This window comes from Ovis canadensis, chromosome 16 (assembly GCF_042477335.2).
Source record: "Ovis canadensis isolate MfBH-ARS-UI-01 breed Bighorn chromosome 16, ARS-UI_OviCan_v2, whole genome shotgun sequence".
NCBI classification, from domain to species: domain Eukaryota; kingdom Metazoa; phylum Chordata; class Mammalia; order Artiodactyla; family Bovidae; genus Ovis; species Ovis canadensis.
In genome coordinates this window covers 73,461,317-73,605,495 of record NC_091260.1, presented here as the reverse complement: position 1 = coordinate 73,605,495, position 144,179 = coordinate 73,461,317, and positions in this window count along the sequence as shown.

Genomic DNA, 144,179 nt, shown 5'->3' with positions numbered 1-144,179 from the left:
ATTCAGGAGATGTGTTAGATTCCTGCATCAGAGAGTTCCCCTGGAAAAGAAAATGGCAACCCACTCCAGTGTTCTTGCCTGGGAAATCCCAAGGACAGAAGAGCCTGGTGGGCTACAATCCCTGGGATCCCAAAGAGTTGAGCACCACTGAGTGACTGAACACACACACATCCCTGCCTTATCAGAGAGGCAAGCCCTTAATTCCCAAATACTAGTTTATTAGAAGGAACACATTTGATCTTTCTTTCTCTTATACTCAGTCTTTTTGTGTCCCCCTTAAATTATGCACATTAAATGTAGGGCCAGGTGTGAAGTTTGGTAAGAGTCTGATACACGTTGAGGAAATTTGCTTTTTAAGTGGGTGATGTTATGCACCTTTAAGTTCAGAAAATTCCCCATATCTTTTTTTAAGAAGGTATCTGTAGCTTCTTGCTGCCATGGAGATGACTAATTCAGAATGATGGGAGCATCTTCTCCATTCTTTGCTTCCAGCTGATAACGAAACCTGAGTGGAGCAGAAGCGCCTGTGCTGTAGAACCAGGTTGGAAATTCTTCCCTCCTCCTATTTCTTCCAATAATTAACACGTCTCCTAGGTTTAAGGTCCTTGAGTCTCTCTTGAGCTTCAGTTTTTTTTTTCTGTTAAGCTGAAAGAGCTGGACCAGCACGGTGGGATAACCATTCCTGAAGTTCAGTTTTGTCAATAAAATGGGGGGATAAAATTCATGTCTTTATGACCTCTGCTTAAGCTACCTTATCTATCATACTTTTAAACTGCTTTAACATTATAAAATTGACTAGAGAGACTCCTAACTTTGGATATAAACTGGAGAATTTTCAATTACTTGCTTACTTCTTAAAATTCCAATTAAGCTTGTTGTGTAGTTCTCTGGTCCAGGTGCTTGTGTGTTGTTGCTGTTTAGTGGCTAAGTCATTTGTGGCCCCAAGGACTGTAGCTCACCAGGCTCATCTGTCCTTGGGATTTTTCAGGCAAGAACACTAAAGTAGGTTGTCATTTCCTTTTCCACAGGATCTTCCTGAACGAGGGATCAAACCTGTGTCTTCTGCTCGGCAGGCGAATTCTTTGCCATTGAGCCACCAGGTGTCTGTCCCACTCTTAGGTACATTTTAGCATGCTAAATCGTTCTGATTTTTTTTTTTTTTTTTTGTAAAATGACGTATAGTACAGAGGATTATTTGTAGTAACTTATATTTTAAAAATCATATTTTCAAGTTTCCAACATGTCACCATGGGATTGGATAGTAATAATTAGTAGTAACACTCATGCATTTGTGGTTGATCTCTTTCAACATTTGTATTCCTGCATGATTTTACATTGTTACATTGGGCTCATCAGCAATTTATCTAATAAATACTTGGTTTTTAAAAGTAATGGGTTATTACTTGTCTAGTCTACCATTTTGTGGGGATTCATTAATTTCACTATTACTTCTAGTAATTCCTTCATCTTAATTTCCTTTCCATTGTTCTGATTTTTCTAGATTCCTAACACAAGCCCTCCTTTTTAGTTCTCATAATAAGCCACTTCTTATGCAGTAAGATGAGACTGACATACTCGAATTAAATTTAATTTTCTGTAGTATTCTAGTAAGATTGGGAATTGGATGAAATAAGCTATGTGGCATCTTAAAAAAAAATATTAAAGAAAAGAGACCATAGGTAGCATCCAATGCCAGGTTTAGAAGTCAGCATGAGTTTGCTTTCATAAAAATACAGCTGAATTTTGAGAGAGAATACAGAGAATTTTGAGGCTTTTCAGCCCAAGAGCCGTTGTCTTTTTTTCCCCCCAAGACTATGAAAAACAACATTGGAAACCATAACATCAGTCATTCAAGGTGCCAGAAATAGGTGTTTACAGTGGAGAATTTAAAGAGAAAATTCTGGTAGCATGCATATCACAGAAGAACACCACAGATTTTGAGCAGATAGCTTTCATAAATCTCTTAATATTATATGAATTATGCACATTAGTGAGACCCTATGGCCCAGCAGAATATGTAGGAAGAGACTGGAAGCTTGAAAGACAGAGCCATATGGGGTGAGATCAGAGAAATTTTGCTTCTCTGAATGCATTCCCAAAGTCTGTAGCTCAGAAAGCAGAAGCCCTCTGGTTTTATACTATAAGATGACAGTCTGAAGCTCATAGAATGGTGTAAATAACACAGAAAGGGGGGAGAAACCCAGAGTATTAGGATAAATAGCAGTAATGGGAAACCATAAGAACAGCATATAGATCTGTTTCTGTGAAATGAAGGGAAGAAAAATTTTACTATTAGAGTCCAGAAAAATGATAACTTCCATCTAGAAGAGCAGTTGCTAAACTGATGTTCAGTAATGTCCAGTTTTCAACTGAAAATTATTAGCCAGGCAAAGAAATAGAAACATGAGTCATACATTGACAAAAAAAGAGAAAAAGAAAACAGATCATATAGGTCCAGACATTGGATTTAGCAAAGACTTCAAAACAGCTACTATGCATATATTTAAATAATTAAAGGAAAATATATTTTAAAATAAAGGAAAATCAGTTCAGTCCAGTTCAGTCACTTAGTCATGTCAAGCTCTTTGAGATCCCATAGACTGCAGCACTACAGGCTTCCCTGTCTGTCACCAACTCGCAGAGCCTACTCAAACTCATGTCCATGGAATCAGTGATGCCATCCAACCATCTCATCCTCTGTCATCCCCTTCTCCACCTGCCTTTAATCTTTCCCAGAATTAGGGTCTTTTTGGATGAATCAGTTCTTCATATCAGGTGGCCAAAGTATTGGGGTTTCAGTTTCAACATCAGTCTTTCCAGTGAATTTTCAGAACTCATTTCCTTTAAGATGAACTGATTGGATCTCCTTGTTATCCAAGGGACTCTCAAGAGTCTTCTCCAACACCACAGTTCAAAAGCATCAGCTCTTTGGTGCTCAGCTTTCATTATAGTTTACCTCTCACATCCATACATGACTACTGGAAAAACCATAACTTTGACTAGATGGACATTTGTTGGCAAAAAATGCCTTTGCTTTTTAATATGCTGCTTAGGTTGGTCATAGCTTTTCTTCCAAGGTGCAAGTGTCTTTTAATTTCATGGCTGCAGTCACCATCTGTGGTGACTTTGGAGCCCATGAAAAGAAAGTCTATCACTGTGTCCATTGTTTCCCCATGTATTTGCCATGAAGTGATGGAAACAAATGCCATGATCTTAGTTTTCTGAATGTTTTAAGCCAAAATTTTCACTCTCCTCTTTCACTTTCAACAAGAGGCTCTTTAGTTCTTCACTTTCTGCCATAAGGGTAGTGTCCTCTGCGTATGTGAGGTTATTGATATGTCTCCCAGCAAACTTGATTACAGCTTGTGCTTCATCCAACCCAACATTTTGGATGGTTGTACTCTGCATACGATTTAAATAAGCAGGGTGACAATATACAGCATTGACGTACTCCTTTCCTGATTTGGAACTAGTCTCTTGTTCCATGTCCGGTTCTGAATGTTGCTTCTTAATCTGCATACAGACATTTTTAAAATTTATTTATTTTAATTGGAGGTTAATGACTTTACAATACTGTATTGGTTTTGCCATACATCAACATGAATCTGCCACAGGTATATACATGTTCCCCATCCTGAACCCCCCTCCCTCCTCCCTCCCCGTGGCATTGAAACATGTACAGTATCATATATGCATACAGACTTTTCAGGAGGCAGAAGAGGTGGTCTGATATTCCCATCTTTTTAAGAATTTTCCACAGTTTTTTGTGATCCACACAAAGTCTTATGCATAGTCAATGAAGCAGAAGTAGATATATATTTTTTTAATTATCTTGCTTTTTCTATGATCCAATGGATGTTGGCAATTTGATCTCTGGTTCCTCTGCCTTTTCTAAATCCAACTTGAGCATCTGGAAGTTTTGGTTTATGCCTTGGGGAATTTTAAGCATTACTTTGCTAGTGTGTTCAGTTCAGTTCAGTGGCTCAGTGGTGTCTGACTCTTTGCGACCCCATGAACACACCAGGCCTCCTTGTCCATCACCAACTCCTGGAGTGCACCCAAAGCCATGTCCATCTAGTTGGTGATGCCATCCAATCATCTCATCCTCTGTCGTCCCCTTGCCCTCCTGTCCTCAATCTTTCCCAGCATGAGGGTCTTTTCAAATGAGTCAGCTCTTCACATCAGGTGGTCAAAGTATTGGAGCTTCAACAGCTTCAACATCAGTCCTTCCAGTGAACACCCAGGACTGATCTCCTTTAGGATGGACTGGATCTCCAGTCCAAGGATCTCCTTGCAGTCCAAGGGACTCTCAAAAGTCTTCTCCAACACCACAGTACAAAAGCATCAATTTTTCAATGCTCAGCTTTCTTTATAGTCCAACTCTCACATCCATACATGACCACTGGAAAAACTATAGCCTTGACACTATGGACCTTTATTGGCAAAGTAATGTCTCTGCTTTTTCATATCCTATCTAGGTTGATCATAACTTTCTTTCCAAGGTGTAAGTGTCTTTTAATTTCATGGCTGCAATCACCATCTGCAGTGAATTTGGAGCCCACAAAAATAAAGTCAGCCACTGGTGAGTGCAATTTTGTGGTAGTTTTAACATTAAAGGAAAACAAAGTAGAACAAATAATTTTTTTTAAAAAAAAGCTATTTATGCTTATAGTAGATAAGGGATTTTTTTAAGTGTAAATTTGAAGACTGGTTGAAAGAAACTATCTTCTGTGAAGAACAAGAGGACAAAAATTGAAGAAATTTGGACAAATTTCCTTTTCTATCAACAAAGTGATGGTAGATACTAGATTTACCCTTTTTTCAGACAACTAGGAAACCAAATAAAATCTGAAAAATGATGGTTTTCAGACATTGCACTAACAAAAGCACAGGATGGTGATTGCTGATAGGGCTGTTTGAGACTGTTACTTAAAGATAACTTCCTTATGTCAATGCAGAGAGAAAATCAAAATAACCTTGTGGTCTTGCTGATTTGAATAGAGTTCATAGTCCAAGTCCAGAAAGGTCAGATTGTCTTAGTTTTCAGCTCAGAATAGAGAGGATCAAGCCATAGAGATAAAAGCAACAGAGATTTCTACAGGAGACCCCTAGACTCTTTGACTGAGAACTGATCTATATTATGGAAAAGTGAAGTGAAAGTGTGAACGTGTTAGTTGCTCGGTCATGTCTGACTCTTTAGGACCCCATGGACTGTTGCCCACCAAGTTCCTCTGTCTTTGGGATTTCCCAGGCAACAATACTTGAGTGGGTTGCCATGCCTTGCTCCAGAGGATCTTCCCAAACCAGGGATTAAACCCAGCTCTCCTGCATTGCAGATGGATTATTTATTGTCTGAGCCACCAGGGAAGCCCATATTATGGGGAGCAGTTACCAAATCTGGAGAAAGAGCCACAAGATAAAATCCTGTGATGAACTGTGATATGTTCATTTGGCTTGGTATCCAGGTAATACTGGCTTCATTGAATGAGTTTTAAAGTACTGTCTGCATTTCAATTTTTCAGAACAACTTCTAAAACATTGATGTTAATTCATGTTTAAACACTTGGCATAATTCACCAGTGAAGCCACCTGGCTGGGAATTTCTCTGTTGCAGTAAAAAATAATAATAGTAATGTGTTCCCTTTACTTGTTATATACCATATACATCATCTTAGATTTCTAGTTTGTCTTCTGTAAATTTCACAGAGTTCAATTACATCAGGCAAACAAATGTATAAACTTTTCAGGACAGTCCTGCAGACATATTATAGCTCATCAATTTCAGTGTCTCTCTTCCCCAGAACCCTCAAAGCATTGTTAAAATCATACCAGATCCTTAGATAGACTAGCTATAAAACAGCAAATGTAAATGTTTTTCACATTGAAGGACTTCCCTTGGTTCCACAGAACTAAAACTCTGTCTCCTTTCATCTCAATATCTGAGCATTTGCTATCAATTTTCTGTGTGACCTTGGCATCTTGACAAGTTTTATTCTTATTCTGCATCATTGAATGCCATACATTGCACTTCAGCTTCTGAGAGAACTGAAATACCCACTGTTTGAGAAATTATAATGTTTAGAGTATTTGATTTCTTATTTTGTGATGCGATTGTATGGAGATACAACCATATATTCAGGTCTTAAGAACGTAAAACTGGCCAATCTCACAGAGATATTTCTGTGAAGGAATGTTGTTTGTTAAGTAAATTTTATGACTACAGAGATGGATGAATCTGTTCTTATCCCATGTATATAAATTTTAATGTGTTATCTCTGGTAATGGAACAATGAACTGAGGCTTCTCACCACTGACCCATTAGTATCCTCAGATCTGATTACAAAATACTAAAGTTTTGAAAATATATTATAGTTGTGACTTTATATTAGCTGAAACTAGTGCTCAGACAACCTTGCCAAATTACTTATAGACATTAATGCAAAATTATTGCTGGGTCATTGACAATTTCATGTTCTCACTGCTTGGGCTTAGAGGAAACTCGATTTAATGACTTCCTTATGTGGAAGTCAAATTCTGTTTTAAAAAAATGCCATATTATTTCCCTTTACTTATTACACTCTGTGATCAGTAATTGTGGAGAGCTCTGTTTATCTTATCTATTTTACATTTGCAGACCAAATGAGTATCCAGAATGCATAATTAATTTTATATCAACTAGCTGTGCTTGTTTCAGAATGGTTTAATTTCTCCAGTCAAACTCAGATTTATTTACTTGCTAAAAGGACAGAAGACTTCTACAGTTTCCTGAATGTATTTATACATGGCCCTCTTTGAGTCTCAATCATATCTCCTTGCCTTGAGAAAGCAGGGATTTTCATGTTCCCATTACTTTGATTGCCAAAGGTCAACATCTATCATTTAGAAAATTGATACATGCATTTCAGCTCTAAGAATAATATTTTCATGAGGCATGCCATGCATTAATTAAAAATTAATATTTTAGCCAGTACACCTTCCTCTTTCAAGTATTGCCACCTGGTTGGCTATGATCTAACAGTGATCAGCAGAGTGAAGTCAAGGAGACTAACTCACTAATTTGATGAAGCAGTGACACAAAGCTTAATATTTACTTATTCCTGCAACTCCATTTATTTTTATTGTTTGTGATTTTTGTTTGGAGTTAGATTTCTAAGTTGCATAAGAAAGTAGAGCTAGCCCTCAAAATTACTTGTAGTCATTTAGGATTTGGTCAGTAAAGATATTTCATTCATTTGGTATTCCAGACTTAACTAAAACAAGAGTCTGTAATGGGCATATGCCATTGTCACTTTTGCTGGCATCATAAATAAGCATGGGAACTAGTGAACTGAAATTCTTAAGAGCAACAGGGTGGACTGTAATTTAGTGATTCTTAATGAACAATGACATTGAAATTCTAAAACTTCTACCTTTTACATGGACACTGACCTTAGTCTTATGATTGGCTTTGAGCAATGAAAAATAAACATGGTATATGTGGAAACTTGGTAAGAATTTCACACTTGTATTTACATTGGGACTTTTTCCCCTCTAGAATGTTCTTAGGATTGAACTATTTTAAAAACTAAGCCAAATAAACCACAGGACAGGACCAAGAGGGACAGAGAGTCACTTCAGGCTTCCAGTCATTCCCACTAAGGTACAGACTCATCAGTGAGACCATATTACATGTTCCAGGACAAGTCTTTATCTGACCACAGAGGCACAAAAGACACCAAAGAGTCTGGCAGGAGGACCAGTCAATGCAAAATAAATAAACTCCAGTGACACTGTAATGGATAAAAGAAGATGAGGTGTGTATATGTATGTGTGTATGTGTGTGTGTGTGTGTGTGTGTGTGTGTGTGATGGAATATTACTCAATAATAAAAAGGAATGAAATAGTGCCATTGCAGAGACATGGATAGACCTAGAGACTGTCATACAAAGTGAAGTGAGTCAGAAAGAGAAAAGCAAATATGGTATAATATCACTTATATGTGGAATCTACAAAATTTATAGAGATGAACTTATCTGCAAAGCAGAAATAGAGTCTCAGATGTGGAGAACAAACATGGTCACCAAGGGGCTGAGGGAAGAGAGTGAATTGACCTCAGAAATTGGGACCGACAGATACACACTGCTATGTACAAAATAAATGAAAACCTACTGTATAACACAGGGAAACATACTCCATACTTAGTAATGACATATATGGGAAATAATCTAAAAAAGAGTGGACGTATGTATATATATGACTGAATCACTTTGCTATAGAGTAAGAAACTAATATAACATTGTAAAGTAACTATACTCCAATAAAATTACTAATAAAAAGAACATAAGGAGTAATGCAATTTATCTTAGATTAAGATATTAATCATTGGAATGATTTATTACACCAACCACTGGCAACTGAAATGAATGGTTCTTTTGAAACTTCAATTTGCATTTGAGTCACCTGGCTATATTGACAAATTCCAGATTATGTTTCAGTGGTATGGGGCCAGGGCTGGAGATTTTACATTTTATACAAGCTTCCAGTTGATGTCAATGATTCTGTTTTACAGACCACACTTTAAGTCACAAGGTTCCAGAGGAGCAATAATTAATTGTTCCTAGACTGGAGAAAGCAAGGGAGCTCCAGGAAAAACATCTACTTCAGCTTCACCCTTTGACTGTGTGGATCATAACAAGTTGCGGAAAATTCTTAAAGAGATGGAAGTACCAGACCACCTTACCTGTCATCTGGGAACATTGTATGCAGGTCAAGAAGCAACAGTTAGAACTGGACATGGAACAACTGACTCCAAGTTGGGTAACAGAAGGCTGTATATTATCACCCTATTTATTTAACTTATATGAAGAGGACGCCATATGAAATACCAGGCTGGATGAATCACAAGCTGGATAAAGTTGCCAGGAGGAATATCAACAACCTCAGATAAACAAAGGATACCATGCTCATGGTTGAAAATGAAGAGGAATTGAAGAAGGTGGATGAGGAGAGTGAAAAACCTGGCTTAAAACTCAACATTCAAAAAGCTAAGATCAGGTTATCTGGTCCCATCACTTCATGTCAAATAGAAGGGAAAAAAGTGAAAACAGTGACAGATTTTATTTTCTTTGACTTCAAAAATCACACTTAAAGACACTTAAAAGACACTTACTCCTTGAAAGGAAAACTATGACAACCCTAGACAGCATCACTTTGCTGACAAAGGTCCATGTAGTTAAAGATTCAATTTTTCCAGTAGTCATGTATAGATGTGATTGTGGGCCCATAAAGAAGGCTGAGTGGAGAAGAACAGATGCTTTTGAATCGTGGTGCTGGAGAAGACTCTTGAGAGTCCCCTGGACAACAAGGAGATCAAACCAGTCAATCTATAAGAAATCAACCCTGAATATTCATTGGAAAGACTGATGCTAAGGACCAACTGTTTGGAAAAGACCCTGATGCTGAGAAAGATTGAAGGCAAAAGAGAAGAGGGTGGCAGAGGACGAGATGGTTATGTAGAATCACTGACTCAATGAATCTGACATGAACCTGAGCAAACTCTGGGAGATAGTGGAGGACAGAGGAGCCTCATGCGCTGCAGTCCATGAGATCACAAATAGTCAGACAGGACATAGTGATTGCATAGCAACTACATTCTTTCCTAAGACCATCTTTTTGTATTAAAGACTCAGGTACATCTTTTTTAAAGTCTTTTTTACTATGGCAGTGAGTGTGGTAGATATGTTATTCAATAACATATATGGAAATACGCCATTATGTATGTGTGTACATACATTACCCAAGATTTTGGTGCCTAAATAACTCTGTTTTAGTGAAATATTCCTTTTAATGTCCAAATATAATAAGTCCATGTTTAATCATTTGTTGTTTAAAAGCCTCCTCAGAAGAATTACACTCACTATTATTACTATAATTTTTCTTGGCATTGAATTCTGGTACAGGATTGACCTGTGCAGTGCTTCTACTATCCCTATAGTTTTGTGGAAATACTACTTATTTATGCAAAGAACTTTTATTAAGCTTTTGAAGTGACATAGCATTCAGGGTATGTCATGATACAATCAGCAACCTAAAATTAAGTTTATATTTTTTTTCACTCAGAACGCCTTTTTCTTTTTTTTTTGCAACCACTTGCCTCTATCAAGCCCTCGATTAACAACATCTCCACTCACTTACCCCGCATATACATCCATCAGGCTTAACCCCTAATATTGCTGTTAATTTTTTCAGAAAACTATTTTTTCTTTCATCATTTATCCAAATTAGTCTTCTGATCTAAATATATTGGTTCTAAATTTTTGAAGGTGTTTTACTGAATTTACTGTAGTCCAACATTTGAAAGTCCTTCATATGATAACAAAACTGTACCAAAAGATTTCTATGTTGAATAAGCTTATTTTTATTAAAACAACTGAAAATGTGTATTTTTGAAAAGCTAAGTGGAATGACTGGAGGATTAGAGAGGGGGCAATTGTCAAAAGAAAAGACCCCTACATTTAAACTTTCTCTTTTCTTTTGTTTCTAGAATCTGAATGTGTACCCAGTGTCTGACTTTATCTTGAATAAAAAAATTCCTCCTCCTTTTACAATAACTGATCACCTGATCTTTTTTATTTTTTTGCAAGTTTATTTCTGTCCATTCTTTCAGATCATTATTCTGTAGTAATTGAAAGGAAGAGTTTAAAAAGTTCTTATACAAACCCAGAATCTTTCTTTATAGAGATAATTTTTTTTTTGAAAATTAACATCATATTTATTTATTTATTTATTTATTTTTTTGTTTGTTTTTTGTTTTTTGTTTTTTTTTTAGTTTTTTATTTTTTAAATTTTAAAATCTTTAATTCTTACATGCATTCCCAAACATGAACCCCCCCTCCCACCTCCCTCCCCATAACATCTTTCTGGGTCATTCCCATGCACCAGCCCCAAGCATGCTGCATCCTGCGTCAGACATAGACTGGGGATTCAATTCACATGATAGTATACATGTTAGAATGTCATTCTCCCAAATCATCCCACCCTCTCCCTCTCCCTCTGAGTCCAAAAGTCCGTTATACACATCTGTGTCTCTTTCCCTGTCTTGCATACAGGGTCGTCATTGCCATCTTCCTAAATTCCATATATATGTGTTAGTATACTGTATTGGTGTTTTTCTTTCTGGCTTACTTCACTCTGTATAATCGGCTCCAGTTTCATCCATCTCATCAGAACTGATTCAAATGAATTCTTTTTAACGGCTGAGTAATACTCCATTGTGTATATGTACCACAGCTTTCTTATCCATTCATCTGCTGATGGACATCTAGGTTGTTTCCATGTCCTGGCTATTATAAACAGTGCTGCGATGAACATTGGGGTACATGTGTCTCTTTCAATTCTGGTTTCCTCGGTGTGTATGCCCAGCAGTGGGATTGCTGGGTCATAAGGTAGTTCTATTTGCAATTTTTTAAGGAATCTCCATACTGTTCTCCATAGTGGCTGTACTAGTTTGCATTCCCACCAACAGTGTAGGAGGGTTCCCTTTTCTCCACACCCTCTCCAGCATTTATTGCTTGCAGATTTTTGGATCGCAGCCATTCTGACTGGTGTGAAGTGGTACCTCATTGTGGTTTTGATTTGCATTTCTCTAATAATGAGTGATGTTGAACATCTTTTCATGTGTTTGTTAGCCATCCGTATGTCTTCTTTGGAGAAATGTCTATTTAGTTCTTTGGCCCATTTTTTGATTGGGTCATTTATTTTTCTGGAGTTGAGCTGCATAAGTTGCTTGTATATTTTTGAGATTAGTTGTTTGTCAGTTGCTTCATTTGCTATTATTTTCTCCCATTCAGAAGGCTGTCTTTTCACCTTGCTTATATTTTCCTTTGTTGTGCAGAAGCTTTTAATTTTAATTAGATCCCATTTGTTTATTTTTCCCTATCAAGCTACCAGCCACATTTTTCACAGAACTAGAACAAATAATTTCAAGATTTGTATGGAAATACAAAAAACCTCGAATAGCCAAAGCAATCTTGAGAAAGAAGAATGGAACTGGAGGAATCAACTTGCCTGACTTCAGGCTCTACTACAAAGCCACAGTCATCAAGACAGCATGGTACTGGCACAAAGACAGACATATAGATCAATGGAACAAAATAGAAAGCCCAGAGATAAATCCACACACATATGGACACCTTATCTTTGACAAAGGAGGCAAGAATATACAATGGAGTAAAGACAATCTCTTTAACAAGTGGTGCTGGGAAAACTGGTCAACCACTTGTAAAAGAATGAAACTAGATCACTTTCTAACACCGCATACAAAAATAAACTCAAAATGGATTAAAGATCTAAATGTAAGATCAGAAACTATAAAACTCCTAGAGGAGAACATAGGCAAAACACTCTCCGACATAAATCACAGCAGGATCCTCTATGATCCACCTCCCAGAATTCTGGAAATAAAAACCCAGAATCTTTCTATCTTAACTAATATATTACCAAATATAAAGTTTCTTTTGGGGGCATCTTCCCAGGTGGTGTACTGGTAAATAAACTGCCTACCAATGCAGGAGACACAAGAAACACAAGTTTCATCCCTGGGCTGGGAAGATCCCCTGGAGAAGGAAATGGCAACCTATTTCAGTATTCTTGCTTGGGAAATTCCACATACAGAGGAGCCCAGTGGGCTACAGTCCATGGGGCTGTAAAGAGTCAGCTATGACTGAGCCAGTGAGCCACACACACACACACACAAGGTCCATTTTTTATTCCTGGTGGCCAAATCCAAACTTTCAAACACATTTTGGTGACAGACTCTGCCACCGTAGCTGAGTGGTTGCCTGATGCACTGAAGCACATTTGTGACCGTTCTCCTACCTGGTTAAAGCCTGATAAAATGTTCCTTGAACTGATTTAGTTGCTATTGTCATGACAACTGTTATCAATCAGCCTCAACTCTGTATTTTAGTTTGCTTGTCAAAACCATGAAACCAAGTTTTGATGTATGTGTGTGCTCAGTCATGTCTAGTTCTTTGAGACCCCATGGACTATAGCCTGCCAGGCTCCTCTGTCCATGGAATTTTTTAGGCAAGAATACTGGAATGGGTTACAATTTCCTCCTCTAGGGGATCTTCCCAAACCAGGAATCGAAGCCATATCTCTTGAGTCTCCAACATTGGCGGGCAGATTTTTTACCACTTGTGCCACCTGGGAAGCCTAATAGACATGTGTAAAAACAGTGGAAATTCATATATCTTGATCTTATTCAGAATATGTATCAATTCATCTATAAGCTTGGCTTAAAGGTGCATTGATGAAATATACAAATAAAAGTTAAAGTATTTAGATTTATGTAAAATTTAAATTCTTTCCACATTCAAAATGTTTTGAGGCATTACAATCCTCCACAGTAACATAAAATCATCATACATAATCTTCATTAAGAGGGATCATGAAATGATAAAGGTGTAAAACCATAGATTGTGAAAGGCAGGTCATTTGTTTCAAATAAAATTTTTATGAAACTTCTCTGAGCAAAAAATTGGGGCTCATAGCCTTACCTGAGGGCATATTTTCCCATCAAAATTTAAGTTTAATTTACTTACTCTGTCTTTGAAGCCAAAGCAGAATAACAAATGTAACTTGTCATTAAAAAAATTCTTAAAGATGAGTAGAGCTCATTCATAGAAAATACTAATATAAAAATTATTCTAACACAGGCAAATAAATAACTAATCCATTCAAAGATTCAGATTTAATGATATAAAAAGCACATTATAATTTCATGTGTTTCTTAATAATGAGCTTTTAGATATTTCATTGATAACCACATATACCATCTTATAAGAAACAAAGAGCACCCAGTTGTATATAATCTTAGTACTAATATAACAACTTTAAACACATTTCTGCATCTTAAGTTTTGTCTTGTTTATTTTTTTATTTATTTTTTTATTTTATTTTTTTTTTACATTTTGTACCTTATTTACTTTTTTTTTTTTAATTTTAAAATCTTTAATTCTTACATGCATTCCCAAACATGAACCTCCCTCCCATCTCCCTCCCCATAACATTAGAAATGCATGCTTAAAATCCTGACTAGTTGAAATCCAAATGTGTGTAAATCACAAAGCAAATGATCCTGGTTTTGCATTTCCAAACAAAACTGTAAAATAATCAAAAGGCTTGGGAAGACTATTAACCCTACAGAAGCAAGTCTTTTATAGCTATATATACATTATATGTAAATATAGCAAAATTTCATATGAAAATATTTATCTTAATACTGAATTCAATGTAGTCTAATTTATTATTATGCTTCAGTGAAATTCTTTATTTTAATTCAAAGAATGAGATAAAAAGGAAAGTTATAAGTGAGTTTATATTTTATGATGAAATGCCCTAGTTCATATTTTATGTTAAAATAGCTACAAGTTCTAAACATATAAAGATGTGTGCTGAATTTTTAATCTCAATACAATGGATGTAATCAGTGAATTAAGCAATTAAAGGTAAACCAATAAGTTTTACCTGAACTCTGTGACTAGTGTACAAAGTATGAAATGTCATTATAATATACTATAGACCAGCTATAGGGCTTAAAAAGATTATATAAATCTAATATTACAACCAACACTATTTTTCCAGTAAAAGAAAATTGAATTTACTATTGTAAGAATGTACTTTATTCTGAGATCAGGCTGTATAAGGGCTAATATCTAACTATAATGCATCCTGTAACTTTTTTGTTGTTTTCTTTATTATAGAATGTCCTTCATTTCCTTCATCAGTTAGAAAGAAGATGTGTGTTTGTGCTCAGTCATGTCAACTTTTTGCAACTCCATGGAGCAGGCTCCTTGTCCACTGGATTTTCCCAGTAATAATACTGGAGTGTTTTACCATTTCCTCTTCTAGAGGATCTTCCCAATCCAGGAACTGAATATCTTATTCTTTGGCAGGCAGACTGTTTACCATGGAACCGCCTGGGAAACCAACAAGCAGATGGTGGTGGTGGTGGTGGTTTAGTAGCTCAGTCATGTCCGACTCTTATAGCCCCATGGACTGTAGCTTGCCAGGCTCCTCAGTCTGTGGGATTTTCCAGACAAGAATACTGGAGTGGGTTGCCATTTCCTTCTCCAGGGCAAAAAGCAGATAACAGCATACAATTAGGGAATGACTTAGCATTCTTCTTCTAAATACTACCTAAGGAATCAGTTATCTGAGAGCTATCTTTGGTCATAGTCTTATATCTGATTAGATTTTTGGTTGAGAAAAATAAACATTAAATATGCACTAACAGACATATAGAATAATTAAGTAGTGTTACTAGCTTGTTAAACTAATGTAAGTCAGTTCAAATAGTTTAAGCTTGAAATACAAATAGCAAGTTAGAAATGCATTTCACTTACTTTTTTTTTTTCTAAAATGAGCCTTTCTTAGTCAAACATAGCAATCATGCATGAAAATACACGTCATAAATAATACATTTTTCTCAAAATAAACTTATCTGTGTTACAGATCAAAAGATAGACATCTTCAGTATCTGAAGACATTGCAGTGACTAATCTCAGACTTCCTCAAAGAAACAACTACCCTACTCTCTAATGGTCTAATATTTTACTTAATTTTAACCATCCTTGCAGATGGTGGCTGCAGCCATGAAAGTAAAAGACACTTGCTCCTTGGAAGAAAAGCTATGACCAACCTAGGCAGCGTATTTAAAAGCAAAGACATTACTTTGCCAACAAAAGTCCGTCTAGTCAAAGCTATGGTTTTTCCAGTAGTCATGTATGAATGTGAGAGTTTGACTATAAAGAAAGCTGAGCCCTGAAAAATTGATGCTTTTGATCTGTGGTGTTGGAGAAGACTCTTGAGAGTCCCTTGGATTGCAAAGAGATTCAACCAGTCCTTCCTAAAGGAAATCCATCCTGAATATTCATTGGAAGGACTGATGCTGAAGCTGAAACTCCAATACTTTGGCCATCTGATGCGAAGAATTAACTCATTGCAAAAGATCCTGATGCTGGGAAATATTGAAGCCAAAAGGAGAAGGGGATAACAGAAGATGAGCCACTTGGATGGCAACACCAACTCGAGGAATAAGAGTTTGAGCAAGCTCCAGGAGTTGGTGATGGACAGGGAAGCCTGGCAAGCTGCAGTCCATGGGGTTGCAAAGAGTCGTACATGACTGAGTAACTGAAATGAACTGAACTGAACTGCATTTAAATTTTATAGTATTATCTTGTCTCGCTTTTGTTTTTTTTACTCTCAGCATATATTTGAGAGACTTACACAGGTTGTTTTGTGTAGCAGTTGTTGTTCATTTTAATTCTGTATATTACTCCATAGTGCATGCTAAGCTGCTTCAGTCATGGCCAATTCTTTGCAACCCTGTGAACTATAGCCCACCAGGCTCCTCAGTCCATGGGATCCTTCAGTCAGTAAAGGACTGGGCTGCCATGCCCTCCTTCACAGGATGTTCCCAACCAAGGGATCAAACCCAGATCTCCCACATTGCAGGTGGATTCTTTACTGTCTGAGCCACCAGGAAAGTCCAAGAATATTGGAGTTGGTGGCCTATCCCTTCTCCAGCAGATCTTCCTGACCCAGGAATTAAACTGGGGTCTCCTGCATTGCAGGAGAATTATTGACCAGCTGAGCTACAGAGAAGCTGAGTGACTAAGCACAGCACAGCAGAGCATTTTAATGACAATTCCTAGTCATGGATTTTAATTTATGATAATACTATAAACTCATCTTTTGTACAAATGTGCTACCATTTTTTTACATTTATATCAAAGATTAGAATTTGTAGATAGTAGACTGTAACTATACATATGCATTTTTGCTTTATTCAGTCACTAGGTTGTATCCAACTGTTTGTGGCCCCATGGGCCATGGCCCTCCAAGCTCCTCTGTTCAGGGGATTCTCCAGGCAAGAATACTGGAGTGGGTTACCATGCCCTCCTCCAGGGTATCTTCCTGACCCAGGGATCAAATCTGCCTCTCTTGCATGAATATACATAATTATAATGGATATGCCCAATCATTTTACAATGTATCTGTACTAAATCTTATTCCCAGCAGCAGTGTATGAGATGTCCAGTTGCTTCACATCCTCACCAACACTGGTATTTGTCAGGATTTCTCTAAATCAACTAATTTAAGCATAATTTACTTAAAATGCACAAATTTTAAGCACATAATTCAGATTTTCGACAAACATATGCATCCATGTAATTACCGTACCAATTAGTATACAGAACATTTCAATCACCAATCATGTCTCCTCACTTTGCAATCAATCATTCCCATTGCCAACCACAGGTAACCAATATTTGATTTCTATACTAATTTATTACTTTTGCCCATTATCAAATTTCATATAAATGAAGCTATACTGTATGTACTCTTTTGTGACTGCCTTATTTACTGAAGCAAAAAATCATTCATTTTTATTCATAAGTAAGACCTCATTGTATGGATATACTACAAGTTATTTTATCTATTCTTGTGTAAACAGATATTTGAGCTGTTTTGAGTTCTAGGTTATTATGAAAAAAGTGATAAATTTCCATACATAGTTGTGTATATACTTTATGTAGATTTGCTTTGGTTTTTATTAAATAAAGAGTAGGATTAATCTAAGTCATATGGTAAGCAGATGCTTATATATGTATCTGCCAAACTGTTTTACAAAGTGGTTGCACTCTCACCAGGAATGTGTGAATTTCAATTGCAGGAATTCTTCATCAACTTAATCAGAATTTATATTTTAGCTACTTTATGGATATAAAGTGGTATTCCTGAGTGATTTTAATTTTTACTTAACTAAAGATACTGATCATTTAAAGAACATTACATGCCCATGATAGTCATTCATGTCTCATTTTATAAAATATTTTTCCTATTAAAAAATATATACACATATATGAATTCTTGATAAAAGTCCTTTGTTAGAAATGTGTTTCATAATATTTTCCCCAGTCTCTGGTTTACATTTCCCTTTCTTATGAGCATTTTCTGAAAAACAGTGTTTAACTTTGTATGAAAATTCAATTCATTATGTTTTGTTCATTTAGAATTTAGTGCTTTTTTTGGTATTAGTAAAATTTGCCTACTTTAAAGCTATGAAGACTTAGTCACTATTTTTCCTGAAGATCTTATTGTTTTCATTTTATCTTTAGGTCTATAATCCATTTAAAGTTAACTTGTGCATTATTTGTGTCCCAGAGTAAGATTGCTTTTTTTTTTCCCCCAGTAAAAACATTTTTCAGCATTTTTTTAAAAATATAACATTTTCTTCACAGAATTTCCATGATTTTATATAAGTTTGAGAGCAAGGTATAAAATAATGTTTTCCTATTCATTTTGTAACTCCACTTAAATATCCTTTAATTTCTCTCCACAATATTTCTTCAGTGAGTATAATCTTCTCATATTTAAATATGATCCTAAACATTTTATGTTTTTGATGCCATTGAAAGTGTTGAGTTTTTAATTTCGATTCTAGATGGGAGTTGATAGTATATAGAAATAGAGTTATTTTTGTATGTTAGCCTCTTAACTTTATTTATTCTAATTGAGTTTTGAACACAACTCCTCCTCCTAAGATTTCTTAAACAAATGATCATGTTAAGTTTAAGAAAGAAAATTTGATTATTTCCCCATATTTGTATGCAGTATTTTTTTTTTGCTGTCTCTTTATGTTAATAGATAAAACTTTCAGTATATGGGATGATTTCTCTGACCTTCTTTGTTCTTGATGCATTTAATTTACAACTAAGTGTTATATGAACTTTAAGATTTTTATAGATATCCTTTATTAGACTGAAAAAACATCCTTATATGTCTAACATGCTGAGAGGTTATATTATGTGTAATTGTAACATTTAGTAAAATGCTTACGTTATATCTATTGCAAAGGCTTTATTGTTTTCTCTTTATTATAATAAGTATAAACTTATACTCAAGTGTAAGCTTGATTTTCAAATGTTAAACCAAATTAATATTCTTCAGATAAAATCTAATTAGTCACAATGAACTATTCTACTTATATGTTTTTGGAAATGCTTTGCTAATACAAGTATATTTTGCTAAGAAATTTTGTGTAAATAATCTAGAAGGACATTTATCTATGTCTTTAATTTTTTAATATCTAAGTATATTTTTGGTGCTGTGGTATAAAAGGTCTCATATGAATTTAGAACTATTTGTCCCTTAATGATACTTTCAAAACATTCATGGAAGGTTGGCACTATTTTGTACTCAAGGAATTCACCTGGGAATGTTTATCAGCCTGAATCTATTTTGAAGGACTATTTAAGTTTGAATATAACATCACTGATACATAGAAAGCAATTCAAAATTTTGTATTTCTTCTGTCTTCATTTTAGCAAGTTGTGCTTTTTGTCCATCTCATCAGTGTTGCTGTTTTGTTTTGTTTTTTTTTAATCACAATGTTGTTCACTACATTTCCTTGTGTGTGTGCAGTTGCTCACTTGTGGCTGAATCTTTGTGGTCCCATGAACTGCAGTCTGCCAGGCTCCTCTGTTGGTGCAATTTTCCAGGCAAGAGTATAGAGAGGATTGTCATACCTACTCCAGAGCATCCTTCCACCTCAAGAATTGAATATTTCCTTATTCTATGAATGCCTGAAGGTTCTGTAGTGTTGCTTCATCTTTAACTCCTGTTCACAGTAATTTGTGCCTTCTTTCTCATTTGCAGAGAGAAATGTAAATTATTGGACAGGTATATCCTCCTTTCAAGTTAATAAGCCTCAAGGAACGATTTCAGTTACATTCATTTTTTATTCCCCCTCTAATATCTTGGAAAGAATTCTGCTGCTAATTTGTGACCAATCTTTTATACTTTAGATGGCATATTTGGCTTTCTTAGGAGATTCAGTTCAGTTCAGTTGCTCAGTCATGTTCGACAATTCGCGACCCCACGAATCACAGGACACCAGGCCTCCTTGTCCATCACCAACTCCCAGAGTTCACTCAAACTCACGTCCATGGAGTCGGTGATGCCATCCAGCCATCTCATCCTCTGTCATCCCCTTCTCCTCTTTCCCCCAATCCCTCCCAGCATCAGAGTCTTTTCCAATGAGTCAACTCTTCGCATGAGGTGGTCAAAGTACTGGAGTTTCAGCTTCAACATCAGTCCTTCCAATGAACACCCAGGATTGATCTCCTTTAGGATGGACTGGTTGGATCTTCTTGCAGTCCAAGGGACTCTCAAGAGTCTTCTCCCACACCACAGTTCAAAAGCATCAATTCTTCGGTGCTCAGCTTTCTTCACCGTCCAACTCTCACATTCATACATGACTACTGGAAAAACCATAGCCTTGACTAGATGGACCTTTGTTGGCAAAGTAATGTCTTTGCTTTTTTTTTTTTTCAGTTTCTTTTTTTTTTTAATTTTAAAATCTTTAATTCTTACATGCGTTCCCAAACATGAACCCCCCTCCCTCCTCCCTCCCCATAACATCTCTGTGGGTCCGTCCCCATGCACCAGCCCCAAGCATGCTGTATCCTGCATCAGACATAGACTGGCGATTCTATTCTTACATGATAGTATACATGTTAGAATGCCATTCTCCCAAATCATCCCACCCTCTCCCTCTCCCTCTGAGTCCAAAAGTCCATTATACACATCTGTGTCTTTTTTCCTGTCTTGCATACAGGGTCGTCATTGCCATCTTTCTAAATTCCATATATATGTGTTAGTATACTGTATTGGTGTTTTTCTTTCTGGCTTACTCTTTGCTTTTAAATATGGTATCTCGGTTGGTCATAACTTTCCTTCCAAGGTGTAAGCATCTTCTAATTTCATGGCTGCAGTCACCATCTGCAGTGATTTTGGAGCCCAGAAAAATAAAGTCTGACACTGTTTACACTGTTTCCCCATTAGGACCCCAATTACATCATGACCTCAGGATATTTAAAACTCTAAACTAGATCATTCTCAAGAACATCTGAATACCCTCCATACCCTTGAATCTTAAAAAGCATTAGTTTTTAAACCACCATTTAAACCTACCATTATTGATGCCAGTCTGTAACTCTTTTACTCTGAACAAATCCTTGCATTTCTATTGAGTTGAGAAAGCAATTTTAATGAACTTATAAACAACCAAATATTACAAAGTGAAAGTGTTTTCTCTTGACTATATTTTTACTAGGAGTCAAGTTCACTGAGAGAAATTGAAAGGTAGTAACCTATTTTTGGAGAAGGCAATGGCACCCAACTGCAGTACTCTTGCCTAGAAAATCCTATGGATGGAGGCGCCTCATAGGCTGCAGTCCATGGGGTCGCTAAAAGTCGAATACGACTGAGTGACTTCACTTTCACTTTTCACTTTCATGCATTGGAGAAGGAAATGGCAACCCACTCCAGTGTTCTTGCCTGGAGAATCCCAGGGACTGGGGAGCCTGGTGGGCTGCCGTTTATGGGGTCACACAGAGTCGGACACAACTGAAGCGACTTAGCAGCAGTAGCAGTATCAGCAACCTATTTTTTAAAATGTTTTAGCCCTCAGAAAAAATACAAACTATTCCAAGGAAATATGGAAATCTATCTGGAGGGAAGAGGAGAGCCTAGGAAAGCTGAATAAAGTAATTAAAAAGAAGCTCTTTCAAAGAAATCTCCAGTAATTTCCCCAAAATACAGTATAAAAGACTCTTACAAATGTTTGAGAGATTGAATAGAAGTTCAGTTCTGAGCATTTAGGCATCATTATGGTGTTATTATCGTTAGAAAGATAAAAAATTGATAGTAATTGTGGACCCCAAAACAGAATTGTCACGCATTTTGAGGAAACATGCCAATAAATATATGGGGTCAGGTACATGAGGGAAAGAATTGGAGGATATGCTGTTGTCAAGGCTTGGGATAGGTGTTGAATCTATAGTGGCATGTATCCTGAGTAGAATTGTGTAATTCAGAAAGAAGTTGGTAATGCCACTGATAAATAGATGACTTTTTATAGACTCCTACTCACTTTGAAAAATGTAGAGCCATATTCTTTGATGTACCTTCACATAGGATATTGAAATAGAGAAGAATTTAAGGGAATACATTACTTGGAAATGTACTTGGAAAAGTGTGGCACTGTGTCAAAAAAACAAGTATGTCGCTAGATAAACTTGCACTAGATTCAGCTCTGAAATAGCAGAAGGTCAGATATCAAATTATTAATGGAAATTTGGACATTTAATTCCCTGAGGGGAAACAAAAGGGTTTAAGGCCTGAATGATGTATTCTTATTAATTGCCTAAATCATCTGAGTAGAGGCATGTCTTCAATTTTAATGGAAGGAGAAATATTCGTATGATGAGAGACTCTTTCCAGCATCATCTGTGTTGTGAGTATTTGGATTTCTGACCTACATACTACTGAAATGGAAATCAAGCAGAATTTTTTTCTTTTCTCCTGTTATTTTCTGTTTACCTACCTTCTTTCAAATAGAAATAAGTTGTTCTTATATACTTGGCAACTTCAAGAAATAGGTATTTTGATTGAATTCTTTTCTGAATTTGTGAAACATAATTTTGATTCAGAAAATTATTTCAGAGATTGATGATTTTCCATGGCATTTTTTGTCTGATATTCCAGTAATCATTCTCATGAAAATTGTGTTTCTTCAAAATAATAGGACACATGGCAGCCACAGAGTATATTAATTTAGCTTTGCAAATGCTGAAAGAAGTATACAGTTGTGAATAAAAAATACCAATATATAGCTGGTAAAAACATGGCTCCATTTAGATTATATGAATAAAAGCTTGTGGTTTATATTTTTTAAAATAGAAGTTAAGGCTAAGAAGGGTGGAACACTAAAATCAACTTATTTTGGTAATTATTGTTAACTATAACTGTTCCTAGAAATTTTCTACCAGAAGGAAGGTGGTGGTATAATTTTCATACTCAATATTGTCATTTGTATTTATTATATAACAGCTACCTAAAAACTCGGATATTATGGCCAAAATTTAACTAAGAGGTACAGTAGGAAATGAATCGTTGGCCTGTCTTAAAATGTGGCTTTAATATTTCTTTAATTAATGTCTCATTTTCATTCATTTCTTTGTTTTGAAGGAATGGTTTACAGTACCAGGAAGAGGTAGTGGCTGCTAGTGGATTGGTCACCTAAAAAAGAGACACAAGTTGTGCCCCCCAAATTTTGATCTTTCTCTCATGAGGCTACTATTCAAGTAACTGAAAATAGGCTTAGGTTGCATTGTAATTGATTTAGAGCAAAAAAAAAAAGTGGATAGATGTCATCTTACTATTGCTAATATTTCAAAGGGGGGAGAGTATAATAATAAGTTGTATTTTTACACTAAACATCCATTATACTTTTTCCAGAAAAAAGACTTCATCAATTTTGCTGATAAAATTGCAAGAAGTCTGATATCCACTTGGTCACACTGTGCGTGGAGAGAGATTTTTCATTTGGATTCCTCATGCTGTGGATCCATGTGTTTCTTGGCTTCTCAAATTATCTAAGCTTGCCCTAATTTAACACCCATCTATTGTATAACAAATGTTTATTTACATAACTGCCTTTATTAGTTTGGAAGAATTATTTATGGTTATTCACATGTATGTATATATATATATATATGTGTGTGTGTATATATATATAGATAGATAGATATATGGCAATTAAAGTGATGTACTACAAACTTAATGAAATAATGAAGATAAGAACTGATGTGTGGACAGTAGATGATTCTTATAACAATATTTGAAAATAAGCAATAATATTTTCCCCCTGTTCTGAAGAAACAAAAAGTAATTGCATAATTTACATATAATTAAATGCATAGTAATGGTAACATTGATGGAGGTTTCAGATATTCTGGTGGTTAATATGGCATCAGTTCATTCAGTTGCTTTACCTTTCCTAGTTCCCTGTCATGGTTTCGTTAACTAAGCTTTTGTAAAACATGATACAGAAAGTCTGATATATATAGTTCCTAAGTGGATAGAAACCCTCTTAATATGCTCTTGACATGCTGAAAAGTGTCCAACCTTAAACATGTCTTGCCTCCATTGCTTTTTCATTCCCAGCAATATTAATATAAGTAACTGACTCAATGGACATGAGTTTGAACTCCAAGAGGACAGAGGAGCTTGACACACTACAGTCCATGGGATCACAAAGAGTCAGACATGACTGAACAACAAAACAAACTACAATTCTACAATTAATAGGAAGGTAATTTAATTTAAAATTATAAAAGCTCTCCAGAAAGCAGGCATAGAAGGAACATACGTCAACATAATTAAGGCCATATATGATAAACCCACAGCAAACATTATCTTCAATGGTTAAAAATTGAAAGCATTTCCCCTAAAGTCAGGAACTGCAGGGGGGGCGGGGGAGGGTGCTCCACAGAAAAAGAGAAGCAGTGGAACTTCCCTCAGCAAAACCGAGGGGTTCTGAGGAGAGGTGAGCCCGCTGTCCGCCAACGCAGCCCCTCAGCAAGCGAGAGACAATCAGAGGCCACAGGGATTCCGTCTAAGCAGTTCCGCTTTATTGCCACAAACTCTTGGTTTATATAGGCAAGCAAGGGGGTTTTGCCATGGACTTTCCATAGTTGTACCAATCACGTTAAAGGTCAAATCGTAATATGCCATAGTTGCACCAATCATGTTAAAGGTCAAATCTTAATATACCATAGTTACACCAATCACGTTAAAGGTCAAGTCGTCATGCGCTTCATTGCAACAGGTGTCTATGGTGATCATGCGCTGTCCAAGTGCACGGAAATCAAGAGAGCCAATCAAAAGTTTTAACAAACAACTTAGGCCACACCCTCATCTCTTCCACCAGGCGCCATCTTAGCTCTAAACCACAAAGCTAGCCCTTCTTTTTTCAAGGTTTCCCATTTAGGGCCCCACAAGGAACAAGATAAGGATGTTCACTCTCACCACTACTATTCAACATAGTTTCGGAAATTTTAGCCACAGCGAACAGAGGAGTAAAAGAAATAAAAAGAATCCAGATTGGAAAAGAAGTAAAACTCTCACCGTTTGTAGATGACATGATCCTCTATAGAAGACAGGAAGAATAAAAGAAAAGCAGGCCGTGGCAAGGGCTGCAAGAGAAATTTATAATTATTGATAAACTGGATGCTATACGGCGTGAGACTCTTGGAACAAGTCCAGAGGGAACAGTCCATAATCTTGAAAACAAGATATGATGCTGGGGTTGGAAAACTGACCCCAGACCGTTTCTCAACTGGCATCTCAGAGTCACATGTTTTATGTATCTAGTAGAAAATCTATAGATAAGAATATTAGTCTTAGTTACTGATTTGTTATTGATTACTGTTTCCTAATTACTTAATGGTTAATGATCATTTTGTTCTTTGGCCCTGAAGGCCACATGAGTCATAGTTTAACTCCCCACATATTCTTTCACTGATGGCTAAAAATATAATAAAGCTGGCTTGGATTCAGTTTCCACACCTTCACCTTGGAGTGGTGTTGGTCCCCTAATCCTCGCTTTTCTCTGAATTCTTGTGTCTCATTTCTCATTCTCCTGCCATATTGCACTTTTGGAAACCCTGCTTGTTGAAGTGTTCTCGACAATCCTCTACATAGAAACCCTAAACACACCAACAGAAAATTCATAGAGCTAATCAATGAATATAGTAAAGTTGCAGGATATAAAATTAACATGCAGAAACCACTTGCATTCCTATACACTAGCAATGAGAAAACAGAAAGAGAAATTAAGGAAACAATTTCATTCACCATTGCAATAAAAAGAATAAAATACTTAGGAATAAATCTACCTAAAGAAACAAAAGACCTATATATAGAAAACTATAAAACACTGATGAAAGAAATCAAAGATGACACAAACAGATGGAGAAATATACCATGTTGATGGATTGGAAGAATCAATATAGTGAAAATAAGTATACTAGCCAAAGTAATCTACAGATTCAATGAAATCCCTATCAAGCTACCAATGGTATTTTTCAAAGAACTAGAATAAATAATTTCACAATTTGTATGGAAATACAAAAAACCTCCAATAGCCAAAGAAATCTTGAGAAAGAAAAACATAACTGCAGGAATCAACCTGCCTGACTTCAGACTATATTACAAAGCTACAGTCATCAAGACAGTATGGTACTGGCAGAAGGACAGAAATGTAGGTGGATGTAACAAAATAGAAAGCCCAGAGATAAATCCACGCAACTATGGACAACTTATCTTTGACAAATGAGGCAAGAACATACAATGGAGAAAAGACAAGCTCTTTAACAAGTAATGCTGGGAAAACTGATCAACCACTTGTGAAAGAATGAAACTAGAACACTTTTCTAACACCACAAAAAAAAAAAAACTCAAAATGGATTAAAGATCTAAATGTAAGATCAGAAACTATAAACTCTTAGAGGAAAACATAGGCAAAACACTCTCTGACATAAATCACAGCAGGATCCTCTATGGCCCACCTCCCAGAGTAATGGAAATAAAAGCAAAATAAACAAATGGGACCTAATTAAACTTAAAAGCTTTTGCACAATGAAGGAAACTATAAGCAAGGTGAAAAGACAGCATCAGAAAGGAAGAAAATAATAGCAGATGAAGCAACTGACAAAGGATTAATATCAAAAAATATACAAGCAGCTCATGCAGCTCAATGCCAGAAAAATAAACAACCCAATCAAAAAAATGTGCCAAAGAACTAAACAGACCTTTCTCCAAAGAAAACATACAGATGGCTAACAACCACATGAAAAGATGCTCAGCATCACTCATTATCAGGGAAATGCAAATCAAAACCACAATGAGGTACTATCTCACACCAGTCGGAATGGCTGCTATCAAAATGTCTACAAATAATAAATGCTGGAGAGGATGTAGAAAAAAAGGAACCCTCTTACACTGTTGGTGGTAGTGCAAACTAGTACTGCCACTATGGAGAACAGTGTGGAGATTCCTTTAAAAACTGGAAATAAAGCTTCCATACTACCCAGCAATCCCACTGCTGCACATACACGTGGAGGAAAACAGAACTGAAAGAGATACATGTACCCCAACGTTCATTGCAGCACTGTTTACAATAGCCAGGATATGGAAGCAACCTAGATGTCCATTGGCAGATGCATGGATAAGAAAGTTGTGGTACATATACACAATGGAATATTACTCAGCTATTAAAAACAATGCATTTGAATCAGCTTTAATGAGGTGGATGAAACTGGAGTGTATTATACAGAGTAAAGTAAGTCAGAAAGAAAAACACCAATACAGTATATTAACACATATAATATGGAATTTAAAAAGATGGTAACAATGACCCTAAATTTGAGACAGCGAAAGAGACACAGATGTATTGAACAGTCTTTTGGACTCTGTGAGAGAAGGTGAGGGTGGGATGATTTGAGAAAATAGCATTGAAACATGTATATTATCATATATGAAATAGATAGCCAGTCCAGGTTTGATGCATGAGACAGGGAGACAGGGTGCTCAGGGCCAGTGCACTGGAATGTCCCTGAGGGATGGGATGGGGAGGGAGGGGGATACAGGATGGGAGACATATGTACACCCATGGCTGATTCATGTCAATGTATGGCAAAAACCCACTATAATATATGTAAAGCAATTAGCCTCCAATTAAAATAAATAAACATTAAAATATATAATTCAAATCACTCACTTTCTCAGCCATCTCTACAGATTGCCACATAAACAAATTCTGCATAGTGTGTTATTTTTAATTTCAGGATGTTTGACAGTATTGAAAGCAGTTGTAACTAGATCGGCACGTTGCAAATTGGACTAGTTTCAGTCTGTGGTCTATGAAGGGTACAAATCTGACATCGATTATAATTATAGGATTAATGCTCTCTTAAAGATTCAAGAGTAATGAAGTATTACTTAGGTGTGATTTACCATAATGTGAAAAGCTGGATGGATTAATTTACTTCCTTTTGTAAGAGATGATATTCTGCTTATAAGAAGGGACTTCAATTTTTAATCAATTTGCCTTTGAGGAGGTCCCCAGTTTGTATATGTGAAGTAGGTGGGCAGCCACTGCTGCATTTTCTGAGGACTGAGGCCAGTACTCTACCAAGGTATTTGTCCAGTGTCCAGTGTCCAATTTTGCCTCCTGTGTGAATTCTGCCAGCTAAAACACTCCCTCTCTAGATGTTGCCTGTCGAGTGATTAAGTATGTGGTCTTGGTTCTCAGCATGTCTTGACAAGTGCTTGTTTTCCAAACTGGTTCTCCAGCCATCCCAGTTATTCCTTGAGCTATTGTATAGTAGTAGTGAAGGTCACTCAGTTGTACAAGAGTGGGTTGCCATTCCCTTCTCCAAGGGATCTTCCTAACCCAGGGATTGAACACTGGTCTCCTGCACTGCAGGCAGATTCTTTACCATCTGAGCCACCAGGGAAGAACTGTTTACCTTTTTCATTATTTCCTTTCCCTGTTTAATCAAAGCAGAGTTGGTTTTGAAGGGTATACTATCTCCAATGGCTGCCACAGTAAATTGTTACATACTGGGTATCTTAAAACAATAGAAATTTATTTCCTCACAGCTCTGGATGATGGAAGTCTGAACTCAAGGTGTCAGCAGGGCCATAGTCCCTCTGCTCCTCTCAGAGAGGGTCCTTCCTGCTTCTTCCAGCTCCTGGGGACTCCAGACTTTACCTGACTTTTCTAGCTCAATACTTGAACCACTATGGCCTCATTGCCTCTTCCTAGTAATGTGTCTCTATCTTTTCTTTTCTTTGTCTCTCTTTTAATCCCGTTCTTTATGAAAAATGTAATTAATTATGATAATAAGTATGCTATAAAATTTAACATCTTAAATATTTTTGTGTGTATATTAGTGTTAAGTTCACTTTCCCTTTCAGTTTTACTTTCATTGTTGTGTAACCAGTCTCATCGGCTGTATTTTATTTGCTGTTGTGTTCAGTTGCCAAGTTGTGTAAAACTCTTTGCAACCCCATGGACTGCAGCAGGCCAAGCACCTCTGTCCTCCACTAGCTCCCAGAGTTTGTTCAGATTCAGGTCCCTTGAGTCAGTGATGCTATCTAAATATCTCATCCTCTGTCACCCCTTCTCCTTTTGTCTTCAGTCTTTCCCAGCATCAGGGTCTTTTCCTACGAGTTGGCTCTTTGCATCAGGTAGCCAGAATATCAGAGCTTCAGCTTCAGCATCAGTCCTTCCAGTGAGTATTCAGGGTTGATTTCTTTATTTTTTTTATTTTTTATTTTTTTATGTTGTCATATAATGCTTTATTTTCAGTGCAACAAAATATATTGGAAATATTTATATTCCAATTGCAAAATTATTCCTTTAGTTAGTGTTTCTTTTCTTAAAAGCATAGTCCTTGCAAACAAAATTATATACATATTGTATCTTTTATCACACTTTGCTAACTATAGCAAAAAATGGTTTAAAATTATGTATTAAGATTTACTTACACTCACCGCTGTATTTACACAGACTTGAAAATAGCAAAATAGCACAGTGTAAATCACACAAGGGGTTTTGAAAATCTGGATAAAACATTCAATTGTAAAATTTTAACTAGCAGATCTGGACTTCGAGAGTCTCTTCTTAATATTAAGTTGTTATCTGCTGCAACTGCCCAATTTATGTATTCTGCATGTTGGAGAACCAGGTATGTAGGATTTTAATATTAATGTCAGTTCTGAGTTTCTGAAGAAAAAGGCAGCCACTCCAGATACACCAGATGCTTCTCTCTGTGTTTTAAACTCTCAGTGTAATGGTATTCTGTACTAATGTAGCTTTTGTCAGATCAGAGTGTGAATATGAAGGGTTATGTTCCTGCTAAACATATGATGCTTTTTCTTACATGCCTCCCTGAGAAGTGATTATCAGAATTCTAACTTTCAAGAGACAAGTTTATCAGTTCAGTTCAGTTCAGTCGCTCAGTCGTGTCCAACTCTTTGCGACCCCATGAATCGCAGCACGCCAGGCCTCCCTGTCCATCACCATCTTTAGATTAACTGGTTTGAACTCCTTGCAGTCCAAGGGACTGAAATTGGCCTTTTAAAATTTCTTTCATCATGTGAATTTTATTTCACTAATGCCATTTAAAAAATAATTCAAATTGTGTTATGTACTTACTTGACACTTAATACTAAATAAAAAATGAATGTTTTCAGAAATTTATTTTTAAATATTAATACTTGTAAAATTCACAAAGCATTTTTTGTGAACAATGTTTGTTAATGCTGCTTTGACCTGTGGAAGAAGGATTATTTTATACACAAATGAAACCTGAATGTTTTACTTTCATTAATAACATATTTTTCTGATATTTTGCAATATTTGAAAATGCACAAGTATAATTTGTTTAATGTGAATGACATCACGGACTAGATGGACCCGAGTCTGAGTGAACTCCGGGAGATGGTGATGAACAGGGAGGCCTGGCGTGCTGCGATTCATGGGGTCACAAAGAGTCGGACACGACTGAGCGACTGAACTGAACTGAACTGAATGTGAATTGTGAGTTTTATGTCAAATATTCAATTGCAACTGATTGATATACTCAAAGTATTTCCCCATATGTGTGTGTGTGTATATGTGTGTATACGTTGTTGTTGCTTAGTTGTTAAGTGATATCCAACTCTTTGCAACCCAATGAACTGTAGTCTGCTAGGCTCCTCTGTCTGCGGGATTTCCCAGGCAAGAAAACTAGAATATTCTTGACTCAGGGATTGAACCCACATCTCCTGCATTGGCATGGCGACTCTTTACTGCTGAGCCACCAGGGAAGTCCATATGTGTGAACGTGTGTGTGTGTGTGTGTGTGTGTGTGTGTGTGTGTGCTGTGTTCCATTGCTTCAGTCATGTCTGACTGCTTGCAAATCCTTGGACTGCCACCCACCCACCAGGCTCCTTGACCCATGGGATTCTCCAGGCAAGAATACTGGAGTGGGTTGTCACTTCCTTCTCGTATGTTTATATATATACATAAACTTCATAAAAGCCACTCTCCTCAATCATCCATTAGCCTACGTTAGCCTTAGCTAGTGTATGCAAGTGAACTTTTAACACAGTATGGTCTTACAAAGACATTACCCAACTTGCGGTAAAAATGGGTTCATCAACTGTCACCTTCATGACAAGTCAGAAAAGTTCAAGTATTTCCTTTTCATTATGATCTTGCAAAAATGAGGCTTGATAATTGGAAGGCCAGGCCACTGTGACATGCAATTCTGGAAGACTGTTGAACATTTTTTGAGATAGCAAAGTTGGCAAATAGGGGCATTTATTATGGCAGACAGTCTTGGGGTACATATTCATTTTCCCCTGACATGTTGTATATAGATGCAAAGGTTTAATTTATTAGTGCTTTTCTTTTTTACAAAACATTATGCTATGCTTAAAACTGAGATAAATGTAAGTACATCATAAAGATAGAAAGATTTCATTACTTCAATTACTTCCTAATTTAGAAAGTGATTTTAGATAAAGTCTGCAGATGTGTAATTTGCTTTCTATATTCAAAGATTTAAAATTGTTTGGATGGCTTCAATGGGAAGATATTTTTATCAGTACTTGTTTGGTTTAAAGTGTATGCATCTGTTTAAAAGAAAAACTTAAATTGTTAGTTGCTCAGTCATGTCTGAGTCTTTGCAACCTCATGAATTGCAGCCTACCAGGCTCCTCTGTCCATGGGATGGAACCAAGTCCTGCATTGCAGATGGATTCTTTACTGTCTGAGCCACCAGGGACGCCCATATATCTGTTTAGAGCTTAATAAATAAATGTTTGAACTTTATGGAAGTGAATTGCAATTCTCTCATGAAAAAACATCCAAAGACTAATTTTACTAGAGAGTTAATATTGTTTTTCTGCAGCTAATTTAGTATTATATCATTTAATATTAAAAAACAACTCAGTAACTTTTGTGTTTAAAAGACCCATTTGGATCATTACTTTTCAAATCTGCTTCCATATACTCGCTATTTACTCAACTGATTTATAAAATAAAAAAAAATTTGAAAACAGAGTCATTCATGAATATAACAGTATGCTATATCACTATAATTATAGCTTTCTATTTATGCTTATTTGATCAACAAATCAATCATGTATTTTTTAATATAACTAGATTAGGAAAGGTCATCTTTCAAAGTGCTATATCAACTGCTCTGAGTTTTAAAAAGCTAATATCCCCTATTCTCATGTAACTTAAATTATAGAGTTAAAGACAAGTGATAAGTTCCAAGTGATAAAACCATATCCTATGTTAGCAGAGAAGAAAATGGCAACCCACTCCAATATTCTTGCCTGGAGAATTCCATGGATAGAGGAGGCTGATGGGCTATAGTCCGTGGGGTTGCAAAGAGTCAGACACGACTGAATGACTAAGTGTGCATACATACTGTGTTACATGACAATAAATGCTATGGTGAGAGGAAAAAGGACAATAAAAAGAGGTCCAGGAGGGGAGTGCAATTTCAAATTTAAATATCCTGGACTGTGTTGGTCTAACTGGGAAGGTATATTTGAGCAAAGATTTTAAAAATATAAAGATAATCATTAGATATGGATATCTGGGGAAGAGTGTGCCAGACAAGGGATGTGCAGGTATGAAAGTCCTGAAGGAAAAGCATTGCTTAGCATGTCAGAGGAAAGACATGAAGAGGCTATGATGGTCAGAGCTAGATGAGAGAGTGGTGGGGACAGAGAGAGTATAATGAGGAAGGTCAAAGATTGTTACATGGAGAGTGATTTAACTCAGTACAATCAAGTGGAAAAACATTGCAGCATTTTGAGTGGACAGACCTGATGTGTCTTCATTTTTACAGGAGTATTCTGGCTGCTGTGTAGACAGTAGACTGGGATTGAGGTGTGGGTGGGAATTGAAACAGAAAGATAAAGTTATTTCAATTTGTCAAATGAGGAATGATGGTTATATTGACCTGGGTAAAAATTCAAGTGGTTAGAAGGGGCTGAAGTCTGAGTATATTTTGAAACTATCATATTGTCAGGAAGTTTTATGAGGCAGAAAGGGAAAAGATTAGTTGAAATCACTGATATATTTAGTCATATAATTCCATTCACTAATCATGAAAAGCCTACAAGAGGAGGAGGACTGGGAATAAGTTCATGAGGGCAATTTAGTAATAAAACATATACGTGTATATATATATATATATATATATATATATATATAATAGATATACTTTGTTTTTATGTCTACTTGTATATCTAATTTTATATCTACTTATACCTTTAATGCTCTATATATTTGCACTTATAGGTCCAAATTTTAAAACAGTGCCTGGATTTTGAGACAGTGCCTCAACTATAATTGTTGTTGAGCAAATGCTGAATGTGTATGTATCATTGATTAGTATTGCAATTCCTATATATAGAAATATACAGCTTAAGTATGTGTGACCTCAAGAAGAACATCCAATTGGGTCCAGCCAATACCTCTGACCTAAAAACCTGGAGGTGTTTGAAGATGCTAAGTTTGAGGTGTTTCATTGCATAGCAATTGAACTTTAATACCATATTCTGATAGACTTGACTTTATCTTAAAATGGAAGAAAGCTTACCCTGTGATAAATTCCTATGATAGAACACCAGCATGATGTCTATAACCTTGTTGGTTACCAGGGAATAATTATATCCAGTAGCCTAAGAGATGTTCCATAATTTTAAGTGATCAGGCTTACTGCTAGCTTAGATGGCAGCTCTGGTCCAGCTGGAAAAAGACGCTGTTGTCTCAAGTTACTGTATTTCTGTCTTTGGAGAAAATGTTCAGTTCAGTTTCAGTTTAGTCGCTCAGTCGTGTCCGACTCCTTGCGACTCCATGAATCACAGCACGCTAGGCCTCCCTGTTTATCACCTTCTCCCAGAGTTCACTCAGACTCATGTCCATCGAGTCAGTGATGCCATCCAGCCATCGCATCCTCGGTTGTCCCTTTCTCCTACTGCCCCCAATCCCTCCCAGCATCAGAGTCTTTTCCAGTGAGTCAACTCTTCCCATGAGGTGGCCAAAGTACTGGAGTTTCAGCTTCAGCATCATTCCCTTCAAAGAAATCCCAGGGTTGATCTCCTTCAGAATGGACTGGTTGGATCTCCTTGCAGTCCAAGGGACTCTCAAGAGTCTTCTCCAACACCACAGTTCAAAAGCATCAATTCTTCGGTGCTCTGCCTTCTTCACAGTCCAACTCTCACATCCATACATGACCACAGAAAAAATCATAGCCTTGACTAGACGGACCTTAGTCGGCAAAGTAATGTACCTGCTTTTGAATATGCTATCTAGCTTGGTCATAATTTTTCTTCCAAGGAGTAAGCATCTTTTAATTTCATGGCTGCAGTCACCATCTGTGGTGATTTTGGAGCCCAAAAAAATAAAGTCTGACCCTGTTTCTACTGTTTCCCCATCTATTTCCCTTGAAGTGATGGGACCAGATGCCATGATCTTCGTTTTCTGAATGTTGAGCTTTAAGCCAACTTTTTCACTCTCCTCTTTCACTTTCATCAAGAGGCTTCTTAGCTCCTCTTCACTTTCTACCATAAGGGTGGTGTCATCTGCATATCTGAGGTTATTGATGTTTCTTCCAGCAATCTTGATTCCAGCTTGTGTTTCTTCCAGCCCAGCGTTTCTCATGATGTACTCTGCATATAAGTTAAATAAGCAGGGTGACAAAACACAGCCTTGACATACACCTTTTCCTCTTTCGAACCAGTCTGTTGTTCCATGTCCAGTTCTAACTGTTGCTTCCTGACCTGGAGAAAATGTTAAAACAAATAATTTATTTTCAATGTTTGAGATTTGAATGACTTCCTAGAAGGTTATGGAATACCAGCTTGCAGAGTTTTGTGCAAGTTAACTGAAGGTTGGCAAAAATAACAAAATAGATGCCTGATGCTTTCTAGAACTATCACTTATTGAAGTGTTGCGTGTGTTAGTTGCTCAGTCATGTCCAACTCTGCAACCCCATGGACTTTAACCTTTCAGGCTCCTCTGTCAGTGGAATTTTCCAGGTAAGAATACAGGAGTGGATTGCCATTTCCTTCTCCAGAGGATCTTCCCAACCCAGATATTGAACCCAGGTCTCCTGCATTGCGTGTAGACAATTTACCGTCTAAGCCAGCAGGGAAGTCCCCTCAGTTAATATTATTTCAGTAGTAATTATTGGGCTTACCTGATGGCTCAGAGGGTAAAGAATTTGCCTGAAATTCAGGAGACACAGGAGATACAGGTTCAATCTGTGGGTTGGAAAGTTCCCTCAGAGGAGGAAATTGCAACCCAGTTCAGTATTCTGGAAAATTCCATGGACAGAGGAGACTGGCAGGCTATAGTCTATAGGGTCACAAAGAGTTGGACACTGCTGAGTACACAGCACCAAAATTATTATTATATCATTGGATCATTATATCAATATTATATAATATTAGTATATCAATACTAAAAGTTCACTTAGTATTGAAGGGTGCTTTGAAATATTTTTAAATATAAACACATCCTCTGGTGGGTGCTATTTGTGTCTTGCCAGGTTCATCCCCTAGCTACTGTGAGTGTTGGCTATAAACAGCTCAGAACTGCCATTTTTATGGAGACTTGCCTATAAGAAACAGAAGACTTCACAGAGGGAATATGGTTTTTCCCCTCCAGCAGCTCATAGACAGTGACGACTTATCTGGGGAACTAAGACGTGTTCCCTGACCTTGAAATGAGACCAGTTCTGTGTGTTGCCTTTGGGATTGGGCTGGTCTCTGGGCAAGACTGCATTCTTGCTTGTTAGTCCCCTGATCTGTCCTGTATGTTTTCCATCCTTTCTTCCTCGATAAATCACTTGAACAAGAATCTTCCTCTCATGTTCTATACAATCCACTACACACTATGTTCTTAGTACAGGTCCATTTGTACAAAGAATTCAGAGATAAACTTGGTATGAAGCTAATAAATCCTAAAGACATATTCTCTTTACACATGTGACTTAGTCCAAAGCCTTAAAGTTATCTTGGAATTATCCTTGGAGAAGGAAATAACCTTCTCCAGTGTTCTTCTCCAGGAGTTTCCATGGACAGAGAAGCCTGGAAGGCTACAGTCCATGGGGATGCAAAAGAGGTGGACACGACTTAGTCACTAAACAAGCAGAAGTTATCTTAGAAGTGTTCAGTTCAGTTCAGTTCAGTTCAGTCGCTCAGTCGTGTCCGACTCTTTGCGACCCCATGAATCGCAGCATGCCAGGCCTCCCTGTTCATCACCATCTCCCGGAATTCACTCACACTCATGTCCATCGAGTCAGTGATGCCATCCAGCCATCGCATCCTTGGTCGTCCCTTTCTCCTACTGCCCCCAATCCCTCCCAGCATCAGGGTCTTTTCCAAGGAGTCAACTCTTCACGTGAGGTGGCCAAAGTACTAGAGTATCAGCTTCAGCATCATTCCCTCCAAAGAAATCCCAGGGTTGATCTCCTTCAGAATGGACTGGTTGGATCTCCTTGCAGTCCAGGGGACTCTCAAGAGTCTTCTCCAACACCACAGTTCAAAAGCATCAATTCTTCGGCGCTCAGCCTTCTGCACAGTCCAACTCTCGCATCCATACATGACCACAGGAAAAACCATAGCCTTGACTAGATGGAACTTAGTCAGCAAAGTAATGTCCCTGCTTTTGAATATGCTATCTAGGTTGGTCATAACTTTTCTTCCTAGGAGTAAGTGTCTTTTAATTTCATGGCTGCAGTCACCATCTGTAGTGATTTTGGAGCCCCCAAAAATAAAGTCTGACACTGTTTCCACTGTTTCCCCATCTATTTCCCTTGAAGTGATGGGACCAGATGCCATGATCTTCGTTTTCTGAATGTTGAGCTTTAAGCCAACTTTTTCACTCCCCTCTTTCACTTTCATCAAGAGGCTTCTTAGCTCCTCTTCACTTTCTACCATAAGGGTGGTGTCATCTGCATATCTGAGGTTATTGATATTTCTCCCAGCAATCTTGATTCCAGCTTGTGTTTCTTCCAGTCCAGCGTTTCTTATGATGTACTCTGCACAGAAGTTAAATAAGCAGAGTGACAATATACAGCCTTGACAGACCCCTTTTTTTATTTGGAACCAGTCTGTTGTTCCGTGTCCAGTTCTAACTGTTGCTTCCTGACCTGCATACAGATTTCTCAAGAGGCAGGTCAGGTGGTCTGGTATTCCCATCTCTTTCAGAATTTTCCACAGTTTATTGTGACCCACACAGTCAAAGGCTTTGGCATAGTCAATAAAGCAGAAATAGATGTTTTTCTGGAGCTCTCTTGCTTTTTCCATGATCCAGCGGATTTCAGCAATTTGATCTATGGTTTCTCTGCCTTTTCGAAAACCAGCTTGAACATCTGGACATTCATGGTTCACGTATTGCTGAAGCCTGGTTTGGAGAATTTTGAGCATTACTTTACTAGCATGTGAGATGAGTGCAATTGTGCAGTAGTTTGAGCATTCTTTGGCATTGCCTTTCTTTGGGATTGGAATGAAAACTGACCTTTTACAGTCATGTGGCCACTGCTGAGTTTTCCAAATTTGTTGGCATATAGAGTGCAGCACTTTCACAGCATCATCTTTCATGATTTGAAATAGCTCAACTGGAATGCCATCACCTCCACTAGCTTTGTTCATAGTGATGCTTTCTAAGGCCCACTTGACTTCACATTCCAGGATGTCTGGCTCTAGATGAGTGATCATATCATCATGACTATCTGGGTCATGAAGATCTTTTTTGTACAGTTCTTCCATGTATTTTTGCCACCTCTTCTTAATATCTTCTGCTTCTGTTAGGTTCAGACCATTTCTGTCCTTTTTGAGCCCATCTTTGCATGAAATGTTCCCTTGGTATCTTTAATTTTCTTGAAGAGATCTCTAGTCTTTCCCATTCTGTTGTTTTCCTCGATTTTTTTGCATTGATCGCTGAAGAAGGCTTTCTTATCTCTTCTTGCTATTCTTTGGAACTCTGCATTCAGATGCTTATATCTTTCCTTTTCTCCTCTGCTTTTTGCCTCTCTCCTTTTCACAGCTATTTGTAAGGCCTTCCCAGACAGCCATTTTGCTCTTTCACATTTCTTTTCCATGCGGATGGTCTTGATCCCTGTCTCCTGTACAATGTCACGAACCTCATTCCATAGTTCATCAGGCACTCTATCTATCAGATCTAGGCCCTTAAATCTACTTCTCACTTCCACTGTATAATCATAAGGGATTTGATTTAGGTCATACCTGAATGGTCTAGCGGTTTTCCCTACTTTCTTCAATTTAAGTCTGAATTTGGTAATAAGGAGTTCATGATCTGAGCCACAGTCAGCTCCTGGTCTTGTTTTTGTTGACTGTATACAGCTTCTCCATCTTTGGCTGCAGAGAATATAATCAATCTGATTTCGGTGTTGACCATCTGGTGATGTCCATGTGTAGAGTCTTCTCTTGTGTTGTTGGAAGAGGGTGTTTGCTATGACCAGTGCGTTTTCTTGGCAAAACTCTATTAGTCTTTGCCCTGCTTCATTCTGCATTCCAAGGCCAAATTTGCCTGTTACTCCAGGTGTTTCTTGACTTCCTACTTTTGCATTCCAGTCCCCTATAATGAAAAGGACATCTTTTTTGGGTGTTAGTTCTAAAAGGTCTTGTAGGTCTTCATAAAACCGTTCAACTTCAGCTTCTTCAGCATTACTGGTTGGGGCATAGACTTGGATAACTGTGATATTGAATGGTTTGCCTTGGAGATGAACAGAGATCATTCTGTCATTTTTTAGATTGCATCCAAATACTGCATTTTGGACTCTTTTTCCTGCCCGCAGTAATAGATATAATGGTCATCTGAGTTAAATTCACCCATTCCACAAGTGTTCAGTCAGCACAAAATTTGTAAAATTTGCCACAGTGAAATATTTTGTATTCTTTTCTTAAAGGAGGACTCCTAAAACTAGAATTCAGGCCCCACAAAAGCAGCATGCCCTTTTGGAAAAAGATTCATATATTTTATTCTTCTAATTGTGAATATTATTCCAGTCTAACTTTTAGAATTACATCAATATAAGCTATAAAGTAACGTGGTGCTGAGTTGCCTCAGTTGTGTCTAGTTCTTTGAGATTCATGGACCGTAGGCCCACCAGGCTCTTCTGTCCATGGGATTCTCCAGATAAGAATACTGGAGAGGATTGTCATGCCCTCCTCCAGGGGATCTTCCTCACCCAGGGATTGAACCTGCATCTTTTATGTCTCCTGCATTGGTGGATGGGTTCTTTACCACTAGAGTGGCCTGGGAAGCCCATATAAGGTACAAATTTAAACAAAAAAGAAAAATCAGTATATAGGTAGAAAGATAACCCTTACATTCACTTTTCCCTAAATGAGGGAAACCTGAGTCCATTATTTTCAATAAGCAAAGATTTAAATAGAATTTTTTGTAAAAGGATAAGCACTAATTGTCTCATTCTGGTGTTTCTGTATTCTTCAGTATGGAGAAGGGAATATTGCTGACAAAAGTCCATGTTATCAGGAATAATAAAGGTGGCAGGTTGTGGGTAAGCCATTTTCAAGGCCATGGTGAAATTCCTGTTGCCAGGATTTAATGACTCTCTCAACAGGAAGATTACAGTCCAATGTTAAATAAAGATCCATACGTTCTGCACTCACTTGAAATAGCGCTAGTTGCTTTAAATGTTGGTTTCAGAAATAAATGGCTTGCAAATGTGCTGATTACTACATTTGGGGTAAAAATGTATTCATACTGTAGAAATTTTTAACATTACTTTTAAAACTTTCTATGTGGTTTAGTACATTTTATTTGTAAAACTAGAGATACTTTAAAGCTCAAGTAAAATTTTGAAAATAAAAAGGAATAAAAAGAAAATAGACATCTTTATGTAGCTACATTTTCCTTGTAAAGAACAAAAAAATATATCACCACGTGCACACACATAAATATACACATACATACACAAATCCCTTGATTAGCTTATCATTTTAAGTATTATTCCAACTCATTGGAGAAATTATATTTCCCCATATATTTATCCCATATATTTTTTAAAGTATAAAGTATACTTTATTTATACTGTTTTCTTGATTTCATGTTTGATCAGGTATGCTGCTGCTGCTAAGTCACTTCAGTCCTGTCTGACTCTGCATGACCCCATAGACGGCAGCCCATCAAGCTCCACCATCCCTGAGATTCTCCAGGCAAGAACACTGGAGTGGGTTGCCATTTCCTTCGCCAATGTGTGAAAGTGAAAAGTGAAAGTGAAGTCGCACAGTCGTGTCCGACCCTCAGCGACCCTATGGACTGCAGCCTCCCAGGCTCCTCTGTCCATTGGATTTTCCAGGCAGGAGTACTGGAGTGGGGTGCCATTGCGGAATCTATTAAAATAGATTCTTTTCCTAAGTTTCAGCATAGGTAATAGTGCAATACTAGTTTACTTTAAACAGAACTAGCTTTAGCAGTAACACACACTTGGAAACTTTGTTTTGCCCTACCGTAACATTTTAAATAATAGTGTCTTCTATGTTAATAGATTTTATGAAAGAAAAATTTTACAAACTTTCAGCTAATGAATTTTGAAAATTTGGGAATATGAAAGTTCTTATAATTTGTTATATGACATCTTTATGACTCAATCTTGATTATATAACAACAAAAGTTACCTTATGTCATATTCCATCACCTTGGGACTATCTAATAGGCCTATCCTTTGCAATATTTTTCTACACTTTATATGTTATTCACATGCAATTTTGGCAATATGATTATAGTATTGGGGAGTAAAAAATGCCAACTTTTTGAGTATCATTTTATAAGTTCAATGTTTATATTGAATATATTATATTATATAGCTCCCTTTGAGCTATACTTTTAATTTTATAAACCTATTGTAAAATTTCAGAAATAAACTGCTCATACCCACTGTTTACTGTTTTATGCCAGGCACAACACTCACCCCTGAGTAAAATATAAACTTTGTGCTGCATTAGTGCCCACAGTTAGCATTTTGATTCTCTACCTTTGTTCTGATTCTTGCAGTTGGATGCTCTTTACTCATACTGTACCTAAATTGCTAATGCTAATTTTGAGACTGCCATGAAATGATTGGCAGAAGGCCTCAGTCTATCAAGATGGAAATGAACATAAATGAAGCAGCACATTAAGCAGTATTCCACGAAAAAAGGAATACAAGACACTGGACAATAGAAAACATGGAGGGAAAAAGATAATTCTGTGCAGAGAATAGAACGATGGTAGCTTATATACTTATGAAGCAGCAAATCATTTTTAGATTAAAAGGAAGAGCATCCAATGGCACAGTCAGTGCACTAAGACCAGTATTATGGAATGGCCATTTTAGGAACTAAAGCAAAGCTGGTTGTTTTAGTTTGCATATATTCAATGTATTGTAACTACATTATAATGAGCATTTTTTTAGAATGATTATTTCAACACAAACACCATTAGGAGAAAATATTTTTGTGTCATGAACAAGGAATATAAGGTTATTACATAACTACATGGTATATCAATATCCTCAGATATGCAGATGACATCACCCATATGACAGAAAAGGAAGAGGAACTAAAGAGCCTCTTGGTGAAAGTGAAAGAAGAGAGTGAAAAAGTCGGCTTAAAGCTCAAGATTCAAAAAATAAATATCATGGTACCCAGTCCCATCACTTCATGGCAAATAGATGGAAAAACAATGGAAACAGTGAGATACTTTATTTTGGGGGAGATCCGAAATCACTGCACTCATCTCATACGCTAGTAAAGTAATGCTCAAGATTCTCCAAGTCAGGCTTCAGCAATACATGAACCGTGAATGTCCAGATGTTCAAGCTGGTTTTAGAAAAGGCAGAGGAACCAGGGATCAAATTACCAACATCCGCTGGATCATCAAAAAATCAAGCGAGTTCCAGAAAAACATCTACTTTTGCTTTATTGACTATGCCAAAGCCTTTGACTGTATGGATCGCAGTAAACTGTGGAAAATTCTGAAAGAGATGGGCATACCAGATCGCCTGACCTGCCTCTTGAGAAACCTGTATGCAGGTCAGGAAGCAACAGTTAGAACTGGACATGGAAGAACAGACTGGTTCCAAATAGGAAAAGGAGTATGTCAAGGCTGTATATTGTCATCCTGCTTATTTAACTTATATGGAGAGTATATCATGAGAAATGCTGGGCTAGAAGAAGCACAAGCTGAAATTAAGATTGTCAGGAGAAATATCAATAACCTCAGATATGCAGATGACACCACCCTTATGGCAGAAAGTGAAGAGAAACTAAAAAGTCTCTTGATGAAAGTGAAAGAGGAGAGTGAAAAAGTTGGCTTAAATCTCAACATTCAGAAAATGAAGATCATGGCATCCAGTCCCATCACTTCATGGCAAATAAATGGAGAAACAGTGGGCGACTTTATTTTTCTGGGCTCCAAAATCACTACAGATGGTGACTGCAGCCATGAAATTAAAAGACACTTACTCCTTGGTAGGAAAGTTATGAACAACCTAGCCAGCATATTAAAAAGCAGAGACATTACTTTTTCAACAAAGGTCCATCTAGTCAGGGCTATGGTTTTTACAGTGGTCATGTATGGATGTGAGAGTTGGACTATAAAGAAAGCTGAGCACTGAAGAATTGATGCTCTTGAACTGTGGTGTTGGAGAAGACTCCTGAGAGTCCCTTGGACTGCAAGGAGATCCAACAAGTCCATCTAAAGGAGATCAGTCCTGGATGTTCATTGGAAGGACTGATGTTGGAGCTGAAACTTCAATACTTTGGCCACCTGATGCGAAGAGTTAACTTATTGGAAAAGACCCTGATGCTGGGAAAGATTGAGGGCAGGAGGAGAAGGGGAATACAGAGGATGAGATGGTTGGATGACATCACTGACTCAATGGACATGGGGTTGGGTAGATTCCAGGAGTTGGTGATGGACAGGGAAGCCTGGCCTGCTGTGGTTCATGGTGTCTCAAAGTCGGACATGACTGAGGGACTGATCTGAACTTAACTGAAAATCACTGCAGATGGTGATTGCAGCCATGAAATTAAAAGACACTTGCTCTTTGGACGAAAAGCTATGACTAACCTAGACAGCATATTAAAAAGGGGGAACACTATTTTGCCGACAAATGTCCACTTAGTCAAAGCTATGGTTTTTCCGACATCCATGTATGAATGTGAGAGTTGGAATATAAAGAAACCTGAGTGCTGAGAAATTGATGCTTTTTAACTATGATGTTGGAGAAGACTTTCAAGAGTCCCTTGGACTGCAAGGAGATCAAACCAGTCCATCCTAAAGGAGATAAATTCTGAGTATTCATTGGAAGAACTGATGCCAAAGCTGAAATATCAATCCCTCGGCCACCTGATGCGAAGAACTGATTCATTGGAAAAGACACTGATGCTTGGAAAGACTGAAGGCAGGAGGAGAAGGGAATAAGGGATGAGATGGTTAGATGGCAATACTGACTCAATGGATATATGTTTGAGCACGCTCTAGGAGTTGGTGATGGACAGGGAAACCTGGTGTGCTGCAGTCCATGAGGTCGCAAAGAGTCAGACATGACAGAGCGACTGAACTGAGCTGATGTGCATATAGGTGTTTCTGAAAGGTGTGGGATCTTGCAAATCACCTTTTAAAAGCCAGTGAACAGGCCAGGTTGGTGGAAAGGAAATTTTGCTTAATTTCAGATGCTGGCAACTGGAGTGATGCCATGATCTTCATTTTTTGAATGCTGAATTTTAAGCTAGCTTTTTTGCTCTCCTCTTTCACATTATCAACAGGCTCTTTAATTCCTCTTCACTTTCTGCCATAAGGATTGTGTCATCTGCATATCTGAGATTATTGATATTTCTTCCTGCAATTTTGATACAACCTTGTGCTTTATCCAGCCTAGCATTTTACTTGATGTACTTGGCATATAAGTTAAATAAGCAGGGTGACAATATATAGCCTTGAAGTACTCCTTTCCCAATTTGGAACCAGCTCATTGTTCCATGTCCAGTTCTAACTATTGCTTCTTGACCTGCATAAAAGCTTCTCAGGAGGCAGGTAAGATGGTCTGGTATTTCTATCTCTTTAAGAATTTTCCATAGGATGAGAGGGTTGGATGGCCTCACCGATTCGATGGACATGAGTTTGAACAAGCTCTGGGAGTTGGCGATGGACAGGGAAGCCTGGCGTGCTGCAGTCCATGGGGTTGCAAAGAGTTGGACATAAATGAGTGACTGGATTAAACTGACTGTGATCCACACGGTCAAAAGCTTTGGCATAGTCAATAAAGTAGAAATATTTGTTTTTCTGGAACTCTCGTGCTTTTCCTATGATCCAGTGAATGTTGGCAATTTGATCTCAGGTTCTTCTGCCTTTTCTAAACCTAGCTTGAACATCTGGAACTTCTCGGTTCACATACTGTTGAAGGCTGGCTTGGAGAATTTTGAGAATTACTTTGCTAGCATGTGAGATGAGTGCAATTGTGCTGTCGTTTGAATATTCTTTGGCATTGCTTTTCTTTGGGATTGGTGGGAAAGTTCAGTTTCATTCCAATCCCAAAGAAGACATAAAGCTATTATCAAAACCAGAATTATATATGACAAAGATTTTGGAATTATCAGATATTGTGTTGAAAATAGCTATGATTAATATGTACAGGACCCTAAATAAAAAATTAGACAACATGAAAGCACAGATGGATGATCTAAGCAGAGAGAAATCCTGGAAATTAAGAAGAGTAATAAAAATTAATAACGTCTTCCATTGATTCATCACGAGATTGCGTGTGACTGAGAATCAGACACAGGCTTCCCTGGTAGCTCTGATGGCAAACAATCTGCCTACAGTGCAATAGACCTGGGTTTGATTCCTGGGTCAGGAAGGTCCCCTGGAGAAGGGAATGGCTACCCACTCCGGTGTTCCTGCCTAGAGAATTCCATGAACAGAGAAGTCTGAGGGGCTACAGTCCATGGGGTTGCAAAGAATAGGACACGACTAGTGACTTATCACCCACACACACATAAGAATCAGACGTAGTTAAGATCATCAATGATACTAAAGCTGAAACTCCAGTACTTTGGCCACCTCATACAAAGAGTTGACTCATTGGAAAAAACTCTGATGCTGGGAGGGATTGGGAGCAGGAGGAGAAGGGGACAATTGAGGATGAGATGGCTGGATGGTATCACGGACTTGATGGACATGAGTCTGAACTCCAGGAGATGGTGATGGACAGGGAGGCCTGGCATGCTGCGATTCATGGTGTCACAAAGAGTGAGACACGACTGAGCGACTGAACTGAACTGAACTGACTGAGGATCATCAAAAAGGATCTTAAAAATAGAAACATTTAGCTGATATCTTAACTATTTCATCTTGATTGCCTTATATTCTAATATCAAATATAAGGCAAAGCAACATTAAAGAAGCTTCTTTGCTAAAACATGTTGCAACTTATATAACAATTAACATATATTTGATATTTTAGATTGATAACAGGTCAGATTCTTCCATTTATATATTTTTCTTTGTATAATACATAATGCTATAGGTGCATGGGATCTCAGTGATTAAAGAATTACATAAGTAGGGGGGAATGAAAAATTTAGTAAGCAGTGCAAATAGTGCTTTCTAGAAAAATATATACAGAAGTATTTTCTTCCAATTTTAAGGAACTATTTTGTGTTACATAGAACTAAATCCCTTTCTCATGCATTGTTTTGATATTGGAAGTATTATTGCATGTATGTATTTGTATGGTCTTCCTAGGTGGTGTTAGTAGTAAAGAACTTGCCTGCCAATGCAGGACACATAACACACACAGTTTAGATCCCTGGGTCAGGAAGATCCCCTGGAGGAGGTCATGGAAACTCACTCAGTCACTCAGTCAGGCATGACTGAAGTGATTGAGTATGCAGATATATACATATATATATATATATATATATATTTATCTTAGTATATAATATGTGTACATTCTTCATATGAATATATGAAAAATCTTATTAGCAAAACTTGCATATAAACCAAGAAGACATTTTTAACAGCAGAATAGAATATTTTGAATTTTTACATTATATCCAGCAAAGGTGAAGAGAATATCATTATTATTTTTGAAATATAAGAGTATTAAATTCTCAAGGGCTTCCCTGGTGGCTCAGACAGTAAAGAATCTGTCTGCAATCCTAGAGACCAAGGTTTGACCCCTAGATCAGGAAGATTGCCTGTAGAAGGGGACTGAAAAATATTCTTCAAAAAATGTGTTTAGAATTAAGCACTAAGTCTGAAGTGAAGCAAATTAATAAAGAGACTGTTTCTGTCCACTAAATCTTACAGGAATTTTTTTTTTTTTAAGTTAGCACCCATCTTCCATGTAGAAGTCAAACAAAGAAGGAAAACAAGAGAAAAACATTAACACATACACATGACATTTATAATAATATTTTTTAAAACTAATATCCATTATGGATGTGAAAGTTGAACCATAAAGAAAGCTGGCCAATGAGTAATTGATGCTTTTGATCTGTGGTGTTGGAGAATACCCTTGAGAGTCCCTTGGACAGCAAGGAGATCAAACCATTCAGTCCTAAAGGAAATCAGTCCTGAATATTCATCAGAAGGAGTGATGTTGAAGTTCCAATACTTTGGCCACCTGATGCGAACAGTCAACTCATTGGAAAAGACCCTGATGCTGGGAAAGATGGAAGGCAGGAGGAGAAAGGGACAACAGAGGAAGAGATGGTTGGATGGCATCACCGCGTCAATGGACATGCATTTGAGCAAACTCACGGAGATGGTGAAGGACAGGAAAGCCTCATGTGCTGCCGTCCATGGGGTCACAAAGAGTAGGACATGACTGAGTGACTGATCAACAAAGCAGTGCCATACTTGACCTGAGATATTTTTCCTTAAAAAAAAAAAACTTAAATTGTTGGGGTTTGTTGTTGTTGTTGTTATTTTTGTTTGTTTGCTTTTATTTTGGCTTAACTGGGTCTTCATTGCAGTGTGTGCAGGCTTTTGTTGCTGTTATATTTTGCGGACTTTCTCTAGTTAAGGCAGACAGGTTTAGTTGCCCTGTGGCATGTGGGATCTTAGTTCCCTGACCAGGGATCTAACCTCCATCCCTTGCACTAGAAAGCAGATTTTTAATGGCTAGACCAACAGGCAAGTCCCTGAGATAAGGTATTATATTTGAGTCACATTATAAAGTAAGAGTTTTTAATGATAAAGAGGGTTGTATCAAAAGTATTAATAAGGATTTATAAACACATTAGTAATTTAATTGAGTAATTTTAATAATGCTCCATTATCTTGCAGTCTTTGTAGGTAATATTGTAGCAAATTATAAAGTGAAAAAAAGTTACAGAGACGCCTGCTCTAGAATACAGCATAGCGTTAATGGAAAGAGATTTATTTAAAATGGAAATTGTCATTTCTTTTGACACAATGCTTATTTAAAATTTTTGAAATTATGAAAAATAAGCATAAGAAAAAGAAGAAACAGAAATAATAGAGACACACTACTGATTTCATAAAATATGTGGAAACAATGAAGTAAAGAAAATATGGAGCCAAAGTCACATCAAACTCTGTGGGTTTGTATTATCATGGACATGAGTTTAATCCTCACATTATAGTAATAGAGTTTCCCTTTTTGAGACTATCTGCAGGCTAATTAAAAAAATACCATTTTAAGTCTATGAATGAAGTGTTAGTGGGTACTACAGGAAATGGGCTTTGATTATTGTGTTTTCTTTGGCCCTGGAAATAATAAACACAAATGCATGAAAAACCATAGATTATTACAGCTAATCTTTGTCACCTGGACTGAGCTACAGGGTGTCCAGATATTGGGCCAAATATATTATGGTGTTTCTTTGAGGATGTTGTTTTTCAGATGATTTAACATTTAAATCAGTAAAGCAAAGCTGACTGCTCCTCCTACTGTAGGTGGGCCACATTCAATTATTTTAAGTCCTGAATAGAACAAAAAGACTGACCCTCCTCTGAATAAAATTACCTGCCTCTGGACTCAAGCTCAAACACTGGCTCATATTAGCTTGGTTGGTAAAGAATCCTCTTGCAATGCAAGAGACACTGATTCAATTCCTGGGTGAGAAAGATCCCCAGGAGAAGGGATAGGCTACCCACCCCAGTATTCTTGGGCTTCCCTTGTGACTCAGATGGTAAAAATCTGCCTGCAATGTGGGAGATGTGGATTGGACTCCTGGGTTGGGAAAATTCCCTGGAGAAGGGAAAGGCTACCCACTCCAGTATTCTGGTCTGGAAAACTCCACAGACTGTACAGTCCATGGGGTTGCAAAGGGTTGGTCGTGACTGAGCAACTTTCACTTTCACTCTCGCTTTGGTCTTGAGCCTGACACCCTTTGTACTGGAGCTTCCTCCTGATCCTCAGCCTTGCAATGCTCACTGGAACTACACCTTCAGCCCTCCTGGGTCTCCAACTTGCTGAGTACATCTTATGAGTTTTAAGTCTCAATAACTAACTGTGTGAACCAATTTACTGTAATAGATCCTCTTTTTATTGTAAGGAATGTTTGTTCGGTTGATCTGTACAATGCTGACTAGAACAGAGATATCCAAAAACCTGTTGAATATAGTATTTATCACAGCATTTCGTATTTGAAAGTTTCTAGCTTATATCGATAGTTCAAGGTATATTTTAAACTTCAATTCACAGTCTCTCAAATCAGCCTATCAAATATGGATTTAAAAATTCTTTTTAGTAGTCCCTGTGCTGTTTCTCAGGCTTCCAGGTGGAGCTAGTCGTAAATAACCCATGTGCCAATGCAGGAGATATAAGAGACTGGGATTGCCCTGGGACAGGAAGGTCCCCTTGAGGAGGGCATGGTAATCCACTCCAGTATTGTTGCCTGGAGAATCCCATGGACAGAGGAGCCTGGTAGGCTACAGTCGATAGGGTCACAAAGAGTGGGATAAGACTGAAGTGACTTAGCAGGCATGCACGTGCTATTTCTCATAAATTTATCTTCAGTGTGCCCATTAAATAATTACTCTATAAGTATTCATATATTTCAAAGCTGGTAAGTAATATGAAGTGTCCACTTCATAGTAATGAGTTATGTATTGGTCATGTATATTGAACATCCATTATATTCAATTAGTAATAGTTATCTATCAACAAGCTATATTTTTCTCTTTTAATGGCTATATTATGGATTATAGAAAGAAAAGATTTTAATGACTTCTTTAGATATTCCATTGTTAAATAATCATATTGTTCTCTACTTTAGAAATATATTTTAAAACTTCAATTTCATTATTCAAAATTATGCAATATCAAGCATATCAAATATAGTATTTGATTAATTTTCTTTTCTAAAACAAGTATTACCTCCTATTTATCATCATCTTCTTCTGATTCTTAGTAATTCCTAAATAACAGCAAAAGCAACATTACTACTATTGCTAAATCCAACACCAATAATGATATTTTAGTACATCATATATACATAAATGTTTTTATTTATATATGTGACCTTTAGGGGTCAATATGTGTAGGTACACCTTTAACTGTATAAGAATTATGGGCATACATAAGTATATGCATATGACGTGTGTCTTTATATACTTTTCTGAGGTTTATAAATATAAGGGTACATCAATATATTTTATATTTATAAATATATTATATTTTATATTAGATCATCTTGTTTACCCCCTAAGAAACAGTAGACAATAACTAGAGATATATTTTGCTGTCATATCTAGCATCTAATGGGTAGAGGCTAGAAATGCTGCTAAGCATCCAGTAATGCCCAGCCCTCCCCCTACACATACACACAACAAAGAATCATGAGGATTAAAATGTCAGTGGTTGGTGAGGCTGAAAAACTTTGCTCCAAAATGATCTTGAGCATCCCCAAATCCTGGTGAAAATATATTGGCAATAGAGCCTATTTACATAAAGAGATACTGAAAAGCAGAATATAGACAAAAACCGCTGTGCATGTTTTTATTTGAAATCACTGGTTTGCTCAATTTAAAGTCCGCTTCATGAGAATCGTGTTGTGTGTGTATATATATATATATATATATATATATATATATATATATATATGCTTTATGAGGCTGTCATCCTTTGTTTTTCTTGCAATTCTTTTTAGTACTGAAATCCAATTTCCTACATGCCCTCAGGCATCCACATATTACTCTGTGTTACACTAACCCAGTTCTTCTCTCAAAATTCTAAAATTTCATACCCTGAACTATGTGGCATATTGAATCTCTTATTTTCATTCCCTATGCCTTTCCTGTACTGGAAGTACATATGCCCCCTTTGTCCATGTGACTTTACAATCCTTCCCACTTAGAGGTGAACTGTGTAGCTCTGTTCCATTGATGAAGTCATTGTCCCTGTGGCCTATTTGACCAATAGGCTGTGAGAAGTGGCAGCATGGCAGCTCCCAGGGAAGCCTCCAAGAGGCATCCTGGGTTTCCACTTGCCCTTTTGCACTCGTCATTCTCTGCTAGAGGCACATGTGTGTGTTTCTGTGTGTGTTCAGTCACTCAGTCATGTTTGACTCTTTGAGAATATATGGACTGTAGCTCACCAGGTTCCTCTGTCCATGGGATTTCCCAGGCAAGAATACTGGAGTGGGTTGCCATGTCCTTCCCCAGGAAATCTTCCTGACCCAGGGATTGAACCCAGGTCTCCTATAGCACAGGCTGATTCTTTACTACTGAGCCACTGGGGAAGCACTTAATACTTTATGTAACTAATCGCTTGTTCAGGGAGGGTGAAGGCTCTGTGGAGCACACTTGAATCAGATCCCAGAACTAGGAGCTCAGAGCCCGAAATCTAGGCTAGCCAAGGAATCCACAGCCCATGACTGAAGGTTAAACACATGCTGTATTTTGAGCACTAAGAGGGTTTGCTTTTCAGTAGTCATGGCTGAATAATAGAACACTATTAAAAGTGAGTATTTACTTTTTTCCTATGAAAACAAAACATGCAGTATTGGCTTTGGAAACATGTGGCATGTGTCCAAGAAAACTCATAGAGCAGAGTGTAAGATGATAGCTTGTGTTAATCAACAGCAAATAAAGGTTAGAAAAATGTCACTTCAGGAAACTTGGAAAACCATAAAAATATGGTACCTAAAAATTATTTCAACAAATAAACCACATTTTCCTGCTGGAACCAGGGACACCTTATCTTTTTGTTACTACAAAGCTTGCCCCCTCCAAACACTTCTTGTTTGCTGAGTACCTCACTGTAACACCTTGTGGACCTGTGTGGTAAGCAGCATCCAGCTACCTGGGCTGGGAGTATATGTGATGGTAAGCTGCTACCGTTATCTGTCCAGTGCCGAATGGCATGTGTTAGAACATCTTTTGCTACTGGGGGTGACGAATCCCTCTCTCACCAGTGGGATGGATAGGAGGCAATCAGAACAGTGACCTGACATATGGCAGAAGCTGTGAAAGATGATTAGACTGATTCTCGTGCCAGTCACTTGCAACTCCCTACTGTTCCTGGAATCAAGCTTTCTTTGAGTTACAGCTGAGGATTCCTTTTCTCATACACTTTTTCCCTCAGTCCTGCAGCTCTTACTCTAGCTAGGTTAACTACTACCCCTTCCCTCTCACTGTCAAGGAGAAAAGCATGCTGTGTGATGTCTGCTAAAATTAAGGAAGCATTGCTGTCTTTATGGACTTACATCCCCCCAAGCTCTTGGCCGAATACTCTAACATGATTATTTAATCCCAGTATTATAGGTTGTGAATCTTTTTTTTTTTTTTTTTTTTTCCTTTTACCATGTCTCTTCACACCTACTCTTAGAGACATTTGCTTCCAGGGTTCTTCAAGGCCCAGAAATCAAAACTCAATTCCTGAAGTCATCCTATAATAAATCCACTGTAACTGACACATGCTGACCCAGCAGGAAGTCCAGCTAGGACCGTTCATTTTAAGGTGTATTCCATTCTCTTGGTATCTTTCCTCGCACACTGTTCTGACCTACTATCTCCCTAACTGAACATGTGCGCTGAACAATATCTCTATATTATTTGCAGAAAACGGTTCAAACATTGTAATATTAATGCTTCTCTTAGTTTTCTTCTCAATGGGTTTCAAGTCTCAGGTTATGGCAAGGACACTCAAAGTCTGCCAAACCACAATCCAACCCTAGATTTTTAAATGCCATGGAAATTTCATATAAGTCATAAGAATTAGTGCCAATGCCTTATCTAAGCCCATGCTTCTTCCACATAGCAACACTGATGAATTAGTAGAATATGCAAGCACAAGTGCACATTTTTGTTAATTTCATTGACCCAGGTCAGCTAAAGAACACAGCATTTCAAAATCCCAGAAATTCTCCAGTTTGCATCACTTGGATGAACATATCTGTACATGAATGGTTCTCCAGTTTTACCTATATATACATTTGTCAAAATTTGGATTTTTTTTTTTTGGTCAACTATTTCTGTATTAGAAAGCTGGCCATGCACTAATATCATTCCCCAGTTATACTGCAAAGGAATCCTAATTCTTTAAGAAGACATTTGGCCAGCTGAAATACTGAAAACCTGTTTCTCACATACTGATTATTCCATGATTAAGTCATTTTAATGCCTTGGTGGTTGGGTTTCTACTGCAGCCAAGAAATAACCAAAAAAAAAAAAAAAGTTATACGTTTGTGTCCCCCAAACAAGGTAAGTGGCCATGAAGTCAAACATAGATTGGCAATTGGATTAATATAATTGTGATTAGTTTATTGAACTAGAAAATGGTACAGAACAGTTTTAATGCAATTTTCTGAGTGCGTGCTAAGTCACTACAGTAGTGTCTGACTCTGTGTGCCCCCATGGACTGTAGCCCTCGAGGCTCCTCTGTCCATGGGGATTTTCCAGGCAAGAATAGTGGAGTGGGTTGCCATGCCCTTCTCCAGGGGATCTTCTAACCCGGGATCCATCATGCATCCCCTGTGTTTCCTGCATTGTCAGGCAGGTTCCTTACCACTAGCACAAACTAGGAAGACTCACAGATTTATAGTGTCTGTTAAATATCAAATTCCTAGCACAAATCTTGGTACATAGCATATATAAGTAATATTTGACTTGTTTTCCATTTTCATCAAAGATTGCATTCATTCAAAATTCCTGAATGTATGATTATACCACAGGTGAGACTGGAACTATAGGGACACTCTTGTATCATCTTGAGTAATGGGTATGAACAACATGTACAATGTTCAGAATTCAGAGAAATGTTTCATTGAAGATTTGGAAATAGTAAAATATTTGGTCTGCACCTAGAGATAAAATAAGCATCCTAAATTAAATTTTGGTAATAGATATGACATCATTTGATAATATGCTGATGACAACATATGACTGATGCTAAAGCTTAAGCTCCAATACTTTGGCCACCTGATGGGAAGGGCTGACTCATTGGAAAAGATTCTGATGCTGGGAAAAATTGAAGACAAAAGGAGAAGAGGGCTGCAGAGGATGACATGATTGGAGAACATCATTGACCCAAAGGACATGAACTTGAACACACTGCAGGAGATTATAGAGGACAGTGAAGCCTGTCATGCTGCAGTTCATGGAGTTGGAAAGAGCTGGACATGACTTAGCAACTGAACAACAACATGAGTCATATTAGCCATCAGGGTTAAATGGTTATTTCAGAAATTAGAAGTGCAAGGCATATGATTACAAGTAAGAAAAATAAAGCAAGAAAAACCCTGAAGCCATTTGTTTGCACATAATACACAGACCATAAAGAAGGCCGAGCACTGAAGAATTGATGCTTTCAAACTGTGGTGCTGGAGAAGACTCATAAGTCCCTTGGACAGCAAGGAGATCAAACCACTCAATCCTAAAGGAAATCAGTCCTGAATATTCATTGGAAGGACTGATGCTGAAGCTGAAACTCCAGTACTTGACCATCTGATGTGAAGAGCTGACTCACTGGAAAAGACCTGATGCTAGGAAAGATTGAGGGCAGGAGAAGGGGGTGATAGAAGATGAGATGGTTGGGTGGCATCACTGTCTCAATGAATGTGAGTTTGAGCAAACTCCAGGAGCTAGTCAAGGACAGGGACACATGCTGTACTATCATTCATGGTCTCAGAAAGAGTTACACATGACGGAGTGACTGAATCACACAGGCACACGCAAGTACACTTATATGCATGTACACTATTTGAAACTCATTTTTAGGTTCTAGCATGGAGTAGAGCAACTTGGACATTGTTGACTAAAAATACCCCAACTGTTTTAATGGTGTGTCACCCACTTTGACCAATGCTAAATGTTGGAGCACTGTTCATGGAGTCTAAGAAACGAAGGGGACATATGGTTTGTTAGGCAGATAAACTAAAGTAACTGTGATTAAATGGTTATAAGGGTCAAAACAATGTGAACATTAAGAAAATTAGATCTGAATTGTCTAATACTCAAAAGTTAAAATGCAAAACCTCGTTAGAAGTTCTTGAAAAAATAGATATTGAAAAGTGAAAGTAAAAGTCACTCAGTCATGTCTGACTCTTTGTGACCCCATTGATACACAGTCCTTGCATTCTGCAGGCCAGAATACTGGAATGGGTAGCTGCTCCCTTCTCCAAGGGATCTTGCCAACCCAGAATTTGAACACAGGTCTCCCGCACTGCAGATGATTTATCAGTTGTGCCACCAGGGAAGCCCAGTCCCGGAAAGTTGACTTAATTTTGTCACAATAGTCAAGTCAAAAGTGTCTTATGAAATACGTTCAGTTCAGTGCAGTCACTCAGTCACGTCCAACTCTGTGACACCATGGACTGCAACATGCCAGTTTTCCCTGCCCATCACCAACCCCTGGAGCCTACTAGAACTCATGCCCATTGAGTCAGTGATACCATCCAACCATCTCAGCCTCTGTCATCACTTTCTCCTCCTATCTTCAATCTTTCCCATCATCAGGGTCTTTTCAAATGAGTCAGTTATTCGTATCAGGTGGCCAAAGTATTCAGCCTCAACATCAGTCTTTCCAGTGAATATTCAGGATGGAATTCCTTTAGGATTGACTGATTGGATCTCCTTGCAGTCCAAGGGACTCTCAAGAGTCTTCTCCGATACCACAGTTCAAAAGCATCAATGCTTCAACAGTCAGCTTTCTTTGTAGTCCAACTCTCACATCCATCCATGACTACTGGAAAAATGTATGTGGTGCTAAAAGAAATGGCCACAGGTTATTTCTGTGAATGATCTCCATCTTAATGATTGTCTGCATTCTCTGTCTTTTGACCCTATGACACCTTTGACAAATATCAATAGAGTAACCACAATCAACCACTCCGCTCTTTCACCTGAGCCCTTACTTATGAAACACAACTGCTCCACTGCTGAGGCTATGTAAAGAATACTAAATATTACATAGACAAAAATAGAGTTCTTATAAAAATAAAATAAAATAGAAAAAAAATAGAGTTCTAGAGGACTCGCATTTACAACTATCCCTGCCAAGATGCCAGGATTGTGAGCATAGCCAGGAGTGACTTTCCAGCACAGATCAGTTGTTGACATCATACTATTGGGTGACTCAATCCATACCATAGACCTAAAAAGTAGTCCAGCCAAGCCCTCATGAAACCCTCAGTAAATAATATGTTGGATGGGTCCTTTGCTAAGCTAATAAGTTTTAAGACAGCTTGATTTAAAACTACATATAACAAATTGACAAAGTAAGGCATAATGGTTTGACAAATTTTGGAGTTAATATGGTACAATGTACACTTGCCTAGAAAATCGCATGGGCGGAGGTGCTTGGTAGGCTACAGGCCATGGGGTCGCGAAGAGTTAGACATGACTGAGCAACTTCCCTTTCACTTTTCACTTTCATGTCTTGGAGAAGGAAATGGCAACCCACTCCAGTGTTCTTGCCTGGAGATTCCCAGGGACAGGGGAGCCTGGTGGGCCGCCATCTCTGGGGTAGCACAGAGTCAGACATGACTGAAGCAACTTAGCAGCAGCAGCAGCAGCAGCATGGTACAGTGACTAATAAGTATACATACTTTTTGAGAAGTAGGGTAACTTATGGAATCAAAGGCTCTTCCCTTGTGGCTCAGTGGTGCAGAATTCACCTGCAATGCAGGAGACCGAGGTGCAATCCCTTTGTCAGGAAGATCCCTTACAGAAGGAAATGGCAACCCACTCCAGTATTTTTGCTGGAAAATCCTATGGACAGAGGAGGCTGGCAGGCCACAGTCCTTATGGTGACAAAGAGTAGGACATGACTAAGCTACTGAAAACATACGATGGATCAAAAAAACCAAATTCATAATTTTAGTCTGTCCTACTAAAGACCCCAGAATAGCCTTCAGTTCATTTCAGTTCAGTCGCTCAGTGGTGTCGGACTCTGACCCTATGAATTGCAACACACCAGGCCTCCCTGTCCAGCACCAACTCCCAGAGCTCACTCAAACTCATGTTCATCGAGTCAGTGATGCCATCCAGCCATCTCATCCTCTGTCATTCCCTTCTTCTCCTGCCCCCAGTCCCTCCCCAGCATCACAGTCTTTTCTAATGAGTCAACACTTCACATGAGGTGGCCAAAGTATTGCAGTTTCAGCTTTAGCATCAGTCCTTCCAAAGAACACCCAGGACTGATCTCCTTTAAAATGGACTATTTGGATCTCCTTGCAGTCCAAGAGACTCTCAAGAGTCTTCTCCACCACAGTTCAAAAGCATCAATCCTTTGGCACTCAGCTTTCTTCACAGTCCAACTCTCACATCCATACATGACCTCTGGAAAAACCATACCCTTGACTAGACAGACCTTTGTTGGCAAAGTAATGTCTCTGTTTTTCAATATGCTATCTAGGTTGGTCATAACTTTCCCTCTAAGGAGTAAGCATCTTTTAATTTCATGGCTGCAATCACCATTTGCCGTGATTTTGGAGCTCCCCCCAAAATAAAGTCTGACACTGTTGTCACTGTTTCCCCATCTATTTGCCATGAAGTGATGGGACCATATGCCATGATCTTCATTTTCTGAATGTTGAGCTTTAAGCCAGCTTTTTCACTCTCCCCTTTCACTTTCATCAAGAGGCTCTTTACTTTCTGCCATAAGGGTGGTGTCATCTGCATATCTGAGGTTATTGATATTTCTCCTGACAATCTTGATTCCAGCTTGTGTTTCTTCCAGCCCAGGGTTTCTCATGATGTGCTCTGCATAGAAGTTAAATAAGCAGAGTGACAATATATAACCTTGACATACTCCTTTTCCTATTTGGAACCAGTCTGTTGTTCCGTGTCCAGTTCTAACTATTGCTTCCTGACCTGCATATAGGTTTCTCAAGAGGCAGGTCAGGTGGTCTGGTATTCCCATCTCTTTCAGAAGTTTCCACAGTTTATTGTGATCCATACAGTCAAAGGCTTTGGCATAGTCAATAAAGCAGATACAGATGTTTTTTTCTGGAACTCTCTTGCTTTTTCCATGATCCAGGGGATGTCGACAATTTGATCTCTGGTTCCTCTGCCTTTTCCAAAACCAGCTTGAACATCTGGACGTTCACGGTTCACATATTGCTGAAGCCTGGCTTGGAGAATTTTGAGCATTACTTTACTAGCATGTGAGATGAGTGCAGTTGTGCAGTAGTTTGAGCATTCTTTGGCATTGCCTTTCTTTGGGATTGGAATGAAAACTGACCTTTTCCAGTCGTGTGGCCACTGCTGAGTTTTCCAGATTTGTGGCATATTGAGTGCAGCACTTTCACAGCATCATCTTCCAGAATTTGAAATAGCTCAACTGGAATTCTATCACCTCCACTAGCTTTGTTCGTAGTGATTTTTTCTAAGGCCCACTTGACTTCACATTCCTGGATGTCTGGCTCTAGGTGAGTGATCACACCATCGTGATTATCTTGGTCGTGAAGGTCTTTTTTGCACAGTTCTTCTGTGTATTCTTGCCATCTCTTCTTACTACCTTCTGCTTCTGTTAGGTCCATACCATTTCTGTCCTTTATTGAGCCCATCTTTGTGTGAAATGTTCCCTTGGTATCTCTAATTTTCTTGAGGAGATCTCTAGTCTTTCCCATTCTGTTGTTTTCCTGTATTTCTTTGCATTGATCACTGAAGAAGGCTTTCTTATCTCTCCTTATAGCCTTACTATAATGAAATACAACATTTAATCTTCTAAGATCTAGAATTGTGTCTTTGTAGTGATTTCATCATTATATAGTAGAAATAATAAATAAAAATTCAACAATTAATCATGCATCTGCTCTGATCCAGCATGGGATGAGAGAGGGGAATAAGATGTAGAACCTATAATGAAGCTTCCAATCCTATTCTTCTGTTTCAGTGTTTTACTCATTTCTGTTTATGTGGATGGTTTAAATGGAACATCTGAGATGAGTTAGGTGACAGTCCTCAGACCACACAACTAAGGATGGTGCTAAATTCATCTATCAGTTTCCGACTCAGAGGCCACTGCTGTGATAATCTTGCTGTGTCCTGGGGACTCCTTCAGGGACTTGAGAGTCCTTGAGTGCCAAGTCAGTGATGTCAGTGGTAGAGGCCTTAGTGAATTGCAGTCAGAGGGACTGGAAAAGCTAAGAAAGGAGATTTGCAGTACACATGAGAATGAAACAGCTTGTCAGCTCACAGAATTAGCAACAGCTGTGAAAGGTCAGCAAGTGAAAGTGAAAGTCGCTCAGTCCGACTCTTTGTGAGTCTTTGTGACCCCACGGACTATACAGTCCATGGAATTCTCCAGGCCAGGACACTGGAGTGGGTAGCCTTTCCCTTCTCCAGGGGATCTTCCCAACCCAGGAATTGAACTGGGGTCTCCTACATTGCAGGTGGATTCTTTACCAACTGAGCTATCAGGAAAGCTATCAGGTCAGCAAGAGTCTGAAGTAAACTTTCAGATCATGGTAAAGAGGATATGATAACTGAGTGAAAAATAAGGCCACTCCTTTTCACTTGATGTCTCCTGATGGGAACCAAAAATTTGTCTTGATATATGATATATGATATATTTTATATATCCAAGAGAGCCAACTTCTCAGAAGCTGTGTTCTTGCCTAATATTTCTTCACAGTTAGAAGTTATTTTCAGACTCTTCAGTAATTGCTATAAATACACAATGCAGAATTAAAGATGATCACAGAGCATGAAATTTAAGAAGGGAAAAACCAACATGTTGGCATCATCCCTTGAAAACCCAGGTTATTCCAAAAGCATTAATAATTACAGATTTCCCACATTCATTTATCACTTATTTGTTTTAGTTTCAGTGATATTCACAATAAAAGAATGATTTTCAGTAGCAGTTATAATAATCAGATACTGTTCTATAATTATGTACTCATATTCAATCAGACCATGTAAGTTAATACGGTAATAATATTCATGTTGATACTTGTTATCTGAAACATTTTAAAGCTACTACTGTTTTTTCCCTTCAGAAAATTACATGAAATAACTAAAAAATACTTCCTGATGAGTGTGTGTGTGTGTGTGTGTTCATTCAGTCAGTCATGTCTGACTCTGCAGCCCCATGGACTGTAACCCACCAGGCTCTTCTGTCCATGGAATTTTCCAGGCAAGAGTACTGGAGTGTGTTGTCATTTCCTCCTTCAGGGGATCTTCCAGACTCAGGGACTGAACCAGAGTCTCTTTAAGTTTCCTGTATTGGCAGGTGAATTCTTTACCACTTACACCACCTGGGAAGCCCTTTCTGATGAATAGCCACATCCATATAGCCTAGAATATTGGAGATAACTAACGCATTATGTTTTCTTTTAATTCAAAATTAATATATAAAAGATGATATATTCAAAAATTAAAATTAATAATATATTCCAGAAAAGTAATATATTCCCAAAGTGATATATTCAACTAGCTTTTTGTTGTTTGTTTGCTTTGGTCTTCCTCAATAAATAGCAGAATATGTTTATTTGCTAACCATGGCAATCTTAATGGTATTTATTATGTAACTTACTTAATCAATCATCTCTCATCCAGTCTTAATTCCAAGTATCATCTATATATTAACAACCTAATAAATATACATATGATCTGCTTGAATTTCTCTGAACTCCAAAGCATGTACGTCCACTTATTATTTATATTGTGAATAGAAAATGCCTAAGAACTGAAGCTTAGACACTTTGAAACTCATGGTCATGAGAAAGAGAAATGCCAGTAAAAGAGGCCATACAGAGCTCTCTAACATGGGCTGGAAATGAGATTTGTGGTAACCTGCAAGCCACAGGAAGAAGGCATTTTGGTTGGAGGCAACAATCAACTGTTTCAAATATGTGGCTAGTTAAGTGAGACTGGAAGACTGAGAATTAACCATTGGTTTACCAACCCAGAGGTCACTGGTGGCCTATATAGGAGTAGTTTTGATTATATGGTATGCTTGCATGTGTGTGTGTGTGTGTGTGTGTGTGTGTAGCCAGTCATGTCCGACCGTTTGCAACCCTATGGAAAATAGCACACAAGCCCCTCTGTCCGTGGGATTTTCCAGGTAAGAATACAGGAGTGGGTTGTCATTTCCTCCTCCAGGAGCTCTCCTCAATCCAGGGGTGGAACCCGCATCTTCTGCATCTCCTGCATTGGCAGCCAGTTTCTTTATCACTAAGCTACCTGAGAAGGCTGTTTATATGGTAGGGTCGAAGCTTAATTAGATAGGATGATTAAGTCAATAAGCAATAAGCAGTTGTATACTACAATTACAGACAATTATTATGAGAAGACATTATTAAAAAGAGAAAAAAATAAGAGTCATAGCTAAAAGGTGAAATTAGAGTCAGGAATTTTCTGAAAACTTTTAGAGAAGAGTTAAATAACAGAATGTTTGTAGGCTTAGGTGGAAAGGTAAATATGCAAGAGATAGAGTGAGAATATAATTCTGAGAATTCAATTTACAGTCATATTTCTCCACCTTGGTCTCCCTGCTGCTTTTCCAATCTTTTTGAAATGTGTCACCAATAGAGTTCTGTCTTCTTCCTATTTGTTGTTTCCTAAACTTAAACTTCACCCCTCCTTGAATAAACAACTGAGGGAGACTAACTCAATATTTTAAAATACGCTTCTACCAGTATATCTGCCACTGGAGTTTCTCAGTCACAGGCACTGGCTGATTTATGTGTGATTTTAATCATCCATCTACTCTGCTTATGACCATCTTATTTCAGTTTCCTATGAAACCTGTCCTTGACTTTTTTTATTTCTGCGCAAATTTAGTGCAGCAGCATATTATTTGAAAATTTCCCATCATCAAACATGTGGATGGTGTAAATCAATAGAGAGCAGTTGGAAAAGAACCGTCTTACACAGAACATTAATGGAATATTTTCTTGCATACTAATTTAGCTGACTATGTTGGACCTTGAAGTAGTGTATAACATCTTCCTAGATAAATATTAATCTGAATGTTTTGCCCCAAAATAAATTATTTTCCTCAGCTACATTCTTATAAAGTGACTTGACATGAATGGAAGTTTACCTAGCTTGGACATTACTACAAATTTTTGTTTTTTAACTTTGTGTGTTTGAGCTTGTTTTCATGTTTGTGGATGTTTATAGTGGCTATATCATGTTAGACTCTTTTGCAACCCCATGGACTGTAGCCTTCCAGGCTTTTCTGTCCATGGGCTTTCTGAAGCAAGAATACTGGAGTGGGTTGCCATTTTCTTCTACACAGGATCTTCCTGACCCACGAATTGAACCTGCATCTCCTGCTTGGCAGGGAGTTCTTCTGGAAAGCCCATTCATGTGTGCATTTAATTATAATTAAAACAACATGTAGATGCACTCATTGGTGATAAACTATAATCTTTGATGAAAATTGGATTCTTGTTAAAACAAAAAACAGAAAAGCACAGCTTGGCTTGCATATGATTAATCTATAGGTTTTTGAAGAAATTGGAATGAGTTGGTTGTATCATCAGTGGTACAAAGTACAGTTTTTGGGTTTTTTTTTTAGGTTTGTGACATCTGGCTTGGCACTTTTATTTATACGTGAGCACAGTGACAACCAATAAATGCAATGCTTTTATTTGCAAGTAAAAGTCACAGACATTATCCTACGCATGCTACACATATTAAATTATTTAATGTTTATCATAAATCTAAATGTAACAGTCATTGGTCGATAGCAATGACTGAAATCCCAAAAGGAGAATGTTGCCACATCCCTTAAAACTGGACCCAGATGTTCCTTGATTAGGATTCAGCTTTGCTCTCTGGGAATAGCTCTTAAAATAGCCTTAATTCTTGAGAATGAACCCTTAATGCAGAGTTCATTGAGATTTTCTCCAGGGTTCTGGGCTCTGCCTTCCTAGAAGATGTTTTCTTTTATCAAAGAATTGGCCTATGTATATGAGCTTGTATGTGATTATCCTGCTTTCTGTGTACTTATACTTAGGGTCCAGAAGCCTTTGTACAATTTGAACTATCTCAAACACTTTCAGTCTAAGTCAGGAGGGTTTTTACCCCCGTGTGCTGTGTGCTAAGTCGCCTCAGTCAGGTCTGACTCTTTGAGGCCCCATGCACTGTAGCTCACCAGGTTCTTCTGACCCTGGGAGTCTCCAGGCAAGAATAGGGAATCTTCCCAAACAAGGGATCAAATCCATGTCTCCTGCATTGACAGGTGGGTTCTTTACCACCAGCACTGCTCTTCTAAAATTTTTAAAATTTGTGTGAACATATTTGAATGAAGTTCCCTTCATCTATCAAAAGCCACACTGACATCTCATTTTTGAACAGTTATCATCTTATTTCAAAGACACGTACCTTCATGCTCTTGGTTTTATCCTTGCTTACAGGTCTTGTTTCACTTCAAAATCTCTTATCGACAGAAAACTAGGCATTAAAGATATGATTTTCTAAACCCACAAAACTACCCCATATATTCCATTTAAATTCTGCTTGAAAACTCTCATTCCTTCTTAAGCTCATCTTTCTCTTGCAACACATTATCAGGGTCAGCTCTGTGCACCCAGTTGTCACTTTCAGCAATCTGCCTGGATCTATCTTTAACCAAATCTAATTTCTTTAGCACATTTTATGTCTTCTAAGATAATTCAGGTAATATCTTTGGCATTTGTTTCACTACTATTAATGTCACTTTTCCTAATTCCAGTTACATACACTCTTTTTACTTCTTTTGCATTGTTTGCTAATAATTCATTCATCAGTTTTTAAGGACCACATGCTACTTGGTGTCAAAGCCAATTTCACAATTTTATTATGGCAAGCTGCTGCTGCTGCTAAGTCGCTTCAGTCGTGTCCGACTGTGTGTGACCCGATAGACGGCAGCCCACCAGGCTCCCCCGTCCCTGGAATTCTCCAGGCAAGAACACTGGAGTGGGTTGCCATTTACTTCTCCAGTGCATGAAAGTGAAAAGTGAAAGGGAAGTCACTCAGTTGTGTCTGAATCTTAGCGACCCCATGGACTGCAGCCCACCAGGCTCCTCTGTCCATGGGATTTTCCAGGCAAGAGTACTGGAGTGGTTTGCCATTGCCTTGCTCTGTATTATAGCAAGGTCACACTTCTAATACTCAACTTCAAGAAGAGAAATATTTCTGGTATGAAAGAATTTATAGTATGGAGAAGAAAACAGAGGGTTACTGATAGGATGATGCCAACAAAAAAAAAGGCTTATACTTATGTAAGAGCTGCCCATTAAATTGTTCCTATAAAACTGGAGCAATTGCTGTCAGTGACACATTGAAAGCTTGACTCTGGCCCTAATGGGTTAGACAATTACAGTGACATAAAAAGGTACCTCAAATAAAAAACATGGATGCTTTGATGTTAAGATGGAAATACTAAAAGCAACAAAATGTGTATTCAAAATAATCTTAAGACATAGTGCCAAGCAAGATGAATTTTAAAAGATCCGCATATTTAAGTTCTGAACTTGAAGCAAAACTACAACAGCAACAGGAAGAAGCCTAAAACCACAATGAAACAAAAATTAAAAACAAAAGAAGTAAGACATGCACACAGAGGAAAGTCAAACCTGAATGACTACATGCTATTAAATATGTCACTCATGAGAGAAGTGTAAAAAAGATAAGAGGACTATGTTTCAAAAACATATTTGTGGGAAAAAATAACCACTGAATTTCAAGATCCTCAACATTCTTACAAAAGTAGAGTCTGAGTAATTGTCTTTATAAAGAAACTTACAAGTTTTTGTTCCTGTTTTGTTTTAACTAATTCTCCAAACATACGATAATTGAAAGTAGTTCTTATTGCCAAGAAGGCTATACTATGAATATTTCAGTAATCACTTAATGAATGAACTATTGTTTCTTGGCTACCCATTTACTATTTTACATTAGTTCATCATTGTATATTTACTTTGATACAATATTTTTTCAACCTATACTACTTTTCAGAGATTTTACAGACAAACCTACTTATTGTTACATCACATGGATAAAAATGAGGCCAGTGATTTTCCTAATTGGGAAAAGAGTTCATCGAAGCTGCAGATTGTCAGCCTGCTTATTTAACTTACATGTAGAATACATCATGAGAAACACTGGCCTGGATCAAGCAAAAGCTAGAATCAAGATTGCCAGGAGAAATAGCAATAACCTCAAAATTGCAGATGACACCACCCGTATGGCAGAAAGTAAAGAGAAACTAAATAGCTTCTTGATGAAAGTGAAAGAGGAGAGTGTAAAAGCTGGCTTAACATTAAGCATTCAAAGAACAAAGATCATGGCATCCAGTCCCATCATTTCATGGCAAATAGATGGGGAAACAATGGAAACTGGGACAGACTTTATTTTCTTGGGCTCCAAAATCTCTGTACATGGTGACTGCAGCCATGAAATTAAAAGATGCTTGCTCCTTGGACAAAAAGCTATGACAAACCTAGACAGCATATTAAAAATCAGCCATTACCTTGCCAACAAAGTTCTGTCTAGTCGAAGCTATGGTTTTTCCAGCAGTCATAATTGGATGTGAGAGGTGGACCATAAAGAAGGCTGAGCACCGACAAATTGATGTTTTTGAACTGCGGTGTTGGAGAAGTCTCTTGAGAGAGTCCCTTGGACTGCAAGGAAATAAAACCAGTGAATCCTAAAGGAAATCAGTCCTAAATATTCATTGGAAAGACTGATGCTGAAGCTGAACCTGAAGTTCCAATACTTTGGCCACCTGATGTGAAGAGCTGACTCATTAGAAAAGACCCTCAGGCTGGGAAAGACTGAAGGCAGGAGAAGGGGCTGACAGAGGTTGAGATGGTAGGATGACATCACTGACTCGATGGGCATGAGTTTGAGTAAGCTCTGGGAGTTGGTCATGGGCAGGAAAGCATGGCGTGCTGCAGTCCACAGGGTCACAAAGAGTGGGGTACAACTGAGCAACAGAACAACAATGATTTTACACAAAGTTAGAGAAACAATTGTTTGGATGCAATACTCAGGTTCAGAATCTGACAATTCCACTCCAGCCTTCAAGTACACTGTGGAACAATGGTTGAATGTCTTTGAAAGAGAAATATTTTTGCATACTATTGTATGCTACAGGCCCGGTCAGGATAAAAGCCAATGGGTTTGTGGTAAATGAATTAATGAGCTTAAATAGTAACTCTTTCCAATTGACTTCAATAATATGTAGATTTTTTTTTCTTTTGAAGCTGTTCAAAGCTATCTTAAATAAAATTTACTTTAATGAATGACTCCCCAGATTATATACTTAGCTTGATACAGGGTTTCAGAAAATCATTTTCTCCTTTTATATTTAAATGTCATTCAGTGTTACTTTTGGTCGCTTACAAAGTTTTCCATTCATGAATCTATTACAATTTATTTCAGTTAAAATGTGGCTTGAACCCAAACATCGGAAGGAAAAAAGCATACATTTGATGTGGAATACAAATCTTTCTAAATGTGAGAAGGAAATAAATTTGAACATTTTTTCAATAATGTATTATCAGAGGCCAGCATATTTTTATCATATTATATATAAGTGCACGCCTATCATATAGGTCTCAGACTGCAGGCTATGGTATTTTTATTCATCAGCTTAAAAGAAAATTTGCAACCACGAAATAAAATGTATTAAAACGGAGAAGGGAGCTTATATAAACTCCCAACTTATTTCTAAACTTTTTTTCTGTGTTTTTATGTAACACACAAAAGTAACTATGAACAAAGTAAAGGCATTGCCTAGATAAAAATCAGTTTTTAATTCACATGGGATTTATAGTGTTTGTTGCAGTGATTTTGAAATAACTGATTCATAATACATTCAGTTTCAAGGACAGCAGGTAATAAATATCAAATCTGCCAGACTTGGTTTATCAAAAAAATCATTATTAATAAATAAGAATATCCATGGAATGCAGCTTAAGATTTCCAGGTAGAGCTTAACAAGTTAGCAAAGCAGAGAACAATAAAACACAGTGATTTCTCCTACCGAGATAAACATATGATATCATATAACTGAACACAATTGGGAACTTTATTATTTTTAAAAAAATATTGTGCATATATTCTCTAACTTTATATGAATGCTGTAAACTAAGATACGTTTATAATACATACCAATATATGTCAACATTAAGCACTAAGATTGAGATTGCTGCTGCTGCTAAGTCGCTTCAGTCGTGTCTGACTCTGCGTGACCCCATAGACGGCAGCCCACCAGGCACCCCTGTCCCTGGGATTCTCCAGCCAAGAACACTGGAGTGAGTTGCCATTTCCTTCTCCAGTGCATGAAAGTGAAAAGTGAAAGTGAAGTTGCTCAGTAGTGCCGAACTCTTAGCGACCCCATGGATTGCAGCCTACCAGGCTCCTCCGTCCATGGGATTTTCCAGGCAAGAGTACTGGAGTGGAGTGCCATTGCCTTCTCTTAGATTGAGATTAGATTTAGTTAAAAGTGTATGTAATATAATTTTAAGGGATTGAATATATATCAATTTCTTGTTTCAGTTTCTATATTCTTGTCCTTGTAGTGGAAACAAAAAATACCTCTATAATACACAGTCCTGTGTTGTTTCAATAAAATATTTTAAAAAATTTTGTACATACTTAAAAATAGAAAACATAAAAAGAGTAATATTGGAGGTACTCATTATATTATAGTTACCTTTAAAGTTTTATTTTTAACTATTCTAAGGAAAAAAAATTCTCAAAATTCTCAAAAATGCCCCAAATACTCCAAGCCAGGCTTCAACAGTAAAAGAACTATGAAATTCCAGATGTTCAAGGTGAATTTATAAAAGGCAGAGGAACCAGAGATCAAACTGCCAATATTCATTGGATAATTGAAAAAGCAAGAGAGTTCCAGAAAAACATCTATTTCTGCTTTATTGACTATGCCAAAGCTTTTGACTGTGTGGATCACAATAAACTGTGGAAAATTCTTAAAGAGATGAAAACACAAGACCATCTGAGCTGCCTCTTGAGAAACCTATATGCAGATCAGGAAGCAACAGTTAGAACTGGACATGGAACAACAGACTGGTTCCAAATAGGAAAAGGAGTACATCAAAGCTGTTTATTGTCACCCTGCTTATTTAACTTATATGCAGAGTACATCATGAGAAACACTGGGCTGGATGAAGCACAAGCTGGAATCAAAATTGCTGTGAAAATTATCAATAACCACAGATATGCAGATGACACCACACTTATGGCAGAAAGTGAAGAGGAACTAAAGAGCCTCTTGATGAAAGTAAAGAAGGAGAGTGAAAAGTTGGCTTAAAACTCAATATTAAGAAAATTAAGATCATGGCATCTGGTCCCATCACTTCATGGCAAATAGACAGGGAAACAGTGGAAACAGTAACCAACTTTATATTTTGGGGCTCCAAAATCACTGCAGATGGTGACTGTAGCCATGAAATTACAAGACGCTTACTCCTTGGAAGAAGAGTTTTAACCAACTTGGAAGCATATTAAACAGCAGTGGCATTACTTTGCAAACAAAGGTCCATCTAGTCAAAGCTATGGCTTTTCCAGTAGTCATGTACGGATGTGAGAGTTGGACTATAAAGAAAGCTGAACACCTAAGAACTGATGCTTTTGAACTGTGGTGTTGGAGAAGACTCTTGAGAGTCCCTTGGACTGAAAGGAGATCCAATCAGTCCATCCTAAAGGAAATCAGTCCTGAATATTTGTTGGAAGGACAAATGCTGCAGCTGAAACTCCAATACTTTGGCCACCTGATGGGAAGAAATGACTTTTTTGAAAAGATCCTGATGCTTAGAAAGATTGAGGGCAGGAAGAGAAGGGGACAACAGAGGATGAGATGGTTGGATGGTGTCACCAACTCAAGGGTCATGAGTTTGAGTAAACTCCGAGGGTTGGTGATGGACAGGGAGGCCTGGTATGCTGCAGTCCGTGGAGTTGCAAAGAGTCGGACATGACTGAGCGACTGAACTGAAGGAAAACAATGACAAATATACTGGAAATTTTAAAAATCTTTTTAAACAAATCTCTTTTTTTTTTTCCTTGAGCAACCAGTATTGTGACATTGCTGGATAGCTTTACCAAAGTGTTTTTGTTTGTTTTATTGTTCTTAATAATATACATATCAGTCAGTCAGTCAGTCAGTCAGTTCAGTTGCTCAGTCATGTCCGAGTCTTTGCAACCCCATGAATCGCAGCATGCCAGGCCTCCCTGTCCATCACCAACTCCCGGAGTTCACTCAGACTCACATCCATCGAGTCCGTGATGCCATCCAGTCATCTCATCCTCGGTCGTCCCCTTCTCCTCCTGCCCTCAATCCCTCCCAGCATCAGAGTCTTCTCCAATGAGTCAACTCTTCGCATGAGGTGGCCAAAGTACTGGAGCTTCAGCTTTAGCATCATTCCTTCCAAAGAAATCCCAGGGCTGATCTCCTTCAGAATGGACTGGTTGGATTTCCTTGCAGTCCAAGGGACCCTCAAGAGTCTTCTCCAACACCACAGTTCAAACGCATCAATTCTTCGGTGCTCAGCCTTCTTCACAGTCAACTCTCACATCCATACACGACCACAGGAAAAACCATAGCCTTGACTAGACAGACCTTAGTCGGCAAAGTAATGTCTCTGCTTTTGAATATACTATCTAGGTTGGTCATAACTTTTCTTCCAAGGAGTAAGCGTCTTTTAATTTCATGGCTGCAGTCACCATTTGCATTGATTTTGGAGCCCAAGAAAATAAAGTCTGACACTGTTTCTACTGTTTCCCCATCTATTTCCCATGAAGTGATGGGACCGGATGCCATGATCTTCATTTCCTGAATGTTCAGCTTTAAGCCAACTTTTTCACTCTCCACTTTCACTTTCATCAAGAGGCTTTTCAGTTCCTCTTCACTTTCTGCCATAAGGGTGGTGTCATCTGCATATCTGAGGTTATTGATATTTCTCCTGGCAATCTTGATTCCAGCTTGTGTTTCTTCCAGTCCAGCATTTCTCATGATGTACTCTGCATAGAAGTTAAATAAGCAGGGTGACAATATACAGCCTTGACAGACTCCTTTTCCTATTTGGAACCAGTCTGTTGTTCCATGTCCAGTTCTAACTGTTGCTTCCTGACCTGCATACAGATTCCTCAAGAGGCAGGTTATATTATTCCATAAATAGATTCAAGCGCTATATTTTTTGTTTATTTTAAAAAGTCAACGTATTTTTTTTAAATTGCTCTTTGTAATTAAAACTACATTATATGATCAAAATCATTCATACTTTTTATATTTATATAGTGTTTTGATGCACAGAATTTTGATGACACTCAACTTATCTACTTTTTCTTTTGTTATTTACTTTTGACATGATGTCTAAGAAACTGTTAATAATTCCAAAGTCATAAAATTTACCCCTGTGTTTTCTCTTAAATTACAGTGTTTCAACTCATATTTAGATCTTTCATGTAGTATGAGCTTATTACTAAATTTGGTAAGATAAAGGTCTAACTACATTCTTTTGTAATGTGACATTTGTTAGTCCTCTAATTTTATTGTTTTTCAAAATAATTTTGGCTATTCCTCATACCTTGCAATATCATACACATTTTAGGAAGATTTTTAACATTTCAGAAAAAAAAAGACCATTTAAATTTTTATAGGAATTAGACTGAATATGTGTATTTATTCGGAAAGTGTTGCCATGTTAACAACATTGATTTTTAGAATCCATAATCAAGGGATATCTTTCCCATTATTTTGATTTTTACTTTATTTCAGTAGAGTTCTGTGTTTATCACTGTACATATCTTTAACTTCCTTGATTGCATTTTTTCCTAACTATCTTATGCATTTTGATGCTATTGGAAATGAAAGCTTTAAAATATCCCTTTAGATTGTACAGTGCTAGTCTATATAGAAAATGCATCTGATCTGTGTGTGTTGGTCTTATATCCTTTACCTTTGCTGACTATGTTTGTTGGCTTTAACAATTGTGATCATGGTTTGACTTTGAGCTCAGTTTTTGGTTTTGTTTTTAGCTCTTTGGTTTTTATATGTATTTTTTTTCAGATTTTCTATACATAACATCATGTTAACTATGGATTGAAAAAGTTTTACAACTTCTCTTCCAACTAGATAGCTTTTTTTTTCCCTCCAATTTGCTCTGGTTTCATTATCCAATGCAAAGTTGAATAGAAGTAGGCAAAGTCAGTGGCTTTGTCTTATTTCTGATCTTGGGAGAGGAAAGTTTTCAATTTTTCATCATCCACTATGATATTAACTGTCAGTTTTGTTTTAAAATCTCCTTATCATGTTAAGAAAATATTTTTGTATCCCTAGTGTATCGATGGATCTTATTGGAAGTGGTCAAACAGGAGATGGCAAGAGTGAACATTGGCATTTTTTGAAACAGTGGACTAAAATAGACAAGAATGGGTGAGCTTATTTCAGATGAGCATTATATTTGCTACTGTGGGCAAGAGTCCCCTAGAACAAATGGAGTAGTCCTCATAGTCAACAAAAAAGTCTGAAATGCAGTATTTGGGTACAGTCTCAAAAATGGCAAAATGATTTCTGTTCGTTTCCAAGCCAAATCATTCAATATCACAGTAATCTCCAAGTCTATTCGGAAACAATTAATGCCTAAAAGCTGAAGTTAAAAGGTTCTGTGAAGACCTAGAAGACCTTCTAGAACTAACGCCTATATAGATAGATAGATAGATAGATAGATAGATAGATAGATAGATATCAATTTCAACATAGGGGACTGGAATGCAAAAGTGGGAAGTCAAGAGATACCTGGTGTAACAGGCATGTTTGGCCTTGGAGTACAGAATGAAGTAGGGCAAAGGCTGACAGACACTCACCAAGAGAATGCACTGGTCGTAGTAAACACCCCCTTTCAACAACTCAAGATGACACCACACATGGACATCACCAGATAGTCAATACAGAAATCAAATTGATTATATTCTTTGCAGCCAGATGAAGAAGCTCTATAAAACAGTCAGCAAAAGTGCCGGGGTCCAGCCCCGGTGGATCCAGGGTGATTCGAAGGGGAGACGGAGTAGGCGAGGAAAAAACTTAGTTATTTATTTAATTAGAAGTATACGATTAGATTAGGAAGAAATAGTGTAGTAGGAAAATTTAGTGGAGAAAAGAGGCTGAATAACTTGGTTTACGTGGAAAGCCTATAAAGTTCCAGACAAGGAGTTTGCACCATCTACGTTAGGCCACCAGCGTCCGTTTGAATATCGGAGGGTGCCCTGCCTTAGGCTCCCTCTCTTATGGATCTTAGAAGCTGGGGCAAGTAAGTAGACATGGCGAGCCTCCTCACCCCAGATGGGAATTCAGCCTGAAATTAGAGTAAAGAGGAGACACGGAGGAAACCAGTCCTTCCAATGACTTGCCCGGCCTCTATTGTCTAGAAAGGCCTTTTATACGTCTTTGATTGTACATAGAGATCAATGTGTAACACAAAATTATGCAGCGTTAGCCACCCAGACTATTATCAAAGCCAGGCTTTTCTCTCTGCATCCCTAGTTGTATACACAAGTCTTAGGTGATTTACATCATCTTCCGGCCAAAAGGGCCAATTAACATTTTACAGCCTTTTTTTCTGATATAGTTTGTCAACCAGAAGACTTATTTGTGTTGATCTTCCCAAAGTCTGGTGTCACTCTCAGAAAGCACTAAAGTTACTTTCTTACATAGCAAAGATACAGCAATTTATAACAAGTAAAAGGAGTACAGTGATTTATAACAAAAGAAAAGTAATTAACTCAAAAGTTTAATGTTGCTAACATCAAAACTATTATATATCTTCTTCCATATCCCAATTACATTGATTAATATCCTCCCAGGTACCTAAAAGATAAAGAATATGGAGGCCTGGCAGCAATCATTGAGTCTACAGTGAAATCCCTCACCAGTATGATTTTTAGCTCTTTAGAAAAGGCTCTGTATCTTTAAGATGTTTTTTGTTTGTTTGTTTGTTTGTTTGTTTTTAGTTTTTTATTTTTTAAATTTTAAAATCTTTAATTCTTACATGCATTCCCAAACATGAACCCCCCTCCCACCTCCCTCCCCATAACATCTTTCTGGGTCATCCCCATGCACCAGCCCCAAGCATGCTGCATCCTGCGTCAGACATAGACTGGCGATTCAATTCACGTGATAGTATACATGTTAGAATGTCATTCTCCCAAATCATCCCACCCTCTCCCTCTCCCTCTGAGTCCAAAAGTCCGTTATACACATCTGTGTCTCTTTCCCTGTCTTGCATCCAGGGTCGTCATTGCCTTCTTCCTAAATTCCATATATATGTGTTAGTATACTGTATTGGTGTTTTTCTTTCTGGCTTACTTCACTCTGTATAATCGGCTCCAGTTTCATCCATCTCATCAGAACTGATTCAAATGAATTCTTTTTAATGGCTGAGTAATACTCCATTGTGTATATGTACCACAGCTTTCTTATCCATTCATCTGCTGATGGACATCTAGGTTGTTTCCATGTCCTGGCTATTATAAACAGTGCTGCGATGAACATTGGGGTGCATGTGTCTCTTTCAATTCTGGTTTCCTCGGTGTGTATGCCCAGCAGAGGGATTGCTGGGTTGAGGTACCACTTCACACCAGTCAGAATGGCTGCGATCCAAAAATCTGCAAGCAATAAATGCTGGAGAGGGTGTGGAGAAAAGGGAACCCTCCTACACTGTTGGTGGGAATGCAAACTAGTACAGCCACTATGGAGAACAGTATGGAGATTCCTTAAAAAATTGCAAATAGAACTATCTTTAAGATGTTTTTAAGCTTTGTGCCTCTCTTGGCTGGGGGCTGCAAGCAATTCACAAGCTGTAAGAGGTCCGGGGGATCCTGTTAGGCAAGTTAGAGAGCTATCAGAGGGGGTTTTAAGCCAGACATTCTTTTGCAGGAGACTGAAGCCCTGAATTAACTTTTTCCAGAGAGTGTCAGAAGAGTGGAAAAGTACAATACAATAAGGCAGGCAGATTCTTATTTTTGGGGGGTACATGCTCAGGAAATACCAGGGGGGGAACCTGAGGCCTGACTCACCTTACCCATCAGGCCTCTGCCGCATGACCTTGTCACGGGTGGGATTCCTCATGCTGGCTCCCAGCACAAAAGCAAAACTGGGAGCTGACTGTGACTCAGATCATGAACTCCTTGCTACAAAATTAAGACTTAAATTGAAGAATGTAGCGAAAACAACCAGACCATTCAGGTATGAACTACGTCAAATCCCCTATGACTGTGCAGTGGAAGTGACAAATGGAGTCAAGGTTTTAGGTCTGATAGACAGTGCTGGAAGAACTGTGGATGGAGGTTTGTAACATTGTGATCAAAACCACCCCCAAGAAAAAGAAATACAAAAGGCCAAATGGCTGTCTGAGGAGAAAAGACAAGAAGTGAAAGGCAAAGGGGAGAAAGAAAGATATACCCTTTCTGAATGCAGAGTTCCAGAGAATATCAAGGAGAGGTAAGAAAGACTTTTTAAGTGAAAAATGCAAAGAAATAGAGATAAACAACAGAATGGGGAAACCTAGTGATCAATTAGAGATGCCAAGGGAATATTCCATGCAAAGATAGGAACAATACAGGACAGAAATGGTATGGACCGAAAAGAAACAGAAGAGATTGAAAGGATGTGGTAAGAATACACAGAAGAACTATATAAAAGAGATCTTAATGACCTGGATAACCATGATGGTGTGATCACTCACCTAGAATCAGATATCCTGGAATGTGAACTCAAGTGGGCCTTAGGAAGCATTATTATGAACAAAACTACTGGAAGTGATGAAATTCCAGATGAGCTATTTCAAATCTTAACAGATGATACTGCTAAAGTGCTGCACTCAACATGCCAGCAAATTTGGAAAATTCAGCAGGCCACAGGCCTGGAAAAGTTAGTTTTCATTCCAGTTGCAGAGAGGGTAACATCAAGGAATATTCAAACAACTACACAATTGCACTTGTTACACTTGCTCACAAATAATGCTCAAAATCCTTTAAGCTAGGCATCAACAGTATGTGAACCAAAAACTTCAAGATGTTCAAGCTGAATTCAGAAAAGACAGAGGAACAAGAAGTCAAATTGCTAGCATCCACTGGTAGCACAGAAAAATCAAGAGAATTCCAGAAAAATATCTACTTCTGCTTAATTGACTATGCAAAAGACTTTCTGTGGATCACAACAAAATTTGGAAAATTCTTAGAGATGAGAATATCAGACCCCCTTATCTGCCTCCTGGGAAGTCTGTATGCAGATCAAGAAGCTACATTTAGAGCTGGGCATGGAAAAATGGAGTGGCTCAAAATGGAGAATGTAGTACTTCAAAATACATTGTCACCCTGCTTATTTAACTTATATACAGAGTTCATCATGTGAAATGCTGGATTGAATGAAGCACAAGCTGGAATCAAGATTGTTGGGAGAAATATCAATAACCTCAGATATGCAGATGACACCACCCTTATGGCAGAAAGCTAAGAGGAACTAAAAAGCCTCTTGATAAAGCTGAAAGAGGAGAGTGAAAAGCTGGCTTAAAACTCGGCATTCAAAAAACAAAGATCATGGCATCTGGTTCCATCATCATGGCAAGTAAATGGAGAAACAATGGTAACAGTCACAGATTATATTTTCTTGGGCTCCTAAATCACTGTAGATGGTGACTGCAGCCATGAAATTAAAAGACACTTGCTCCTTGGAAGAAAAGTTGTGAAAAACCTAGGCAGCATATTGAAAAACAGAGACATTACTTTGCCTACAAAGGTCATATAGTCAAAACCATGGCTTTTTCAGTAGTCATGTATGGATTTGAGAGCTAGACAATTAAAAATGAGTCCCAAAGAATTGATGCCTTCGAACTGTGGTGCTGCAGAAGACTCTTGAGAGTCTCTTGGACAGCAAGGAGATCAAACCAGTGAATCCTAAAGGAAATCAATCCTGACTGTTCATTGGAATTACTTATGCTGAAGCTCTAATATTTTGGCCACCTGATGTGAAGACCCAAATCATTGGAAAAGACTCTGATGCTAGGAAAGACTGCAGGCAGGAGAGAAGATGACAGAGGGTGCAATGGTTGGATGGCATCACAGATTCAATGTACATGAGTTGAGCAAACTCCAGGAAATGGTGAAGGGAAGCCTGGTGTGTTGCAGTCCATGGGATCACAGACAGTCGGACACAACTGAGCAACTGAAGCAATTGTAAGAGGTGAAAGGAGCTATTCTCCTGGCAAAGCAGGAACTACAGGAGACACAGATTCAATCCCTGGGTGGGGAAGATCCCCTGAAGGAGGAAATAGCAATCCACTCCAGTATTCTTGCCTGGAGAATCCCGTGGACAGAGGAGCCTGGAAGGCTACGGTCCATGGGGATACAGAGTTGGACATGAATGAGCGCACACGCATGTACTATTATGAGAAGACATAGATTTCTTGAAATACTTCAACTGTATAAATTGTGATGAACACTTTTTGTTTGTTTGTTTGTTTGTTTTTTCCTTTCTGTTGTATATTACAGTAAAGTAGTGCATTTATGTTGAACTGCCCCTGCATTTATGGAATAAATCCCACTTGGTCAGGGTATATTTTTCTCTTAATATGCTGCTGCACTAAGTTTTTTAAAAATATATATTTGAGGATATTTGCATCTATAGTTATAAGGGATATCTGCCTGATGTTTTCTTTTCTTTCTTTCATTTGTATCAGGGAAGTTCTATCTAGCCTCATTGAAAGAGTTTAGAAAACTTCCTCCCCATTCTGTTTGCTGGGAGGATTTGAGATAGACTGATGTTCCTTCTACTTTAAACATTGGCAGAATTCATCATTGATGCCATCTGTGACAACTGCCACGGTCTAAAAGAGTCTAAAGGACATGGCAAGTAAATATAATGTGGTATTTTCTGTAAGGTCCTAAAACTGAAAAAACAAAAACTGCACCGTTTAAAATCTAGGGAAATCTGAAGAAAATATGGACTTAGTTAATAAAAATGTGAGTATATATGGAAACTCTGTATTTTTTCACTTTTTCTAAGTGAAAGTTTGCTCTAAAAATGCAATACCTTGTGATATGTAAAAAATACCTCTACAATTTGCACATGTACATTAATATTAACAATATTTTATTAACTTAACTTCATACACCCAACATTGCTTATTTCTCACTGTCTAAAATATTTCCAAAATACTGAGCAAGTGTAACTTTAAAGATTGCAATAAATATACTTGATGTGACTGGATCATTTGTTTTTCTGTTATGCTGTTAACAATCACAGAAATACAAAGGAACTGAAAACCATATCTTCCTTTCATCAAAGAAATCCTTAAGAGTAACTTGGTGATAAGCAAAAAGAAACATAGAAAATCACACAATGGTAAATACATTTTATTCCTTTTGAGCCTGTAAATATCTTTGCCATAATTAGTTGGCTCAAAGTAGCCACAATTGCTATAAAAATTAGAAACAAAAATGTTCATTGTCACAATATTGATTGGATGTTACTGCCAAATGCTAAGGACAATAATGTTTGAAAACACTGCTAAATCCACTGTTCTCTAGAGAGAGCTCAAATGTGCACACATAATTAAAGGCGAGATGCTTTTAAACCACAAAACCTTTGTAGGAAAACACACAAAATATTTTTGACTAACAGCTAAGAGAAGACAATAGTGTGTACTGATTTCTGTTATATTTATTTATGTGTCTATTTTACATATCTCTTAATGATTCGTGTTTTCCATACCACCTCCTCTCTTTGACTTTCAGAAATCCTTTCATTGATCTCTACCTGTCCACCTATCACGTTTCCTACTATCTATGGGTACCAAACACTATCTTTACCATTTCTTTGTGGAAATGTTCCTGCGTTGTACTTTACTTGAAATTTAGAGGTCACCTAAAGGGAACATTTGAAATTTACTGGCTCTTTACCTAAAAATGTATTTTCAAGGGATAGTCATCTACATATAAATGGCCTTCTTTCTACCATCTGGGCTTACATGGTATATGGGAGATACAGAAGGTGGTTTGTTCTCCACCACTTCTGAAAACAATCTTGCTCTTTAGTATAAAATGTCTAAAAAAAAAAAACCTGGGGTTTCATATAATATTTTTATTTCTATATTCTTATATTTAGAACTGTTGTATATGTAGCTAATGTATAGGTATATATTTAGAATAATTTACGATAACAACAATGAGACATAATGAACTTGATAATTATTTAATGCTTTTAATATCCTTAATAATTTCTACACTTTGTGTTATCTAGCTGTGTATAAAGCCATAAACTAACAATTTAATTTAATCTTAATAACAATCTATTTATCATATTTCTAATTAAACATTTTTAAAACTGTCATCTTTCAACAATTTGAAATAAAAATATAAAAACAAGCTTTAATTTAATCTATAACTCATGAAAAGAAAAATCAGTTCACTTACTGATCTTTGAACAATGACTCAATAGAAAAACAGAAAAAGTATTTTCAAACAAGAACAAAAATTTAGTTATAAATGAAATGTGTCAAATTCTAAAAATTTTAAGTGTTTTGGTTGGTTTGACTATATTATTTGATTTAAGAAAATTGTAATTCCTCCTATTCTAAATGAAATACTTTTCAATTATACATTTATCTATGACTAACAGCAGCTTTTAGAAGGTACAGACATTCAGTTTAAGAAATATAACAGCTACATACCTACACCAAGGAAAAGCACTTTTGGTTACATCAAAAATGAAACTTTTGTTGTTTGTAATTTTCCATTTGTAGTGAAAGTAAGTGTCTGACTGCTTTTATAAGAGAAATAAAATCTTATTTTCCATCACGATCTAATGAAGCTGACATCAACTTAGGAACAAATTTGAATTAATATAGGATATTTTCTAAATCATAACCATAATTCTTTCTTCAATGGTTTTACAAATATAAAAACTATATTTTATAATTAATTTACACAAGTATTAAATCCCCTTTCTGTAACATATACATACTAATCCTAAAAACAGTTAAACCAATAAATAAATGCTGGAGAGAGTGTGGAGAAAAGGGAACCCTCTTACAGTGTTGATGGGAATGCAAAATAGTACAGCCACTATGGAGAACAGTGTGGAGATTCCTTAAAAAGCTGGAAACAGAACTGCCATACGGCCCAGCAATCCCACTGCTGGGCATACACACCGAGGAAACCAGAATTGAAAGAAACACATGCACCCCAATGTTTATCTCAGCACTGTTTACAATAGCCAGGACAAGGAAGCAACCTAGATGTCCATCAGCAGATGAAAAATTAAGAAAGCTGTGAGACATAAACACAATAGAGTATTACTTAGCCATTAAAAAGAATACATTTGAATCAGTTCTAATGAGGTGGATGAAACTGGAGCCTATTATACAGAGTGAAGTAAGCCAGAAAGAAAAACACCAATACAGTATACTAACACATATATATGGAATTTAGAAAGATGGTAACGATAACCCTGTATGTGAGACAGCAAAAGAGACATAGATGTATAGAACAGCCTTTTGGACTCTGTGGGAGAGGGAGAGGGTGGGATGATTTGGGAGAATGGCATTGAAACAGGTATATTATCATATGTGAAGCGAATCGCCAGTCCAGGTTCAATGCATGATACAGAATGCTCAGGGCTGGTGCACTGGGATGACCCAGAGGGAGGGAATGGGGAGGTAGGTGGGAGGGGGGTTCAGGATGGGGAACACAAGTACACCCGTGGCTGATTAATGTCAATGTATGACAAAACCAATACAATACTGTGAAGTAATTAGCCTCCAATTAAAATAAATAAATTTATATTTTTAAATAAACAGTTAAACCAGTTGGCTAAGAGTAAAATCACATTTGTATTTTATAATACTCCAAAAGAAATTCCTAATGCATTTAAATCTTCACTGTAAATATGAATAAAAGAATATAATTTTCTATCCATTTAAAGACAGAAGTATAGAAAAAAAAAGACTACCTAATTTCACAACATAGATAAATTTACCATAAAAAATTTTATTTTTTTTACATTTTCTCTGCATAAAAGTTTTGGTAACTGCAGAGATCAAAATATATAAAGCTATGAAAATTGTTTAGATACTATAAGAAAGAGGTTTTATTGAGATAAAGACAAAATGGAGGTTACAAATTCTTAATACCTTAATGTGCATTCAGAAGGAACTACAGATTGTGTTTCAAGGAACTCATCAGTTGAAGAAAGGAGCTAAAATAAGAGAGGAAATAAAAAGCCCTTTTATGGTATATTTACTTATAATTAAATAAAATTATTGTCATTTCAATGATATAATGTAACATTCTCTTTCTTTAATTAATATTTATAGACTATACCATAAAAGGGATGGATATTTATTTGAAACAATTTAGTACAGTTGATATTTTTAAAATTTTCAATATCTGAGATATTTTATTATTATGCATTAGCTATTTGGTAGAATGTTAATATGCAGGTCGGAAATACCAATTAACCAATTCCTTTTTGATGTATTATTACACTACATAGTAATTAGTATTATTTTAGAAAGCAAATATGAATAATCCAAGACCTTCTGAGTGCCATGTTAGTAAGTAACACAGTTTGGTATCCTTCAGAGTTTTCATATCATTATTTAGAAAAAAGAATGAGATAGTTACAGAGACGTGCCACCCCCAATAATCTGACTCACTGTAACTTTTGGTATAAAAGTAATACATTTATATGTCATTATTTGTACAGTAAATATGAAGCAATCAGAAAGATTTGAAAAAATAATTGTTTTAGGTGAAGCAATGAACAGTAAGTATAGTTCAGTTAGGTAGATCAGAGAGAAAGTTAGTCAAGGGCAAACTGGGCAAGGATCAAAATGAAGTTAACTTCATAAAGCTGAAGCTGAATGCTTGCAGTGATAATAATAAAATCTTTAGATCAACATGACCTACTAGCTCAGTTTTATATAATGGTCATAGATGGATAACACACAATGACAGTATCATGAAATCTGATAAAATTAGTTTCATTGGAACATAACCCTTCATAACATTTAAAGAACCACAGTCCCTAATTCAATGCCCTCAAGGTATTTAACTTCATGGATGTATTTTAATAGTTATGAGAAAATGACTAGGTAAAATCAGTAGATTAGGGAACTGATGAGCCAAATGTTAGGCCTAGCTTCATCTTCTGAATTGAAGAAAGGATAACTGGATTATATTTGCCAATTTTCTTCCTCTGACAAGAAGCCATGCCTGCTTTGAAATATTATTTTCATTTCATAATATATTTTTTGAAAGTCAATGCATGTTATTTACTCCCATTTCTTTTTACTTGAATTGTAAAGACACTTAAACAGTGTCTTGGGTGAATATTACATGTACCGCTAGACTGAGCCCCCAATCCATCATGTTCAAGCCAAACTATGACTAACCATCTTCTTCTGACAATGTAAATACTGTCCCCTGGGTACACAGACGAATGCATGGCCATTGAGGAGTTTTATGTTGTCTTCATCCTCTTTATTTCTCCAAATATTGCAGGCAGATTTTTATTTTAGAAGGCAATGGTATCCCACTCCAGTACGCTTGCCTGGAAAATCCCATGGACAGAGGAGCCTGGTAGGCTGCAGTCCATGGGGTCTTGAAGAGTCAGACACGACTGAGCGACTTCACGTTCACTTTTCACTTTTCACTTGCATGCATTGGAGAAGGCAATGGCAACCCACTCCAGTGTTCTCGCCTGGAGAATCCCAGGGACGGCGGAGTCTGGTGGGCTGCCGTCTACGGGGTTGCACAGAGTTGGACACGACTGAAGTGACTTAGCAGACACTATTAGTACATCATGGGCTTCCCTGGTGACTCAGACAGTAAAGAATCTGCCTGCAATACAGGAGACCTAGCTTCAGTCCCTGGATTGGGAAGATTCTCTGAAGAAGGGAATGGCAACCCACTCCAGTATTCTTGCCTGGAGAAGTTCATGGACAGAGGAGCCTGGTGGGCTACAGTTCATGAGGTCCCACAGAGTTGGACAGAACTGAGAGACTATCACTTTCACTTTCTTTCAGACATTATTGTAGATTAACTGCTTAGATACTCCAAAGCATTGTGATCATCCTTTATAAACATGTTTACAACAATCTTGCTAATTTCATTTGGCATTAACATATTACAATGGTATCCTCAGAATCAAATAATTTCACTCTTGTGATACAGTAATGAAAAGAAGACTGCCATTCACGCTCTATTGAAAGAAACGGAAGCTTCCAAAGTTAAAATACTGTGCTGAGAGTGCTAGAACAGAGATATGCAGACAGATACACCTGACCTTACCTTCAAATTACTATGAATAACCATTTTCTATGGAGATCGTTTGTTTTGAATTTCCTATAGAAACTAAGGAAGTCACATGCTTCTATATTTTTATATAAAAATTACATCCATATCCTTAATCTGATATTTTAGGACTTCTCCTCAGTCTACTCCACAATCATCCTTCCATTACAATTTTTGTGCTATTTCCCTGAATTTGCTTTTTGTATGTCCAACATTTGGAACACCCCCGCCTTAGGGTAACATGCTTCTAAATGAAGTGCATTACATCAGTTCTGGAACAAATGGTAACTTTTTTTGGAATATTTTCCCAATAACACTGATTGCTACCAAAATCTTCCTGCTAAATTTAGCTATGCTTCTGTCTTGACATTTCCCATATGACTATTCAATTATAGCTTTCTGTCTGTATTTTTAATCCATCTAATATGGCATATAACTTAAATATAAACCTAATAATAATGATGATAAATGCGTGAACTGTAAAAAAAAAAAAAAACAAAACCAGCTGGTCTATCTTTTAAACACGTGTATACCTGTGGCAGATTCATGTTGATGTGTGGCAAAACCAATACAATATTGTAAAGTAATTAACCCCCAATTAAAATAAATAAATTTATATTTAAAAAATAAAATAAAATAAAAATATATTTGACATAGAGCAATGTATACAAAAAAGAACAGCTAGGCTTTTAAAAAAATAAATATATATATTTGACATAGAGCAATGCATACATTTGGGCTTCCCTCATAGCTCAGTTAGTAAAGAATCCATCTGCACTGCAGGAGACCCCGGTTTGATTCCTGGGTTGCAAAGATTCCCTGGAGAAGGCAAAGGTTACCCACTCCAGTATTCTGGCTTGGAGAATTTCATGGACTGTATCGTCCATGGGGTCGCAAGGAGTCGGACTTGACTGAATGACTTTCATTTTCAATGTATACATTTAAGGCTTACAGAATATTAATTTGATACATTTTTATTGTAATATGATTACCATTGTAGAAACAATTAGCTTCCTTATCACATTATATGACTGTCTTTTCCACTTAGTGATTGGAATCTTTAAGTTCAGTTCATTTAGCAAGTTTGTTGATACAATTCAACATTGTTGTTTATATTTGCTAAACTGTGCGTTTTATGTGGGTTTTATGGAAATGTAAATTGATTCAACCACTATGTAAAATAATATAACAATTCTTCAAAAAATTAAACATAGGTCTCACATATGGTAAGCAATTCCACTTGCAGTTATGCAACCAAAGGAAATAAATGGGATATTGATAAATATCTGTACTTCCGTGTTTATTGCAACATTATTCACAGTAGCCATTATATGAAAATTACCTAAATTCTCATCAATAGATGAATGGATAAAGATAATGTGGTCTATATATAAAGAGAATAGAATATTGTTTAGCCATGAAAATGAAGGACATCCTGCAATTTGTTGCAACATGGACATATTTTACCAAATGAAATATGTTGGACAGAGAAAGACAAGAATGGTATTACATATACATGCGAAGAAATAAAATTGTGATTAGTAGGCAAGGTGGTTCTGGAGGATAGGAAATAAATTTTTTAAGGATTCAAGCAGCTAATCTTGACTGAATATTCATTATATTTGAAGATATTGTCCTTGGAATGTCTATGAACTCTACCTATACAACTCTTATATTACTGTTTCTTTAATGATGCCAGTGATGTCATTCAACATTCAAAAAGCTAAGATCATGGCAACTAGTCCCATCACTTCATCAAACAGATGGAGAAACAATGGAAACCGTCAGAGACTTTATTTTGGGGGCTCCAAAATCACTACAGATGATGACTGCAGCCATGAAATTAAAAGATGCTTGCTTCTTGGAAGAAAAGCTATGACCAACATAGACAGAACATTAAAAAGCAGAGACATTGCTTTGCTGATGAAGGTCTGTCTACTCAAAGCTGTGGTTTTCTCAGTAGTCATGTATGGATGTGAAAGTTGAACTGTAAAGAAAGCTGAGCACTGGAGAATCACTGGTTTTGAACTGTGGTGTTGAAGAAGACTCTGGAGAGTCCCTTGGGCTGCAAGGAGATCCAACCAGTCCATCTTAAAGGAGATCAGCACCGAATATTAATTGGAAGGACTGATGCTGAAACTGAAACTCCAATACTTTGGCCATCTGATGCCAAGAACTGACTCACTGGAAAAGACTTCGATGCTGGGAAACATTGAAGTTGGATGAGAAGGGGATGACAGAGGATGAGATGGTTGGTTGGCATCACTGACTTGAGGGACATGAGCTTGGGCAAGCTCCGGGAGTTGTTGATGGACAGGGAAGCCTGGCATGTAGCATTCCATGAGGGATGCATGTAGCATTCAGACATGACTGAGTGACTGAACTGAACTGAATGACACCAATAACTATTCACAATCAACAAATCAGAAAACAAAAGCTGGAGAGGTTAGTTTATAAAATGACATCTCATCATTTTGCCATTTTCTAGTAGAAATAATTCACAGGTTGTCCCCCTACTTAAAAGATCAGTATAGGTGTGAATACCAAGAGGCAGAAGTGGTTTGGGACATGGTAAAGTCTCTCTGTCTCCGTCCAAGTTTTGTCCACAAGTGATCCATATCCTTCTGAAAGGAAATATGTGTTCACCTCTTCCCCAGGTCCATAAGAATCCCGTGTCTTTAAGCTATTTGCCCTAAGTTCAGATACTCAACACCAAAATCGGGTCTAGGTGAAGATGAATCTCCTGGGTGTAGCTCTTTTCAACCTGTCAATCTATTAATGTAAAACTAAATAAAAAGTTGTATGTTCCTGTACTCATTCAATATACAGTGGTGAAAACGTCAAGAAGAGAGACATACACAAGTCTGCTCAAAAAGGTACCAATAAAGGTGTAAAGAATTCACTGGCTTGTAGTGATTTTAAACTGAAGTTAAAACATGTTGGATGTTCTTTCATTAGACTTCAAAGCCTGGGAATAATTCTGTATGACTTTTTCCCCTAGTCAGTATGTTTCATTCCAGCCTCCCATTCATCGTTCTTCTTCCATGAAAGCAGTCTGGTTTGGTGGCTAAGTAGTTACATCAGCTTGCTTCTTGCCTGAATAATTTGAGAAGTATGAAAGTCTCTTTTTTTTAATTTTAATTGGAGGTTAATTACTTTACAGTATTGTATTGGTTTTGCCATACATCAACATGAATCTGCCACAGGTATACACGTGTTCCCCATCCTGAAACCCCCTCCCTCCTCCCTCCCAGTACCATCCGTTTTCATTTTCCACTCTCCTTGTTCTGTTCTGTCTAAGCTGGCCCTGTATTCCCTAAATTAACTGTCTCAAAATTCATGTAAATCTTTTAAGGATTACAAAGGATTTCATTTCACAGGACAAGGCCTATACCCACAAATTGCTTCTAGATAATTCTTAGAACATGCTGAAAGGACTTAGAGGCAACATGATTAAGGTTTCTGGTGGTTTAGTCCCAAAGTTGTGTCCAACTCTTGCTACCCCATGGACTGTAGCCTGCCAGACTCCTCTGTCCATGGGATTCTCCAGGCAAGAATACTGGAGTGGACTGCCATTTCCTTCTCTGGGAGATCTTCCTGACCCAGGGATTGAACCTGGGTCTCCTGCATTGCAGGCAGATTCTTTACCAACTGAGCTATGAGGGAAGGTTTCCTAGAAGCTTCCAGGTCCTAATGTTAAATTTAAAGGATCTGAGACAAAACTTCAGTCTTTTAAAAGAATCAATAGATCTTTTGAAGTTTTAGGAAAAGGTTGCATAGTCACACCCTCAGTATTTTCCATAGACCAAGTTTTTTCTAAATAGCATGCCCTTTTGACAGTTCTTAGAAACAATTTCTTAATTTTAGCACCTTTTTTAATATGGAAAAGCTCAGAATTTTCAAAAGTATTGAGTTCTTATTCACAGTTCTTTCCTTAAGACATCTTCCTCCTCTTATGCTTTTACAAGCAGAGAGAGGAAACCAAGTGGCAACTTCAAGGCTTTGCTTGGGGCCTCCTAGAGACCTCCCAATGAAAGAACCGAGTTTGTTGTTTCCATGTTCTCGTTTCCACATAATTTCTGAAGAGAATTTCACTAATCCCACTCTCTGTAGGTGCATGGCAGGTAGCTCCTTTACTCCACTTTCTAATAAAATGTTCTTCGGTCCCCCTGCTCCATCATCGGCAACGTCTTCAAAGCTCCGATTGACAGTGTCTGCTCAAGCATATTAAACCTTTGTCTATCATGCTTTTGAAACATTTATCATCCCCTGTCCACTGCTTATTCCACAGTCACTCCCACGTGTTTGGTTACTTATTAGAGTAGCACTTCATTCCAGGTTCTTCTTGTTTGGTGTCTAAGTCCTGTCCCACTCTTTGTGACCCCATGGACTGTGGCCCACCAGGCTCCTCTGTCCGTGGGATTTCCCAGGTAAGAACACTGGGGTGGATTGCCATTTCCTTCTTCAGAGGATTTTCCTGACCCAGGGATCAAACCCATGTCTCCTGCTTGGCAGGTGGATTCTTACCACAGAGCCAGCTTAGCTGCATAAAACAACACTTATTTAATATTTCAGAGTTGTGAGAGTCAGAAACCCAAGAATGGCTTAATTGACACTCAGGATCCCTCACAAGAATCCAAACAATTTATTTGCCATAGCTGGGATCTCCTTTGAGGCTATACTGGGGAAAGGTGCTCCATCAAACTCATATGGTGTTACATGCAGAATGAAATGGGACTCTTATCTTGCATCACTCATGAAAATGAACTCAAGATAGATTAAAGATTTAAACATAAGATGAAAATGAAACACTTTCAGAAGGAAGCATAAGGATAAACTTCCTTGACATTGATCTGACAGTGATTTCCTGTATGACACCAAAAGTACAAGCAACAAAAGTAGAAACAAATAAATAGAATTACATCAATCTAAAAAGCTTCTGCAAAGCAAAAGAAACAGTGGGATGAAAAGTCTGACTACAGAATATGAGAATATATTTGCAAATCACATATCCGATAAGAGGTCAATTTTCAAAATATACAAAGAACTCATATAACTCCATAGCAAAAATGAAATAAAAATCTGATCGAAAAAAAAAAAAGCAGAGAGGAACTAAAGAGGCACTTTTCCAAAGTAGACTTACAGAGGCCAACAGGTACAAGAAAAGATGTTCAACATCACTAATTATTAGGAAAAGATGAATCAAAACTGCTATGAAATATCACTTCATACTTGTTGGAATGTCTACCATTAAAGAAACAAATAAAAACAAGAGATACATGATAGCAAGGGAGAGGGGAAGAGAGGCTTTGAGCACTGTTGGTAGCAATGTAAATTACACAGTCATGATGGACGTTATGGCGTTTCCTTAGAAGAATAAAAACAAAATGGCCTTTACCTTTACTTTTCTAAAAGGAGAAATTGAACACAAATCCCATATTTATTTGCTGTGTGTTGTTGTGAGGCATGATTTCTGATTATTAATACACTAGATAATCTTAATTCTCTCCTACTGTATCTAAACTGTATCATGTACATTTTTTTAAGAAGATAAATTGTTAAAAAAAGATAGAGTAATATCCTATCACTCTGATTCACTGATCTTAAAGAGATGGAAAATGAAAAAGAGAGAAAGAGAGAGAAAGATTCACATTTAACACTCTCTCATCAAGCTCCTCAGAATTTACAAATAAAACTGAATTTTTCTTAAGGGTATAATAAAAAGTGTAATAATAATTCCAGATGTTCAAGCTGGTTTTAGAAAAGGCAGAGGAACCAGAGATCAAATTGCCAACATCCGCAGGATCATCAAAAAAGCAACAGTTCCAGAAAAAAAAAAATCTCTCTCTGCTTTATTGACTATGCCAAAGCCTTTGACTGTGTGGATCACAATAAAGTGTGGAAAATTCTGAAAGAGATGGGACTACCAGGACACTCAACCTGCCTCTTGAGAAACCTGTATGCAGGTCAGGAAGCAACTTAGAACTGGACATGGAACAACAGACTGGTTCCAAATAGGAAAAGGAGTACGTCAAGGCTGTATATTGTCACGCTGCTTATTTAACTTCTATGCAGAGTACATTATGAGAAACGCTGGGCTGGAAGAAGCACAAGCTGGAATCAAGATTGCTGGGAGAAATATTAATAATCTCAGATATGCAGATGACACCACCCTTATGGCAGAAAGTGAAGAGGAACTAAAAAGCCTTTTGATAAAAATGAAAGAAGAGAGTGAAAAAGTTGGCTTAAGGCTCAACATTAAGAAAACCATGATCATGGCATCCGGTCCCATCACTTCATGGCAAATAGATGGGAAAACATTGAAAACAGTGGCTGACTTTATTTTGGGGGGCTCCAAAATCACTGCCAATGGTGATTGCAGCCATGAAATTAAAAGATGCTTACTCCTTGGAAGGAGAGTTATGACCAACCTAGATAGCATATCAAAAAGTAGAGACATTACTATACCAAAAAAGGTCCTTCTAGTGAATTATATGGTTTTTCCTGTAGTTATGTATGGATGGGAGAGTTGGACTATAAAGAAAGCTAAGTGTAGAAGAATTGACACTTTCGAACTGTGGTGTTGGAGAAGATTCTTGAGAATCCCTTGGACTGCAAGGAGATCCAACCAGTCCATCCTAAAGGAGATCAATCCTGGGTGTTAATTGGAAGGATTTATGTTGAAGCTGAAACTCCAATACTTTGGCCACCTGATGCGAAGACCTGACTCATTTGAAAAGACCCTGATGCTGGAAAAGATTGAGGGCAGGAGGAAAAGGGGACAACAGAGGATAAGATGGTTGGATGGCATCACCAACTCAATGGACTTGAGTTTGGGTAGACTCTGGGATTTGGTCATGGACAGGGAGACCTGGTGAGCTACAGTTCATGGGGTCACAAAGAATCAGACACGACTGAGCAACTGAATTGAACTGAGCTGAACTGAATCTTTAAAATTAATCAACTTTTATGCCATTCTAAATTTTAGTATTTTAAATAGGCAACAGAGATATATGGATCAGCCATTACCCCCTATACTTCTGACCATTCTTACCTTTCATACATTTATATTTTCTGTCACTCTGCATGATTTTTTTTTCTTTTTTCTTTCTTGATCAGCTTCACAGATCATTTGCTTGCAATATAGCATAATTGGTTTTCTCCTTGACGTGTTCTGAATACATGGTTTTATGTTAAGGGTTTGAACAATGGGGCATATATCTCCAACTGCCCAATAAACCAAATTTATGGCAGTAAAGCTTGATTTTCAAGCTATCATTGACAAGGAAGGCAATTTATCTTTTCCTTCCATTGAATTCATTTTCCATATTGGAGCAAGCTGTTTTGGAAAAAACAAAATTTTTTTCCCTTTGCTTCCCCTAGGCCTTTTTAAATCAATTATCCCTTTTGTTTTCGAAGCCCAGAGACTAAAAATAAATTATGTTCAACTATAGTCCCTCATTTTATTTCCCTTTTATCTGCCAATTATCTGTTCAAATTAGTACACAACAAATGCTCCTACTTGCTTATGCTCATTCAATAAATTTTTTAATGAAGAAGAGTAATGATGACACCCTTCATTCTTGTCATCTTAACTCCTTGATCTCAACTATTTGATCTTCATAACCACAACTTCCGACCATGAAATATCCTCTTAAGTCTGACCTTTTTCCTAGGCTCTATATAGTGTCTCATTTCTGTCAAATTGAATGCCAAATTTCAAATTTATATTTGGTCCATATCTTCTATATATCAACCTCTCTCCATGTTATCCATATATTTATCTTTAAGCATTTCCTGTCTCTTATTATTTAAGTACATGAGTAACTGCCAAATCTGTGGATGCATCTACTTTCTGTGATTTAGTCCAGAATTTTCAACTACACTTGGGACCTTAAATGTAAGGTCTCTTTATCTGTAAATTATTGTAAGGGGATAAAAGATCATGTTCTCAAATCCATCCTCTTGAATCTCCCATTTGGAAAATAACACAGAGTTTATCATCTCTGATAATAACACATACAGTACTATCTACATAATATCTCCAGTATATATAACTTTTTTAATTCTTCCAACACCTGTCTCTGCTCATTTAGCTAGCCACTTATTACTTGCACTTTAGTTGGTATTTGTTAAATACGAACTCTGAGCAAGCATTGTTCCAGGTTCTAAAATATAAAAATGAATAAGATCATGGTAAGACATGGCTTACATTTCCAACAAGCCCACCTATTTGGCATTCATATTATTACATATAATATTTTGTGGACATTTTCCTATGGTTTAAAGTAAAAATGATGCAATAAAAATGACAACCTAAAATGTAGCTCTACACTATTTGTAATCAACCTGATCAAGTACATTTTTCTATCTAAACAAAAATATTTTATTCGATCAGCATAATCAGCATATTTTTTCCCAAATAAACTTAGGTTTGGGTGTTTAATTAGTGAAGAATCTATAAAGTTTGGGCTTGGGGTAGTGAATTAAGGAAGTAACAAGTTTTGCTTACACATTTGTTGGCCCCAAACTCCCTGTCTCTGGCAATAAGGATACCCTCCTACCTGTAGATTTAGGGAACTCACTTTTCACAGAGAAATTTATGCCCTGCTTTCAGGCAGACAGAGGAGGGTCAGAGCTGAGTCCAAACATGCATATACATGTGTAAAGCATGCTTCTATTACCCAAAGTGGAGTCAGCAGAACAAAATCAGTAATTGAGTTTATGGCTCTATCTTTTGTGAGGTTCCTTTCCATAACATACAATTTTACAGTAACTCTAGTGACATACAACTAACCTGTTTTGTTTGTTACCAGTACTGGATTTTTGTCTTATACACACATTTTGTGAAATTAATAACTGGTTGTTTCTTCATGTCATAGACTTTTGTTATTTTATGATGTGTGTGCCTTTGAACAGTCTAACTTTACAGGGGCTCCAACCTAATTGTTATGAGAATACTTAAAAGGTGACATTTAATTCCCTGAAAACCCTCTTTTTTTTATGCCAAAAGAACAGAGCTAAAACTTCAAAGATTGTATTTTAAGGCTCTTCATTATCTGCCTCATATATGCATGTTTAATTTTGTATTTTACTGTTAATCTGCAGAAGATGAGGAAGGTTGAATCTTACTCTGTTGTGCAACAAGCATTGATTAAAATTTATGCTTTTTATTTCCATTTTCTCTACCTACATGCCATTCATTTATCTCAGCAGATATAAACTCAGTTGTTTTTCCTAATTTACCTTGTCAAGAGAAAACTGTAATTTATAAAATAGTTTATTCTCTCTTTATTAGGTTATACTGTCCTTATGGTAGAGACCTATACTTGGCTCATTTTTATAACTGCAACATAATGGCTAACACCTGGTCCAGGAAATATGACTAATAGAAGTTTTTTTAGACAGAGTAGAAAACTCAGAGCAGTTTAACTATACACATGGACAAATCATAAATCAGCATGCAAAAAATAGATCTTATTTTAGTCAAAGAATTAGACATTGAATGTGAAAGCATCAGTGCTTTTAAGGAATAGATCACAGAGATGTAGAGTTTATAGACTTTCTACCCTCTGATCTTTCTGAGTAAGAAAGACCTTTTAACCATGCTGAATACTGGATGTGTATCAGTTCCCTTATCCAGGGGATCTTCCCAACCCAGGGATCAAACCCAGGTCTCCTGCATTGAAGGCAGATTCTTTACCAGCTAAGCTACCAGGGAAGCCCAAAAATACTGGAATGGGTAACTTATCCCTTCTCCAAGAAATCTTCCCAACCCAGGAATCCAACCAGGATCTCCTGCCTTGCAGGTGGATTCTTTACCAGCTGAACTATCAGGGAAGCTTTAACCATGCTAAATTTGTGCAGATTACTTCAAAAATGTGAAGCAAAAAAGTATATCAATAAAGTAAAAACATATAGCAATAAAGAATATAAAAGAAAAAAAAAACTACTGTTTTGAAACTGTGATCATATTTAAGCACTATTTGTACCCAAACTGGAACTGAGCTTTTATTTTCTTTTTTCCCACCAGGCAACTCCTGAATATAAGAAAATACATGAAAAATTTTATCAGATAATTTTGTTAAACTTGCTTCAGAGACTCACATTCAAATTCAAATTTAATAAGTTATATAGTTTCTGTAAGCAATACGTATGTAAATTAGGTCTGTAGGAAGACACAAAATCAAATATGCTATTGTCTTCATGTAGAAATCCATAGTTGAGAAAGGTTACAGACACAAAATATTTAAGATTATGTTATAATGAACTTTCCATATATTTTCAAAGGGTAAATGAGTCACCTCCCTAGGTTTTAAAATAATTTTTAGAATAAAACATAACACCTGTTCATGTATCCCTTTATTTAGCAAAGAACGAGTTCTTGGTCAACTCTGTGTATGAAGCATCTGTAAGCAAATGGGAAACACTTTCAAAAGGAAATTTGCATTATTCAAGTTCCATTTTCTAAGGAATACTGTGTAGTTAATTTCTCCTTTCTAAATATCTTCCCATTGTTAATGGCGTCACATGTGTGGTGGGTGAATGTACGTGTGTGGGGTTGAGTGTACATCAGTTACTGACACATGCTGCTACTGTTGTTTAGTGGCTGCCATGTTCAACTCTTTGTGACCCCATGGACCGTAGCCGGCCAGGCTCCTCTGTTCCTGGGTTTCCCAGGCAAGATTACTGGAGTGGGTTGCTGATGTACACCCTATGCCCCCCAGTATCAAGGTATTTCAAAGGATACCACATTGTGACATTTTCATGGCATTTTTTGCTACATATAACTTTTTTCTATAAACAGATCAAGATGGTTAAAAAAGTTGATTCATTTTTTTAAGTTATCATAGTGTATAAATTTGATTATATTAGAAAGTTCAAAAGATGTGTCCCACTTTCCACAGGGATGTTCTGGGGCTCTTGGCAGGCACAAGCACATTATGATGCATGAGTATATAATAAGAACAGAGAAGTGTTTCTTGATATACAGAGTCAGAAGGTTTACCAGTTGACCAGTTTGGGACCATTCAGTATTTCTGCCCAATTTGAATGAGATTTGGTAGACTTCACAAACTTCCTATGTTTCATGCCAAGAAAGTGAAGCTGCAGACTATGACTCCTTTGGCTGACATCAGTGATGGCAAGTTTACTGGGTGGATTTCAGATCATCCCAGAGATAGCTAGTAAGACATGACTCTGTTCTCTGCTCCCTTCTCCACAAAAGTAGCTCTCAGAGTTCAACAACTGAATGTAAGTGATTTAAGAAAAGGTTAATTTAGAAAACCATGGACTGACTCCAGTAACAGATATCTGGAAAAGAATGCAGATTTGTGCTCTTACCTATAAATGGACTATTTAACCTACAAGTCTGATGAACATCAGTAAGCAGAGATTAAAACTCTACCTTTGGGAGGACTCTGTTCCCACTGTCTTCAGTCATATCTCGCTTCAATGTTTAAAACTACACACACATCCAAAGATAATCAATTGTACTTTATAGTTAGGCAATGTGAGAACAGATTTGAAAAGTGCTGCCATGTATATATTTATATATTTAGCTAAATTAAACTTTCATCTCTTCACAGCATAAATATTGTGAGTTGTACTGAGCATTATCTGTTTCAACAAAAGAAAGAGAAAAAATAGTGTAAGCATGGTGACAGAAGAGAAGAGTAACATGTCGCAATTCATCCATTCATTACCGTGTTCTAGACAGGCACATATGGCACACCTGCCATGCTGGAAAAGCTGAGGGATTTTGTGAATACGTAAATGAATGAAACAGGCTCTACAGCTTCAGGAATTCACTACCTCCGAATACCTGCATAGCGTTCATCACAGAAGAACAGTGTTCTACAAGCTACTAACAAGAGAATGAAGAAGCAGGGCCAAATTGCAGTTTACCAAAAATATGAAATTCACTTTGAAAATAAGCACATCTCTCTTAGCTAGGGTGGCTTTCCTGAAGAATTCATAGATTTTACCTGTTAATTTGAAAATTCTGCAGAAATCAGTCTTATGAACAGATGTAAACCAACTGGGGAACATCAGCTGTTGGACACTTGCCCAAGCCTGCTCCCTCTGAGAAGAGGAAAGCTGCCTCAGTGCTCATTCATATAGCCCATTCCCATCAGACTCCTCCAACATCACTTTCCTTGGAGAACATGAGAAGTCCCAGAGAAGTCCTCTGGCTGGGGTTTGCCCTCTTCTCAAAAACATACATCCCCAATAAAGTTGTAAATATGCTTTTTAAAATGTCTTCATCTCCATATTTGATGCATAGTGGGTACATTGGCTTGAATAATGCCCCCTTTGCAGACAAATTCATGTCCACATAGAACCCCAGAAATGTTTTGAGGTTTATGGCCTTTGCGGAAGGAATTAGTTAAGTTAAAATGAGGCTTTAGATCCAATGACTGGTGTCCTCATAAGAAAAAAAAAAAGACTCCCAGAGTCACTGAAATGTAGAAGGAAGACCGTGCGATGATAAAGGAGGCGACGGAAGTGATAGAGCTGTAAGCCAAAGAAGGTCTAGGACTGCCAGTAATTACCAGCTAGAAGGATAATAAGTAAGGAAGGGTTCTTCCAAGGAGAGAGGAAGGATGGGCATGCAAACACTTTGAACTTCTTGCATCCAGAGCTATGAGGGAATAAATATCTATTTATTAAGGCAATCAAATGCATGATGCTTTATGAGAAACAAATATGGTAGAAGTGGTAATTTTGGTTAAAATTGAAATTAACAGCTTCACAACTTTAACTCATAAAGTTAAATGAAAAGAAGAAAGAAGAAAATAATTAAAATGAATCCAGAAAACTAGTAGCTTTCAGTATATTTTTACTTGATACATCAATCTAAAGACTGAAGGCATATATTATACATATATTTTAAGCATTCCTGACAAAATCCTCCTCTCTTTCATCTGTTTCCTTAGGGTTGAAAGGCTTAGCTACAGTTTGAAACACTTCATAAAGATAAGTTTATGGATTCAGCATGTAATGAGACTCTTTCAGGAAATATATATATAATTAAAAGTATAAATCAAGACTTAAACACAGCTAAAAGAATTGCTACTAAAGATCACATCAATTCATGCAATATTCCCTAGAGTTTCACACATTGGAGGTGAAAAAAAAAAAAAAAAACCTTACAGAAAATGCTTATGCTCTAATTGTAGTAATAAGGAGAAAAGGAAGTAGGCTTTGTATCCCATGAGGAAGGCTTTTTGTGTGTTTATTTCTTTGGTTGTTTTGTTTTTCTTTAACATATCGAGATGCAGAATCTCCAATATTCTTAGGCAATGGAAAATTCTTGAGTTAGCTTTCCAAAACGGATGTGTCTTTCTGCCAAGAATGTAGTCCTCTGTGCTAAGAATATAGAGTGAGCTCTGTGTCAAATAAGTTAGCTGCCACCCCTGAAAGCATGTGAGAGGGTCAGACTGGGACCACAGAACACATTCTGCCATATGGGCTGGCTGGTGCCTTTCAGTCTATTCAGGAAATCTTGCCAAGGTTTTTATGTTTGTTCACCTCTTGCACATTTGTTCTCCTTTCTCATTCATCTCCATTATTCCTTGTTTTCTTCCCTTTCTTCTTTCTTTCTCAAATATTTTATCTTAGTCAGACTTGACTGAGCGGCTGAACTGAACACCTTCATTCCTTTCCTTATGATTTTATATTTTCTATATTTGTAGCAACTAGCATATGCTATTTATTTTATTTATTATAAAAACAATATTCATGTTTGGGAATGCATGTAAGAATTAAAGATTTTAAAATTTAAAAAATAAAAAACTAAAAAAAAAAAATCGTTCTGGTTAACAAGAAAAGATAATTCCTCTATATGTACAAGAAAACTCTCCAACTAGACTACTTACTGAAGCATTTAGATGGTTATAGCTTTACCTTTTTCTTGTTCATCTCTCTTTTGAAAATTTTTTTAGTACTGGACTTGTTGAGTTACAGAGCAAACTAATTTCTCATTCATTTTCCAATAGCTAATCCATCCCTTAGCATCTTACAGCCATGCCCAAGTGATTAAGTGACATAGTCTTTTATTTATTAGACAAATATCTAAGATGAAAGGAAAGACAATTTGTATGCTGAATCTGAAATTTTAAATGTGTAAAATGACATACATTACATAGTATAAAATAAATAACCATCAGATAGTATAGTGACTATTAGAATTTTTAAATAGCACCCTTTGATTATTAAGGAGTAGGAAAGCTATTCCTATTGTAAAGTGGATTCAGTTCAGTTCAGTTCAGTTGCTCAGTCGTGTCCAACTCTTTGCGAGAGTCCTTAATGTATTAAATAAAATTTGGCCAACATTGTATTTCAATTTAATGACAGAAGAAAAGCAACAATATATGTCTGAAAAGAGAAAGGCAAACAATACATGTCTTGTAAAATTAGTGAGGAGTGTTTGCCGGTGTCAACATGAATATATAACCATCAAAAATGAATAATTAAAAGATGACATGGTAATTGAGAATACATGCTTTTAATGTCTAGTTAGTCTTACATTACTGTGAAAAAAACAATAAAATAAGTCAGGTTAGGTCATTTTACTAATGCTACAGAAGAAAATTGTTCATCACACTACCCTAAGGCAGATTCACAGGAATGATATTTTACTGTTTTACTTTTGTGGTAATTTTATGTTTTTTTCCCCAGCTTTTGACTGCATAAAATGTCAAGAAAGAAAGTGCTTCCAAGTAAAATACAATACATATCAACTCAAAGAATTACATCAAAAATGCTAACTTGCTATTTTCTCAATATGGATAATAGCTTTGCTTAAGGGTACTGAAAGCTAAAATGGTATCCCATGTTGTCAAGAGGGCAGAGATTGTTGAAACATGCTGCTTCATAGAAGAAAAACAAAAATGTTTTATGTATAAAAATACTTCTATGAAAGGGGAAATGGAAGTCTGAAAACTATCACAACATCTCTTTTCCTTTGCAATTGTATTTTGAGATGTCATAAGAAAATCAAATATCATATTTTAACACATATATGTGGAATCTAGAAAAATGGTACTGATTAATCTATTTGCAGGGCAGAAACAGAGACCCAGGGCTTCCCAGGTGGCTTACTGGTAAGGAATCTGCCTGCCAATGCAAGAGGAGTGGTTTGATACCTCAGTCGGGAAGGTTCCCTAGAGAAGGAAATGTCAACCCACCCCAGTAACTTTCCTGGGAAAACCCCATGGAAAGAAGAGCCTGACAGGCTACAGTCCATGGGGTCACAAAAAGGTCTGACACATCTTAGTGTCTAAGCAACAACAAGAGAGACACAAATGTAGAGAAGGGATTTGTGATCACAGCAGGGAAAGAGAATGGGACAAAATGAGCAAGTAGCATTGACATAGATACACTAACATTTGTAAACTATTTCTCCACAGTACAGGAGAAGAGCCTGAGAAAATATCAGAACAGCAGAGTGAATATATAAGAAAGAGAAAGAAAGAATGCTGGATGGTGAAAACAGGATGGTGGATATAGAGAATCAAAAGCTCTGGCTGTAAAAGAAAGGGAATAAATAACTATGAGATCACCAGTCTAAGAAAACTGGAAAGATGAAGGGATAATAGCTTTGCTGAGTTTGAAGGATTTTTTTTTTTTTTAAACAGAACCAAGAAAGTAGTGGTCACAAAAAGATAAATGTGAGGTCTATTTCTTGTTACATGTAGGTTTAGAGAAGGAGTGTTGTGGTGCCAATCCTAAGAAATGTGACAAGATACATTGTATCTGAGTCCATCAGCTGAAGTATCATTGCATACCCAGCAACCTAGAGGCAAAAAAGATAATCAACTATTGTTCTGGTCTTGGCATTTAAATGTGTCCTTATGCAATAATGGGAAGTTTTGAAAAAGTGACTGCTGACTGCTGCTGCTGCTGTTCAGTGATGTCCAACTCTGCGACTCCACGCACTGTAGCCCACCAGTCTCCTCTGCCCATAGAATTTTCCAGGCAAGAATACTGGAGTGGGTTGCCATTTCCTTCTCCAGGTTATCTTCCTGACACAGGGATCGAACCTGCATCTTCTGCGTCTCCCTCTTTGGCAGGCAGATTCTTTACCACTGAGTCACTTGAAAAAGTGAGGGCTTTTTCAACTTCAACTAAGAAGAGAAAGACAACTTTGGGGGTTCACCTTTGCTTCTTAGAATATAGGCGGGAAAGTGGTTTTTCCAGAAGAGTCCAAGAAGGCAAGTCTTGTATGATTGTGTATTTATATGTTCCAAGGCTGTTTAGAGAAATAATATCAAACCAAATGGCAAACTCCTCAGCAAATGATGCCACAGAATAGCTCAGTCTTCGTGAGTTAGCAGCAGAATTTCAACAGAGTGAGGGTTTCCAAATCTCTGCTAGCATCATGTTTGCTTCTGACCCTTTGACTAAACGTTGAGAATATGTGTGAGGAGGACAGCCCAAGGTGTGCATACATTTAAATGGCATCAAATAATATGTTACATATGAATAAACATAACAAAAATTGTGCAATATATCGACACTGGAAACTACAAACTTTGGGAAATTAGAAATACTTTAAAAAATGGAAATGCATGCCAGGTTCATGTTTTGGAAAGAGTCAATGATGTAAAATGTAATTTCTCTCCAAAATAATCTACAAATTAGCACAATTTCAATCATAAAGCCAAAGCTTTTGTTTTGGGAGGGTGGGTGCTTTTTGGGGAAACTGTTTTTAAAATGTGAACAGGAATTCAAGAGACCTAAATTTTTCTAAATAATCTTAGAAAAGCATGTGTGTTAGTCACGCAGTCATGTCTGACTCTTTGTAACCCCATGGACTGCAGCACAACAGGCTTCTCTGTCCTTCACTATCTCCCAGAGTTGGCTCAAACTCATGTCCATTGAGTCAGTGGTGCCATCCAACCATCTCATCCTGTTTGCCCCCTTCTTCTCCTGTCCTCGGTTTTTTCCAGCATCAGAGTCTTTTCCAATCAGTTGGTTCTTCACACTAAGTGATCAAAGTACTGGAGCTTCAGCTTCAATATCAGTTCTTCCAGTGAATATTCAGCATTGATTTGCTTTAGGATAGACTGGTTTGATCTCCTTTCTGTCCAAAGGACTCTCAAGATCTATTCTTTGGCAGTCAGACTGTTTTATGGTCCAACCCACATCTGTACAGGACTACTGGAAAAATCATAGCTTTGATTATATGAACCTTTGTCAGCAAAGTGTCTGCACTAGAACCAAATAGAGAACACAAAATTAAAGTTATATTTATGTGACCACCTGATATTTAACAGTTTCCAAAGCAACCCAAAAAGAAAAGGAAAATTGCTTCAATAAAGATTTTATAAAAACAGAACATCCACTTAGAATATAACTAAGCTCAAATCCCAGCTCACACCATACAAAATATAAAATGTAAACTAAAACTAAGTCATAATATGTACAGAAAAAAAATAGTTTAATAGAATATCTCATTACTTTTGGATTGGCAGAGTTTCCTTAATATACAAAATGTAATAACCATAAAAAAAGATAACTTAGACTTCATCAAAACTAAATTATTTTACTCATCAAAATTCTCTCTTTAGAGAATGAGTAGGAAAGTCACATCCTGGGAGAAAATATATCACAGCATGTGAAAAAAGGGGCCATCATTTAGGATATATAAATAAATTAATGACTAAAAGAAAACAAACTCCAAAAGGGACAACTGAAAAAAAAATCATTAACTACACATGAAAAGCTTTTTGACAGCACTGATCATCAAAGAAACATAATTTTAAAACACATAAAGCTACTAATGCTTCATAAATCTAAAATTAAAAATACTGAAAGAGCAAAGATTGAAAATTGTAACAACCAGAATTCTCATCTACTGATCGTGAGTTTTACATACTGTTGAAGCTTGGCTTGGAGAGTTTTGAAAATTACTTAGCTAGCGTGTGAGACGAGTGCAACTGTGTGGTAATTTAAACATTCTTTGGCATTGCCTTTCTTTGGGATTAGAATGAAAACTGACCCTTTCCACTCCTGCGACCACTGCTGAGTTTTCCTTATTTGCTGGCATATTGAATGCAACACTTTCACAGCATCATCTTTCAGGATTTGAAGTAGCACAACTGGAATTCCTTCACCTCCACTAGCTTTGTTAGTAGTGATGCTTCCTAAGACCCCCTTGACTTCGCATTCCAGGATGTCTGGCTCTAGGTGAGTGATCACACCATTGTGGTTATCTGGGTCATGAAAATCTTTTTCGCATAGTTCTTCTGTGTATTCTTGCCATCTTTTCTTACTACCTTCTGCTTCTGTTAGGTCCATACTGTTTCTGTCCTTGACTGTGCCCATCTTTACATGAAATGTTCCCTTGCTATCCCTAATTTTCTTGAAGAGATCTCTAGTCTTTCCCATTCTATTGTTTTCCTCTATTTCTTTGCATTGATCACTGAAGAAGGCTTTCTTATTTCTCCTTGCCATTCTTTGGAACTCTGAATTTAAATGGGTATATCTTTCCTAGCAAGTAGATAATACGTAAGTTGCCTACTTGCTAAAATCAACAATATTCAAAAGGAAAAAAATCTTTAATTTGGTTTATAGTTTGTGGTTCTTCTGTGCATTACATTTGCTACTGGGAAAATTATATTTTCTGTCACTAACCCCTATTCCATCCAGTTAAATTACTGGCAAATTTTCTTTCCATCCAAACGGTTTCTCAGTACTTTATCAACATTTTCATGGCATTTTATATTCTAATTTTGTTATTCAAGTACTTATCAAGCTTTCCTGTTAAACTAAAAGTCCAGTAGGTATAGCATTCAAAAGTCCTTCATGTTTATAATTCTTTCCCCACAATGATTTCACTTATAAGAGCGAGCTTTTTAAAGACATAGAACAATTCATATTCATCTGCCTTAATATATTCAAATGGTGAACACAAATATGTCTGACACATGCATGTTGGCAGAAATTCAGTAAATATTTATTGAACTGATTAATTGTTGAAAAAATCTACAAGTATTTACACTGAACTGTATATTTTATTTTTCATTTCTTATTTCCTATACACAAAGTAGCTCGATTTTATAATAGATTAACTAGTTTGATTTTATAATAGATTGACTAGTTCTATGAAATATTTGAGACTTAAAAATTAAAATGTAGGTTAAGTGAATTAGACAAAACTATTTTCACTATAGGCTTCCCTGATAGTTCAACTGGTAAATAATCCACCTGCAATGTAAGAGATACTGGTTTGATTCCTGGGTTGGGTAGATCCCTTGAAGAAAGGATAGGTTACCCTCTCCAGTATTCATGAGCTTCCTTGGTGGCTCAGATGGTAATGAATCTGCTTGTAATGCAGGAGATCTGGGTTTGATCACTGGGTTGAGAAGATCCCCCGGAGGAGGGCATGACAACCCACTCCAGTATTCTTGCCTGGAGAATTCCCTTGGACAGAGGATCCTGGGGAGCTATAGTCCATGTGGTCACAAAGAGACAGGGTTGAGCAACTAAGCACAGCACATATTCACTACATCCATAGCTAAGCCCAAGTTTAACAAAGTAAAAAATAATTTCCTTTATTTTTAAAATATTTAAATGCCCTATTTACATTGAAAGTTATTGTTCTGATAAAGCAGCTTATGTGAAATTTCTTCCAAAGAATTGATCAATTTGTTTTCCTGAAACAAAGGTCTGTTTAGAATTTATTTATATCATGAGAATGCAGCCCAATATTCTTTTTTTTTACCATTAATTATCCCTATTTTAAATGGTTATTTATTATTAATTTACCCTGTACCAGGAATCATACATGCTAGAAGCTGGGAAGAACTATTGAACACAGACATAATATTTGTGCTATAGGAACCAGTGACATAATGAGAAATGTATTTTAATGACAATTCCACCACAAAACCAGACCAATATATAGAAAGGTATTTCTGTGTTACCTAGAATACTAACAGAACCTCCCTATCCTCCAGTTTCTTATGGCCCTAAATTACCCACCCTATTCCCCAAAGCTGGAATATGACCAGGTAGAACATTCTAATTATGTTGTGTTATGGCCAAGGGGATTTTTCAAATGCCACTAAAATTACTAATCAATTGATTTTTGCTTAATCACCAGGTAGATTATGTGGTTGGTTGCATGGATAATGGTTTACATGAAGACTTTTCAATTTTCAATTACAAATGAATCCTTTAAAAGCAGAGAGTATTCTCTAGCTGATATTAGAAGATACAGTCAAATATGAGAAGGATTTGGTGTGTCCTTGCTGACTTGAAGATGGAAGAAGCATTTAGTGAGGTATATGCATGGGCCTATGGAAACTAACAGAGGTCCTTGACTGATGGCCAGCAGTAAAAGAGAGTCCTCTGTCTGAAAACCACTGGAATTTAATCTGACCAGCATCCTGAATGAGGGTGAAAGTGGATTGACCTTGATTTCAGCCATGTGAAACCATAACAGAGAATCCAGCTTTATCTTGTCTTGACTTCACTGTATAGAACTATGAGATACTTAGTGGATATTATTTTAAGCTATCTAATTGTGATGATTTTTTCATGAAACAACTGAAAACAACTGAAGACTCTGAGAGCACAAAATAGAAGGCGATTGTATTGACTTTAAAGTCAAGCATGGCATCACAGCAGAGATTTTACATAAGCACTTTTCCCTCATTTTGGAGAATTCCTATCAATAAAACAGGTAGTATGATTAAAGGCATGAAGAAAAATGAGTATAGTGCTTTCAGGTGTCATGAAGTTACATACTGTGACAAGGATGCCTAGAGTTTAATGGAAGGTGTGACTCCTAAGTTTGGATCAGAATACATTGTGAAAAAGGAAAAAGAAAGAAAGTGAATATATAGTGTTTTAATAAACTTTGACCTCTCAGCAATAAAAAATTGTGGAACTTTTTTTTTAATTACTTATTTTGTAGAGAAATGGCATGGTTCTGTTTGAGAAAATTGCCATTAGAAACAAATCAAGGATTGAAAAAGTGAATGCTGTCATTTTACACTAGGCCATATGATGTAGAGATTATCAACAATAAGCGGAGCTATAAACACTATAAATATTTAGAGGTTTCTATAATACTACGTATCTATTTGATTTATCTTTTATTGCTGATGTCTTTGTGTACAATTAACAGGTGGTACTGAGTCAAAAACTGATGCTTTTGAACTGTGGTATTGGAGAAGACTGTTGAGAATCCCTGGAATGTAAAGAGATCAAACCAGTCAGTCCTAAAGGAAATCAGTTCTGAATATTCATTGGAAGGACTGATGCTGAAACGCCAATGCTTTGGTCACCTGATGTGAAGAGTTGACTCATTGGAAAAGACCCTGATGTTGAGAAAGATTGAAGGCACGAGGAGAAGAGGATGACAGAGGATGAGATGGTTGGATGGCATCACCAACTTAATGGACACGAGTTTGAGCACACTCCAGGAGTTGATGATGGACAGGGAAGCCTGGTGTGCTGCAGCCCATGGGGTCACAAAGAGTCGGACACAAAGAGTGACTGAACTGACTGATGCCAGTTTCTGGTTATTATATTTTGAATGCAGTTACACCAAAATTCAGTGAAATAAGCAAGTGTACATTAATGTTCATTAGTCTGTGAGTCAGCTGGAGAAATCTGTGTGTGTCAACAGGGCATACTCATGCATCTCTGGGTAAGAATCTAAGCTAACAATGGCTGGGCTCTGTCTCATGTTTGGCTGTAGGCTATTAGACAGTCTCAAGCTCTACCTGCTTCATTAAGAAGGCTAGTCTCATAAATGACAAAATATCAATACAATCATGTTCTGTTGGAATAAATAAGTCACAACTTAAAACTCTGGTGGAACTGATGTTACTACTTGATGATAAGTGAGCAAAATCATATAGGAAAGTACTATGGTTTGGGTCATGACCAATCTGTTACAGTGTGTTTTCACCTTTTCAATAAACCCCTACCCATTGGTCATAATGTCATAAAACCAAATGCTTTTAGGATCAAGCAAATGATGGAAGGTGTGAAAATATCTGAACAATAGGGACATATTATGTATGGCAAATCAGTGATGAGGTAGTTACTACAAAGGTAATTTCAAAGATTATTTTAAAAACAAAACATTCTAGATACATTTGAAGGAAACCCATGGTTGATTCATGTCAATGTATGGCAAAAACCACTACAATATTGTAAAGTAATTAGCCTCCAATTAAAATAAATACATTTTAAAAATTTTAAAAAATCATCCTTTGGCTACATTATCTCATTAAAGTACAAATTTCTGATTTCAATACTTAATAGTTGAATTTGCAGTATTTTCCTCTACCAACACAGTAGATTTTTCAGTGCAATAGTTAGTTTTATTTTTCTTCCAGGGCAAGCTCATCTTATATAGTAATCTGTTTGCTATCTTTTATAGTTTTATGATGCATTGTGAAAAAAATTCTCCAAGTACAGAAATTTTAGTTCATTTCTTTTCAGGAATAATTTCAGAAACACCAATATCAACATAGTTCAAGATGTTAATCCATCATTCTCTCTTCAGCTTTATTGTTTCATTCCTTAATATAGATTTTGCTGTTCTACTGCTAGTCAGAATTGCAAAACAAAAGTGCTCAGGATAATTAGTAATATTAATGTTGAGCACATTACATCTGAAAGCAGTCACATAATAGTTGATAATTCCCCAACATAAACAATAAATTATTTTGCCATCAACAATGGTCTATAGGAAAAATATTTTTTTAATATATACCTATGTAAGTTTGATGTAGTGTCACTTTTCATTTTCGCTTTGATTGTTTGTGTTTTTACTGTCATATATAAAAAGCAAATAATAACGCCAAGGCCCAGGTTAAGGAGATTCCTGCCTACATTCTCTTCTGTGACTTTTTGTGGTTTAAAATGTTATGTTTATTTCTTTTTTTTTCTTTTTTTCTTTTACTTTATTTTACTTTATAATACTGTATTGGTTTTGCCATACATCAACATGAATCCAAAATGTTTGATCCATTTCAAGTTGATTTCTGGGTAAGATAGTGGTTTGATTTCAGTTATTTGCATATGATTATACAGTAGTCTCAACACTGTTTTCTTGGCAGAAGATATTATTCTTCTGCCATTGGGTATTCTTGGCTCCCATGTTGATCATAAATATGGGGATTTAATTCTGGGTTCTCTGTTTTGCACCATTGTTCCATGCCTCTATTTTTATGCCAGTACTGTACTGTTTTAATTACCATATCTTCATAGTATAGCTTAAAATCCAGAAGTGTGATGCCTCCAACTTTTTCCTTCTTTCTCAGGATGGTAATGACTATTCAAAATTTTATGTTTCCATACATATTTTAAAAACATAGACATGATATTTTACTGTAATCACAAAACTGGTTAAGAAATTGGTTCTTAACTATTCCCACAGTAAAAAAATAAAATAAAAATTATGTGAATAATAGAGGTGCTGACAATCTCTACAATGGCAATCATTTTACAATTAATAATTGTAACAAATTAAGAAGCTATACACCTTAAATTTGCACAATTATATGCAAAATATAACTTTATAATATTTTTTAAATTTTTATAAATTTTTAATAATATCAGAAAACTAAGATAATGGCATCCAGTCCCATCATTTCATGGCAAATAGAAGAGGAAACAGTGGAAACAGTGAGACTTTATTTTTTGGGGTTCCAGAATCACTACAGATGGTGACTGCAGCCATGAAATAAAAGACATTTGCTCCTTGGAAGAAAAGTTATGACTAACCTAGACAGCATACTAAAAAGCAGAGACATTACTTTGCCAAAAAACATTAGTCTAGTCAAACCTATGGTTTTTCCAGTAGTCATGTATGAATGTGAGTGTTGGACTTTAAAGAAAGCTGAGCACAGAAGAATTGATGCTTTTGAGCTGTGGTGTTGGAGAAGACTTTTGAAAGTCCCTTGGACGGAGGTCCAACCAGTCCCTCCTAAAGGAAATCAGTCCTGAATATTCATTGGAAGGACTGATGCTGAAGTTAAAGTTCCAATAGTGTGGCCACCTGATGCAAAGAACTGACACATTGGAAAAGACCCTGATGCTGGGAAAGATTGAAGTCAGGAGGAGAAGGGGACCAGAGGATGAGATGGTTGGATGACATCATCGGCATGAGTTTGAGTAAGCTCCTGGAGTTGGTGATGGACAGGGAAGCTTCGTGTGCTGCAGTCCATGGGGTCACAAAGAGTCACATGACTAAGCGACTGAACTAAACCAAATATGTAAAATATATTCAAGTTAAAAATAAAAATAATAGCTGCCTAGGTGAAACAATCAATATACATCTTTTGTAATGCATCAAAAGTTGTATAATCTAACATTAGTGGATGACTACCAGGGGTTATGGGCCTTCCCTGTTGGCTCAGTGGTAACGAGTCTACCTGCCAATACAGGGGATGTAAGAGACATAGTTGTGCTCCCTGGGTTAGGAAGATCTCCTGGAGAAGAAAATGGTAATCTGCTTGAGTGTTCTTGTCTGCAGAATTCCATGTGCAGAGAACTCTGGCAAGCTACAGTCCATGGAATCACAGAGTCAGATAGGACTGAGAGAGTGAACCTTTGTGAGAAGGCCTTAAAAATAACTGAGAAAAGAGGAGAGGCAAAAAGCAAAGTAAAAAAAGAAAGACAATTCCAGAAAAACATCTCATTATGCTTTATGGACTATGCTAAAGCCTTGCACTGTGTTGCTCACAAAAAAAATGTGAAAAAAATTTTTAAAGAGATGGTAATAACAGAGCACCTCACCTGCCTCCTGAGAAATCGGTTTGTAGGTCAAGCAACAATAGTTAAAACTGAACATGGAACAATGGACTAGTTCCAAATGGGGAAAGGAGTAAGTCAAGGCTGTATCTTGTCACCCTGCCTATTTAACTTTTATGCAGAGCACATAATGTGAAATGCCAGGCTGAATGAAGCACAAGCTGGGATCAAGATTGCCAGGAGAAATATCAGTAACCTCAGGTATGAAGATGATACTACCCTAATGGTAGAAAGTGAAAAGGAACTAAAGAGCCTGTTGATGAAAGTGAAGAAGGAGAGTGAAAAAGTAGGCTTAAAACAGCATTTCAAAGAAGGAAGATCATGGCATCTGGTCCTATCACTGCGGCAAGTAGATGAGGAAACAATGGAATAGTGAAAGACTTTATTTTCTTGGGCTCCAAAACAACTAAATATGGTGACTGCAGCCATGAGATTAAAAGACACTTGCTCCTTGGAAGAAAAACTATGAACAAACAAGACAGTATATTAAAAAGCAGAGACATTACTTTGTTGACAATGTCCATCTACTCAAAGCTATGATTTTTCCAGTAGTCATGTATGGATGTGAGATTTGGATCATAAAGAAATTGAGCACTGAAGAACTGAAGCTTTTGAACTGTGATGTTGGTAAAGACTCTTTTTTTTTTAATTTTTATTTTTACTTTATTTTACTTTACAATACTGTATTGTTTTTGCCATACATTGACTTGAATCTGAGAGACCCTTGGTCTGCAGGGAGACTAAACCAAGCAATTAAAGGAATACAGTCCTGAATATACATTGGAAGGACTGATGCTGAAAGTAAAGCTTCAATATTTTGGTTACCTGGTGGGATGAACTGACTCAGAAAAGACCTTGATGCTGGGAAAGATTGAAGGCAGGAGGAGAAGGCAATGACAGAGGATGAGATGGTTGGGTGGCATCACTGAATCCATGGATATGAGTTTGAGCAATCTCCAGCCTTTGGTAATGGACAGGGAAGCCTGGTATGTTGCAGTCCATGGGGTCACAAAAAGTCAGACATGACTGAGTGACTGAATTGAACTGAACTGAACTAATCCAACTGAATGCAGAGTTCCAAAGAATAGTGAGGAAACATAAGAAAGCCTTCCTCAGTGATCAATGCAAGAAACAGAAGAGAACAATAAAATGAGAAAGACTAGAGACCAACATTTCATGCAAAGATGGGCATAATAAAGGACAGAAATTGTATCAGCCTAACAGAAGCAGAAGATATTAGAGGTGGCAAGAATACACAGAACTATACAAAAAAGATCATGATCCAGATAACCAACACAGTGTGATTACTCACCCAGAGCCAAACATCCCAGAATGCAAAGTCAAGTAGACCTTAGGAAGCATCACTTCGAACAAAGCTAGTGGAGGTGATGGAATCCCAGTTGAGCTATTTCATATCCTAAAAAATGATGCTGTGAAAGTGTTGTACTCAGTATGTAAGCAAATTTGGAAAACTGAACAGTGGCCACAGGACTGGAAAAGGTCAATTTTCACTCCAATCCCAAAGAAAGGAAATGCCAAAGAATGCTCAAACTACCGCACAATTGCACTCATCTTACATGCTAATAAAGTAATACTCAAAATTCTCCCAGCCAGGCTTAGCAATATGTGAACCATGAACTTCCAAATGTTCAAGCTGGTTTTAGAAAAGGCAGAGGAACAAGAGATCAAATTGTCAACATTCCCTGGATCATCAAATAAGCAAGAGAGTTCCAGAAAAACATCTATTTCTGCTTTATTGACTATGCCAAAGCCTTTGACTGTTTGGATCACAATAAAGTGTGGAAAATTCTGAAAGAGATGAGAATACCAGACCACATGACCTGCCTCTTGAGAAACCTGTATGCAGGTCAGGAAGCAACAGTTAGAACTGGACATGGAACAGAGACTGGTTCCAAATTTTTTTTTTGAAAAAAAGGAATACCTCAAGGCTGTATATTGTCACCCTGCTTATTTACTTATATGCAGAGTACATCATGAGAAATGCTGAGCTGGAAGAAACACAACCTGGAATCAAGATTGCTAGGAGAAATATCAATAACCTCAGAGATGCAGATGACACCACCCTTATGGCAGAAAGTGAAGAAGAACTAAAGAGCCTTTTGATGAAAGTGAAAGAGGAGATTGAAAAAGTTGGCTTAAGGATCAACATTCAGAAAACAAAGATCCCAGTGCACCAGCCCCAAGCATCCTGTATCCTGCATCGAACCTAGACTGGTGACCCAGAGGGATGGTATGGCGAGGGAGGTGGGAGGGGAGTTCAGGATTGGGAACACGTGTACACCCGTGGCAGATTCATGTTGATGTATGGCAAAACTAATACAATATTGTCAAGTAATTAGCCTACAATTAAAATAAATAAATTTAAATTTTAAAAAAATCATGACATCCAGTCCCATCACTTCATGGCAAATTGATGGGGAAACAGTGGACAATGGCTGACTTTATTTTTCTGGGTTCCAAAATCACTGCAGGTGGTGATGGCAACCATGAAATTAAAAGACGTTTATCCCTTGGGAAGAAAGTTATGACCAACCTAGACAGAATATTCAAAAGTAGAGACATTATTTTGCCAACAAATGTCCATCTAGTCAAGGCTATGGTTTTTCCAGTAGTCATGTATGGATATGAGAGTTGGACTATAAAGAAAGCTGAGCATGGAAGAATTGATGCTTTTGGACTGTGGTGTTGGAGAAGATTCTTGAGAGTCCCTTGGACTGCAAGGAGATCCAATCAGTCCATTATAAAGGAGATCAGTCCTGCGTGTTCAGTGGAAGGACTGATGTTGAAGCTGAAACTCCAATCCTTTGGCCACCTGATGCGTAGAGCTGACTCATTGGAAAAGACCCTGAGGCTGGGAAAGATTGAAGGCAGGAAGAGAAGGGGACGACAGAGGATGAGATGATTGGATGTCATCACTAACTCAATGGATATGAGTTTAAGTAACCTCCTGGAGTTGGTGATGGACAGGGAGGCCTGGTGTGCTACAGTCGATGCTGCCGCAAAGAGTCTGACATGACTGAGCATCTGAACTGAACTGAGGATATACAGCCTGCTACTGACAAGAATTCTGCCCCAAGCAAGGACAGCAACTGACTGAGACTCATTGTTAATTTTTTGCCATCTGCATAGAGGAACCCACAAGCACTATTCACATGTATATGTGGGAGGTGACAGAATTAGAAAATTGTCTACCTGTATTGTGTGCCCTCTGCATGAAAATTGTTTGATTTACTGTTTCTCACATAGAAAAGTCATATTTTTCAACATCATATTCTCCCCTGTGATGGTCATTTTATAGAAGTTTATCTTTAATATATTGAAGAAATATAGAGCTTTTTTTTTTTTTGCAAAAACATGCACTGTGATAACACAGTCTTGTATTCATGCCAATAAGCAAGTATTTCTTTTTTTTTTCAGTGTATGGATCCAAAAATGTTAAAATATATTATTTTTAAAGTCTCTCTGATTAGCAAAGTTGAGTTGACAATAACTATATTGACTCTCACTGAGAATGCTCTCAAGTTAAAATATTTAAGTAATTCATAAAGCAGGTTCTGTTTGAATATAGTTTCTATGTCTTTTTTCTTGCAGTTTACTGCCTAAGGAAAACAAATATTTCACCAGTATTAATGACAACCCACTCTGGTATTCTTGCCTGGAGAATCCCAGAGATGGGGGAGCCTGGTGGGCTTCCATCTATGGGGTCGCACAGAGTCGGACACGACTGAAGCGACTTAGCAGCAGCAGCAGCAGCATTATTTGCTACAAACCCAAGACATATAAATAACACTGACTATAGGACACATACAACAAAGGAATATTGGGAGCATTACTCTTATTCTCAAGACTATAGCATGTACAGTTCACTTGTGGAAGTAAACATTATTAATTTTATGCAAAGTTATCAGTTCTTTTATTAATATAAATTTATTTATTTTAATTGGAGGTTAATCGCTTTACAATATTGTATTGGTTTTGCCATACATCCATATGAATCCGCCACAGAGCAGAAAAAGAAATAAAAGTTATCAGTTCTTATGAAGAGAAGTCCTAATATATGTAGACAAACTCTAAGCAGTTGCAAGTCCATTTACTCTATTATCATTAGTTGTTATAACTCCTTTCTCTATATTCCACCTAAGAATTTAAGCGATATCAAGGTAGTATTGGGACTTGTAAGATAGTTATGGCAGAAATATAAGGAAATTTAGAAACCCTCATGGGATCATCTGGAAAAGAAAATAACGGAGGGGGCAGTTTTATCTAAGAAGGTGTTTCAGAGATGTCTTCCAGGCCACAGGAAAACCTATTATGTTGACAGTTCCAGGAATTCCCAGCCTGGTTGCCTGCCCTAGGACCTCACACCAGAGGGAGAACTTAGCCACGTGATTCACTTCACCCTGAAATGAAATTTCATTCATCGGTTTGATTTGCTAAAATGACCTATTAGGGAAGAAGATGAAGCGGCCTTGGGTAAGCTTTGGGTGATATCTTTAGAAGCTAGTTATAGTATTCAACACAGTTTTTCATCCAAAAATATTAATGGACAACAACTATCGTCAAGCTCCACACACCCACAGTTATTCTAATCAATATCACCAGACTCAAGATAACATACACCTTAAAATACAGAATAAGATCTTGTATAAAAACTAAAGAAAACATAAGAGGTTATAAAATAAACTCCACATGTTACCACATTTGCAGCACAGTAGTGATTTTAAAATGAATGGCGGAGGGGAATTTTAGTCCAACTGAGCAGTATAAATAAAAAGACTCTTACCAAGATATATCCTGGTAGAATTTTGAACATCTATAATAAAGAAGATATTGTAAAAGTTTTCAAGCTAAACACTGCCACTGTGAGAGATAAATTTCAAAACTACTTACATTTAGATGGCCTTTAAAGCCTTAGTACTGGGTCAGATCATCTAGTGACTCTGTAGAGAAAGAACAGAGTCTGTGTTTGAGAGATCTAGGGAACTCCAAAATTCAGAGAGTTAAAAGTATAAAATATAAAGTATATAGAACTAGCCATACGTGAAACCTGATAAATAATGCAGACAGTAAAGCCAAAATTATATATTCAGTTTGTGTGTTTGTGCTGTGAATATGCAGTTAAAGAATGATCTATATGTATAAAAGATATAAAGGATATATATATCTATACTTCCATATATTACTTCTGAAGGGTCTATTACTATGGAGACAAAGAATGGACAATTTGACAAAATTAAAGAATGGACAATTTGACAAAATTAAAACCTATGGCTTCCCTGGTTGCTCAGCTGGTAAAGAAGCCATCTGCAATGCAGGAGACCCCAGTTCACTTCCTGGGTCAGGAAGATCCTCTGGAGAAGGGATAGGCTACCTACTCCCCCGTTCTTGGGCTTCCCTGGTGGCTCAGCTGGTAAAGAATCCACCTGCAATGTGGAAGACCTGGGTTCAATCTCTAGGTTGGGAAAATCCCTTGAGAAGGGGACGGCTACCCACTCCAGTATTCTGGCCTGGAGAATGCCATGGACTGTATGTACAGTCTATGTATAGACTGTATAGTCTATACAGTCCATGGGGTCACAAAAAGTCAGACAAGACTGAGCAACTTTCACTTTCAAAAACTAGTTTCACTGGACTGATGGTGAATCCATTGCATCCTGATTAAAGTAAAAAGGAAAAGAGAATTGAGCAAATCATCACTGTGAACCTGATGGATTTGTTTCTGTTTTCCTATATGCAAACCTCTCATTTTCAAATAGTTTAGGGTTATTTTATTAACGTATTTCCAATAACTGTAGTTTTTTCTCCATTGCTTAATTATATTCACTAGAACTTCCAAAAGCACACAAAAACTGTGAAACTGATAATCCAAATTACTATTCCAAGTGGTTCCCCTTAAAGCACTTTGGCATAGATAAGGCTTATTATGTATTCTCTGTGGCGCTTTGCAATATCATCCTCTGTTGGGAACAGGCTGGAGCCATGCATGCATTCTGGCTAATGATCTGTACAGGCTTGAATCATGTCACTTCCAACAGAAGCAGTTAAAGGCCGATTCCTCTTCCATCCCTCTCTCCTGCCACTAAAATCTTAGAAACACATTTTGAAATGACTGCACCACAATATAGAAGAACTATGGGTCCCCATGTCACCATTTGGAAGAGTGCTTCACAGTGGATAACAAAGCAAGCTCCAATGTTTTTCTGTCTACAGAGACACACCAAAAGTGTAAAGACACAGATAGTTTGAACATAAATCATGGGTTAATGCTGCATTCATTTTCCATGATGCGTAATAAATTTCCACAAACATAGCATTGCAGTGCCGCACATTCTTCTTCTGTTTTGTGGACCAAAAGTTCAGGCACCGCTTAGCTGTGTCCTCTGTTTTGTGTCTCACAAATCTGGGTTCGTATCATCCACAGGAATGGGCCCTCACGTGGAGGCTCAGCTAGAAAGAAACTTCTTCCCCAATAGCACAGCTGTTGATACCATTCTTTCCTGGCAGTGCTATAATTCAGGGAGTTTTAGTCTTCAAATCCAGGAAGTAGGGAAAGAGCTGCAAGATGAATGCTACACAATAAACCAGGTTATGCAATCATTCTCACCCCATTCCCTAAAAATCAGCTGTGTTTGTATATACAAAAAGCAAGTAACTTAGTTACATTAAAATACTAACTCCATTTCCACAATATCAAACAAAACTCAAGGAGAGGAGAAAGTTGAAAGTTGGTGGCAGTGTTGAGATCAAAGGTGACTGTACCCTATGGGAGAGAACTGACTAGTGGGAACAAAGCAGTAGGAAAGAAGAGTCTGAGAACACTGGACATAGTTGATACATAACATTTTAGATACTAGAAAAAGCAGATGTTAAATTCAGAGTAGAGTAGAAATACTGATTTCCATAGTAGAGAGGATAATTTTCAATTATAACTAGATAGGAGGGTGAAAGTGGAGGCATCTATGCCATTTGGTGTTCAGGTTAATGACAGAAAGTTTAAGAAAATTCTTATGCTTTTTATTTTATGTTTGCTGCAATATACAATATCAAGCTAATTACTGAGAACAGAGGAGACAGAGCTAAAGGCAAATATTTTAACATTTATTTTTTAATATAATTTTATTTATTTTAATTGGAAGTTAATTACTTTACAATATTGTATTGGTTTTCCCATACATCAACACGAATCCACCACAGGTATACACGTGTTCCTCATCCTGAACCTCCCTCCCTCCACCCTCCCCATACCATCCCTCTGGGTCGTCCCAGTGCACCAGCCCCAAGCATCCAGTATCATGCATAGAACCTGGACTGGCGATTCGTTTCATATATGATATTATACATGTTTCAATGCCATTCTCCCAAATCATCCCACCCTCTCCCTCTCCCACAGGGTCCAAAAGACTGTTCTATACATCTGTGTCTCTTTTGCTGTTTCGCATACAGGGTTTTGAATGTGAGGTTGAGCTTTGAATGTGAGGTTGAGCTTTGAACGAGAGAACTAAGGTTATTGTTTGGTATTCCAGGTATGGGCTACAGATGAGAGTAACTCATCTGTTCACTTGCAACTTTTCTCTGAAACTGATGAGTAATACTGTTGCCACATTTATATGGCTGAAAGATAACATTGAGATAAGGATATTGGTTAAAGGATGTTTCAATATTAGATGATGACACCTGAGCATATGTGCAAGAAAAATGTGTGTGCATGTTCAATCGAGTTCAACTCTGCGACCCATGGACTGCAGCCTACTAAGTCCACCATCTATGAGATTTCACAGGTAAGAATAATGGAGTGCATTGTCTTTCCCTTGTCCAGGGGATTTTCCTGACCCAGGGACTGAATCAATGTCTCTTTCATCTCCTACATTGCCGGGTGGATTCTTTAACTCTAGCGCCACCTGGGTTGCCCCAACCATACATGCAAGGAGAAAAACAATATGAAATGATAACATATGAGAAAAAAAAAAGAAGAAGAAGAAGAAACTTGAGTAGAGTGCCCTGATTTGTTTTATAACTGGCGTACTGGTAGTATTATACTGAATCAAAAATTGCTGACATTCTTCCATTTATGTTCTAAAGAAAGTGATTCTTTTGTATTATGTGATTTATCTCAGAGTGATTAAAGACCAAGGATATGGCCCTGGGATGAGATGATTGAAACGATGGAGGATACAATTGCTAAAGAGATAGAGAATACAGAGAAGGAGATGAAGATGGCAGACCAGGAAAATGCTGAGCACCCTCATGACAACGTTGAAAATACAGCTACATGTGGAGCAATTCTCACTGAAAACAAGCTGAAGGCCCACAGAATAACGCATTTACAACCAAGGCTGTAAAGAAAGATCCACAGAGTCAGGCAGAAAAGGAAGAGAAGCAATCGAGTTGGAACCTTCCTCTCTTCCGGGTGAAACAGAGCATGGAGGGGAAATATACACACTTGGATATCCTTTCTGGGAAGTAAGCAGTTCAAACCACATATTGTGCACCCCAGCCCTGGGGTTGGCCTCTAGGAAGACACGTCCTCTTAGCTAGCTTGAAAACTGATGGGACTAACAAGAGGGCTGTAAGACACCATGACCCCACTCAGGAAAAGGATGCACACACTTGCCTACTCTTGGGAACAAAGCAAAGGAAGCAGATTGAAACTGCCTGGGACTTCATCCAGTTATACCCAAGGACCCCAGCACATGCCCTGGCCCACACTGAGTACCTGCTCCAGGGTACAGAAGGGAATTCTATAAAATATATTAAAAAGAGATACTACTTATCTTTCTCAAGCTATTATAAGAAATTAAAGAGGAGGGAACAGTCTCAAATTCACTCTATAAGGCCACTATTACCCTGATACTATAAGGCTACACAAAGACACTACAAAAAAAGAAAAATCACACTCCATTATCTCTGATGAAGTTAGATGCAAAAAATTCTCAATGACATATTTGCAAACTAAATTCAACAATATATAGAAAGAATCATACATTGTGATCAAGTGGGATTTATTCTAATGATACAAGGATGATTCAACATCAACAAATCAGTGTGATACATCACATTAACAAAACAAATGATAAATATCACATTATCATTTGAATAAATACAGAAAAAGCATTTGACATAAATGTAGCACCCATTTATGGTAAAAACTATCATCAAAGTTAGAATGGGGGGAATACCCCTCAATATACTAAAGGCCATTTTTGACAAGCCCACTAATAATATCAAGGGGGCTTCCCTGGTAGATCAATAAGGTCATTTCAGTCTCAGTCATGTCAGACTCTCTGTGACCCCATGAATCGCAGCACACCAGGCCTCCCTGTTCATCACTAACTCCCAGAGTCCACCCAAGCCATATCCATTGAGTCGGTGATGCCATCCAACCATCTCATCCTCTGTCGTCCCCTTCTCCTAACGCCCTCAATCTTTCCCAGCATCTGGGTCTTTTCAAATGAGTCAGCTCTTTGCATGAGGTGGCCAAAGTACTGGAGTTTCAGCTTCACCATCAGTCCTTCAAATGAACACCCCAGGACTGATCTCCTTTAGGAAGGACTGGTTGGATTTCCTTGCAGCCAAAGGGACTCTCAAGAGTCTTCTCCAACACCACAGCTCAAAAGCATCAATTCTTCAGTGCTCAGCTTTCTTCACAGTCCAACTCTCACATCCATACATGACCACTGTAAAAACCATAGCCTTGACTAGACAGACCTCTGAAGGCAAAGTAATGTCTCTGCTTTTTAATACACTAGTTTTGTCATAGCTTTTTTTCCACGGAACAAGCATCTTTTAATTTTGTCTGCTGTCACCATCTGCAGTGATTTTGGAGCCTACGAAAACAAAGTCTCTCACTGTTTCTACTGTTTCCCCATCTATTTGCCATGAAGTGATCTAAGTTTGCCATGATCTAAGTTTTTTGAATGTTGAGGTTTAAGCCAGCTTTTTTGCTCTCCTTTTTCACTTTCATCAAGAGGCTCTTTAGTTCCTCTTCACTTTCTGCCATAATGGTAGTGTCATCTGCATATGTGAAGTTATTGATATTTCCCCCAGCAATCTTAATTCCAGCTTGTGCTTCATCCAGCCTGGCATTTCACATGATGTACTCTGCATATAAGTTAAATAAACAGGATGACAATAGGTAAAAATTAAGCAGGTGTCTCAATAGGTAAAGAATATTCCTGCAGTGTAAGAGACCCAGGTTAATTCCCTGGGTCTGGAAGATCCCCTAGAGAAGGAAATGGCAAACCACTCCAGTATCCTTGCCTGGAAAAATCCCATGTCAGAGGAATCTGGCAGGCCTCAGTCCATGGGGTTGCAAAGAGTCTGGCAGGACAGATTGACTATCACCTACACTTTCGCTTGCACTGCTAATAACATACTCAAGTAGTTAAAAGCTAAAAGCTTTTCCTCTAAATTCAAGAAAAAGACAAGGATGCCCACTCTGACAACTTTTTATTTTAAAAGTATTAATAAGTCCCAACCTTAACAATCAGACAAAAAACATAAGGGATGTCCAAATTAGAAGGGAAAAGCTAAAATTCTCACTATTTACAGATGACAAGGTACTATAAATAGAAAAACTCGAAGTCTCCACTAAAAAAAAAAAAAAAAAAAAAAACCCTATTGGAGCTAATAATTTAAACTATCTAAAAGTTTTTATCTCTAGGCCAAGGTATGGAAGAAGGAAATTTGAACAAAAATATGATAGTTAAGCAACTTTGACCCTCCTTTCTTCTTACTTTTTCACAATTATCTGAAAGTAAGTCTTTTTCCATCTCTTCTGACACATTCTCTATCTACTAGCAAATCTCCAGCCTCTGATCATATAGATGAGAGGATATCTTCTTCATAGTAGGGGTTAACTTTATGAGCCAAATCCTCTAGGCTAGACCTTTAATGTACTAATTAAAGCAAAATAGTTGTAGGAAATCTTTTCTCAAAACATAAAAAAGACCTTAACGTTATTCTATCTTTGCTTTCAAAACCTTTTATCTTATTTCTATAATGTTTCTAATCCTAACCTTATATAATCCTTGTGATTTCTTTCTCTTTACATGAATTCCATAATGTCCTAATCTTTGGCTTCTTCCCATCTGTTCAATATAAAAGAAAGAATAAACAAACAAGCAAGCAAACAAACAAACAAACCCTCAGTTATTCAGTCAGTTCAGTTCAGTTGCTCAGTCGTGTCCGACTCTTTGCCACCCCATGAATCGCAGCACGCCAGGCTTCCCTGTCCCTCACCAACTCCCGGAGGTCATTCAGATTCGAGTCCATCGAGTCAGTGATGCCATTCAGCCATCTCATTCTCTGTCGTCCCCTTCTTCTCCTGCCCCCAATCCCTCCCAGCATCAAAGTCTTTTTATGACCCAGAAATTCCACCTTTAGACATGTATTCAGAGAAAACCATTATTTGAAAGGATGCATGCATTCCAATATTAATCACAGCACTATTTACAATTTAATCACAGCCAGGACATGGAAGCAACCTAAATGCCCGGCTACAGTGGAATGGATAAAGCAAATGTGTACATATGTATGATGAAATATTGCTTAGCCATAAACAGGAACAAAATAGTGCCATTTGCAGAGATATGAATGTATCTAGAGATTGTCACCCAGAGTGAAGGAAGTCAGAAAGAAAAAAAAAAGTATTGGATAAAATAGTTTATAGGTGGAATCTATAATGACAATAGAGATTAACTTATTTGCAAATCAGAAATAGAATCACAGATGTAGAAAGCAAACTTATGGTTATCAAAGTGGAAGAGAGTAGGGGGAGGGATTGGGAGATTGGAACTGATATAAATACACTGCTATGTTCAAAGTAGATAAATAATGATAACCTACTGTACAGCACAGAGAACTCTACTCAATGCTTTATGATGATCTACATGGGAAGAAAATATAAAGAGTGGATATATATATATATATATATATATATATATATATCCCCAAAGTAATTGAGTCACTTTTCTACACAGCAAGAACAGCATGCTGCTGCTGCTGCTGCTGCTAAGTCGCTTCAGTCATGTCCGACTCTGTGCGACCCCGTAGATGGCAGCCCACCAGGCTCCCCCATCCCTGGGATTCTCCAGGCAAGAACACTGGAGTGGGTTGCCATTTCCTTCTCCAGTGTGTGAAAGTGAAAAGTGAAAGGGAAGTTGCTCAGTCGTGTCTGACTCTTCGTGACCCCATGGACTGCAGCCCATCAGGCTTCTCCATCCATGGGATTTTCCAGGCAAGAGTACTGGAGTGGGGTGCCATTGCCTTCTCCGAAAACAGCATACTACACTTCAACAAAAATTAATTAAAAAACAAAAATTTAAAAAGCCCAAAGGCAGTCTAGTAGCCTTGATTATTTGGTCAGAAATGAAAGATAAGCATAATTCTGAGAAACTCTATAGCAGGGAAGAAAAGATGTTTTTGTATAAAACTGTGTTTTTAAAAATGTATAAACTCATAGACTTCTATTAACAAAAATAAACAAACAAATGAAAAAAAGAAAAAACAGTCATTGAAGACCCATCCTGATAAAACTGTTTTGGATGAAAAAAAAGAAAAATGTTTGTGGAGGTTTTCCAAAAATTTATCTGGTTTTTAAGTAAAAATAAAGACACTGTTTTTATCTTCACCAAGAATTTTATTGAACAACATAGTCATCATTTTGCTCCACTATTCTTTTTACCCTTTTTTAATGCATTTTCATCATTCCGTCTTTCCAAAGCTTTTTATAAAGAACTGTTCCAAGTAACTTTTACAGTCTTCCAGAGAACTGAATTCTTTTCCTTTTGTAAAGACCAAACAACTGGAAATACAAAAGTGCAATGTCTGGCTGAATGCAGATGAATCAGAACTTCCCAGCCAAGTTTTAACTGTTCTTGCCTGGTCTTATACATGCAGTTTTGCATTACTCTGACAAAAGGTATGAATTTTCTGTTGACTAATTCTGGATGTTTTTCATCAAGTGCTGCTTTCAGTTGGTCTAACTGGGTCCAGTATTGTTAGAATTAATCATTTGGTTTTCTGTAAAGAACTCATAATAGAGGACTCCCTTCCAGTCCCACTACATATACATTTCCCCTTCTTTGGATGTAGTCTGGTCTTTGGTATGGTTGGTGGTAGTTCATCTCACTTGCCCCACAATATCGTATTTTCCACATTATTGTACATTATCCACTTTTCATCACCCATCACCATTTCATTTTAAAAATAAAATGTTTTCCTTACATTTCTGTAGAGAATCACATGTGGAAAAGATATAGTCAAGAAGCTTTTTTTTTTTTGCTTAATTTATGCAGAATCTAACCATACACTGATTAACATTATCAAGCCGGTGCAGATAATTTTCAGTACTTGATTTGGGTGTTTTGAGTATGCCAGTTATCTTCCGCATGGCATAATGTTGGTTATTCTTAATTAATGTGTCAATCTGATGGCTATACAGTTCAGCAGGTCTACCTGACTGTGGAGCGTGTCCAGGGAGAAATCTCCAGGACAAAATTTTGCAAATCTCTTTTGAAACATTTGATCAGTCACAGCACCTTCTCCGTACACTGCACAAATCTTTTTTGTGTATTTCAGTTGCATTTTTATCTTTCTTGAAATAATAAAACATTATCTTCCAAAAATGCTGCTTTTTTTCTTTCAATATTAAAATGAATACACAGAAATTAATCAAATTTGATGTCTTTTTTAAAGTACATGCTGATATGACAGCTGTCACAATACAATCTAACAAAATTGTTATTAGAGTCATTTTATAGAAAAATGAACAAACTTTTGGCTGGACCAATAATATTTTTAAATGTCTTATCTTAAAGAGAACTTACTATTTTACTGTTGTGTATACTACTGATTAAATATATAAATATGCTCTTGTAGGAAAGGGCTGAAAAAATATGAAGTTTGAAGAAAATGAAAGAAAACCAAGTTCCATATTTGCACATGTGACAGTTTTTGTGAAATTGTGGAGACAAATAAATTTTAAGAAAAAAAACTCAATAGCAAGATTAAATTGTCCCTCTTACCTTTCAGTTCAGTTCAGTTCAGTTCACTTCAGTTCAGTTCAGTTCAGTCGCTCAGTCGTGTCCGACTCTTTGCGACCCCATGAATCACAGCACGCCAGGCCTCCCTGTCCATCACCAGCTCCCGGAGTTCACTCACACTCACATCCATCGAGTCAGTGATGCCATCCAGCCATCTCATCTTCTGTCATCTCCTTCTCCTCCTGCCCCCAATCCCTCCCAGTATCAGAGTCTTCTCCAATGAGTCAATTCTTCACATGAGGTGGCCAAAGTACTGGAGTTTCAGCTTTAGCATCATTCCTTCCAAAGAAATCCCCGGGTTGATCTCCTTTAGAATGGACTGGTTGGATCTCCTTGCAGTTCAGGGGACTCTCAAGAGTCTTCTCCAACACCACATTTCAAAAGCATCAATTCTTTGGTGCTCAGCCTTCTTCACAGTCCAACTCTCACATCCATACATGACCACTGGAAAAACCAATTTCTCAAGATAATCTTGGGAAGAAAATCACAATGATATTATAAAAAATAGTATACAATAAATCCGATGGAGCAAAACAATTCCAGAGAATCTGGGCCTGGTTGAGTGTGTGAACATGAATCCTAAATTAAAGGTCATAGGAAATAGAGCCTCTGGGATAAATTTACATATATATTTATATAAATATAATTTATATATATATATATGTATATGTGTGTGTGTTTGTGTATGAATACATGTACATGCATAGTCGTGTCTGACTTTTTGTGACCCTTTGAACTGTAGTCCACCAGGTTCCTCTGTCCATGGGCTTTCTCAGGCAAGAATACTAGAATGAGTTGCAATTACCTCCTCCAGGGGATCTTCCAGACCCAGGAATCAAGCCTATGTCTCCTGTGTCCCCTGCATTGCAAGCAGATTCTTAACCTGCTGAGCCATCACGGGTCCGAGTTGTAATCATGATAACCTTAAATCTCCATACACACTATAATGGGTTTCTTTTTTTCAGGAAAGTGATTAGTGATAAAATGGTTGATCTTGTTAGCAAAATGAGATCTTAAAAATATTCAAGTTCCATGAGAGCAGAGACTATCCTGTCCACCACTGTGTTTTTAGCCAATGGAAGCATTACTAGTTTAATAAGTCTTAACTGGAACACTGGATGACTAACGTTTCTTTCCCTGTAAACAGGAGACAAGTCATTGCTTCTCCTCTAGTTCTCTACCATTATCGTATTGACACAATTTTATGTATTATCTTACTATTCTATAGGTCAGAATTCTGACAAAGTTTTCACAAAACTGAAATCAAGGTGTTAGCAAGGCTGTGTTCCTTTCTGATAATCTGGGGACTGGTCTTCCAGGATTTTCATGTTGTTAGCAGAATTCCGTTCAGTGTGGTTGTGACATTTGGGTTTCCATTTTCTGGCTGCTTGTCAACCAAGGGTCATTCTCAAAATCTATAAAACCATTCTCCCAAATCATGGCATTGAAACATGTATAATATCATATAAGAAACGAGTCACCAGTCTAGGTTTGATGCAGGCTACAGGATGCTTGGGGCTGGTGCACTGGGATGACCCAGAGGGATGGTATGGGGAGGGAGGTGGGAAGGGGGTTCAGGATTGGGAACACGTGTGCACCCGTGGTGGATTCATGCTGATGTGTGGCAAAACCAATGCAATATTGTAAAGTAATTAGCCTCCAATTAAAATAAATAAATTAAAAACAGATATGTGTGGGCATAGGCATATGTATGAAGTATGTGTGGTGTGTGTTTACAAAATCTGTGGCAGTTTTGTGCCACATTACACTGGATAAATGATAACCTAAGTTGAGAGATTGAAGATAATATTTGTAAAATGTAGGTGTTTGATTAATAGAATGCTCCAAGATAAACTTTATATGTTAAGGTAATTAAACTTATTTTTACTCATGAGTGACATGAGTTTAGATTAAAATGTAATTGAATTGACTCTTCAAAGAGAAAATTTAATATGGAATCAGATTTTTTTTTCCTCCCATACTGCTTTTGCCTTTCCCTTGCTCATATAGCTTTGCATATATACTGTTTTCATATTTTAGTCCTTTTTTTCTATTATTTATATTAACAGTACTGGCTTTTGGAAGATAATGCAGATATGTACAGACTTTCCCCCTCTTATATAGCTATGTCAAATGCGTATTCAAATATCAAATGGCACTGATTCAATTCACTGTTACTGAAGCAAGCAGAAGATTGCCATCAAGTAAATTTTGGTTTATAAGTCATGGTCATGAGAGTAAATTAATAATAATATAGTTCAGGAAAATGAATGCAAGTAAGAAGCACAATTTCAACATATGTTATGTGTTCACAATTGATATGGTTCTTCAAGAAAACACTTTTTTATGGATTCGTGACAATAAACACTTGCTATAAATTTATGTGGTGAATATTTGAATCATAGTTTTGCAAACTGATCACTGCCAACATCAGACACTTCTCACAAGCGTACTCCAGTGAACACACAGTCCCTACACACTAGCTCGATTTCACATGCTGCTGAAAAAAAAAAAAAGTACATAAAGCCTTGTTAATGAGAAAGGGGTTATATCTCTAGATCTGTCTGAGTGAGATAAATTTACTTAGAATTAACATATCAAAATTTAATGGAAAGTACAGCCTTTGCCTTATTTAACATCTTACATGATACAAAAACTTACTGATTTTAAAACTTTTCAAATTTTATTGCAAAGAGATAACAAAATAGATTATTTCAAGATGGCAGAGTAGAAGGTTGTGCTCTGATTTTCTCCTTCGAGAACACCAAGGAGAATGTTGGATCCCACCAAAAAGAGATAATCCACGTCCAAAGGCAAAGGAGACGCTCCAACAAGATGGTAGGAGGGGTGAAATCACGCTTAGAATCAAACCTCAGATGCCCCAGAAATGCTCAGAGGGCACAAACAAAACCTTGTGCACAAAAAGACCCAGGAAAAGGAGCAGGGACCCCCACAAGAGACTGAGCCAGACCTGCCTTTGAGTGTCTCTTGTGGAGGCATGGCTCAGCACTGACCTGCGACAGGGTCGGGGCCCTGGCTGCAGCAGACCTGGATGGTGCAGTGTGTGGCATGAGTCTTTTTGGAAGAGGTCACCGTTAGCACCATTATAGAGCTGCTGAGCAGACCACGCACAGACTGGAGAACATTATACCAAATTGTTCTCACACTGTTGCAAAAGTTCTAGGGCCCACAACAGTTTTCCCAACCTTGGGATTCATGAAAAGGACTGAGAATCTCCAGAGAAACAGGTTCTTGAAGTGTACAACAAAACTTGTGTGCACCAGGACCCAGAAGAAAAGAGCAGTGACCCCGCAGAAAGCTGAGCCAGACTTGCCTGTGAGTGTCCGGGAGTGTCTGGCAGAGGTGTGCGTCAAGAGTGGCCTACCGCAGAGTCAAGGTCACTGACTACAACAATCTTGGGAGCCACAGCTTGCTGGACTAAGTCCTTGTGAAGATTACCATTACCAGCATATCCCTATCATGGTTTGACCCGAGGCCAAACTACAGGGAGGAAACACAGGCCCAGCCATCAGCAGAGAATTGGATGAAAGATTCACTGAGCATGGCCCTGCCCACCAGAGCAGTTTTACCAACAGCCAGTCCTCTCACCAGGAAGCATCCACAAGCCTCTTATCCTCAACCATCAGAGTACAGACTGAATGGAAACCTCAGTCACAGAAAACTGACCAAACTGATCACACAGATGAAAATCTTGTCTAACTCAGTGAAACGATGAGCCATGCCCTGTAGGGCCACCCAACACAGATGGGTCATGGTGAAGAGTTCTAACAAAGTGCGGCCCGCAGGAGAAGGGAATGGTAAACCAGGCCAGCATTCTTCCCTTGAGAACCCCATGAACAGTATGGAAAAGCAAAATGATATGACACTGAAGGATGAACTCCCCAACTCAGTAGGTGCCCAATATGCTACTGGAGATGCGAGGAGAAATAACTCCAGAAGGAATGAAGAAGCTGATTAAAGTTGTGGATACACCTGGTGGTGAAAGTAAAGTTGGATGCTTTAAAGAACAATATTGCATAGGAACCTGGAATTTTAGGTCCAAGAATCGAGGTAAATGGAAAGTGGTCAAACAGGAGATGGCAAGAGTGAACACTGAAATTTTTGGAATCAGTGAACTAAAATGGACTGGAATGGGTGAATTTAATTTGATGACCATTATGTCTAATACTGTGGGCAAGAATCCCATAGGAGAAATGGAGTAGCCCTTATAGTCAACAAAAGGGTTTGAAATGCTGTACTTGGTTGCAATCTCAAAAAAGACAGAATGATCTCTGTTTCAAGTAAAACCATTCAATATCATAGTAATCTAAGTTTATGCCTCAACTACTAATGCCAAAGAAGCTGAGGTTGAATGGATCTATGAAGACCTACAAGACCTTTTAGAACTAACACCAAGAAAAGATGTCCTTTCCATCATAGGACATTGGAACATAAAAGTAGAAAGTCAAGAGATACCAGGAGTAGCAGGCAAGTTTGGCCTTGGAGTACAAAATGAAGCAGGGCAAAGGGTAACACAATTTTGCCAAGAGAACAAACTGGTCATAGCTAACAACACAAGAGACAATTTTACACATCACCAGATATTCAATACCAAAATCAGATTGATTATATTCTTTGTAGTCAAAGATGCAAAAACAAGATCTGACTGTGGCTCAGATCATGAACTCCTTATTGCCAAATTCAGGCTTAAATTGAAGAAAGTAGAGAAAACCACTAGACCATTCAGGTATGACCTAAATCAAATCATTAATGATTCTACAGTGGGAGTGACAAATAGATTTGAGGGATTAGATCTGATAGACAGAGTGCCTGACGAACTATGGATGGAGATGACTGACATTACTCAGAAGGCAGTGATCAAAGCCATCCTCAAGAAAAAGAAATGCAAAAAGGCAAATTGGTTGTCTGATGAGGACTTACAAATACCTAAGCAAAGAAGAGAAGCAAAAGGCAAAAAAAAAAAAAAAAGATAAGATATATGCATCTGAATGCAGTTTCAAAGAATAGCCAGGAGAGATAAAAAAAAAAAAAAAAACTTTCCAAAGTGAACAATGCAGAGAAATAGAGGAAAGCAATATGATGTGAAAGACTAGAGATCTCTTCAAAAAAATTAGAGATACCAAGGGAATATTTTATGAAAAAGATGGGCATGATAAAAGACAGAAATGGTATGGACCTAACAGAAGTATAAGATATTAAGAAGAGGTGGCAAGAATACACAGAACTATACAAAAAAAAAAAAAAATCTTAATGACTCAAAAACCAAAGCAGTGTGATCACTCACCTAGAGCTATATATCTTGGAGTGAGAGTCAAGGGAGCATCACTTAAGAATACATTACCACAAATAAGGCTGGTGGAGGGGATGGAATTCCAGCCGAACTATTTAAAATCCTAAAAAGATGATGCTGTTAAAGTGCTGCACTCAATATGCCAAAGAATTTGGAAAGTTCAACAGTAGCCCCGAGACTGGAAAAGGTCAGTTTCACTCCAGCTGCAAAGAAGGGCAATGCCAAAGAATGCTCAAACTGCCACATAATTGCACTTATTTCACATGCTGTTAAAGTAATGCTCAAAATTCTCGAAGCCAGTACGTCAACTGAGAACTTTCAGATATTCAAGCTGCATTTAGGAAAGGCAGAGGAAACAGAGATCAAATTGTCAACATCTGTTGAATCATACAAAAAGGAAGAGAAATCCAGAAATGCATCTGCTTCATTAACTATGCTAAAGCCTTTGACTGTGTGGATCACAACAAGCTATGGGAAATTCTTAGAGATGGGAATAACAGACCACCTTACTTGCCTCCTGAGAAACATATATGCAGGTGAAGAAGCAACTGTTAGAAATGGACATGGAAGAAAGAACTGGTTTCAATTTGGGACATACATCAAGGCTGTATGTTGTACCTTGCTTATTAATAAACTTACATGCAGAGTATGTCATACGAAATGCTGGACTAGATGAAGGACAAACTGGACCGAGCTTGCCAGGAGAAATCTCAATAACCTCAAATATGCAGATGACAACACTCCTATGCCAGAAAGTGAAGAGGAGCTAAAGAGCTTCTTGATGTAGGTGAAAGAGGAGTGAAAAAGCTGGTTTAAAACCCTTCATTCAAAAAACTAAGATCATGGCACCTAGACCCATCACTTCATGGCACATAAATGGGGAAATAATGGAAACAGTGACAGACTTTATTTTGGAGGGCTCCAAAATGACTGCATATGGTGACTGCAGTCATGAAATTAAAAGACACTTGCTCTTTGGAAGGAAAGTTATGACCAAGCTAGACAGTATATTAAAAAACAGAGACATTACTTTGCCAACAAAGGTCCATATAATCAAACCTATGGTTTTTGCAGTAGTCTTATATGGATATGAGAGTTGGACCATAAAGAACGCTGAGCACCGAAGAACTGATGCTTTTGAGCTGTGGTGTTGGAGGAGACTCTTGAGAGTCCCTTGAACTACAAAGGGATCAAACCAGGCAATTCTAAAAAGGAAATGAGTCCTGAATATTCATTAGTTGGACTGTTGCTCAAGCTAAAGCTCCAATACTTTGGCTACCTGATTGAAAGATTCAACTCATTCAAAAAGACCCTAATTCTGGGAAAGATTGAAGGCAGGAGGAGAAGGGGACAGAGGGCAAGATGGTTGGATGGCGTCACTGACTCAATGGACATGAGTTTGAGCAACTCTGTGAAATGGAGAAGAACAAGGAGACCTGGAGTTCAGCAGTCCATAGTGTTGCAAACAGTTGGAGATGACTGAGTGATTGAACAAAAACAGAAAATTTGCTCACTCATCTCTGAATCTTTGTGACTCCAGGTTCTACAGCCTTCCTTTCTCCTCTCCATTGAATTCTCCAGACAAAAATACTGAAGTGGGTTGCCTTTCCCTTTTCCAGGGGGTCTTCCTGACCCAAAGATCATACCAGGGTCTCCTACACTGCAGGCAGGCTTTTTACTATCTGAGCCACCAGGGAAGCCTGTACTAAGAAAATAGAGAAAAGTGCAATAGGGTTTTCACATTCTTAAGGAATATTAAGTAAAAAAAAAAACAAATCAAAATTTGTTAAATACACATAAACATGTCAATCGTTTCATTTCTTCATTCTTTCTACAAGCAATTATTGAGTGACACTCTTCTGGTAATTGCGCATTCAGCATTTTTTTTCTAAACAGTGGAAATATGTGTAAAGTGCATCAGAGCAATCAATAAACATTATTTAAAGTATTAAACCAGAGATACTTCTTTTAAGAAGTAGGAGAATAAGATACGGATTATGTTTGCATGCTTGAAGGTGTGTACTGTAAGAGTTCAAACATGTCCGTCTCTTTTAAGCCCCATGGACTGTAGCCGGACACGTTTCTCTGTCCATGGAATTTTCTAGGCAAAAATACTGGACTGGGTTGCTATTCCCTATTCCAGGGCATCTTCCTGATCCAGAGATCGAACTCATTGACTCCTTGAGTCTCCTGCATTGGCAGGCAGATTCTTTACTACTAGGACAACCTGGGAGGTGAGGGGAAAAGAACATTACAGTGGTTTTTTTTTTTTTTAATTTAAATTTATTTATTATAATTGGAGGCTAATTACTTTACAATATTGTATTGGTTTTGCCATACATCAACATGAATCTGCCACAGGTATACACATGTTCCCAATCCTGAACCCCCCTCCCACCTCCCTCCCCATACCATCCCTCTGGGTCATCCTAGTGCACCAGCCCCAAGCATCCTGTATCCTGCATCATTGTTATAAGTAAGGAAGCTTGACTGACATATTAACCTGTGGTTAAAACCTTGGCTTCCCTGGTAGCTCAGTTGGTAAAGAATCCACCTGCAGTGCAGGAGACCCTGGTTCAATTCATGGGTCAGGAAGATCTGCTGGAGAAGGGATAAGCTACTGACTCCAGTATTCTTGGGCTTCTCTCGTGACTCAGCTGGTAAAGAATCTGCCCCCAGTGCAGGAGATCTGGGTTGGGAAGATCCCCTGGAGAAGCAAACAGCTACCCACTCCAGTATTTCAGCCTGGAGGATTCCTTGGACTGTATAGTCTATAGTGTCTCAAAGAGTCGGGCATGACTGAACAACTTTCACTTCACAATGAAGATGAGCTTTGGGAAATTCTGGGAAAGAGCATTTCAGGGGAGGAATAGCAAACGCCAAAGTCCTAAGTTGAAAGGTTGCTGTAAACACAAGGAACATGAAGAAAGTAAGGGAAGAAGAGAGAAGCTAATAAACTGACTCTCAAAAAAAAAAAAAAAAAAAAAGCTGTGATTTTCAGTGTTTGCCAATTTCTTACACCATGATTGAGTTCAAGTTACCACCACGGTGTTGGGGAATGTGACCTTGGAATGAGGTGTGCACAACTGGTTCTCATGAGCCTGTTCCTGTTGCCACAGAACCACAGCCTAGTAGTACCTAACAGGTTCACTGAAATGCGTTCAACAAAACTAGTCATCAGGGAGATGAAAATCAGAACTACAATGAAAGATCGCCTCACACCTGTTAGTGTGGCCATTATCAAAAAGATGAAAACTAGCAGATGTTGATGAGTATGTGGAGAAAAGGGCTCTTCTGAACTACTGGTAGGACTATAAATTTGCACAGCTCTTGAGGGAAAGAGTATGGGGATTCCTCGTAAAGTTAAAAATAAAACTACCAGAGATTCAGTAACCCCCTTCCACTCACCTTCACTCTTGGAAATGGTAACAGCCTGTATTTCTGAAAGGTATTATTTTATTGTTATTTATGCTTGCCATTCCCATTGTCTGGAGAGTATATTACTCCCTTACCTGTATGGCTAATGTTTATTTGCTTGAAAGCAAGACCTCTTTCAAGGAAAAAAAATTTTTTTGAGTACCTATTTACATAGTATAAATAAGGGAATCAGAACTTAATATAGGAATAGCTTACAGTCAGTAGTTCATATAAGGAATATACTGGAAATTTGTGTCTCTATTTCAAAAGGCATAATAAATGACTATTTCCTATAAATATGTGATAAAAATCTTGAATTTTAAAAACATACAAAAATTGTGAGCATCCAGACAAGATAAAAATGAACTTAACCATACAAAAAATAGACTGGCTTTAATGTTTTCAGTACATTAAAAAAAATGTTGGTATATATTCTTAAATATAAGCTTTAGTTTGATACAGTACCAGCAAAATGTTATTCACTTAATTATGCTGAGATAATTATATAACATGTGAGAATCATATATATAATTATTTACTTACATCAAACACAAGAAAAAATAACTGCATTTAATTTTAAAATCTAACAAGATTTATAAAATGAATAAAATCTTACAAAAAAGACACAAGTTAATATTCACATACATTTAGAGGAATTAATTCCTTACATATTCATGTGTAAAATGTGAAAAATGAAAGATTGATGAGTTTGAAAATGATTAATGACCTCTAAGTCATAAAAATGAACAAAATTAAGAGACAAATGACAAGTATCAGGAAAAGCTTGAAATACGTGAAGGAATGTGTTGATACACTTAATATCTAAAGAACTATTTGCAAATCATTTAAAAATTAGCTTCTTGCAGTCTAAACATAGGAACAGTTCACATAAAAATGCATTTTATAAATAAAAATTTTATTTAAGCAAGCATAAAAAATTATGCTTCATTGATGACACTAAAGCCTTTGACTGCATAGATCACAGCAAACTGGAAAATTTTTAAAGAGATGGGAAATACCAGACCACCTAACCTGCCTCCTGAGAAACCTGTATGCCGGCCCAGAAGCAACAGTTAGAACTGGACATGGAACAACAGACTGGTTCCAAATTGGGAAAGGAGTACATCAAGGCTGTATATTGTCACCCCACTTATTTAACTTACTTGCATAGTAGCTCATGCTAAATGCTGGACTGGATGAGCACAAGCTGGAATCAAGATTGCCAGGGAGAAATATCAATAACCTCAGATATGCAGATGACACCACCCTTATGGCAGAAAGTGAAGAGGAGCTAACAAGCCTTTTGATGAAAGTGAAAGAGAGTGAAAAAGCTGGCTTAAAACTCAACATTCAAAACATGAAAATCATAGCATCTGGTCCTATCACTTCATGGGAAATAGATGGGGAAACAATGAAAACACTGACAGATTTTCTTTTCTTGGGCTCCAAAATCACTGCAGGTAGTGACTGCAGCCATGAAATTAAAAGATGCTTGCTCCTTGGAAGAAAAGCTAGACAGCATATTAAAAAGCAAAGACATTACTTTGCCAACACAGGTCTGTATAGTCAGAGCTATAGTTTTCCAGTAGTCATGTATGGATGTGAGAGTTGGACCATAAAGAAAGCTGAGTTTCAAAGAATTGATGCTCTTGAACTGTGATGCTGGAGAAGACTTTTGAAAGTCCCTTGGACTGCGAGGAGTTCAAACCAGTCAATCCTAAAGGAAATCAATCTTGAATATTCATTAGTAAGACTGATGCTGAGTCTGAAGCTCAAATACTTGGGCCACAGATGGAAAGAGCCAACTCATTAGAAAAGACTCTGATGCTGGGAAATGTTGAAAGTAGGAGGAGAAGGGGATGACAAAGGACAAGAGGGTTGGATGACATCACTGACTAAATGGACATGAGTTTGAACAAGCTCTAGGAGATTGTGAAGGACAGGGAGACTTGGAGTGCTGCAATCCATGGGGTTCCCAAAAGTCACACAGATCTGAATAACTAAACAAAGAAAATTATAGCAGATTTCATTTCTTACAACACTTAGCCTAATATTATTAATATAACTGATTTAACAGGCTCAGAGCAACTACAATGATGTCAATAAAGAATTTTTAGTTGTTCCCCCATGCCAATGGTTTTGATGACAGTCTGATTATTTAACATTCATCTAGATTTGTTTCCACTTGCTCAACAAATTCAATGGTCTTAGAATTCAAGTGTATATGTCATAACAACAGCATATAAAAATAGCATGCTCACATTCAATTTGAAATTTTTTTACCAACCACTTCACATTTCAAAATTGTTGAACAAGGTGTATAAAGAGGAACAAGCTACATAATTTTCAAAATCTCAGCAGAAATAAATAAGCAAAATAAAGTTACTACAAACATAAAAGTCATTAATATCAATAAGAAACATGCATTTTATCTGAGAAGGTGTTTAAATTTAGCTGTTATGGTAGGCTAAATAATGACTCCCCCCAAAATGTTCTTGTCTAAAACCTACAATCTGTAAATATGTTATGTTCAGGACAAAAATAACTCTCAGGTATGATTTTAAGTTATCTTGGATGTGAGAAATTCCTTGAAAAAGACAGGTGTCATCATTATGGAGGAGTCATCACTTCTATTCTCAAAAGAAAATGCAGATGAATACACTGAAAATCAATGAATTTTCTTAGATCAACAGAAAACTGAGGTAACTGAGCAGATTGTCACCTGTAATTTAGAAAGGGAGATAAACATACCAAGAATCAGCTAAGATCAGCTTAATGGAAGCAGAAAAGTCTAGAGTAAGTAACTGGTACATAAATACTGAAAGGCAGATTTGATGAATTGCTGGAGGCTGAGAGGGGACTAATTTGAGAGTTAAGAACTCCTCACTGTCCTAAGAGCCTCCAGACAATTATGGCTTTTATTTATTTTTTAATATAAATTTATTTATTTTAATCGGACCTATTACTTTGCAATATTGTTTTGGTTTTGCCATACATCAACATGAATCCACCACAGGTATACGCGGGGCTCCACTGAGTTGTGACAATGAAGAAGGGAGAAAGTCCCCTTGGGTTTCAGACAAGCATGGGGAAAATAATCAGTTTGAAATATTCCTCACTGTTGTTCATTTTAACAGTCGTCTGACCTGAAAGCAAGACTGCTTTACCAGAGCCTTATCATACCAAAGATAGGGACAATGAAACAACTTCTGTCCCCTCTTGACTTATGGGGGGAACAAAAGGAAGTCAAAGAAACAATTCTGAGGGCCACATCCCCAGGACCCAGTATTGTGAGCTTAATCATGTCTGACAATGCTCCTCTGTCCATGGGATTTCCCAGGCAAGAATACTGGAGTGGGTTGCCATTTCCTCCTCCAAGGGATCTTCCCCATCGAGTGATGGAACCGCTTTCTGTTGCATCTCCTGAATCGGCAATTGGATTCTTTACAACTAGTTCCACCTAGGAAGCCCATATGCTTCCACATTAGGAAACAACAGATTAAAAACTATATAAAAGTAAAGAAAGCAGAAGAAATGAAATGTTATAAATAAGAGCATATCAATATAATTGAAAACACAGAAACAGAAAAATCAATAAAACCAAAAGCTAGTGCTTTGCAAAGATTAATAACATTTACAAACCTGTAACTGGGATAAACAAGAAAAAAGAAAGCACAAATTACTGATTTCACAAATGAAAGAGGTTGTCAGTAATAGAATATTAGGTAAAGAGGTATGGCTGCAAATTTTATAACTTAGATGAAATGGAGCAATTCCTTAAAAAATACACAGTGGTAAAATATGCAAAGAGAAAAACAAACTATTCTCTATATTCATAGTTGTAAATACTAGTTTATTAATTGTTAACAAATATGGTATGGTAAGAAACTTCCCTGGTGGCTCAGACAGTTAAGAATCTTTCAGAAACACTGGAGACCCAGATTTCATCCCTGGGTTGGGAAGATTCCCCTGGAAAAGGGAATGGCAACCCACTGTAGTATTCTTGCCTGGAGAATTCCATGGATAGGAGAGCCTGGCAGGCTACATTTCATGGGGTCACAAAGAGTTGGACACGTGAGTGACTTTCACTTCACTTTAAATTTCCCTCTATTATACAAAAAAAAAAAAATCAACTTATCAGTTATTTGATGGTATCACTGCCCAAATTCTGATGACAGAAATCTTTCCTCAGTTTTAATGCACCTGTGAAACCCATTTCATTTAGATTTTTAAAATATCTTATTAGTTATTAAAATTTTGGAATCTTTTTTAAACTTTTTTACTTCATGTTCTTCAAATGTTATTCAAGGAAGATAAAATCTTAACCTGTTTGCAACAGGACACTTTTGTTCAGTGGATTACACGAAAATAATTCTGACTGCTACTTACCAGAAAAACTCAAAAGAAATGAACCTAAGTACTAACTGCAGAAATGTATTTGGTGAGTGTGAATGGTTTGATACCTGACAACAAGTACCTTGCTTAAGCTGACAGAACTTAATTTGACCCATATCTACAGACCACGGTCTTCAAATCAACCGTGCTGAGCTGAAGCATCTGACCAGGTTTCTAAAGAAGGTATTGGCTTTTAGAGAGGCAGGCGGTCTCCTCAGTCCTCCAGGGAATTATCTTTTGAAGTGGATGTGGCAGCTGCACTGAGGTAGCAAATTTAACTGAGGAAATGAGGCCAGCTTGGAAAAAGTGTAAGCAGAGCAATGCTCTCCAGACAAAGCAGCAAGAACCATATCACAATTTGAATAAAACTGAAATGGAGGGGCTGCATTGCTTTGGACTTGTTTGCTTGCTTTTAAATATAGGTGGCAATAGGAAAATCAATCTTAAATAAAGGACTTTTGAAACAGTCAAATGTTATCACACCTAAAAATGTGAAAATGAGTCTCACTGTTGTAGTCGTTTGAATCATATTTATTGGGTATTTCTCCTGGTTTTCCTTTGGCCAGTCATTTTGATTTGCCTGGTTCAGAGTCTATATTTGGTGTATCTCTCTTTTGCAGAAGAGAGAAAGCTCTGGCTTAAAACTCAACATTCAAAAATGAATATCATGACATCTGATCCCATCACTTCATGGCAAATAGATAGGGAAAAAATGGAAGTAGTGGAAGATTTTATTTTCTTGGACTCCAAAATCACTGCAGGTGGTGACTGCAGCCAAGAAATTAAAAGACACTTGGTCCTTGGAAGAAAAGCTATGACCAACCTAGACAGCATATTAAACAGCAGAAACATTGCTTTGCTGACAAAGGTCCATCTAGTCAAAGCTATGATTTTCTAGTAGTCATGGATGGATGTAAAGATTTGGGCTATAAAGAAAGCTGAGTGCTACAGAATTGATGCTTTTGGACTATGGTGTTGGATAAGACTCTTGAGAGTTCCTTGAACTGTAAGGCTATCAAACCAGTCAATCCTATAGGATATCAGTCCTGAATATTCATTGGAAGGACAGATGCTGAAGCTGAATCTCCAGTACTTTGGCCATCTAACTGACAGGAAGAGCTGACTCATTAGAAAAGACCCTGATGATGGGAAAGATTGAAGGGGAGAGGGGGAGGAGAATGGAATAACAGGATGAGATGGTAGGATGGCATCACTGACTCAATGGACATGAATTTGAGCAAGCTTCGGGAGTTGGTGATGGACAGGGAAGCCTGGTGTGCTGCAGTCCATGGGGTTGCAAACAGTCGGACCCAAGTGAGCAACTGACCTGAGCAGAACTGAACAGAATCCTCCCATTATGTATGCACGCATCTCTTAGTTAAGATGGGTTCCACCATAGAGGCCTATAGGAAGTGAACATCACTTGGCATTATTCCCTTTTTTACCTCCAAGGAGCTTTCTGTGCATGTGTAGTCAGGGAGGTCTCCTAACTTTGAGAATGAGAAGTATATGGTCTCTTATCTTTTATCTGGTTAAGATTCCTCCTTCTCTCTCAATTGTTCCACTATTCTAATCTTCGAGATTGAGTCTACTGGGAATGAATCTCCAAACATTTAACTCTGAGGGCCCATCTACCTTCTGCCTCAGAAAGTTGTGCTCTTTATTTTTTTTTAATTTTTATTTTTACTTTATTTTACTTTACAATACTCTTTTGGTTTTGCCATACATTGACATGAATCCACCACTTTAAATGCATGAAAGCAATAATCCATTGGCAAAAGAATAGAAGCTGAATGCAGATGCACAGGTAACATGCTATGCAGCTGAAACGCTCCTAAAATGTGCTGGATACTAGGATACCCAAGGGTAATGAGCTATAAATATGCAGATGTGTTTACTTTCAATGTAATGCAATGTTAAAACTTTTAACAACACACACCATTTATTTTTGTTTGAAATAAAATCTCATCTGGGAGTCCTTCAAACAAACAGCATATATGTAGATACAGCTGTCACTTTCTTCCTTTCATAAAAGAAACATAAAGCAAAAGCTTTTTTATCAACTGCAATTCTAGGAATGGCAAGTACATAATTGTGGACTCCTGATTCATAGAATGTATGATATAATTAATGATTTTTAATTATGCTGTCTCCAGAGACTAAAGGTGAGTGCCACAATACATGCTAGAGAGATTAAAGTTTAAAAATGAATGTTATGGTATATTTTTTATCAGTAACACAGAAATTTAGATTCCAAGAGAAAATGATTTTTAGGGGAAAGTATCTAAGGATAGGAAGGGGTACAGAGAAACATGCGTGAAGTTTACGGTCCAGAGGCACAAGTTCACTAAAAGAATGAGACCGAGTCATGTGAGTAGGGAGTGCCTGCTTCCCCTCACATCTTGCTGACACATTAAGGCCTATTTACCAGCACTCCTTTACCTAGAACATCATATCTAGCTTTCAATAAAATATTACAAGGCATACTAAAAGGCAAAAACACAATTCAAAGAGACAGAACAAGTATCAGTACTAGACTCAGACTGATCGTACCATTCGAAAGTGTTGCTGAAATTACCAGACCAGGAATTTAAAACAGTCATAATAAATATGTTAGGCATGCTAATGGAAAATGTAAGCAGAAAGATAGAATTTCTAAAAAAATTATTTTTAAGCTAGAGATGAAAAACACTATAACACAAATGAAGAATGATTTTAGTGAGATTTCTACCACTGAGAAAAGAATCTCTAAGCTCCAAAACATATTAATAGAAACTTCCAAAACCAAAAAGAAAAAAAAGATTGGGAAAAAAAAACCACCCGAAAACATCAGAATAGAATATACAAAGACTGGGAATAACTAAAAATAGTAGAACATATGTGCGATGGAAATAGCAAAGGAAGAAGAAAGAAAGAAACAGGAACAATGTTTGAATCAAAAATGACTAAGAATTTTTCACATTAATGTCAGATATCAAGCAACAGTTCCAGAAATTCAGAGAACACTAAGCAAGATAAATGTTAAGTGTATATATATGTATATACATATACATACACACACACACACACACACACACACACACCTCCCTAGGCATATCACATTCAAACTGCAAGAAATCAAAAATGATGAAAAAGTTTGCCAAATGTAAAAACAAAACAAACAAACAAACAAACAACAAAAAAAAATGCTTGCGTATAAAGTAACAAACATAAGAATTTCATCTGCCTTCTCAGAAACCAGGCAGGCAAACAGTGAGGTGAAACATTGAAAATGTTGAAAGGAAAAAACATCATTAGCTAGAAATCTGTACCCTGTAAAATTATACTTCAAAACTAAAAGAGAAATCAAGAGTTTCTCAGACAACACACACACACACACACACACACACACAATTTGATGCCAGCAGACCTTCCTTTGAAAGAAATATTAAAGGCATTCTTAAGAGAAGGAAAATAACATACATCAGAAACACAATTATGCAAAAGGAAGAGTACAGGAGAAAGAATAGTGAAAAAATTTAATTTGTTTATCCATTACTGACTTCACAAAAAATAGTTCAATATAATAATAGCAACAGTGTATTTAATTATGTACCTAGTGTGTGTACACATATATATCTATGTATGATTATGTATAAATGAAATGGTGGTAATGATACAAGAGAGGAGAAAAGAATTAGGTATATTATATTATTATAAGATACTTCCACTACCATGAAATGGTAAAGCATTATATAACAGTGTCCAAGCATCAGTTGTAAATGCTTACTGCAAATGCTGAGGCAAGAGCTAAAGAATTAAGATAAATAAAGGAATAGATAGACAGATAGATGAATTTCTTTTATAAATCACCCATGGTTTATCTGAAATTTAAATTTAGCTAGGCATCCATTTTGTTCATTTCCTTATCCTGTTCAGTTCAGTTCAGTTCAGTCTCTCAGTCATGTCTGACTCTTTGCAACCCCATGGACTGTAGGACACCAGTCTTCCTTGTCCATCACCAACTCCCAGAGCTTGCTCAAATTCATGTCCCTCGAGTCAGTGATGCCATCCAACCATCGCATCTTCTGTTGGCCCCTTCTCTTCCTGCCTTCAATCTTTCCCAGTGTCAGGATATTTTCCAATGAGTCAGTTCTTCACCATCAGGCAGCCAAAGTACTGGAGTTTCAGCTTCAACATCAGTCCTTTCAATGAATATTCAGGACTGATTTCCTTTAGGATGTACTAGTTGGATCTCCTTGCAGACCAAGGGACTCTCAAGAGTCTTCTCCAACACCACAGTTCAACTGTAGACTGAAGGATGGCTTAGCTTTTAGCTTTATTTTGAATATCTGAGGAAGTGAGGACGTGAGGGCCAATTAAACATAAGTGAAGTCGCTCAGTCAGGTCCGACTCTTTGCAACCCCATGGACTGCAGCCCACCGGGCTCCCCTGTCCATGGGATTCTCCAGGCAAGAATACTAGAGTGGGTTGCCATTTCCTTCTCCAGGGGATCTTCCTGACCCAGGAATCGAACCAGGTTTCCTGCATTGCAGACAGACGCAGGCAGATGCTTTAACCTCTGAGCCAAAACATAGGAGGTACATAAATTAATTCGCTATAATAAACTACTCAGGGGTTGTGGTGATTAGGCAGGAGAAGCATGGAGAGTATGGTGCGGCACGGAGAAACGGATGCTCATAGGCAGTGTCAGGATCACACCCTCTAAGAACAAAAATGTACCTCCTGCCTTTATATTCTTCAAACTAAACCAGTAGCAAGCGGTCTGGTGATTTTGTCATAGTTAAGTAACTAGATCATCATAGTATTTAAAGCACTAGTAGACAGAACAGAAGGTGAGGATGCTGAGAATTCATTGTAGAAAATAGTCTAATAGCACCAGATCTCTCACATAGTGAAGAGGAAAAAGATTGTGACAATTTACTTAAAAATTAAATTCTAAATTAAAATCTAAAATTTAAGGATAAAAATAAAAGAGCAAAATATAATGAATTATATAGGACTTGGAGGTACAGTTCAAAGGGATTGCAAATGTCATAAATTCTTCATCATTCCTAGTGAGGACTTGTCACAGACTGTTGACAATAGTTAATATTATTATAATTAAAAAGCAGGTATATCATCAAAAATAGAAACAAATTTGAGGGAGGGACCAGGGAGGGAAACACAGACTTTAATCATTTTACTTTTTATTTGCAACTATTCTTTAGTGGGTCATTACTGTTGGGGGAATATAAATAAAAACAAAATCTTAGAAAATCTTTCCACAAAAGTAAAAGAGAAGAAAAGATTTTCATTATTGAATTACCATTACACCAGAAAGTGATGCTCATCACAGGTGGTTCACTAAAAATCGGGACAGAGAAAAATCTCACCCTTTATGTAGGCAGCTAGAGCAACCCAGTACCTGCTCTCAAAATAAATGATAATTAGTCTGCAAGTAAGGTAGGACTTGACAGCATTATTTGTCATACATAGTTCATCCTAAACTTACCTGGTAATTAGATGGCAATTTGCATTTGCTGATTACCCTTATCTAAAGGAAAACATAAACTTCCAGTCTATTTGTGAAAGTATGTAGCTTTGCAACTTCGAGTCAGACACCCAGAGATTAGGTTTTATGAAAACTGAGAGAGATCCTATCTTCTTCTCATTTCGAAGAGATGGCTTCCTGATTCTTGAAAAAACACTATATTTTATAAAGCTGTCAATAGGTTATTTAGCTTTAAAATTTTTTTCATCCATCTCAAAGGGGCAGAGAAAGAATTCACAATTACAAGTTTCCAAAAGTAAATGCTGCCTTCATGGATCAGTGCCTTGTCATTGGCAAAAGGGCTTGCATAACTCAATGAAGCTATTAGGCAGGCCATGTAGGGCCACCCAAGATAGATGGGTCATAGTGGAGAGTTCTGACAAAACATGATCCCCTGGAGAAAGGAATGACAAACCATTGCAGTATCCTAGCCACAAGAACCCCATGAATATATAAAAAGATGAAAAGATATGGCATCAAAAGATGAGTCCCCCAGTTCAGAAGGTCTTCAATATGCTACTGGGGTAAAGCAGAGGACAACTACTAATAGCTCCAGAAAGAATGAAGTGGCTGAGCCAAAGTGTAATGATGCCCAGTTGGGGATGTCTGGTGATGAAAGTAAAGTCTGATACTGTAAAGAACAGTATTGCATGGCAACCTGGAATATTAGATCCATAAATCAAGGTAAATTGGAACTGGTCAAACAGGAGATGGTAAGAGTAAACATCAACATCTTTGGAATCAGTGAACTAAAATGGATGGAAATGGATGAATTTAATTCAGATGACCATTATGTCTACTACTGTGGGCATGAATCCCATAGAAAAAATGGTTGTAGCCCTCATAATCAACAAGAGTCTGACGGTATTTGGATGTGACCTCAAAAATGATAGAATGATCTTGTTTCTTTTCCAAGGCAAAACATTCAACGTCATTGTAATTCAAGTCTATACCCAAACCACTAAAGAAGCTGAAGTTGATCAGTTCTGTGAAGACCTAGAAGACCTCCTAGAACTGACACCAGAAGATGTCCTATTCACCATAGGAATTGGAATGCAAAAATAAGAAGTCAAGAGATACCTGGAGTAACAGGCAAGTAATTCCTTGAAGTACAAAAGTTCCAGAGAATATCAAGGAGACAAAAGAAGGCCTTCATCAATGGAAGATGCAAAGAAATAGGGGGAAAAAAACAGAAGGGGAAAAACTAGAAATATCTTCAAGAAAACCAGAAATATCAAAAGGATATTTCATCCAAAGATGGGTACAATAAAGGACAGATTTGTAAAGACTTTATAGAAGCAGAAGAGATCAAGAAGAGAAGGCAAGAATACACAGGAGAACTGTTCAAAAAAAAGATATTAACGAGCTGGATAACCATGATTGTGTTGTCACTCACCCAAAGCCAGACGTTCTGGAGTGTAAAGCCTAGGGGGCCTTAGGAAGCACTGTTGCTAATAAAGCTAATGGAGGTGATGGAATCCCAGCATATCTATTTAAAATCCTAAGTGATGATGTTATTAAAGTGCTACACTCAATATGTCAGCACATTTAGAAAACCCAGCAGTGACCACAGAACTAGAAAAGGTCAATCCTCATTCCAGTTCCCAAGAAAGGAAGTACTAAAGAATGTCCAAACCACCAGACAATTGCACTCATCTCCCATGTTAGTAAGGTTAGGCTCAAAATCCTTCAGCATTATGTGGACCAAGAACTTCCAGATATTCAAATAGGGCTTAGAAGAGACAGAGGAAAGAGAGATCAAATTGCCAACATTCACAGAATCCAGTGGAAAGCAACGGGATTCCAGAAAAACATCTACCTCTGTTTCATTGACTTTGCTAAAGTCTTTGACTGTGTGGATCATAATGAACTGTGGAAAACTCTTAAAGAGATGGAATAACAGATCATCTTATCTGTCTCCTAAAAAACCTGTATGCAAGTCAAGGAGCAACGGTTAGAACCTTGAATGAAACAACTGAATGGTTCAGGAGTGAGAAAGAATGACAAGGGTGTTCATTGTCACCCTGTTTACTTAACTTATATGCAAAGCACTCGGGCAAAATGCCAGGCTGGATGAGCTACAAGCTGGAATGAAAATTGACAGGAAAAATATCAAGAACCTCAAATATGTGGATGGTATCACCCTAATGGTAGAAAGCAAAGAAGAATTAAAGAACCTTTTGAAGAGGAGGAGGGAGAAGGAGGAGAGTAAAAAAGCAAGCTTAAAACAAAACAAAACACACTACGATCATGGCATGGAAATTAGAAGGAGAAAAGTTGGAAGCAGTGACAGATTTCCTCCTCTTGGGCTCTAAAATCACTGCAGATGGTGACTACAGCCATGAAATTAAAAGATGATTGTTTCTTGGCAGGAAAGCTATGACCAATCTAGACAGTGTGTTAAGAAGAAAAGACATCACTTTGCCAACAAAGATCTGTATAGTCAAGACTATTGTCTTTCCAGTAATCATATAGGATGTGAGAGTTGCACCATAAAGAAGACAGAATCAATACTTTCAAACTGTAGTACTAGAGAAGAGTCTTGAGAGTCCCTTCGAGAGCAAGAAGATTAAACCAGTCAATCTTAAAGGAAATCAACCCTGAATACTCATTGGAAGGACTGATACTGAAGGTGAAGCTCCAAAATTTTGGTCACCTGATGTGAGTAGCGGACTCATTGGAAAAGACACTGATGCTGTAAAAGATTGCAGGCAGAGGAGAAGAGGGTGACAGAGGATGAGATGGTTGGATGGCATCACTGATTCAATGGCATGAACTTCTGGGAGTTGGTGAGGGACAGGGAGGCCTGGCATGCTGCAGTCCATTGGGTCAAGAAGAGTCGGACACAACTTGGCAACTAAACAGCAACAAAGTAAATGCTCTAAAAATAGGGAGATTTTTTGTTGCTTCAGAGATAATTTTTCTTCTTACGTGTGATTTGTATTCACCTTTATGTTATTTACATTATCTTCCATACATTAAAACAATAAAATTGAATTCTGATTTCTGATTTAAGTCAGATCCAGAAAGGAGTGTAAATATTATTTGCAAGTGTCAACATTCTCACATGAAAACAAGAAGTATATTTAAATAGAAATGCAAGTATTCTGTTTACAATTAATAAATTTGACCCTTTTAACTGGGCTTATCTTATATTGTGGCATGATATTTTTTAGAAAGTGACGCAAACTAGATTCCAGTATATGCGTCCTTAATTTTTGTGAATTACAAAATTGCCAGTCCAGGTTTGATGCATGATACAGGATGCTTGGGGCTGGTGCAGTGGGATGACCCAGGGGAATGGGATGGGGAGGGTGGTGGGAGGGGGATTCAGGATGGAAAACACATGTACACCCGTGGCAGATTCAAGTCAATGTATGGCAAAACCAATACAATATTGTAAAGTAATTAGCCTCTAATTAAAATAAATAAATCTATATTAAAAATAATAATAAAATTGAAAATTTTAATAAATGAATTTATATTTAAAAATAATAATACAATAAAACAAAATAAATAATTGCTTTCTGAAGTTTAGTAGTGTTTGGTGTAAGCTTAGTTAAAAAGTGGAGAAAGGGAAAATAATCAAAGTTAAATAAATACCTCATGCTCATTTCTGCTTTTTTTTTCTGTTTCTTATTTTATAACTCCCATACAACTAATTGTGTGAATGAAACCACACCATTATTGAACTCATTATTGAAGTCTATTTAGGATCGTACCAAGTCACCAATATTTGAAGTTTACTTTTAAGTTTATTTTTCATGATGTCTAGTTATCTGAAGCATTCTTTATAAAACTGTTCTTGGAAGAAGCAAGTCTTTTATAAACCAATAGCCTATGTTTAGAGAGTCTGGGCTGAAACCTTAAATTTCCGGTCCTTATTGAGCTATGTTCCTTCTATGTGGCATATAATATTCACGACGTTGTGTGAGTTGCACCGCGTGCCTATGCGCGATCGTGTTCTGCTCCTCGCGACCTCATGGATTACAGTCAGCCAGGTTCCTCTCTGGGTGGGATTTCCCAGGCAAGAATATATTGGAGTGGGCTGCTGTTTCTTCTTCAGGGGATCTTCTCCAAGGATTAAACCTGCATCTCTTGTGTCTCCTGCATTGGCAGGTGGAAACTTAACCACTCCATCACTGGGAAGTCTTTCCCAATTAACTGTGATGTGGACAAAGTAATCTGGGAAATGGGTCCTACGTCTTAGAAACACCTTCTTGTTTCCTACCCTCCATTCATGAAGATCACTGCTATGCATTTCAAACCGTTACAAATGTGTCTACCAAATACCGTCAAACGTTCAAAAGGCCTAGCGCTTTTTTTGCATGTTATAACAATAGATAAACTCTTACAGAGGCTATATTTTAAGAAGTTGATAAATAACCTTCAACAAATCCACAGAATGTTAAGTAAAAATGGAGTACTATGCTAATATCTAGTTGATACCATGGCATCTCTTCTTTTTCTGGGACTTCAGATCTAAGAATGCTATGCTGACAATATATTTGATTATTTTAAGGCATGTAGAAGGTACAGATACAGTGTAGACATTTTTCTATTACAGCGGAGTCACCTGGAAACTTTCTGTAAAATGTTCTGGCCAGATGGGGAGAATAAAATTTAATAGTGAATATTTAATCCAAAACTTTCTATAATAATATGTTTCCTTACTATTGAAATTACATTTACATTCAACATTTACATCCTCTGGTTGAAAATGTGATGGTACCAAGATGTGAACAAGTTTGCTATTTTTTTTAAAGCATTTTTTTTTCTTTTCTCACCTACTGACAGGACCATTATTTATATGCACTTACTCTGTCAAGCATTTGTCCTTTTCAGTGAGCCAGAGGAATATGTATCATTTCCATCTTCATGTTGTTTCAAAAGTTTGCTTGAAAAAGTCAACCCTAAAAATATTACTTGTGAATTAA